General features: G+C 57.7%; 1 protein-coding gene across 5 annotated transcripts; it reads left to right on the forward strand.

Moving 5' to 3' along the window:
- The first annotated feature begins 36,665 nt into the window (after nt 1–36,665).
- On the forward strand, nt 36,666–120,941 carry PTPRF (protein tyrosine phosphatase receptor type F). 5 transcript variants are annotated; one of them, XM_062191115.1, is made up of 33 exons: nt 36,666–36,802; nt 51,108–51,243; nt 60,704–60,849; nt 60,996–61,137; nt 74,040–74,228; nt 83,249–83,359; nt 92,388–92,657; nt 94,193–94,774; nt 94,940–95,076; nt 95,443–95,587; nt 99,252–99,557; nt 100,020–100,213; nt 102,866–102,892; nt 104,174–104,291; nt 104,380–104,958; nt 105,607–105,704; nt 105,896–106,149; nt 106,243–106,336; nt 106,925–107,140; nt 107,477–107,631; nt 109,782–109,897; nt 112,802–112,899; nt 115,435–115,558; nt 115,696–115,871; nt 116,467–116,586; nt 116,785–116,939; nt 117,023–117,308; nt 117,437–117,615; nt 117,882–118,008; nt 118,239–118,364; nt 118,589–118,743; nt 118,823–118,958; nt 119,329–120,941. In XM_062191115.1, the coding sequence occupies exons 2-33, from the start codon at nt 51,153–51,155 to the stop codon at nt 119,395–119,397; spliced, it is 5,721 nt and encodes a 1,906-aa protein (XP_062047099.1). In that variant the 5' UTR covers nt 36,666–36,802; nt 51,108–51,152; the 3' UTR covers nt 119,398–120,941. The 5 variants fall into 5 exon arrangements, with proteins under 5 accessions (XP_062047099.1, XP_062047103.1, XP_062047102.1 ...); XM_062191117.1 differs by lacking the exon at nt 36,666–36,802 and adding an exon at nt 44,494–44,570; XM_062191119.1 differs by lacking the exon at nt 104,380–104,958 and having other exon boundaries at nt 36,667–36,802.
- The last annotated feature ends 955 nt before the right edge of the window (nt 120,942–121,896 follow it).

Here is a 121,896-nt window from a genome sequence, read left to right on the forward strand (position 1 = left end):
CTGGCTTCAGCCATTGTGGCCATCTGGGAAGTGAACCAGCAGATGAAAGACTTCTCTCTCTCTCTCTCTCTCTCTCTCTCTCTGCCTATGACTCTGCCTTTCAGATAAATAAATATTTTTAGAAATAAATAAAGTTAAATAGATCTTAGTAAAAAATTAGAATGGGAATAAGAGAGGGAGGAGGAGGAGGGGTAGGAGTGTGGATGGGAGGGCAGGTATGGTGGGAAGAAATCACTTTGTTCCTAAAGTTGTATTTCTAAAATGCATGAAATTTGTATTCCTTAAATAAAAGGTTTCTGGTGGGGAAAAACTTGTAACTTCGAAAGAAAAAAGAATTCATCACTTTGGAGTCTCAAACCCAAAAGTCAAAATCAGTGTTGTCGTGCAGCAGGTTAAGCCACCACCACCTACGATACCAGCATCCCATATGAGCGATGGTTGCAGTCCCAGCTGCTCCACTCCTGATGCAGCTCCCTGCTAATGATCTGAAAAAGCAGAGGAGGATGGCCCAAATGCTTGGGCCCCTGCACCTACATGGGAGACCCAGATGAAGTTCTGGGCTCCTGGCTTCAGCCTGGCCCAGCCTGGTGATTGCAGCCATTTGGGGAATGAAAGCAGTGAATGTAAGATCTTTCTCTCTCGGCCACTCTGCCTTTCAAATAAATAAAATAAACCTTAAAAAAAAAAGCTATACTGAAACAGAGCAAAGTATCAGTTTAAAGAACAAGTCCACTTTATCTCAGTTAAATTCATCCTGAAGGAGGAAAAAGAGAATTTTGCAAAACAATGTACCATCAGCTTCCACAAATATCAGTGTGAATAGAGTAATTTAGACACTGTTTGATCCTGTCCCATGTGGAAAGACAGACATTTAAAATAAAACATCTGTTGCAGTTTTCAAAACATAAATTTATATTTTCAGTTATGTTAAATTGTTACTGGGTAAGCACAATGCCAAGGAAACAATGATCTCTGAAGCCCTGTAAGCTCTCAATCAAACTAAAACTATCAAAGAAGACCTCGAGGATCGAGCTCTTTATTCAAAACCTCAACCCCTCTTAGAAGGAACGATAAGGAGGAAAGCTAAACATATTTTTGAAGAAGCTTTCATATTTTAATCAAATTTTAATCAGTGAACATAACTCATGGAGAAAAAAAGATTGCCTGGTTCTTCTGTTCAGGTAAGACTTCTGTACAACACAATGGTCAGATTTCTTTTTTTCTTTTCTTTTCTTTTTTTTTTTAAGATTATATTTACTGGGGCTGGCACCGCGGCACAGTAAGCTAAGTCTCCACCTGCGGCACCAGCATCCCATGTGGGTGCCAGTTCGTGTCCCTGCTGCTTTTCTTCCCATCCAGCTCTCTGTATGGCCTGGAAAAGCAGCAGAAGATAGCCTAAGTGCTTGGGCCCCTGCACTGCATGGGAGACCTGCAGGTGGCTCTTGGCTCCTGGCTTCAGATCATCTCAGCTCCAGCAGCCATCTGGCGAGTGAATCCACGGATGGAAGACCTCTCTGTCTCTCCCTCTCTCTGTAACTCTGCCTCTCAAATAAATAAATAAAATATTAAAGAATAAAATCTGAACAAGAAAAAAAAATGAAATCTGTCAAATAAATGAAATCCAGGTCTCCCAGGTGGTGGCAGGGGCCCAAACACTTGTGTCATTTTTCACTGCTTTTCCTAGGTCACTAGGGAGCTGGATCAGAAGTGGAGTAGCCAGGGCTCAAACAGGTGCCAGCATCACAGGCAGCAGTTTTATCCACACACCACAATGTCAGCCCTTATTTAATTTTTTGAAATGCAGAATTAGAGAGAGAGAGAAGGAGAGATAAAGAGAGATCTTCCATCTACTGGTTCACTCCCCAGATGGCCTCAATGGCCAGGGCTAGGCCAGGCTGAAGCCAGCAACTGGAGCTTCATTCAATCTCCCAAGTACTTGAGCTATTTTCTGCTGCTTTCCCAGGCCATTAACAGGGAGCTGGATCAGCCAGGACTCGAACCGGTGCCCATATGGGATGCTGGCATCACAGGCAGCAGCTTAACTTGCTGCACCACAGCGCTGCCCCTTCATTCCTTCTTATTTCCAAATAACATCCCATTGTATGAACACACCAGGTTTTATCAGTTCATCAGCTGATGGATGCTGGGTTGTTTCCACTTGGGACCGTTCTGAATAACACTACTGTGAACACTCGTGCACGAGGTTTTGTGTGAACAAGTTCTCATTGCTCTCGGGAACAGACCTAAGAGTCTGTTTTGATCATGTGGTAGCTGCATTGAAACTTTTGAGGACCTGTCAGATTTTTCCTAGGTGACTACACATCTTACATTCGGCCAGCAGCACATGAGGGTTTCGATTTTCCACATCCTTGCCAAAACTTGCTATTACCTGCCCTTTTCATTATAGCCGGAGTGTGAAATATGATCTCATTGTGGTTTTGATTTTCATTGCCCTGGTGATGAGTGATGTTGAGCATCTTTTCATGAGTTTGTCGGCAACACATGTGTCTTCTTTGGACTCTATCAGCTTTTTCAGTATGCCTTTTTATATTATTATTTAACAAGTCTCTCTAGGAATTACAATATTAATTCTGAACTCAGCATAGTCTACTCTGAATTAATGTTACACCATTTAATGTAAGATAATACACAAAAATTCCTTTTACACCCCATTCTACCCTTTGGGCTATTTTGTCTCTCTCTCTCTCTCTCTCTCTTTTTTTTTTTTTTTTTTTTTTGACAGGCAGAGTGGACAGTGAGAGAGAAAGAGACAGAGAGAAAGGGCTTCCTTTGCCGTTGGTTCACCCTCCAATGGCCGCCGCGGCTGGTGCGCTGCGGCTGGCACACCGCACTGATCCGAAGCCAGGAGCCAGGTGCTTCTCCTGGTCTCCCACAGGGTGCAGGGACCCAAGCATTTGGGCCATCCTCCACTGCACTCCCAGGCCATAACAGAGAGCTGGCCTGGAAGAGGGGCAACTGGGACAGAATCCGGTGCCCCGACCGGGACTAGAACCTGGTGTGCTGGCGCCGCTTGGCAGAGGATTAGCCTGTTGAGTCACGGCGCTGTCCTGCCACAAGTTTTTACGTCTGTGTATTTTGTAAACCCCACAACTCATGGTTATTGTTTGTTTTAAAAATATAACTGACTTAGAGAATTTAAGAAGGAAAATAGGTGTTTTATATTCAAGTGTTTCCAGCAGGCTCCTTCCTCCCTGCTGATCCAGGTTTCTGTCTGGTGATTCTTACCTTCTACCTGGAGAGCTTCCTTTAGTGCTTCTTGTAGTTTGTGGGCAATGAACTGTCTTGCATGTTGTTTGTGCCTGAAAATACCTTTATTTCACTTACATTTGCAAAATAATTTTCACTCAAGTCAGAATTCTAGGTCAAGGATCTTCTTTGAGGGCTTGAAGGGGCCACTCCATTGTCCTCTGGGCTCCATCGTTTCTTGTGAAAAGTTGGCGGTTTTCTTACCTTGGGGCCTCTATGCTCAGCTTCAACGTGTCCCTTTTCTCTGGCTACTTTTATGATTTTCGTTTGTTGTTTTCAACAGTTTGGCTCTAGGGGACACTGGTGTGTCATTAGCTTGGGGATTTCTGAGTGTGTTGGCTCTGGGGTGGTTATAAATTTTTAATCAAATTAAAATATTTTCAAGCAAAATTTCTCTAAGTAGAATTCAAAAATGTCTTCTCCATTCTATTTCTCTTCACCTAATGGGATTGATTCCAATTAAATGAGCATTACCTTTTGATGTTTAACTATCATTGATAAGCTGTTTCTCTTTCTCTCTCTCTCTCTCTCCCCCTTCCCCCACCTTTATTTTCTCTCTGTACTGCATTATAGTTTGGATTGCTCATATTAACCAACTTCAACTTTCCTAATCTTTATTTTTTTTAAGTTTTATTTACTTATTTGATAAACAGAGTGACAGAGATAGAGGGAGATCTTCCAATCACTGGTTCACTTCCCAAATGCCTGCAATAGCTAGTGCTGGACCAGGCTGAATCCAGGAGCCAGGAACTCCTTCTGGATCTCCCATGTGTGTGGCAGGGGCCCAACTAATTGGACCATCACCTGGTGCCTCCCAAGATGCACATTAGCAGGAAGGGGAATCAAATCAGACTCAATCCCAGGCACTCTGATGGGGGATGTGGCCATCACAAGAGATAGTCTAAATCACTGTATCACAATACCTGCCCAAAGCTGCTTGTTTTTATTTTTTAATTGAGATGTAATTAATATACCATAAAATTTACCTTTTGGAGTGCTTTTACTATAATTGCATAGCCACCATTACTAATTCCAGAACATTGTTATAACATTAAAAATAAACTCCGTGGAGGCCAGCATTATGGTGTAGTGGGTAAAGCTGCCTCTTGTAACACCAGCATCCCATATGGGGACAAGCTCAAGTCCCAGCTGCTCCACTTCCAATCCACCTCCCTGCTAATGCACCTGGGAAGGCAGTAGAAGATGGCCCAAATGCTTGGGCCCCTGCACTTGTGTGGGAGACCCAGAAGAAGTTACTGCATCCTGGCTTCAGATCTGCCCAGCTCCGGCCACTAGGGTCATTTGGAGAATGAACCAGCGGATGGAAGAACTCTCTCTCTGTCTCTGCCTCTCTCTTTCGGTAACTGTGCCTCTCAAATAAATAAATAAATCTTTTTTTAAAAAAAAATTGGGGGAGTGAACCAGCACATGGAAGATTCTCTTACTCTGTCTCTTTCTCTCTTTATCTCTCTGCTTTCAAATAAATATTCAAATGATTTTGTAGATATGAAATAATACTATGATCTTCATAAATTTCTTTCATTTTCAATTGACATCACAATTGCACATACTTGTGGAGTATGGTGTTGTGTTTTGATACATTTATACCACGTGTAATGATCAGATCAGTAATTAACACATAGAAATAGAGTGGACTATGGTTGCCTGTGGCTAGGGAGACCGCAGGGGAGGGAGGGGCGACGAGAGGACCCTTCCTGTGTGCAGGGGTGCAGTTGGACAGGAGGAATAACTTAATGTGCTGTAGCACAGGGGGGTAATGATCACTGACAACAATTGAGCATTTTAAACAGCTAGCAGAGAGGAGCTGGAGTGTTTGAGCTGATGAATATGCTAATTGTAATCTCGGTTTGCATTTCCCTAATGACTAATGATGTCAAGCATCTTTTCATGTGCTTATTGCCATTTGTAGACCTTCTTTGGGGAAATATCTATTCAAATCCTTTGCTCATTTTTATTTTTTAAAGGATATTTTAAATGTTAATTTATTTATTTTCATCTACTTGAAAGGCAGAGTAGCAGAGCGGTAGAGAGAAACAGAGAGAAAGAGATCTTTCATCTCCTGACTCACTTCCCAAATGGCTGCAACAGCCAGGCCTGGGTCAGGCCAAAGCAGAAAGCCCAGAGCTACACCAGGTTTCCTATGTGGGTGGCAGGGTCCCAAACACTTGAGCCATCATCTGCTACATCCCAGGAGGCATTAGCAGGAAGCTGGATCAGAAGTGGAGAAGCTGCGACTCAAACTGGCACTCGGATGTGGCATCCGGGTGTCCCAAGAAGGAATTTAACCTACTACACAGTAATGCTTGCCCCTCTTTGCTCATTTTTAAATTGGCTCGTTTGTCTTTTTTATTACTAAGTTGTAAGAGTTCTTTATATGTTCTAGATATAAGTCCCTGATAAGATAAATGATTTAATAATATTTTCTCCCATACTGTGGATTGTTTCTTTTTTTTTTTTTAAAGAAAGACTTATTTATTTGAAAGAGTTACAGAGAGGCAGATTCAGAAAGAGAGAGAGAGAGAGAGAGAGAGAGAGAGAGAGAGAGAGAGAGAGAAAGTCTTCTCGTGCTGGTTCACTCCCCAGTTGGCTGCAATGGCCAGAACTGGGCCAATCTGAAGCCAGGAGCCAGGAATTTCTTCCGGGTCTCCCACACAGGTGCAGGGGCCCAAAGACTTGGGCCATCTTCTACTGCTTTCCCAGGCCATAGAGAAGAGCTGGATCAGAAGTGGAGCAGCCGAGACTCCAACCAGTACCCATATGGGATGCTGGTACTGCAGGTGGCAGTTTTACCTACTATGTCACAGTGCTGGCCCAACACTCAAATTTTGTAATTGGCAAACAATACAGAAATACACAAAGGAAAAAAGTTAATCACTTTAATTGTCCCACTGCACTGCCTTCACTGTGATAGTTCACTTATCCTTATACATACACACACACACACACACACCAAAACACATGTATCGCTTTCACATGAATAGTGTAGTACATGCATCAATTATTTAGTAGTGTTTCTTTTACTTCAATATGTTTTTTGAGTTTTCCTATACACATATTTAGTCTTCCATCAGAGCTCTTGTGTGAGGTCCTAGGCATAAACAGATGAACAAAACGTTTAAAAGCAAAACTTACTGAGTTGGAGGTTACAGTGTAATGAGATTAGGAGGTAGAAAATTGGAAATAACAAAATAAATAGCTTAGGTGCTGATGTGGCACAGAGTTCAGCCACCACTGGGCCACTGGTTGTATTCCCAGCTGCTCCACTTTCAGTCCATCTCCTGCTAATGCGCCTGGGGAAGCAGCAGAAGATGGCCCGAGTGCTTGGGCCCTGCACCCACGTGGGAGATCCAGATGGAGCTCTGGGCTCCTGACTTTGGCCTGGACCAGCACTGGCTGTTGTGGCCATCTAGGGAGTGAACCAGCAGATGGAAGATCTTTCTCTCTCTCCCTTTCTCTCCCTATCTCTCTGCCTTTCTAAATAATCTTTTAAAAATAAATAGGTAAGGTGTTATAATGCTGCAAATTAAGTGGGAAAGACAAGAGGTAATGGTAACCACGTGGACAATATTTTTTAAAGCGAACAAAGAAGGACTTACTCAAATGGGACTTTTAGCAGACTTGCAAGAAACAATGTAAGAGAACAAGGCTCTGTGCAAGAACAAAGACTGGGCTGGGGCATGAGCATGGGAGCAGCCTGTGGGGCTGAGGTCAAGGTGCTTGCAGACCAGTGTGGTCACCCGTCCCTACATGCCGCCCCATGGAGCTGGGCAGTTGATGCACCTTGAACCACTAGAGCTTTTTCTTCGGCTGGTACCTGTGGAACCCTGGCCAGCATGGTCCCGTGAGTGGTGCTCTGCTCTGGCAGTGGTCTTGTTGGCCTTGGTCTTTCTTAGTGGAGCTGCAATTCAGCTTACTTTTCCAAAATATAAAACTATGCCAGAACTACTCTGACCAAAAGATGTGGCTTTCCCCACAACCCCCTAGAGACTTGCTTTGAGTCCAGACCCTACCTCCTTCCTGGTGACGTCTCCATTGGAAACCATGGTGTTCTTCCTGCCAACAGACTGACATGAGACTGACACCAGAATCCACCTCCACTAGACCAGGTCTCTTAAATTCAAATATCAGAGAAAGGAGGCCGGTGCTGTAGTGTAGCAGGTAAAGTGCCGGCATCCCATATGGGCCCCAGTTCAAGACCCAGCTGTCCTACTTCTCATCCAGCTCTCTGCTAAAGACCTGAGAAAGCAGTAGAAGATGGCCCAAGTCTTCGGGCCTCTCACCTACATGGGAGACCCAGAAGAAGCTCCTAGCTCCTGGCTTGGATCCGCTCAGTTCTGGCTGTTGCAGCCATCTGGGGAGTGAACTAGTGCATGGAAGATCTTTGCCTCTGCCTCTCTTTAACTCTGCCTTTCAAATAAATAACTAAATATTTTTTTAAAAGATGAGTAATTAGAGACAACTTTTAAAAATATATCACAAGAAAGGGGCTAAAATGCCCATCCTGCCCCTTCCAGAGGGCCTTGGCTCCTATGCCGATCGGTTCAGCTTCACAAAGACCAAGCCTCCTTACCTCCGTAAGGACTCTGCTTTGATGAAGCTAGGAAAGGCTCCACTTCACCCTTCTCTTAGGGCAAAAGGTGCCTATCTGACTACACTGCCATAAATAATGGATACCACTGAAGTTACCCTTCCTTGAAGAGAGGAGGTTTGTTCCAAGGTGAAATATTAAACCACCCAAGCAGAGAAGAGGGCCCTTCCCTGCCCTCTCTTCCATATTGATGCGCTGTAATTTAATTGATCATTCCTCTACTTTTGACTACTTGTTTCCCTCCTTTTTTATTATTATAAATAATTCTGCAATGAATGTCTTGGCACCAGTGCAAGATAATCCTGTAGAATAGAGTCTTGAAAGCAGAATTGTCAGGTCAAAAGACATATGCATTTACATTTAAAACACTCCCAAATTGCCCTACAAAAATGCTTTACTGAGTTTTATTCCTATGAGAACGTCTATTACCCCACTCCATCACCATCACCAAACATTAAGGACCATTCTTCACCTTTGCTGTTAATTTCCATATCTCTGATTGCTAGTGAGGTTGAGCATGGTTTTGTGTTTATGGGTCATTTTTCTTCTCCTGTGAACTGACTGTCTGTGACCTTTGCTTATTTTTCTATTGGATAGTTTGTCATTTCCTTATCTTGCTCATGTTGTTTTAAGCTTATTCTTTAGATATTTTGAAGCTATGGTTGTAAATTGATTACTACAGACAAATAGAAAAGCTATTGATTTTAGTATGTTGGCCTTGGTTCTGGCATCCTTCCTGAACATTTTTCTTGATTCCAGCATTTTACAATAGATTATCTTTCTTTCCTAAAGAGACCATCATCTCATTTGCAAGTAATGCTTTATTATGATTACTGATGCATTTAGACTTATGCCTACTGTTTTGTTTTTTTTTCTAGATTTTTCTACTGGCCATCACTTCTGGTTTCTTTTCTTCCTACCTTGGAAGATTGACAGCATTTCTTTGTTCCTTTTGTGGCCTGGGAGTTCTGAATTCTATTTCCACACTTCCAGTTGGTTGTCCTTGCACATTTTGTTAAATAGTAAAGCAGATTTTTCTGTCGGTGTCAAGAATCAAATCAATTCATAACCTCCCCCCAAACAAGAAAGAACATTAATACACTTGAGCTCCCCTCTGCATGCCTCATTTCCCTTGTTTCTCTGAAATCATTTGAGGTCCTAGTATAAGACTGTTATTTTAAATATTTTTCCCATTGCATCTCTACTACTTAGGAATCCTTTATTTTTTTGCCCTATAGAGTGTTCTGTTTCCTTTTGTCATTAAAATGTGGTAATTTGTGGGACTGCTGTTGTGTTGCAGAGGGTTAAGCCTCCATTTGCAACAATGGCATCCCATATCAGAGTGCCAATTTGAGTCCTGGCTGCTCCACTTCTGATCCAGCTTCCTGCTAGTGTGCCTGGGAAGATGGCAGAAGATGGTCCAAATACTTGAGACCATGCTACCCATGTGGGAGACTGAATGGACTTCTAGGCTTCTGGCTTCAGCCTGGTCCAGCCCCCCCCCCCCCAATAAAACTCTGCTTTCAAATAGATCATTTTAAAAAAAAGATTTAAGAACCATGAATATCGCCTACCTCCATTACTGTGTGTCCAGTGAAGATTTTAGTGCACCTTTACCTGCCCTGCCCTCTTCTCACTCATTTCCCAGTCTTCTAGAATTTACTGTGAGTTTGTTTATCCAACACATATCATGCACATATCATACACATTTCTTTTTAGGAATAGACTTTTTTTGCTCCATTCTTAAGATATATTTAGTTGGCTAATGCATGCAACCAGGATTTTATATTATAACCTTCCCGTTTCCCAGTTCTTAATGCTAGTTCATCTCCTGAGCGGCGGAAGGGAGTCTTCCAGTTGTTTACTGAAGGAGAACACAGGTGCACAGCTGCTGCTACAGCTTTCTCTGGAAAGCTGGGGTAGGGTTCTGCCGTTTTCCCACAGGACTAACAACCTGGGGACAGAATTCTTCTGTTGCCATCTTTTTCATTCATAACTTTATCCATTGCTCCCTACCCCTTAGTGTTTAGATCACACTTAAGATCACCCTGAACTTTTTCCTTGGTCACCCATTTTAACGTATGGATCCATGTAATACTTTTCTTTCATCTTAGAAAAACGTTTTTTCCATTGCCAGGATATGTCCTGGTTTATTAATCTTTACTATTTCTTCTGGGACTCACTGAATTATTTATACAATCATTTTTCAACTCAAGAAATTATTTTCCCTATGTGCCTATTACCTTTGTCCATTGGCTTGTAACGTGCATGCATATCTCCTACCAAGGCCCTTCTCTCTAGTAACTCTCACCACAGTGTACACAACAGTCCCTGAAGTACTCTCTCTGGACAGGCATTTGGCCTAGTGGTGAAGATGCTGCTTAGGGCACCCACAGCCCATGTGGGCATGCCTGGGTGCCTGGGTTTGATACCTGGCTCCAGCTCCTGACTCCAGCTTTCTGCTATGTGCAGACCCTGGGAGGCAGCAGGTAATGGCTCAAGCACTTGGATCCCTGCCACCCACATGGGAGACCTGGATTGAGTTCCTGGCTCCTGGCTTCACCACCCCCCCAACACACACACACGCACACACGCGCACACGCAGCTGTTGTGGGTTTTAGGGAGTGAGCCAGTGGGTGGGTGCTCCCTCTCTTTCTCTGTTCATGCCTCTCTCTCTCTCTATTCCTCTGCCTCTCAAATAGATAATTTTTTAAATACTTAAAGCAAACAAGTTTTTCTGCTTCTACTCAGCCCCTTTTCCATTTTCCTTCTTGTCCTCCATTCATGCCTTGAGAGCAAGGACCTGCACTCCTTTGCTTTGTTCGCAGCTGTGAGCAGTGACTTCCCACTGCTCTCCGAGGATGATCCCGACTCCAAGCATGGTTGCTGCGGTCACTGATGGGCGTCCCCCACCCCACTGGCCTCAGCTCCCACTGTACTCTCCTGCTGCCTAAGACCCAGCCACACTGGCCTCCCTTCTTCCTGCCTGTGGCCTTTCATTCTCTTTCTGCTCCATCTGCTCTCGAGACCAACTCCCTCGTGTTCTTTATTATTTTAAAAATACTTATTTACTTTCATTTTATTGAAAGGCAAATAGAGAGAGGCAGATCCTCCATCCACCGGTTCAGTCCCCAAATGCCAGGAATAGCCAGGGCTGCACCAAGCCAAAGCCAGGATCCAGGAACTCAATTGTAGGTCTCCCATATGATGGTACCTAAGCACTTGAGCCATTATCTGCTGCCTCCCCAGGTGTGGACAAAAGGCAGCTAAGTGAGAAGCAGACCCAAGACCTAAACTGGGTACTATGAGAAGGAGAGAGAGAGAGAGAGAGAGAGAGAGAGAGAGAGAGAATGTTCCACCCATTGGTTCATTCCCTAATGGCTGCAACAGCCAGGGCTGGGTCAGGCCAGTGCCAAGAACCTGGAACTCCATCTGAGTCTCCCACATGGGTGTAGAGGCCCAAGGACTTGGGTCATCCTCAGCTGCTTCCCAGGCTCATTAGCAGGGAGCTGGATTGGAAGTAGAGCATCTGGGACTCGAACCAGCGTTATATGGGATGCCAGCGCTCCAGGCAGCAACTTAACCTGCTGAGCCACAAGCCAGCAACTGCCTCCACCCCGACCACTGCCATTCTGTAGATCTCACTGTTTAGCATTGCCTCCTCAGAAAAATCCTCCGACTCCCCCACCCCCACCCCATTACGTGCTGCTATAGTTCCTGAAACTTTGTCTTTTGTTCATTTTTTTCCATTTGTATTTTTTTGAGTGTCTGCTATGTGCCACTATTCTAGACATCCAGGATCTATCAGTGAACAAAGTGATGCCTGTTCCTGACCTCCTGGAGTGTAATTCTACGTAGCACTTCTTGGAATCATTATTTAACCTAATCACGGAATTGTTCTCACTCTGTGTCCCCCACAGAACAGCCGGCTCTAGGAAGACAAGGTTCAATCCACTTGTTTACCCTTGCAGCTCTAGGCTGCAAGACAATGCCTGGCACAGAACAGACGACAAACGTCTGAGGGATGAATTAGTGCTCTTTGTAGAAGCCAGGACTCTTTCCAGTTGCAATCCTTCTCAAACAGGCTACAGCAAAGAAAGAAGAAACGTGTCGGGGGAGGTCTGCGGGCAGCGCCAGCACCAAGCACGGCTGGATCCAGAGTCTTACCCAATGCAGGAGGCCCCCTGCCCCCTCCATGCCGATCTTATTCTCTCCATCGCTAGACGGATTTCCTCCATGTTGCCAGGGGAGATAGGTGCTGGCAGCTCTAAATTCACATATTCTCAGCTTAGCAACACCAGGAACGAAGCACTTGTTTCTCTCAGCATCTGTGTGTATGCAGAGCCCTGACAATTTGAGACTGGTCCAGCCTAGGTCCCCCGGCCCCATCCCTGTGTACAATAAAACGGAGCTTTCTGATTGGCCAGGCCTGGGCAGTCCAGCTCTCCCTGAGGGTCCGGGGGAGTCAGGTGTGCACCACGGCTGATCTTCACAGCAGGATGTCTCAGAGGTCAGGCTATCCGAAGGAATAACAGGTACGGGGACAAACATCGCATGATGGGTGGGGGGGGGGGAGTTTTCTCCCATTCTATACTTCCTGCAGCTGGGGTTTCTGTACCTCTCTCTCTCCCCTCTCAGCCTGCACCTTCTGTCTTCTCTTTAGTAGCTGTTTCCTGGAGATGCCCTTCTCATGTTGCAGGTGAGCAAAGGAGGAGTCCAGGGCACCTTGCACCTGCTCTACACGAAGCTCGACTGTGAGGACCAAGCCCTCAGTTGGCTTCATATTTGGAGGAGCTCTGCCTCCATGGCAATGAACCCTTGAAGAAGGGATACACAGAACTCCACCCCCTCCCCCCCTCCCCTCCCCACCCAACTCTGATTCCAGGTGTTGAAGAGCAAGCTCTTCGTACAGAGAGGGGTGCCCAAGTGCCTGTCCCTGGGCTGTGTTCGAAGGCAGCATAACCTAGAACTCCCTTTGTGTATGTGCAGGGCCCTCAGCATTTGCAACATCACTTTAGAGGTCATAACTGCCAAGGCCACCCCGTTTTTATATAGCACAGAGTTAGGTCCGGGTTAAGATCATTATCAACAGTATGTGCACTTGCCTGCAAGTCCAGAGAGATAGTCCCGAGTCGGGCAGGATGATGGACACTCTCCTGTGCAGAGCTGTCCCGCGTGCATGGGACATCTGGCACCCTGGCACCTGACCACTAAATGCCAATGACATCTCCTAATTAGTGCGACAACCAGAAAGTGCCCTTACTGGTTTCCTAATACCTGCCGGGGGGCTGTCTACACACAGCTCCTCATCTGTTGAAGACCTTGAACCTGGGCTTCCTCCTCCCCACACCCCTGGTGTTGTCCGTGTCCTGAGCAATTTCCCTGCCCTCTGGGATGGCAGCGACTGCAGGGTGCAGGGAGGGAGGCCCGGCCTTTTCAATAGCTGCTTCCTGTGGTGGTGTTCAGGGCTCTGTGTTTGCACACGAGCCCAGGAGCCCTCCCCCAGGTCTTCGGAACACTGGTGCCCGAGTGTTTACATAAGGATAACAGTGTGATAACGCACCATTTCCCCCATTCTTCCTCCTTTCTGTTACTGTTGAATATGTTGGACATTTAAAACTATTCAGTACATGGGGCAGGCATTGTAGTGCAGTGGGTTCAGCTACCCGTGTGGGACACCAGCATGCCTGAAATCAGGTCTCACCTCTGCTTCTGATCCAGTTTTTTGCTAATGAGCCCGGAAGGCAGTAGAAGATGGCCCAAATACTTGAGTCCCTGCCACCCATAAGGGAGGCCAGGATGGAGCTCCTGGCTCCTAGATGTAATCTGATCCAGTCCTGGCTGTTGTGGGCATTTGGGGAATGAACCAGCAGACAGAAGATCCTCTCTCTCTCTCTCTCTCTCTCTCTCTCTGCCCTTCAAATAAATAAAAATAAATAAGCTTAAACAAAAGTAAAACTAGGGGCAGTGTCGTGGCACAGTCGGTTAAGCCACTGCTCGGGATGCCACCCTCCCATGTCAGAGTACTGGTTCAAGTCCTTGCTCCTCCACTTCCCATACAGCTCCCTGCTAGTACACCTGGGAAGCTGCACAGTCCAGATGCTTGGGTTTTGTCAGCCATAAGGAAGATTCAGATGGCATTCCTGGCTCCTGGCTCCTGGCTCCTGGCTTCAGCCTGGCCCAGCCCAGCCCTGGCTGTTTTGGGCATTTGGGGAGTGAACCAACAGATAAAAGATTCTCTTTCTCTCTCTCTCTCTCTCTCTCTCTCTCTCCCCTCCCCCCCATTCCCTCTTTCTGTATTGCTCTGCCTTTCAAATAAAATAAGCAAATCTTTATTTAAAAAAATCCAGGGCCGGTGCCGCGGCTCAATAGGCTAATCCTCCGCCTAGCAGCGCCGGCACACCGGGTTCTAGTCCCGGTCGGGGCACCGGATTCTGTCCCGGTTGCCCCGCTTCCAGGCCAGCTCTCTGCTGTGGCCAGGGAGTGCAGTGGAGGATGGCCCAAGTGCTTGGGCCCTGTACCCCATGGGAGACCAGGAGAAGCACCTCGCTCCTGCCATCGGATCAGCGCGGTGCGCCGGCCGCAGCGCGCCAGCCGCGGCGGCCATTGGAGGGTGAACCAACAGCAAAGGAAGACCTTTCTCTCTGTCTCTTTCTCTCTCACTGTCCACTCTGCCTGTCAAAAAAAAAAAAAAAAATCCAGGTGCTAGGGCTGGCACCCCACATGGATGCTGGTTCGTGTCCCAGCTGCTCCACTTCAGATCCAGCTCTCTGCTATGGCCTGGGAAAGCAGAAGAAGATGGCCCAAGTCCTTGGGTCCCTGCACCTGCATGGGAGACCAGGAAAAAACTCCAGGCTCCTAGATCGATCCAGCTCTAGTCATTGGGGCAATTTAGGGAGTGAACAAGCAGATGGAAGACCTCCCTCCCTCTCTCTCTCACTCTCTGCCTGTAACTGTTCCTCTCAAGTAAATAAATAAATAAATCTTTTAAAAAATCCAGATGCTAAAGTGCTGCAATCCAGCACTAATAAATAAAACTAAACCGTGTCTGTGTAAGTGGATTCCACAGGCTTCTCCTGTGTACCAGGCTGTGTCTGCTCCCCTCGGACAGTCTGCTCCCACCACGGCTGGCCACCCAGACAGAGAGGGCTCCCAGGCGGAGACGGACCCTGTGAGTGTGCCCGTGGTTTCCTGAGACACCAGGGCAGTCGGAGGCTCCCCACTCCTCTCCGGGTTCCTGTGCCCCCGCAGCTTCGCAGCCCGCCCTCTCTCGCCCGCCTTTCTTCCTCGCCTCCTTCCACTGTGGTCCCAGCTTTTCCCTCCCCCACACTCTCTCCAAGTCCACCTGGAAAGCCCTGTGGGCATCACAGGCCGCCAGGCCCTCCCCACCCCCGCCCTGCAGCACCTCTGGGGGTGGCCCGGGTACCTCTCCTAGTGGGGACGCTGTTTGCCTGTCACCAGGTCTCTTCCCGCCCAGCCCAGCCCTGGATCCCTCTCCACTCCCTCTCTCAGCCCTGCCTAGAGCCTGGCTCTTTGGCTTCCCTCTCTCCTGGAGCCTCAGCCGAGGCAGGAGGCCCTTGGCGATGTCCAAAGCTGGTGGTGATGGCCTGGAGCCCACACATCCTGGGCCGGGCCAGGAGCAGCAGAGCCAAGAAACTCAACTTGCGCCCCGGGGCAGCTGCTCTGCCCACGGCCCCTCGCCCGCCCCGGGAGAAAGGTGCTGTTGGCCAAGCTCTTTCCCCACAAGACGCCCTTCCAAATGTGGACCTGTTTGTGGAGCAGAGGAAGGTGCAGGGCCTTCGTGCCTCCCCCCTGGCTTGTTCCGGGTCATCCTCAAAGCAGTGACACTCCTGCTGGTGACTATGGCGTGCCAGGGGACCCAGAAATGCCACTCCCAGGACAAACGGGGGACCAACCATGTAGCCAGGTCCAGGGGCTGACGGTCCCCAGGCAAGGGCCTTGTCTGTTGAGACTGACCTGCCCTACTTCCGGCTTCCTCACCTCTGTCCCGCTCTGATCCCGGCCTCCTTCCTGTCCTCCTCTCCCCGAGAGCTGGAATGCAGGTGCTGCTCCAGGTTCCAGAGGAGCTGACGCTGTTCAGGAAAGCATGACTAAATTGTCCCCACTCCAGGTGACCTCAGCCACTGCAGATTCCCCAAGCTGTGCCGCGCACCCTGCCGGCTTCTGGAGCCGGCACACATGGGTGAGAGCACCGCCCCACTCCTGCTGGGCTGTGGTGACTCCCTCAGCATGGGGACCCCGCTGCCTGGCTCTCCACAGCTCGCACAGCCACAGAGGCAAGGGCTTGGGCTGGTTCTCCAGAAGCCAACCCTGGAAGGAGCACCTGCATGCAGGCAATTTAAGGGCGTCTCCAGAAAGACCCAGCAGGGGTGTAGGGACCTGGAAGGGAAGCAGGTGCAGAAGGGAGGGGCTCTGGGCAGGATGCTGTGAGGCTGGGCCAGGGCTGCCCTGTGGGGGCAGGGGGACACTGCAGGATTTATACCCAAGCCCCCTGCCCCTGCCCCACATACTTTCCACTCATTTACTTAAAGGAGGTTCCAGCAGCCCTGGCAAGGCTGGGATGTGGACTGGCAGAGGGGAAAGTGCCCACAGCACTGGCCTCAGAGTCTCTGTGATGATGCCTTCTTTTTAAAGATATTTTTTATTTGAAATGCAAAGTGAGAGAGAGAGAAGAGAGTCCAACTGCTGGTTCGCTTCCTTAAATGACTGCAACAGCTGAGCCCGGCTGAAGCCAGACACTAGGAATTCCATGCATGAGGCACTCCATGGTGGGGGGGGGGGGGGGGGACTCCAGCACTGGGGCCATCATCCACTGCTTTCCAGGTGCAGTGGCAGGGAGCTGGATCAGAAGCAGAGGAGCCAGGGCGTGAACCAGGCACTCCGATATGGGATGTGAGTGTTCACAGTGGCGGCTTAACCCGATGCACCACAACGCCCATGCCTCTGCCATGCTTTCCTACTGCAAGTTCTTACTCTCTGGGCCTGCCTGTCTGTCACACTTCTCTGGCGTGTTCTAGCCATCAGTGCAATTCGTCCCCTATCCTGGGAGAGCGTTGCTTGCTTGCTCCTAAGGCTAGCCCCTGGCATCTGCACAGCCAGTGGGGGAAGTAGGCCTGGAACCCCCAGTCCAGTCCTATCTGCTCCCCTCGAGCGAGGGCTCCAGCCCCTTCGGAGACTGTCCCTCTGTTGAGACTGGAACTTCCTCCTAAAGGAGGAAGCCATCCCTTCCATGTGGAGGGCAGCATGGGTCTCGAACACGCCACAGGCCCCACAGGGCAGCAGCCTCTGGACATGTAGGGGCATCCACCCTGGGCAAAGCCACACTTTAACCCACCCTGTGCAGCTGGTGGACATCCCTAAGTCCCATGGGGGCTGAAATGCACCCCTCTGCTTCCACCCCTGGTTAGGGCGCACACACCCCTCCCATAATGATGCTCTTCTTTTTCCCTATCATTCACTGTCTCCAGACTAAGTCTTGTGGAAAGGGCTTCCCACAACCCCACAAATGTGCAGGAGGCCCATCCGACCCAGGCCAAGGCATCCCTGGATTCTCATTCCAGGGTCACCAGTCGCCCTCCCGATCCCTATCTTTATCCACACCAGCCATCTTCCACCCAGGCCTGGTCACAGAAGAGGCCATCATGGGGGTTACGGTCAGCATCCTCTGACAGCCACCTCCCAGATCTCTGTGTCTCCCCCACCCCGGGCCGGGGGGAGAAGGCCCTGGATGGTCTGGCGCCCCCTGAGCAGCCCAGGCCACTGGCTGTGTGTTATAAAGCTGTCAGGGATCTATCGGGTTTGGGGTGTCCTGATTGCTTAAGCTATATCCAGCCTCTCTGGGGCCCCCAAATCCATTTTGAAGTCCCGCTCCAGTCTGCCACCCTGGCTCTTTGCCTGGGTGAGCTGTGAGGAAGCTGTCCATTGCACGGACAAGAAGGTTTACTCAAAGTTCTTAAGTAAAAGGTGATTCAAGTTGGTTTCCAAAGTGACAAGCCCACAAGGGCAGTTAGCTTCAGGTCCAGCTGGATCTGGGTGCTTAAACAAAGGGGCAGTAACTACAGCCTGGGAGCCAAATCTAACCCGCCTACCACTTGGTAAATAGCTGGCTTTGAAACGCAGCCTCAGTTACCTATATCCAGATCTGCGGCTGAGGAGCAGCAAGAGAGGCCACGCGGCCCACAAAGCTGCCAACGCCTGCTGTTGGCTCCCGGTGGGAAAAGTTTGCCAGCCTTGATCGCTTCTTGCCTGAAGGTTGTGGTCACTACACACACACACACACACACACCCCGCACCTGCCCCGTCCTCTCAGCTCCGAAGAATGAAGCAGGCTGGGGCGTGTGGTTCCCCAAGTGGAAGCCAAAGGATCAATGGCTTCCGAGCGGGCCAACACAGCAGATGTCCACTCGGCAGGCCCCGAGCTGTTTTCTGCAAGCTGCCTCTGCAACACTTGGAGTTCAGCCTTCAGCTTGGTGGCACACGGAGGGAGACTGTCCTTGTGTGTCCCTAGGTTGTCAAGTCCAAAATGAGATCAATAAGTAGCTGTGGCTGCAGCCCGGCTGTCATGGCCGAGAGCGTGCAGCCAGCAGTCCTTGCGCGGATCGGGGCGCCTTCGCCCCAGCCCACGCCCTGTTTGAAACCCGGAAGCTGGAAAGCCCTCCTCCCACTGCCCGCTGCCTTGGAGGACGCCTCCCGACTCCTGGCCGGCGCGTCAGCTGCTGACTGTCCAGCCTCAGCCTTCTTGGTGAGCGGCGCATCCCACGTCATGCACAGGGCGCAGGTGTCACGGTTATTCAGCTGTCCTGTGCCATCCTGGCCAGAGGAACCATGGCCTAATTAGCCCCAGCATCTGCTCCCTCCCCAGGGCCTGGAATCGTCATGTGTGAGCCTCGGTGCCACGCCACGGGGCAGCCTTTTTGAATCACCACCAACTGCTGCCACGGACCATTAGCGAGGCACACAGAACTCTGTAATTAGGGCGAGCGCCGCTGGGGCTGTGGGAGGAGCTCAGTGCCGTCCCTGCCGGAAGCACCTCCTTCCTCCGTTCACCGTCCAGCGTGGCTCTCTCTGCATCCCCCACCTCCACCCGGGCCAGGGCGGCCCCTCTGGGTTATATCCCAGCTTCGGAGGGTTGCCCCCAGCCTGTCAGCCAAGACTCTTTTCCAGACTCGTTGGCCATTCCCAATGGCCTCCTCCCTAACTACCTGTGGTCTCGGTGACCTGAGAACGTGACCTTTGCGACAGAGCAGCTGCACCTCCAGAGCACGTGGCGACGATGCTGGCATTGCAGGCCAGCGTGCTTCCTGATACAGCAGCGTCAGCGAGGGCTGCGGCGGCCCACACTCGGAAGGATGCTCCCATGTGCTCCCAAGAATCCGTAGCCACATTAGAAGCTCCACTCTGGTAGTGGCTGTCGGGCCTCCTGGCCAGGTGAGCCTTGGTGAGCACGAGCCGTAACTTCACTATGCCCCTTGATCTATGGTAACGCCACTACACATCCACTTGTCCCGGATCCAGGTCGTCTCTGCCCCCATTCTGAACCGCCCTCCTTCAACTCCAGTGCTTTAGATGGCACTGGTACCCACTCAGTCCCCCAAAGAAGGGTGTGTGAGACAGGCCTCCAAATCAGACTGTTTCTTTCTGTCTTTATTTATTTGAAAGACAGAGTTACAGAGAGAGGTAGAGACAGAGAAAGAGGTCTTCCATCCGCTGGTTCACTCCCTAAATGGCCACAACAGTGGGAGCTGAGCTGACCCAAAGCCAGGAGCCAGGAGCTTCTTCCAGGTCTCCCACACAGGTGCAGAGGCTCAAGCACTTGGGTCATCCTCTACTGCTTTCCCAGCACCGGCACCCAGACAGTTCTGTTTCCAAAGCCATAGTGACTAGTTCAGAGATGGGCAAACGACCAAGATGGACCAATCAGAATCTTCCCTGGCAGTTTTCTGTCTAAACTATAATGAAAATGTTCTCTCTCGTCCTCTGAGAGTACAAGCTGGAGCTTCTTGAGACCAATTTCCCTGTGCACATAGAGGATTCGTTCCACAATAGAAAATAATGAGGCCGGGGTCGGTGCTGTCGCAGAGTGGATTAAGCTGCCATCTGCAATGCCGGCATTCCAAATGGGCACCAGTTCAGTTCCCAGCTGCTCCACTTCAGATCCAACTCCCTGCTAGCATGCCTGGGAAAGCAGCAGAAGATGGCCCAAGGGCTGGGAACCCTGCACCCATGTGGGAGATAGGGAGGAAGCTCTTGGTTCCTGGCTTCAGTCTGGCCCAGCCCTGACTGCTGCTACCATCTGGGGAGTGAACCGGCAGATGGAAGACCTCTCTCTCTCTCTTTCTCTCTCTCTCTCTCTAACTCTTTCAAATAAAATAAATAAATCTTACAAAAAAACACAAGAAATTAATGAGGCCAACCAGCAATGTGAACCAGAGAGCAAGCAGAAGGAAGAGATGGAGAGAGTCAGTGACAAACACAGACAGAAACTTGATGTCCCTGGTTGAAGCTGCTGACCCAGCCATCTCCGAATAGCTGCATTTAGAGGAAGTAAAATATGATACGTCCTCAATCTCTTATTTCAACTTTATTTTAACATGTAGTTAAAATCAAAGCGTCTCACTGACAATAAATAAGGGATCTTGAGCGAATAAGAAATTATTGATCCCAGGACTTTCAGGACTGCAAAACCTTGGGCAGTACATAATTTTTTTGTGTGCAGCAAAGATGGGGGGAAGTTGAAAGGTACGAGGAGCAGAGAAAAAGAGAGGGAGAATGTTAGCCATCTGGAGTTAAGATCTTATTTCAAATTACATTTACCCTTATTTTACATCTTGTCTCCATGATATTGAGTAGTTTGTATGCAGGAAGCCGTCCTATAATATTCCACTCTAACTATAATGGTTTATTGTTTTATAACCCTTAACCTTAAGACTATGATGCTTGTTTACTGTAGAAAATTGTATTTACTCATTGTGAGTTTGCGATAGGAAATGAACTTTCCATCAACCTTGTAATATTTAACCTGCTGAGGTGGCTTCAGCACTCCTGCTTTAGTTAAACCTATCAACAGCAGAACAAGTGAGGTTCAGCCTCTTGGCATTAGGAAAAAATATGTATAAGTTTTTTCCCTTGCTTAATTTATGCAAGGGAAACAAATACTGATTGTAATAGACTCATGTGAAAGATACAATGCAGTGGCAGGCATTATGGTACAGCCAGTTAAGCCATCTCTTGGGATGCCTGCATCCCATATCACAGTGCTGGTTCTAGTCCCAGCTCCTCTGCTTCCAATGTAGCTTCCTGCTAATGCATCCTGGGGGGTAGCAGGTGATGGCTCAAGTGATTGGATCCCTGCTACCTATATGGGAGACCCTGATGGAGTTCCTGGCTCCTGACTTCAGTCTACCCCAGCTCTGATATTGTGGGCATTTGGGAAGTGAGCCAGTAGGTGAAAGATCTCTCCTCTCTCTCTCTCTCCCCCCACCCCCAACTACTCTGGCTCTGCCTTTCAAGTAGATGAAAATAATAAATAAATGAACATTTTTATAATGCAGTGCTGAAGTTAAGCTGCTTCTTCTACATCCTTGATGTTTCAGTTGCATAAGCCAATGCATTGTTCTTCCTGGCTAGTTGTTCTGGTTAGTACATCTTCCAAGGGGGCAGTGTCCCTCTTGTAGGGCCTGTAGCTGCCCCTGACATCTTAGAGCTCCCCGGACCCTGTCTGAGAGCCAGCACTGACTCCCAGCTGGTCCATGACGAGCATGGGAGTACATGGGATCAAGGTCAAAGGAGACCTTTACCCGGATCCGCATCACAGTCCCAGGGAGTTCTCAGGCTGCCCCGCAGTCATTTTCCTGGTTCCTGAAGGCGTTGGGAACTGCGGCAAGAGCAGCTCTGGATCCCCAAGCCAGATCCCTGACCTATGTGCAGTGTTCTTTCTTCCCATGGGAAGGATCTAGGGTAAGCTCTTTGATTCCTCCTTCGTATCCCAACCAAATTAAACTTGTGCTGTAACCCTGGGATAATTACAGGTGTCCGTGAAACCACTAACAATCCAAAATCTATAGAGGTGGTGATGCTGTCCTACATCAACTAATCCTCCTGTTTGGCCGTAGCCTTAGGAGGACAGGCTCCGGAGAGCCACACTGGACTCTCATCCACTTCTTCAGTGATGACTGACTGCAGCTGTTGCTCCAGATCTGGTCCCATCAGACGAGGCTACACAGCGCCTGCGCGGCTGCCTCTCCTCAAGATTGCCTTCCACTGCCTGATAGAGCCATCTGTCTCAGCAACTCTGGTGCCAGGTGTGGCTAGCGCATTCACCAAATCTGGCTTCTTCCCCCTCTCACGCCAGATGCCCTTGGCTCCTCAGTGGGTTCCATCCCTGGCTGAGGTGCCACACAGAGCATGCCGGCTCAGCTCACTGGTGGGATGGAATCCGGCTGCAGGTGACACCAGGCTTGGTCAATGCTTCTGAGTGGCTTCACTCCAGCACCAGAGAAGGTCGACGTTTACTACGAACAATCACGCTGTCAGCTTAGCAAAATGTACAAAGCCATTGCTGACTTCTAGCCTGAGTTTTTCTTCCACCTACAAAGAGAGGATTCCCAGAGCTGTTTTCAGAAATGGCTGAACCCAAATAGCACCCCAGGAAGCTCGGGCCTTCCAGGGAGGCGCTCACTGCAAACTCAGATGTACACCCTCTCTTCTTCCAACCTGCTTGCTCTCCTCTCTGGCCTCACCCGTTTGCTGCTTGGGAGCCCTCTCCTTCCCTTCTGAGCTCCATCTCTATACCTCCGTGGACTCCGGTACAAGGTACCGAGCAGCTGCTCCAGTCCCTTAGGCTCACCATGGATGAGGAGCGCTGGGGTGGGATGAGCCGCTGATCGGCAGACAATCTATAAGGATAGACTGATGCTGTTCCCATCAGCCTCCTCTTCCAGTCTGTGTTAGTATGCAGAAAGAGCATTGTCTCTTTGATCAAGAGTCCTATGGCCACATGGTCCTTTTGTCGCTCTGGTCTTTATTTCCTGCTTCAGGAAGGCAGAGAGGGTGTAGAGACCTTGCACCACCGTGGCTGTCATTTCTGTCTCTGAGTGGTTTCCATAATTCCCCATGACTTTGAGATGGTATTCCAAATCCCATCGCATCTCGAGCCTGATCCATCTTCATTTCTCCTGGACATAAATCTGCAAGCTTGGCAGGCTGAGAGGTTACGCTCTGGAGGTGAGAAGAACGATGCACCTTGGTACCACTCCTAAGGTAAAAAAGAAATCCCAGCCAGGCCCAGACTTTAACCCATGCATGACGGGGCTCCTGGAGCCATTGCTTCTGCTTCTCTGAGCTGGACTTGAAGTGAGTCTCTACACACCAGGAAACGCCCCCCAACACAGACCCAGCCCCCGAAGTGACCGGGAATTTCTTGGATAACTGGAGGAGGAGGTTACATGACACTGTTTACACAGCAAAAGTCCCTGAGACTCCCCTGCAAAATCCACCCTCCCCCGAGACAGGCTCCTACTCTCCCTTCTCGCCTCCCCCACTTCCCTGCTGCTCTCTCCCTCTATCCGCTCCACAGCCTCTCCCTGCCAGGCTGGCTCTGGCCCTCCTCTGTGTATATCAAAATCCTGCCAGCCTAAATACACGGTTCAGCAAAGGAGAAGCCAGCCAAAGGGCACTTTGCACAACAAAAGCCCAGTCATTAGCTGAACAGCTAACCCAACCAAATATTGTTCCTCCAGTGTCCCCTGGTGGGCCTCAGTTTATGCTATCACTCTAGGTATAGATGTTGGGAAAAGCTTAAATTTATCTAAGTTAAACCTTGACCGATTTTTAAAATGAAATTTCTACTCCTCTCCCAGCCCATGTATCTGGAGCTCTGAGCGAGGATGAGCAAGACCTGCCCTGCGAGGGAAGGACCGCACCACCCACCACTCCTGCATCAGCGTTCCAAACCCCCGACTTCACTACACCACCTTCTACCCCAGTGCTGTCCAGCAGAAGGTTCTGCAAGGAGGGAAATGTTCTGTATATGCCCTGTCCCTGTGGTAGCTGCCAGCACTTGGAATGTGACCAGAGTAACTGAGGAACCAGATTTCTAATTTTATTATTTTAAATAGCCACAGGCCATCATGTATCCATCATGTTGGGCAGCAAAACTCTAACAATTCCTCCAATGACAATAAGAGACATGCTATGAAATGGTCCAAAAAATTTAATTAATTAATTAACTGAAAGAGAGGATCCAGAATGTTCACTGGTTCTTTCACTAAAATAATTTTTTCTCAAGTATTAGAAGTTGGGTAGGCCGTTCCTAAACAACCAGTTAGTTTCATTGGGTGTTTCTTTTAAGATTACTTTTATGTATTTGAAAGGCAGATGGACAGAGAGAGAGAGAGAAGTAGAGGCAGAGAGAGAGAGGTCTTCTGTCCCCTGATTCATTCCCCCAATGACCACCAGAGCTGGGCTGAGCCAGGCAGAAGCCAGGAGCCTGGAACTCCATCCAGGACTCCCAGGTGGGTGGCAGGGGTCCAACCACTTGGGCCACCTTCCACTGCTTTCCCAAGTGCATTTAACAGGGAACTGGACCAGAAGTGGAGCAGCTGGGGCTCGAACCAGCGTTCATAAGAGGTGCCGGCATCACAGGTGATGGTTAAACCCACTGCACCACCGCGCGGCCCCTGAGCGTTGTTTTTAATCTTGAGGACACCCAGGAATCCCACTGTCACTCACGCTTCCCCCTTTCCCCTGGGTGTGAGAAGTCCAGCAGTAGTCAGAGCCCACCCCTGCCAGGGGCACCTTGGTACCTCACTTCCTGGCCCGTCGTCTTTGTACTTGTAAGGGGATGGGTCAACCATTTTTAGTAAATTTAGAGCCACAGTTTAAAACATTTCCATGACCCCCAAAAGAATCCTGCGTTCACGTCCAGCCACTCCTCATCCCCGCAGCCACCAGCCGGCCTCCCTTGCAGAAGTGGACTCAGAGGAGACCTTGGCTGTCTGGATGCCATCAGGGAGCGTGGTGCTGGGGTTCATCTGCAGCATCCGTCAGTACCTCCCTCCTCGCTGGTGCTGAATACCAGTCTACAGGGGGATGTGCTGCGTTCCCCGAATCCATTCACCACGGGGCAGACATTCAGCTTGTTCCTACTTTGGGGTGATTGAACATTCTTGTAGCAGTCCTTTGGTAGACCTGTTTGTCATGCTCTTGGGCAACACCTAGAAGTGAACTTGGATTTCATGGTAAATTTGTGTTAAGAATCTAACAAAAATGGGACTGTACCATTTCACACTCCCACAAACAATGTATGGAAGTTCTAGCTGCTTCTTTGGTGAAATGTCTGTCAGTTCTTTTGAATTTTTGTATTTGGTTATTCGCTTCTCCTTATTGAGTTGTAAGAGTTCTTTATGGGGCCGACATGCTAGCATAGCAGGTAAAGCCACCACCACAGTGCCAGCATCCCATATGGGTGCTGGTTCAAGTCCCAGCTGCTCCACTGCCAATCCAGCTCTCTGCTATGGCCTGGGAAAGCAGTAGAAGATGGCCCAGGCCCTTGGGCCCCTGCGCTCACCTGGGAGACCTGGAAGAAGCTCCTGTCTCCTGGCTTTAGATCAGCCCAGCTCCAGCCATTGCAGCCATTTGTGGAATGAATGAACCAATGAATGGAAGACCTCTCTCTGCCTCTGCCTGTTTGTAACTCTGCCTTCCATATAAATAAATAAATTTTTAAAAGTTAGTTATTTATATGCCCTGGATAGAAATCCTTTTATTAGATATACGATATAAAAATATTTTCTCCCAATCTGTGGCTTATCTTTCTTTGATGATTATTTATGGATTGAAATGTTTTTGTTTTTGTTTTTTTTTTAAATAATTTCCATGTTACTGATAAGTCAAGTACTTATTTCCATTTTTTTTTTTTTTTTGAAGATCATATTTATTTATTTGAGAGGTAGAGTTACAGACAGAGGGAGAGACAGAGAGAGGTCTTCCATCTGCTGATTCACTCCCCAAATGGCCATAACAGCCAGATCTGAGCTAATCCCAAGCCAGGAGCCAGGAGCTTATTCCGGGTCTCCCACACCTGTGCAGGGGCCCAAGGACTTGGGCCATCTTCTGCTGCTTTCCCAGGCCATAGCAGAGAGCTGGATCAAAATGGAGCAGCCAGGAATTGGTGCCTACATGGGACACAGGCACCACAGGTGGAGGCTTAGCCCACTATGGCACAACACCAGCCCCGAAGCATTTTTAGTCTTTATGAAGTCTACCATTTTTTCCTTTTGTTACTCATGCTTTTAGTAGCATATCTAAGATCTCTTTGTCTAATCCAAAGTCATGAAAATTTACCCCTGTTTTCTCCTAGGAATTTTAGTTTTGGTTCTCATAGTTAGGTGTGTGGCTCATTTTGAGTTAAGTTTGCATATGGCATGAGATAAGAGACCAAATTCACATTGTGCATGTGGGCATCCATTTGTCCCAGAGCCATTTGTGAAAACACTACCCTTGCCCTATTGAATTGCCTTGACACCTTTGTCCAAAATCAGTTAACCACACATTTTTTAAAAAGTGCTTGTTTCTGAACTCTCTATTCGGTTTCATTAATTTTGTATGTCTTTCCTTACACCAGTATTACACTGTCTTGATTACTGTCCTTGTGTCTGTTTTTTTTTTTTTTCTTTTTCTTCATAGGCTTATCTTTAATTTTATTTAACTGAGAGAATAGATGATCTCCTTTCTCTTTCTACAAATTGATATTAGCTCTTGGCAAGAACGTAATTGGGACTTCCTGAAAATCAGACTATCAAAGCGTCTCTTGTGGAAATCATGGCGAAGTCATTAACGGGACTATGACCATATTCTTAGTCAAACAAACCCCAAAGGGGATCAAGAAAGGAGCAGACAACTACCCTTGCCACAATAATCGGATTTACTGATTCCCAGGGAATAGGGAAGACACACTGCTAATTATGAAGCAGTTGAGGAATTATTTCCTTTCTCAGTAAGGCTTTAGGATGTAGTAGATCTAAGGAGTAACGGTTGTCTTTGAGCTATGGGTATGAACATATTTTATTTGACAGATTCAAAGGTAAAGAAATTAAATATTGAATATTGAAAGGAAAGCCCAACTCGGGGAGCCCTGAAACCCCTTGAAGGGTGGGACAGAGAGTGGCAGCATTCTGCCCACCGAGAGTCTTCTTAAGGGGAGGTTCGCATCCTAGCGTGAGTGATTAGCTTGCTGAAGCCTGCAGGCTTGACGCCGGAAGAGGGGGTCCAGGGAGATAGACCCCCATCCTGGTAGAGAAAGATAAGACTTTCTGAGAATGAAAACCCTGCGAGGGTGGGGTTGGGGGGCGTTGATGAAGGACGCAGTCCAAGAGAGGGGCTGTGGCAGGGGCAGAGGAGGGGAGGAGTTGGCCTTTGATTCTAAATATACTTTTCTCTTTGGTCGCTGGGAAAATCCTACTCATTACCCAGCTGTAATATTCTCTTTCTGCATTGCAATTTCTCTTTAAAGCTGCACCACCTATCATTTAACAAGTCACATGTGGCATCCCAGGCTCAGGTGACGGCCTTGGGGAGAATGAACAGGTGATGTGGTGAAGGGACGGGGGACCTGCTGCATCTCCTTGAGACAGCACAAGCTCCAGGCGGTGACCAGCATCGTGAGCTGCAAGCCCCTGCCGAGCTTAGAAGCACAGTGACAATGGCTGTTCCCAGTTGAGCAGCTCAAGCGAAGCAGAAGGCGGAACTGTCCACCTCCCTCCCTGTTTATGTCAGACCAAGCCACTCCCTGGAGGAGGGAGAGGTGAGCGCCTATGTGACATTTTAAAGTGCCTTCCCAAATTCTGTCTTGGTGCTTTGTGTCTTTTATAAGTCACCTAAATCCTTTCTGAAAGAAGGTAAGGGAGAGCGAGCGAGAGAGGAAAAAGCACTCAATAAATCCTGGGCGAATGAATGAATTGCAGGAGCCAGATGGCAGGAGCCTAACCGGCAGGGATTTCTCCACGAGGCTAAGAGTAATGGCCTGGGAGTGGCTTTGGAGAGGGAGGGGGCGCTGCCCCGCCTCCCCGCCTCACCACTTCCAGGCGCCCCAAGACGGTCGCTGTGTGGAGGAGCGAGGCTGGAAGGGGCTGAGAGTCTAAGAGGTTTGAGAGGTAGGGGAAGGCACAGGGGGACGCTGGGCGGAGCGGGGTGGGGGGTGATGGATGGTGACACGGGCTCTCATTCAGACAGTAATCGAGGATCACCAGGATATGGGGCCTGGTGGGATTAGCTCTTACGGTTCTCCAAATTGGTCTATTAAAGGCTTGATTATGCTAATTCTAATAATTATCAAATAGCTTCTATTTCCAAGAACCTGCGATGTGCCAGGCCCTGATGAAGCACTTTACAAACACAATTTCCTGTCGTTTTTACAATGCCGCAAAGCGGGGGAAAAAAAAAAAATCCCTTTTCACAGAAGAGGAAACTGAGGCTTCGGAAGGGGAATAACTTGTCCAAGAACGCAGTCAGCGCGTGCGTGCTGTGGTTCGGACTGAAGTCCGTAGGGGACGTCAGGCCGTCCTCTGGCAGCCGGGGCTGTCCCAACCATGGCCCGCTCAGCCAGAGGGTGGCATTGGGTGGTGCTGTCCGCGATGTGCATTTGCACAGCTCCAAGTTCACAGCCAGAACACCCACTGTTCTGAATCCCGTCGCCTTCACTGCCAAGAAGCGCCAGGGGCTGCATCTCCTCTCCCACAAAGGACAGAGGTTCCTGCAGCCTCAGGTCGAGCTGGCCCTCTACGGCCTTCTCATGAGCACAGCTGTCTGGGCCACAGCCCAGCCACGGGCGTGTGGCTGGCCCCTTACGCATGTATGGGGAGCGACCTGCCTCCCACTGAGCTAGGGGCTTGCCCTGTGTGTGCTTAATTCACAAATCCATCCATTCATAAAAGATACACTGAATACCTACCACGTGTCAAGAACTGTGCTGGTGCTGAAGATAGAGTAAACAGAACAGACACGAATCCTGCTCTCTTAGAGCTTGGAGTCTAGCTGGAGAAACAGACATGAAACAGGAAAACCAAACTGGGATTTACAAACTGCAGGTTGTGATCATCACTATAAAGAAAATAAAGAAAGGAGGCCGTGTGTGGCACAGCGGGTCAGACCATGGCTTGTGATGTCAGCATCCCATGCTGGAGCACCACTTTGAGCCCTGGCTGCTCCACTTCTGAGCCAGCTTCCTGCTCATGCTCCTTGGAGGCAGCAAATGATGGCTCAAGAACTTGAGTCCCCCCATCCACATAGGAGACCTGGATAGAGTTCCTGGCTCCTGACTTTGGCCTGGCCCCACTTGGTCCAGCCCTAGGTGTTGTGTGTTCTCTCTCTCTTTAAAAAATAAAAACTGAAAAAGGGATGCCAGGGCCAGCGCTGTGGTATAAAGCTACCATACGCATCCCATATGGGCGCCAGTTCATGTCCCAGCTGTTCCACTTCCGATCCAGCTCTCTGCTATGGCCTGGGAAAGCAGTGGAAGATGGCCCAAGTGCTTAGGCTCTGCACCCATGTGGGAGAGCAGGAAGAAGCGCCTGGCTCCTGGCTTCAGATCGGCCCAGCTCCAGACGTAACAGCCATTTGGGGAGTGAACCAATGGATGGAAGACACCCCTCCCCATCTCTGTCTCTCTGTAACTCTGCCTTTCAAATAAATAAATCTTTTTTTTTAAGGGAGTACATGGCAGAATCATGTTGCACAGAGCAATCAACAGAGGCCTCTGTGAGAGGGGGCAGACTCCTCAGAGCCCTTTTCACGGCTTCTGGTGAGGGGGTGGGAGGTAGACACCCCACCACCACTTGCAGAGCACTGTCCCTCCAGCAGATGGTGCTGTGGTTCTCTTTGGGTGACTGCCCTTGACACCAGTGCCACTGTCCACGTGCTGGAAAGGCCACCCACTGTCACCCCCACGTGTGGCCCCGAGAAATGTCCCGCAGGTTAGGAGTCGTGCAGGCTCCCACTCCCTTGACCAGGTGGGGCCAGCTCCGAGGAGTCAGGCGAACTCTGCTGAAATCACAGCCCGGGCCGCCGCCTCCCTTTCCCGTTCTGCTCCTTCGTGCTCCCCCCACCCCCCCGGGGACACGTCCTTAACACAGCATTCGTGGGGCTGCTCCTGGGGAGCCTCAGACAGCCAGGAACAAATGCGAAGGAGCTGGCCGCGCAAATGCCAGGGAGAAGAAAGAGCTCCCGGTGCAACAGGAGGAGCCAAGGACAGGGAGTCTCTCTCTTTCCTTCCTGGGCACCTCTCCTGCCTCCTTTCTGGGGTCCTCGGATTTCCTTGGCCTCCACACACTGAAGGAAGCAGCAGCTGGCATTTTTTCCAGCAGTCACTGAGTGCCTTATGGCGTTTAAGAGATAGCTGTTGAGCCAGCTTTGTGGCATAGCAGGTTAAGCCGCCGCCTGCGGTGCTGGCATTCCATGTGGGCATTGGTTCGAGTCCTGGCTGCTCCACTTCTGATCCAGCTCCCTGCTAATGCACCTAGGAAAGCAGCAGAAGGTAGCCCAAGTGCTTGGGCCCCTGAACCCACATGGGAGACCCAGAAGAAGCTGCTGGCTCCTGGCTTTGGCCTGACCCAGCCCTGGCCATTGCGACCATTTGAGGAATAAACCAACAGATGAAGGCCACTCTCTGTGTCTCTCCCCCCCCCCTCTTTGACTCTGACTTTCAAACAGAGAGAGAGAGCGAGCTGTTGAATGAATGATATGGGAAAACAGGCATTAACCAATTAACTGTACACTACGAAGCAGAAAGGAATGAATGTTTGGGCAGAAAGCGACAAGGCTCTGCGAGAACGGCTAACAACCAACCCTGATCCTGACCAAGGGTCAGCAAAGGCTGCCCCAAGAAAGGGACACTTGAGCCGAGAGTGAAGAATGATCTAAAGGGTGAAGGGCCCGGGCAAGTCTTCTGGGAAGAATGTGCAAAGGCCTGGTAGCTGCAAGCGTGGAGAGACAGTGCGTCTGAGGACCAGAAGGGACCCTGGTGTAGCTGAGAACACTGAGCAGAGGGGAGTGTGACACTGCGCGGGGCTAGGAAGCAGGCCACGAGAGGGCGCTTCGCACACCAGGAGGGGTTGGTTCTTTGGCTAGGACCAATGGGAAGTCATTAGAAAGTTTGAATGGGGCAGACGTGATGCCACTCAAGGCTGCAGCACAGAGATGAGGCTACAGAGGGGCAGAGCTGAGGCAGCGACATCAGTTAGGCGCCCTCGTCAAGCTCTAGGCGTGGCCCGGGCCACTGGGTTACCAGTGGAGCTGAAGAGAGCGGGTAGATGAGAGAGGGTCTTGGAGGTGAAATTAGCAGGACTTGGTGATGGCTGCCAGGATCCTGGCTGATCCATCACCTGGACAACGGAGCCACTTACTGAGACAGGGGACACTGCACAGGTGTCAGGAGTGGACATCACCATTCAGGTCTTGGCCACACTGGAGCCACGTGCACTGAAGAGGGGACTTTGGCTGACAGCTGGTGAGGCGCCTCTTGGTCAGGAGGCCCCCCAGGCTGGGGCCACTCGGGCCACTCACCCACAGATGGATGGTAACTGAATCTGCGGGCATGGATGAGGTCGCTAGGGAGGGGTCCACAGTGAGTGGGGAAGGGGCATGGGAACTGGAGCGTAGACTGGTGAGGAAGGGGGAAGGCCCCTGCCCAGGAGACTGAGCCGAAGAGAATAGGGTCAGAAGAGCCCAAGGGACTGGGTTTTAAGACTGTGGTGACCAGAAGGTCTGCTAAGATGAACTCTGAACGAAACGGCTCTCAGATTCCGAGACATGGAGATCATAGCATCCATCTCTGGGGAATCGGGTAAGTTATAAAAGCCAGACACACTGCACGCTGGGCCACATGAACACGACTGCCACAGTGGCAGACTGGACTGCTCCATGAAGAAAGCTGCTAGGGAGGGGACGGTGCTGTGGTGTAGCCGGTAAAGCCGCCGCCTGCAGTGCCGGCATCCCACATGGGCACTGGTTCAAGTCCCAGCCGCTCCACTTCTGATCCAGCTCTCTGCTGTGGCCTGGGAAAGCACTGGAGGATGGCCCAAGTCCTTCGGCCCCTGCACCCACGTGGGAGACCAGGAAGAAGCTCCTGGCTCCTGGCGTCAGATCGGCGCAGCTCCGGCCATTGTGGCCATCTGGGGAGTGAACCAGCGGATGGAAGACCCTTTCATTGCTCTGCCTTTCAAATAAATAAAAATAAATAAAAGATTTTTTTTAATGTGGGTCTTGCCATCTAAGGACAGGGAGCAAAGGGAAGAAAGGAGACCACCAACAGCAGAAAGACTGGTGAGGCCGGGCCCTCTTCACGGAGTAGGACAACGGCGGGGTGGGGGTGGGGGGCAGGAGCAGACACGTGCAGTCTGGGATGAGGTCAGGGTTCAGTGGGTGGGGTGCGGGGGAGGGCACAGGTGGCCTGTAGGAGAAGGCCCTTGTGGCCAGGAGGACAACGGGCCGGCTGGCCGCGTGGTGCTGAAGTTGCCCAGGCTGGCGGCAGGAGGCAGCCAAGGCAGCTGCCGGGTCCGCTAAGCTGGCCACAGAGGTGTGGCCACTGGGCTCAGGACAACGAAGGCGGACAGTGTCGCATGCAGCGCGATTTCAGTGCAGTGTTGCTCCTGGGAGCCGGACGGGAGCAGGAGGTGGCGGGGCGCAGGCAGCGTCTAGAGACTGCTCCTGGGGCTGTCGTGGAAGACAGCAGAGAAACATCCCAGCCTGTCCCCGTCCGGAGGGGGCCTGGGTTCAATGCAGGGGGTCTTTGGTGAGGACCCGGGATGCGTGGCTGTGACTGAACAGGTGACGACGACACAGTACAGGAGATGCAGCAGACAGCACAGGAGCAGAGAGCAGGGCCCCGGAGGAGCCGGAGCCTCCCGAGAAGGGGCTGGGGGCACCGTCCGCTAGACGGCAGGGAGGGGGGCATGGGAAGGAGCAGGTGTGCATGGGGTGTGAATTTGGTAGGGGACACGGGGCAGTCCTTCGCAATGGCTCCTGCTTTCTCAGAGGAGCACGAGGTGAGGTCACCACGCAGTGATGTGACTCCGGATCCCACCAGGAAGGGACGGGAGGCATCAGCCAGGATTTTGTGCTCTAAGGCCTGGGCCTCGTCCCCCACCCCGTACCCCAGGAGGCACACGGGCTGTTTGGGGGTCCTGGTGTCTCCAAGAAGGCGACCATCCCTTGCCTTGGGGCACTGGCTTTCCATGGAGGACGGGCCTTCTCCCTTCCGCTCCTCTCTCTAGAAAGGGGCTGGGGGTGACCAGCCACACCCAAGACAGAGCTGTGGCTCTCGGGGGCCTGGGGCAGGGCCCCACTTGTAAGAGCCGGGGCCAGGAGCACCAGGCTGCCCAGGTGAGGCCTCACAGCTGCAGGCCAAGGTGATGTCTGCAGCAGAAACAGTGGCCTCAGAATACTTGTGCCTTTCCCCACAAGGCAGTGGCCCTCAGACTGACCACCCCCGTGGCCGTGCAGCCCCTGGAGCTCTCGGCCAGCTGGGGCGAGGTGAACGGAGCTTCAGTGAAAGGGTGATCTGCTGATGGGGGTGGGGGGGCGGAGACTTCAGCTGAACATAATTTGATTTAAAACAACTGTGAGATGAAGAGAGGGACTGACGGCATGAGTTTGAGGACAGTGTCCAGGGGCCCAGGCCCTGGCCCGAGAGTGAACAGTGAGTGGGAGCTGACAGCTGCTCTCCCCGCACCCGGCGCCCTGGGGCCCGGGCACAGCAGACACAGAGCTGCCACGTGGTGCCACTCGGCCTTCACACATGAGCACAAGGACATCCCTGCCCGCCAGGCACAGGATCAGGGAGGGCGGCAGGGCGGCCCCACACGGACCTAGCGCTCGGAGTCTGGCCATCTGGACAGAGCTGTGGCTCTGCTCCTTCAGGCGTGTTCACACCCTCCCGGGCCTGGCCACCTGAGGTCCTTGTCCTGTGGCCCTGCGGCCTGGCCTCTGGCTTATTCCCTTGGCTTGTGTCTGCTTGCAGGTGCTGTGCCTGCTGAGAGCCGGGCAGGCCTCCCAGAGGCATCCCCCTGCCCTGTCTTAGCAAACACTTGGCCACATACGGGACCAAAGATGGGCAAGCTAGGTGCTGGAGACCCATGGCTGGAGAGTCTGAGGACCCGTGTCCCCCTGGGGTTTGAAGCAAGAGCCCGGTCAGCTCAGCAGGGAGAGGGTCTGCTGACTTCCATCGCAGGGCTGCTGGCTCCTGCCCACTGAGTTCTGTCTCCTAGGCCACAGCGCCGGGCAGAGGGAACAGGATTGCCAAACCCACTGAGGCCAGGCGAGCGGGCACACAGGCCAGCACCCACCAGCAGCCCCACTTCCAGCACAGGCCAGACCCACAACCTGAGGTCAGGATGCTCTCTAAGGCGTGGCCAGGGAGCCCTGCTCTCACCTGGGCATTTCTGTCTGATGGTCTCTTGAATGTGGAGGGGGAAGCTATCTGTCCTGTAGGTGGCAAGCGCCCATTGCCTGGCAGGCCCCTGCGCCAGCCCGGGGCTAACAGCAGATGGGGCAGACACAGCTGTCTTGCCTTCAAGGGGCCCACATCTGTGAGCAGACATGGCTACAGACAGGGGTGACCAGGGCCTTGGGGACGGCTCTAAATAGGTGCAGCTGGTGCCAAGGGGCCACACGAGGTAGAGCACGTCTCATGGGGCGTTACCCCATCACCATGCACAGCAGATTCTGCGAGCAGGCTGGTTTTGTGTGGCCCAGAACCTCAAAGTCAGAATCTGTTCCCTTCTCTGTGCGTGTCTCTCACGGAGCCACGTGGTCTCCAGCCTCTGCAGGACTGACCACCAAGGAGCAGACGGATCCGCAGGAGAGAAAGACTTGGCACTTCCGGTCCAGGCATTGCAAGAAATGGGGGACAGGGAGGGGGAGCAGCCCCGGGGCGGGGGGAGTGAGTGCAGAACTCTGTCTCGGTTACATGGACCTGGGGTTCAGACGAGAGGCCCAGACTGTAGACAGAGACATGGCTGCTGGTGGGCGAATCGGCCCAAGAAAAGGCAGCTCAGCAGGAAAAAGGGGAGGCCTAAGGCAGAGCCCTAGAAAAGAACTGGAGAAAGAGTAGCCGGTGTGGGAGTGTAGGCCAGGGGCGCCAAGTGGAAAGACTTTTCCTAAGTCAGCAACGCACGGACATAATTGGCTGAAGATTACACTTTTTAAAAACTGGGGGTGGAGCCGAACCCTCAAAGTTCTGAAACAGAAGCAAAAATGCCAAAAAATGCACGAGCGCTGCAATACCTCCCCCCGCAGTATTCCAAAATTACCAAGGGGCGTAAAACCACTGACCGAGACACTCATTTTTGACCCGTTTGTCATCTGGAAGGAATCCTCTGCCCGGAATCGCTGGAGCCATCCTCTCGTCACACACCAGGGGGCGCACGCGCACCGTTTCTGAATCCAAGTCCGCGACCAAAGCAGGCAGTGAATTAGGTGTTCATCAGAACTTGGTGCTCACATCCATAAGCCCTAGTGCAGGCTTCCCCTTTACGTCACCACTGTGACTCCAACAACCTCCAAATCTCGTTTATTCCTCCCCGACTCCAAACCCCCAGGGGTATCAGAGAGACCCCAAGGAGACTGGGAATCCTCCCGCACCCCTCACATGACCACACTGGGGGTGGGGTGAGTGGGCTACAGGAAGGGGCTGGTGTGGCTCTGGGGGAGGGACCTGGAGGCAGGAGCTTTGGTGTCACCATTGGAGCTCACCAGTCCCCATGGGCATTAGGACTGTGGCATAAATCTTCAGGTGGGCTAAGGGTGTAGCCCACAAATTTATAAACGCATTTGCGTTCGTGTGAGATGTCAGAGACTCACTATTGAGGCTAATATCTGGTTTGGAATTCAAGGGCCAATTTATACCTGCCAGAAATGGCATAGATACCCGGTAGCGTCTGGTTAAGGCTGACACCAGATCAGAAGAGTGGAGGGAGAGCGGGCAGGAAGGGAGCTTGTGAGGGGTCTCACCAAGGGCTGGATCAGGTGGGGGTCCTCACTGGGCTCAACGGTGGGTGGGGTTCAAGGTCCGTTTCTGTGCTGGGGCCCCTTTTCCAGTTACTCAATCTCAACTCTGAACTGCGAATGTGAACAGAGAGTGTGCCGGGAATGGAGTTTTGTGGAAGGGTTGGGGCTCAGCAGAAGGTGGCTACTGGCCCTTAGAGGGTACTGGAGTCCACTGACCACCAGGGATGGCGCCAGTGTTATGATCAAGGTTAGGGTGGGCAGCAGTTGTAAAAGGGTTGAGGGCCGGAATTGGTATTTGGGGGCATTATAATACAGGGGTCCAGAACAGAATGACTACTCGTGTCCACTCGGGGACAGATTTGGGGGGCTGCAGTCAGTATCGGGGTTCGGGGTGGGTGTGGGCCCAGTATCAGTCTCAGATCTGCACGGGTAGGAAATGGGCTCTCACGGCACCATCAGGTCCTTCCGAGGCTCGGGAGCCACTAGTAGGAGCTGCACTTCGTGGAGCTGAGATCTGTTGGCGCTCACCGCTGGGGCTCCGGCCCCACGCTGGGGCTCCGGTCGGCTTAGACGTGCGGCTGGGTTGTGCTCTGGCTAGGCCTACCCGGCTCCGCGGCTCCACCAGCGCGAGCGCACGAGGGGAGGGGCGGTGCCGGGGACGCGCACGGCAGGGGCAGGGGCGCGGGCGCGGGCGCGGGCGGGGGCGCGCGGCTGGAGCTGGCGCGGGAGCGGCGGCGGCGGCAGAGGCGGCGGCTCCGGCTCGGGCTCCGGCTCGGGCTTCGGCTCCAGCTCCGGTGGCGGTGGCGGGAGCGGGACCAGGTGCCCGCGGCGGCGGCAGAGGAGCGGGAGCGGCGGCCTCGGCAGCGTTGGGGGGGGACATGCGGACCGACGGCCCCTGGATAGGCGGTGAGTGACCCCCGGGGCTCCCCTCCAGTCCCCTCCGCGCCCGTTCCTTTCCCACTCTCCCCGCCCTTCCCCCGCGTCCACCCAGCGGAGCCGGGGGCGGTCCCGGGGGGGTTGGGGGCGCCGCTTAGGCCGGGCCGCGCCCCCACCTGCCGCGCCCGCAGCCTCGGCAAGCCCCCCCACCCCGGCCCAGCCTGGCGGCTCCTCCCCGCCTTTACCCCGCGGCGGACGCGCCCCCCCTCCCCCCGCCGCCGGCTCGCCCGCTCGCTCCCCGCCGCACCTGAACCGCAGCCCGCGCCCCCCCAGTGCAAAGTTTGCCGTTTGCATTTTTGCGCCCCCTCGCTGATCCCGCCTCGCCCCCCCCCCCGCCCTGCCGCCCCGCCGCCCCGCTTCTGGGCGGACGCGCTCCGGGGGCGGCCCTCGGCTTCCCACCCCCCCAACTCCGGGCGGGTCCAGGCCGCGCCCCCGCCCCCGCCCCCGCCGCACCGGCGCCCCCTCCCAGCCGGCGGGGGATCCGCAGCCGACGCGCTCCCGGTTCGCTCGCGGCCCCGGCGCACGTGCGGTCCCGGGATGTGCCGGGTGCGAGTTCGGAGCCCCCCACTCCCTGGTCGCTAGCGCGGGCCGGCGAGAGGCTCGGGCGGGCTGCACCCACCCCCACCCCGAGGCTGCGCCCTGAAGGCCCTGGAGCGGCCTGTCCCGGGAGGACGTGTCCACTCGGACCCGCTCCGAAAGTTCACTCCGTCGCCACCCCGCGTCCCGTCCCGTGCCAGCGTGCCGGTCCCCAGTCGCCGGGCCCACGTCTCGGTCTCGGCTTCTTCCTGTTTGCCTCCGTGTGTCCCTGCTCTCCAGTTCCAGCCCTGCAGCCCCAGGGCCTCTCCCGGGGTGCCCGTGTTCCCCTCCCGCGGTCTCCGTGTGCTCCCTCCCGGGGTGCCCGTGTTCCTCCCCGCGGTCTCCGTGTTCCCTCTGGCTGGGGCTCCCCGTCCCTCGCTGCCTTCTCCCCGCTGCGTCTCCGTGTTTTCCTCCCCAGGTGTTCAGCCCTCTTGGCGCCCCACACCCCCTCTGCGGGGTCCCCTCCCCCATGCCCATGGAATGCTGCCCCTCAGGTTCTTCCGCCCCTGAGCCTGAGCCGGGGAGGGCCTGGCCTCTCTCCCCATTTCAACAACCCCCTCCCCAGTGCTGGGCCCCAGTGCAGCAGCCTGAGGGGGGTGGGGAGTACAACCTGTCTGAGCTGGGAGATGGGGGGGGCTCTCTGGATTCCCCCGGAGGGAGCAGCAGGGCCCGGCCTGGGATGCTGGGGGCTGCGGCCCCACCTTGGCTTCTGAAGGGACCAGGGCCCGGATCCAAAGGGACCCTGTGCCAGATCATCTGGCTGGCGAATCCAGAAGCGTGCCCGGGGCTGGGGGGGTCAGGGGAGCCTGGGGAGCTGTGCAGCGGGTGCTGGTCGGGAAGGGGTCCTCTCAGGGAGCCTCTGGCAGCCTCAGGGAGCAGGTGGGGTCCAGAGGGGAGTCCTGGTAATTCTGGGCTTGGCTCCATGTTAACTCTTGCTTCAGGGAGCGTGGAAATCCCTGTTTTTACTTTACTGATTGTATGAATGAGCCTGGGGCTTCAGGAGGGAGCAGGTGTAACTCCCCGAGTTGAGCCCTTCCCTGGGCCACACACTGTGCACACTCCTGCCCCTCCCACCTGTCCCACACTCTGCTCACCCCCTCACCCCACATTCACTTGCCTGCTTGGCCTTGCTCTTGCACGCTTGGGCCTGCACGCCAGCCAGTGCTCAGCAATCCAGCACGCTTGCACACTCCACAGCACATGTGTGCACACGCCGACTCAGTCCTGCTCGCACTTTCCCTCTTAGCCCTGGAAATGTCTTCTTGGTTGTGCTGTCTCTTCCAGTAGCCCGCATCTCCCTTCATTCAGGAAATTGTTTTCACATAATTCCTTCCTTCCTCTCTCGCGGCCACTGGCCTCCCCCCTGTGCAGCCTTGCGTGCACCCTGGTTGGGGTGGCGCACGGAGCTTTGCAAGAAGGAGGGTAGTCTGTACTTCTGCTGGGGAGACCACAGCGAGGTCTTTCCTTGGGATTTGTGTTGATGCGCAACCAAATGCGGAACTTGGTGATTTGCCCCCTCTTTTTCCCATCTTGAGGCTCCTGCGGTAGAGCCTGTGATGCCCACCACGGCTCCTCTGCTTTCCACGAGAACTCAGTTTCGTCCCCCATGAAATGGAGCAGCTGATCCCCCCCAGGCGGGGTGCCAGGGCTCTTGTGAGAAGCTGGGGGTACGGTGCAGCCATGCAGCGTCAGCAGTAGGAGTCGCCTCATGGATGCAGAAGGAATTCTGTAGCCTACTATTGATTGCTGTCTGTGTGCCAGACACCGAGCTAGGCGCTCCCAGCCGGCTGCCTCGCTTCCGGTGGGACTGTCAGCGGCGAGGTGTCCGCTCACCAAAAGCAACTGCAGCTCTGAGCTGTGGTTAGAAAGCCCAGGGGGTTCAGTGTGAGGCTGGGGAGAGTTCAGAGGTCAGGGAGAGTTGAGACCAAGAAGGGGCTCTGGACTGGGTTTGGAAAGATAAATAGGAATTTGCCGGTTGAAGAAGGGAGAAAGGGCGCTGTAGGTAGAGAGATAGTGTGAGTAGACGTGAAGGTGTCACTTGTGGAGTGTGCAGAGGTACAGCAGGTCACCAAGGGCCTCGCCTGGCCTGTGATTTAGCTGTGTCTTTGAGAACACGGAGGGGAGACACGCCGACACAGCGCCGTGGAGCGTAATGGTTCCAGAGGGTGACTGTGCGGTGCAGGGAACCATGGCGGCAGGATGCTCAGTGAGCAGGAGGGTGCAGTAGGTCAGGGCATGGCAGCGGCACGTTTGCCGGCACGGATGATTGGATGTGGGGGCGAGGAAAGGGTCCAGGTTCCTGGGGGCGCCTGGACGGAGCCCCCGAAGTTCACTGTGCCGGGCACATGGAGAGGTGGAAATGCCCATAGTTGGCCATGCAGCCTCTGCAGTACTTGGGGATTTGAGGTTCCCTGGGCTGGAGGCGGCCGGGGGAGAGCGGAGGAATTCAGAAGGGGGTTGGTATGAGGATCTGGAGCTTGGGAGACAACTCAGGGCTCCAGAAAGAGAACCAGGAGTTGTCTGGGTGAACAGGGAGCGGCGATCGTCAGGAGACCGCTCAGCTCAGGCAGTGGCTAAGAGCTCACCTCAAGTTCTGGCTCTGGACTGCTGAGCCTGGACTGTCCTAAGTGGCAGCGTGACCTTGAGCAGCTTGTTCAGCATCTCTGAATCAGTTTCTTCATTTGTCAAATGGGTATCATAAAATTGCACAATTCCCGGAGTTGTTTCCAGGATTAAACTGTATGTACTTAGCAGTGCTTAGGACAGGGCCTGGGCTCTCATGGCTACTGGTAGCTAACTGATGGCAGCTGTTAGGCTGACTGTGATCAACAGGAGTGGTGTGAACCCACCCCCAGAAAATCACTCCGGATTGCTTTTGTTTTTTAAATATTTATTCCTTTGTTTATTTGAAAGGCAGAGTGATGTGGTTCTATTCACTCCCCAAATGCCTGCCACAGCAGGGCTGAGCCAAGCCAAAGCCAGGACTCAGGAACTCCATCCTGGTCTCTGGCATGGGTGGCAGGACCTCGAGTACTTGAACCACCATCTGCCCTTCCCCAGGCACACCAGCAGGAAGCTGGGTGAGAAGCAGAGTAGCCTGCGCTTGAAGGAGGCACTCTGATAGGGCCTGTGGCCGTCCCAGTAGTGGCTGTGCTGCAATACCTCCTGTCCCCAGGTCGCCTTTAAAAAACTATACGTTGGCACTGTTGGAGGGCATCCGCCTGCCTGAAGCAGCTGCGGTTCTGAACCTTTGGGGAGTTCAGCAAAGGTGGCCAAGCGCCCCGTGGTCAGCGCCGTGAATGGGGTGTGTGTGTTGCTCAGGTGGATTGACCCTCAGGTGAGCCTGAGAAGAGCAGAGGTGAAGCCTGGCAGAACAGAACTCGTGTTGGGGGGTGGAAGGAAGGTAAATTTTTTTAAGGATTTATTTATTTCAGAGGCAGAATTAGAGCGAGTGTGTGATAAAGAGATCTCTCCCCACATGGCTGCAGGGTCGGGAGCTGGGCTGCCCTGGATCCAGGAGCTTCCTCTAGGTCTCCCTCGTGGGTGCAGAGGTCAAAGCAATTGGACCATCTTCCACTGCTTTTCCCAGGCACATTAGCAGGGAGCTGGATCGGAAGTGGAGCAGCTGGGACTTGAACCGCTGCCCACTTGGGATGGTGCCCATATGGGCTGCCGGCGTCTCAGGCAACTATTTAACGCACTACGCCACAGCACCATCCCAGGAAAGGAATGCTAAGGGGGGCAACCTTGCAGAGTTTAGTTGCCCATTTCCCCTCACCCTACCTGGGCCCTGGGCGTCTCCCATGGTTCTTTCTTCCAGTGTTTGCCTCTAGGATCCAGAGGCGCCAGCTCTGTGTCCCTGACCTCTGGGTCTGGGAACTGTCAGCTCCTTAGTAGTGTTTTAGCGGCTGCTGCTGGAGACTGTTCCTGGTGCAGCCGCAGGGGCAGCGGCGTCTGGTGTCCTCTAGATTTCTACTTGTTCCTGGTCTTTTTTTTTTTTTTTTTCGGACAGGCAGAGTGGATAGTGAGAGAGACAGAGAGAAAGGTCTTCCTTTTTGCCATTGGTTCACCCTCCAATGGCCGCTGCAGCCGGCGCATCTTGCTGATCCGAAGCCAGGAGCCAGGTGCTTCTCTTGGCCTCCCATGCGGGTGCAGGGCCCAAGGACTTGGGCCATCCTCCACTGCCTTCCCGGGCCATAGCAGAGAGCTGGCCTGGAAGAGGGGCCACCGGGATAGAATCCGGCGCCCCAATGGGGACTAGAACCCGGTGTGCCAGTGCCACAAGGCGGAGGATTAGCCTAGTGAGCCGCGGCGCCGGCCTTGCTCCTGGTCTTGCTGCCAGCTGAGTTTCCTCCCTGGCAGATGACAAAGAACTCGCTAGGGAGGGCTGGTCCCTGGTTGGTGCGAGGGTTTTACACCCAATCCTGGACATGGCTGCCAACTTCATCCCTACTGAGGCCTTTCTGGCTGCTAACTGGTATGATTGCTTTTTTTTTTTTTTTTTTAAAGATTTACTTATAGGGGTAGACACTATGGCATAGTAGGTTAAGCCTCCGCCTGTGGTGCCAGCATTCCCTTTGGGCACCGATTTGAGTCCTGGCTGCTCCTCTTCTGATCTAGCTCCTTGCTGATGGTCTGGGAAAGCAGTGGAAGATGACCTAAGTGCTTGGGCTCCTGTACCCGCATGGGAGACATGGATGAAGTTCTTGGCTTTGGCCTGGCCCAGCACTGGCCATTGAGGCCATCTGGGGAGTGAACCAGTGGATGGACGATCTTTCTATATATGTAACTTTTCCTCTCTCTGTCTGTAACTCTATTTCTCAAATAAATAAATAATCTCAAAGATTCATTTATTGATATTTTTGAGTGGCAGAGCAATAAAGAGAAAGAGAGAGACAGAGAGAGATCTTCTATCTGCTGGTTCACTCCCCCAGGTGCAAACAGCCACATCTGGGCCAGGCTGAAGTCAGGAACTCCATGCCCGTCTCCCATGTGGGTGGCAGGGATGCAAGTACTTGGGCCATCTTCTGCTTTCCCAGTCACATTAGCAGGAAGCTGGGTTGGAAGCCAAGCAACCAGAACTTGAACCAGTACCCCAGTGTGGGATGCTGGCGTTGCAAGCAGGGGGTCAACCCTGTGCGCCACAGTGCCGGCCCTGGGTATGATCCGATTTGGATGCTGTACCAGCCAGCCTCTGTGTGAGGTGTTAGCCTGGGGGTGTATTTGTGGTCTTGGTTGCCAATGGGAGTCCGGAGTAGTTGGGGAGCTGCTTACTCTTGGGAATCTGAAGGGCAATTTGATTGCCCATCTTGTCTGTTTGGGGCCAGTTTGATCCTGGACTGATATGGTTCAAGGTGCTGTTCTGTGTACCTCAGCCTCTTAGCAGGTGCAAGGCCCCAGAGTGTTGAGTCTGTTCTTGGACCGGCCTTCTGTCCATTTGGGATACACACCTCTTTCCAGGTGTGGCTACTGCTTGAGGTAGCGCCTGTCTCAGTCTTGAAGCATGAGACCAAAGCTGCTAATGTGGCCCTGGGTGTGGCCACAGCTTGGGGGGACCTTCCCCATCCTGAATGGAGCCTGCTCCAGTGCCGAGGATCCCTGAGCAACTCTGAGGCCGGCAGCGTCCTGTCAGGCTCTGTGAGGCCTGGTGGGCGGTGTCAGTCAAATAGGCCCTTGAGTTTGGGACGTGGAAGCTGGTTAGTCTGGCCAGACCCGCCTGGCAGCCCGTGTGCTGGGAGCAGGGGTCCCTGGGAACGTGGGCCGGTGAGGGAAGCGTGGGCATCCTGAGGCCCTGGGGCTGGCAGCAGTGAAGCCGGGGTGAGCAGGGCCTGGTTGGGTCACTCGGCATGGCCTTCCGAGTCACTGAGGACACCCCTGTGCTGGCGCTCGTGGTCAGTCTCCAGAGAGCCGTGCCCAAGTGCAGAGGTGAGGACGCTCCCAGCACCGGTGCCAATGCCTCTCCTCTCCTGTGTGGGCTGGGGGTGGCCATGCGTGTGGGGGCTGAGCTAGCCTGCAGCCAGCGGGGACCAGTGGAGCCGTGTGACAGAGCTGCCTGGAGGTGGGACTGAGATGGTATGGGTGTGGCTGGGCCCTGCCCCCACTCAGGACAGTGTCCTCGCCGCTGAGAGCCCAGTAATGGTTCCAGGAGGAAGGGGCTGGCCCTGTCGCGCTGTGCGCTGGCAGAGGAGGCCTGCAGGGGCACACCTTCATTTTAAAAATTATAGAGAAGCAGAAAGTCAAAAATAAATATTGCTCCTGAGGCTTCTTTGGAAGCTGGCACGTACGCCGGGGCGTGTTTCTCTAGGCTGAGCAGTTTTCTTTGAACTCACTCGTGGATTCATCCCTTTATTCAGTATGTGTTGGCTGAGCACCTACTGTGTGCCAGACTGTCTGCGGGGCGACAGGGATGCGGCACTGAGCCAGGCAGGCACAGCGTGTGTTCTCCCCCAGGTTGAGTGATTCGGCGACCGTTGACAGATACAAATTGATAATCACGTTTGTTGTCACAGCTCCAAGGTACAGGCCTGGTGTCTGGGACATCACGGAAGGCTTTCCTGGGAAAGTGCCATTGGAGCCGAGATCCCAAGGGTGATTGGCAGGAAAAGCACGGGGAGCCCAGTCCAAGCAGCGGCACACCACGCGGGCAGAGCTGGGAGGCGGGAGGGAGGAAGTCGGGCATGTCTGAAGACGAGAAGAGAAAGTTTTTGTGGGAGGAGAGCGTGGGCAGCTGGGGCTACAGAGACGGATGGGGCCGAGTCTGCCTGGCCCTGGGATCAGGCTGAGGAGCTGGGGTACGCATTCCACCGCAGAAGTCCAGCACTTGGTCTGTGTGCGCACGGCTCTTTGCCTGGGAGGATGCCCAGCACGTAGTAGGTGCTCAAGGAGTATGGAATGAGTGAGAGAGCGAGGGGAGTGAAGTGAAAAGACAGGCGTTTTACTGAACGGGGCTGGTCTTGCCCCCCCCCGACAGTTCTATAACCTGCTTAGGTTTCTCTGCATGAACAGTGACTTTCGGTTGTCTGTCTGTGTCAGTCCCTGCTCTGCCGTGAAGAGCTTTCTTGATGCTTTTGCAGCCTCTCCTCTCTGCCCAGGAAGGAGCGGAGGCCCTCGCGCCCTGCCCTCCGTGCTGAGTGTCCAGCAAGAGTGACAACAAAGACCCCCGGTGAGTGTGCCCCGAGCTGTGGCCCGGAGCAGGGCTGCACAGCTTGGATTTCATGCGGGCCCCGTGGAGAGCCACAGAAGGGTTGTCGTCAGGGCCGTGACATGATGCAGCGTGCCGGGGGTCGAGAGCTGCCGGAAGAGCGGTGATAAGAACGGAGCCAAGGAATCTGAGTGCTGTTTGCGGAGGCGGAGTGCACGTGGGGCAGGAGGGAGGGGGGGTGTCAAGTGTGGTGCTGGGTTTCTGACCGTGGCTGTGGGAGGTGATTGCCGTACGGTCAGCTGCCGTGGGTGCGAAATAGGCTTCCGGTGATGTCCTGGGACCTACACCAGCATCCGTCTGCTTCTCCCCTCACCACGCTTCTGTAGAAAAGGCTGTGCTGTTGACTGGAAGTTGTGGTGGAAGGAGCAGGGTGCCACCCACAAGGCCTGTGGCACTTCCCTCCTGGTCTCTTCGAGGTCCGCTTCTCCTTTCTCTCTATCAGAAGCACAGAGTGGGTGGGCTGGAGTTGCAGGGAGTGAGGCTGGAGAGTCAGCACCACGGCCCTTGGGTGTCAGCCTAAAGATTAGATTCTCCTGGGGACGCTGCAGAGGGATGGAGGGCGGCTAGCCAGAGAAGCAGTGACTGCGTTTGTGTCCGTTTGGCCATCTCTCTGTTCACTCTTGGTACGTTGTCTGAGGGCTCAAATGGCAAACAGAGGGTGTGTGATGGGCATGGTCAGAGGTGCATTTCTGTGAACTGAAAGTGGTGTTGGTTTGTGCACTGGGCGTGTTGGCAAGGAGTGACTGGAAGAAGGAAGCCCCAAGAAGGGGCAGGAGGTGATGAAGTTTTACTGCATGGTGGTGGCCGCCACTGAAATAGGGCGGATTCAGACTTACGGGCAAGCTGGGTGTGTAGGACGTGGAAGGATTGGGGAGGGGGTGGCAGGCCTGGCTCCGAGACTGGAGATCCTGGCCCTGAGACTAGGAACCTATCTGCTAGTTTCCTTCCCAAATGGTCACAAAAGCCAGGACTTTACCATCCTGGTCTCCTACATGGATGGCCAGGGGCACAAGTCCTTCAGCTACCACCTACTACCTCCCAGGCACATTAGCAGGAAGCTGGATTGGAAGCAGAGCATCCAGGACTTGAACCAGCTCTCCTAAACAGGATGCCAGTGTTGCAAGTGGTGGCTTAACCTGCTCAACACCGCAACACTAGCCCTGGGGATACTGGATTCTGGTTGGACCATCCTGAGCTGAGGGCTCCAGGGGTCTGTTCTCTCTCTGAGCTCCCTGGAAGTAGATTCCATGACTGCTTTGTTTATCATTCTGCCCGCTAGACAGTTCAGTTCTTCTGGCTGAAAGACGAAGGCCATGGAAGAGATGAGCCAGACCCAAGCCACAGCAGGGCAGGGGGTGGAGGGGATGAGCATGTCCTGAGTGCGTGCTGGGGGTTGGGCCCTGTCCCTGTGACGTGGGCACTGGGTTATGTAGAGGGGTCAGCTGCAAAGGGTTGGGTCATAGGTTGAAAAGTCAGATGGGGAGCTGGAGTGCCCTGTGTCCCTTTACCTGTCCATCTTCAGATGATGGGTCTGACCTAGCCGACAGCCTGTTCCCACCAGAAAAGGTGTCTGGAAGTGGAGCTCTGTGTCCTCTGGGGAGGCTGCTTGCTGATGGCGTATGTGGAAGGGTGCAGGTCGCGGGTGCTGCAGGGCCGGCTTCTGGAGCACGGCTGGGGCTGGTGTGGGGCGGCAGGGAAGGTGCTCTGAGATCCCGAGCCTGCTACAAAGGGTGGAGCCAGGTTGGGGCTGCCTTGGTGCTCATATGGGACTGGATTCGAAGGTGGGCCCAGCTCAGCTCCTAGGCTAAATTAGCAGGGGAGCTCCCCGAGCTCTGCACCGTGGGCATCTCAGAGACCAGGCAGCGCTTTACTGTTGTAGTGACGATCAAAAATGTCTCCAAGTGTTGTCCCATGTCAGCTGGGGAGCAGAGTCACCCTGGGTTGAGACCCTTTGGTGTGCACCTCCTCTTGCTGCCTTCCCGGTGCTGAAGCAACCTTGGGATTTGGGGAGGACTGGTGAGGGAGCCTGTGTGGGGCTGGGCAAGTGGCAGGGACAGGAGAAGGGCCTCGTTTCTGATCCAGAAGACTGGATTGATTGAGAAGTGCAGAGGCTCAAGGCAGCGTCACTCCCGGGGGACCTGCATCCTCCCCCCCAGAAAGAAAACTGGAGGCTTGGGAGTGCGAAGGAGCCCCTGCTGGTCCTGTTGACCTTCTGCCCCTGTACCCAGGCCCCTATGGGACTGTTGGCCATCCCCAGAGACCCAGGGACACTCCTGATCTCCACTTCCCAGGAGGCAGGGAAGCGGAGGGCTGCTGGAGGCAGGGGGAGCCCCGAAATCATCTGTTCCAGCTCTGCGTGCTGGCTCTAGCCAATTGACTGGAGGAGGGCAGGCCGTCCCGGCCCCCTTCCGCCAGCCGCCTCCTTCCCTGGGGCAGGGGTCCTGGCTGAGAGTGTGATTTATTCCCGTCATAATCCCGCGGTCGGCCTGGTGAGAGCTGGAAACATGTTGGTTTTCCCTTCCCAAGTGTAACAAGGCCTGCTTCCGTCTCCGCGGCCGCTACTGCAGTGCCACGCGGTGAACTGTCCAGGACATGACAAAGGGGCTCGGGTAGCTGCCGGCGGGTTACAAGATGAGCAGCTCCCACACTCCCTGCCTGGTAGACGCTCCACATGGCCCGAGCACTGGCCTTGCCCCTCGGCCGGCTGCTCTGTGGGGCCCCCGATACCCCTCCTGCCTGTGCCTCCTGGGAGCCAGGGTCCTGGCCTGGGGAAGCAGAGGGGATGGGAGGTTTAGGAACAGGTGGTATTTGGAGACTAATTAATATTTGTGAATAATAGCGTGAGCCCGAGGGAAACAACCAATCTGTGTATATTCATGAGGGGGTCTGGAGGGTGATCTCAGCTGCTCTCCAGCCAGGGAATACCCCCACACACACACACACACACCTCTCTGGTGTCACCCGTCCCTCAGCCCCACTCTGAGGCCAGCAGGGGTGGTTCGGGTGGGCCGCGTGGCAGCGGCACTGCCTCTATAACGCGTGTTTTCCATGACGCTTGTATGCAAGTCCTGTGGCTTGGTGTGGTGCCTGCCGCTTGCTTCTCCCTGCAAGCGGTGATTCCCAGGCTCTCTGGTTTCACAAACCAGTCCAGTTTGCAAAAGGGCTCAGGGGCCAGACCCGGGGTTGGCAGGTTTTTTTTTTTTATTTTGCCAAGTAAGGACATTATTAAAAAAACAACTGCTCCCGGCCATCCCGTCGTTTCATCCAAGAGAGGACATTTGAGCACCAAGGACAAAATTGGAGAATAAAGGACAATGCCTCCCAAGAAAGGGCAGTTGGCAGCTTCGCTCTGGCGTGGAGGAGAAAGGACAGAGAGAGCCGTTCTGCGTGGGGAGACCCTGCCCGCAGCCAGACTCTGGCATCCCGTGCTGGAAGCCGTGGCTTTCCTGCCCCAGCTCAGAGACAGCGCAAGTGCCCAGGCATCCAGGCCTCCTTTGTATCTCGGTTGTCTGTCGATAGCCTGGACGCCCCCAACCGTGCTGGCTGAGGGGACACCCTGCCCAGAGCACTGCTGGCCTGGGGTCACGGGGTCTCTGCAGTGTAGTCAGGCTTAAGGCAGCCCTTCCTCCCCACAGGTGGCCCTGAGAGCCAGGTGGAACAGGGCCAGCGTACACACCTGAGGCCAGGCCTGGGGCTCCAGGCCGCTGTGCTCTGAAGAGGAAGGCTCTAGGGTTGGGAGTGGCCTGAACCGCCTGACACTCGGGGCGGGCTTTGTGCCCAGTGTCTGGGGCGGGAGGCAGATTGCCCATGCCAGGAGCCGGCGAGGAGAGGCCCTGGCTCCGTGGCTGTGCAGTTGCCAGGGTGGTTCCCCACCAGTGTGTGTGGGTCCGCGTCTGCTCATCCTCATGGGTGCCTGTGGCCCTGCACTGCCAGGAGACAGTCTCCGTTCTCAGCTTTTCCATTGTGTCTTGAGCACCCCAACCCAGATATACAGGGGTCCCCAGAGTCCCTAGTAAGGGTCACTCTGGGGGTGGGGCTAGCGGCCCAGAATCCGTCACTCCCACGGTCAGTTTCACCCAAGGTTGTGCCATGTGGCTATTTTTTAAGTTTATTTATTTATTTTGAAAGAGTTACAGAGAGAGAGGGAGAGACAGATCTTCCATCCTCTAGTTCACTCCCCAGATGGCCTCAATGGCTAGTGCCAGGCCAGGCCAAAGCCAGGAGCCACGAGCTTCTTTGGGCCACTTTTCCCAGGGGGAGCTGGGTCGGAAACAGAGCAGGCAGGACACGAACCGGCGTCCTTATGGTTTGCCAGAGTCACAGGCGGTGGCTTTGCCCACTATGCTACCATGGCCCACGATGTAGATGTGTGGTGCAGGAATTACTTGAGGGCTAGGCTGAGGATTCGCACCTTTTAACGTCAGTGCCTGGGACTGCCCCCCCCCCCCGCCCCCAGCAGGGTGTCTGCAGCGGGGAGTAGCAGCTCTGTGGGAATGTGCTGGGGAGCTGCAGCCCTCTGCACCCGGCTCAGGCACGGCCTTTGCCAGGGTGTGCTGGGGGGCTCGTGCCATGACTGTGCTGTGCTTGTCCACCCACATGGCCTCTCTGGCGTCATCCCTTGATGTTCATCTGCAGAAATTTGCCCCCATGGCCCTCGGGCTGGGGCCTGTTTCCCTCTGCTGTTGCCCTGAGGGGTCCCCTGCCTGGAGTTAACCTCAGGGCCTTTGTGTTGCCACACTCCGCAGTGCCGCCGGCCTTGGCGTGCTGCCGGCCTTGGCGTGCCGCACTGTTGGGTCCATGTCAGGGGCCACAGGAGGGAGCCGTGCCCCAACTATGATAACCTGGCCTGGGAGTTTCCCCTCTGGTGTCTGCCGGGGACTGGAATTCTAGTGTTGGCCATGATGCCCAGGTCCATACAGGGCCTTCGTGACAGGTGACCTCTGTCCCCACGTGGCTACGCAGCCCATCCTGGTCCCAGCCACCTGAGCTCCGGGATCACTGAGAACCCCTGGTCTGGTGGACACAGGGCTGGACTCCCACCCGGCCCCTTCTTCCTTTCTGCGTTTGCTGCCCGGCTTCTGTCTCAGATTTTTGGCAAGGTCCTGGGAGAGGGGACGCCTCCCACTCTCTCACCTGTGTGTTCAGCCTCTGCCTACTTCACAGACTCCTGTGCTTCGCTCACTTGCTGCCCTCTGACCTCATGACCTTTGATTGTCCCAGTGGAGACAAGGGTTCAAGTTCCGGGGAGGACCAGAGCTACCTTTGAGCTTTGCCCCTTCCCGTTCACCTACTCTGTCAGCTTGCAATTTTTCTTCTCATGTGGGCCAGTGGCCAGCTGCGTCTGGTCACAGCTCCCCCACCAGAGTCTGGGTCCCGCTGAGGGCCCCCAGCTGTGTTTGCTGTCACTCACTCCCACGTCATGCCCCGTTGTGTTGTGTTTCCGGAGCGTTAAGGAGGGATTGGCTGTATGGCAACCCCTTACCCCAGTCAAGATGTGAGCAGAGCTGGTGGGCACTGTGCATCCCCTGTGGTTCCCAGGCTGGTGATGTAAGAGCGAGGCCCTCAGGAGCAGGCCCGGGAGACTGAGAGTGATGGCAGTCTGTCTGCAGCTTACGGTGTGGCCATGCTGAAGGCTTCACACAGGTGCCTGCGCGTGGAGAGGGCACTTGGGGCTGAGGAGCCCGTGAGCATGCGCCCAGAGGCCGTCCCGCAGTCTCAGGGCAGAGCCTGCCGCCTCCAGTCTTGCTCCCTGCCGCTCACTCCCCCCCCACCCCCCATCCTCTCGGGCTGCTGGGGCAAGGGTAGAGGAGGCGTGGAAGTCGAAGCTTAGGGTCCAGCACCCCCGGTCTTGGCCACTGAGGCCTCCCATGGTTTCTCTTTGGGGTTGGAAGGTGCCATGGGAATTGGGTAGGATGAGGGTGGCTGGGCGGGACAGCCACAACCTGGCGCGAGCACGCCCTGGCGAGCCCTGACGGGTTGTGGCTTTGGCTGCAAGCCTCTGATACTGGGGGCCGGCTCTTGCTAACTCGCCTGTGCTCTGGGGAGGGGCAAGGGGATGCCCCGGGCACCCTGGGGTTCCTGGCCTGTGTGAGTCTGCTCAGCACCACGCTGCTCCCTGTCTCTGTCTTGTCTATGTTCAGTCTGTGACCCCATTGCTCTGTCCCTTTATGGGGGTGACGGAGGCTCAAGGTGTAGCATGGAAGGAATGTTCCTGTACCTCCTGGGTTAGAGAATGACCTGGAGGCCCCCGGCACTGTCCCCCTGCAGTACCTCTCATGAGTTGTCCTTGTGGGCACTGGGGATTCAGGAGGGGCCCGAGTGGTCTCAGGGATCAGGAGGTCTGGGTGAGCATTGCACGGTTTAAGGGGGGGGTCTGCTCACGCTGGGCTGTGGATGGTCAGTGAGGATGAGTGGGGGCCCTGCGGTGGCATGCGTGGACTGGAGGAACACTGGCGGGTAGATACCAGTGAACTGACTCCGCCCTTCTCTCCAATACAGGTTGACTGTCCTGCGCTGTGGCTGACTGTGGAGCTAGAGCCCTGGATGGCCCCTGAGCCAGCCCCAGGGAGGACGATGGTACCCCTGGTGCCTGCACTTGTGATGCTTGGCTTGGTGGCAGGTGCCCATGGCGACAGTAAGTATGACACCCCAAGGTGTAGAGCTCCCAGGTCAAAAGGTGGCATTCCTCCCAGGAGGCCCCTGGGATGGGGGCAGGACCACTCACAGGGGAGAGAGGGGGACTGGATGGCCCTCTAGACTGTCTCCCTCCTTGGAGACAGCCCCCCCTTGTGAGTAGCCTGGCCCAGCTGTGCCTTAGGAGCGACCTGTGCAGCGCCTGTGCGCACCCCTCAGCTCCGCAGGGTGGGGCATGTGTCAGCGTGACCCTGTTTCACGGGGGTGGGGTGAGACATCTTGGCGTCGTGTGGTCATTGTATGACATGCTCAGGCGTGCGGTCTGTCCACCAGGGCAAGTCTGTGCTGAAGGCACAGCGTGAACCACTTCCAGTGTTCTGCATGGGAACAGGGGAGGAGGCAGCACACAGGGGAATGCGTGCCCTGGTCCAGGGAGGGCTCTGGGGACCTTCAAGGCAAAAGAACACGCCCTCCCCCCAGCCCCTTAGCCCTGGAAACTAGCCGGGGGTGGGGGCAGGGGGCTGTGCTTGGCCAGCAGGAGCTGAAGCCCAGCACCCCTCCGTGTGTGTGTGTGTGTGTGTGTGTTGACGGTGGGTGGAATGGTCCCCTTCCCAGATCCAACTCCGAACTTTGGTCCCTTTCCCGCTGCCCTTCCCCCTGCCTGGCACTTCTAGACTGGCCGCAGCCCGCCCTGTCTCCATGGTTACCACTGCTTGGTTACTGGTAGGAGGCGGAGCTCGGGGCAGACTGAGCCAATAGGAGGACTGAGGGGGAGGGGCGAGGTCGCAGCCCAGGTCCCTGGGGGAAGGGACTGTTCCCAGCCTGTCCAGAGCCCAGAGTTGGTCTAAGGCCAAGGGGAGGGGGGGTCAGCAAACCATAGGGACACCCCCACTCCCTCCAACCCCCTCCCCCCTGCTTAGTGTCTGGACACAGCTCCCTCCCCTTGCCCCACCAGAGCTCTTTCTCCTAATGGCTCATTAATTATTCAGAAACCAGCCTGGAGGAGGGTGGGACTGGAGTACCGCCCTTTGTCCTCCAGAGTGTGGGGGGTGGCCTAGGTGGGGCTGGAAGGGCCAGGGGAAGGGGTAGCAGAGAAGGTGGGGGAGGTGGGGGGAGCCTGAGGTGCCCACCAGGAAAGGGGTGGGCGCTGACATGCAGGAACAGGGCTGGGGGGGCCTAGTCAGGGTGGGAGTGGTCTCCAGGCTGATGAGCCTGCACAGGGTTAGGGCACCAGCCTTCCTCTGGTGGGACTCTGGTGTTGGCCAGGAGGTGGGGCTTGTCCAGAAGCCCCCCACCCTCATCCTGGCACCCTCAGGGCCTCCCCACAGGAGTGCCAGGGCAGAGGAGGAGGATGGCCTGACCACCAGCACCCCCAGCCTGTGCCCTCGGGCCCATCCCCCCAGCCGGTGGTCTCCCTGTTTCACTCTCCTGTGAGTGGCATCCCCGCCCACCTGGTCACCCAAGTCAGGAGCCTGGGCCTCCTCCCTCTCTCCGCACCCCGTCTGATCCACACCACGTTCTGTCGGCTCTACCTTCTGAATGTCTTTGGAATGCATCCACTTCTCTTTCCACCCTCAGCTCTTGCTGGAGCTTGAGCACGCAACAGCCTCCTGATGGCTTTCTGCCTCCAGTCTCTTCCCTCGTAATCCGTTCTCCCTTCCAGAGTAAGAGTCACGTCGCAGAACGAAGACCCCCCTGTGCCGCTCCTCACTTCAGACTCTCTCATTCCCCTCCCTTGCTGCCCTCAGATCTTCCGGGCTCTGCATCATCAGGTCTCTGAGCCTCGCCCTCCATGGGCCTTTAGCCTTGCAGACACCTGCATCCCACGGTGAGCTCCTGGCTTCAGTCCCGGCTCTGACTCCAGCTTCCTGCTGATACGCACTCGGGGAGGCAGCAGTAATGGCTCAAGAAATTGGGGTCCTGCCACCCACATGGGAGACCTGGACTAGCTCCCTGGTCCCTGTCTTCTGCCCCCCTGTTGCAGGCATTTGGGGCATGAACCAGCAGATGGGAGCTCTCTCTCTTTGTTGTCTGTCTCTCTCTTTCTGCTTCTCTTTGCCTTACAGATAAATAAAACAACCCCCCAGACAAGCAGGAGGTGGCCTCCTCCTGCTCTGTCCCCCTCAGCCGTCCCTGCCACGCTGACCTCCCCAGGCGCTCCCGTGCTGTCCCGTGGCCAGACCTCCTGCTTCCTCTCCCACGCCCTTCACCTGGCCGGTCCTGCTCCCTGCAGCCGGCACTTCTTCCTCCAGGAGCCTGGGTCACAGGCTCCTCTTCTCTGTCCCCCATGTGCACAGCTCTGGCCCTGCCAGATCTCTGTATCCCAGCTGACTCTGGTGCAGCAGGGGCTCGGGCCATTGTCCAGTTTAGGGCTGGGACTATGGTGGTAGGTAAGAGGGCATGGGGCAGGCCCGGACCCCCAGATGGAGTGGGTGGGACCAGGTAGAGCAGTTTATATAGCACAGTCCAGGAATCTCCATGCTGGTTCCTTAGGGACCAGAGACCAGGGTCTTTTTTTTTTGACAAAGGGAAAACAGAGTAGCCATCTGCTGTTCTCTCCCCAAATGCCTGCAACAAGCCGGGGCTGAACCAGGCCAAAGCTGGGAGCCTGGAACTCAACCTAGGCTTCCCATGTGGGCAACAGGGACCTAAGACTAAAAGTAAACCTGCTGCCTCCCAGGGTCTACATCTGCAGGAAGAAGGAGTCGGGAGCCAGAGCTGGGTATTGAACCCAGGTACTCAAATGGGGGATGCAAGCATCCTACCCAGCCTCTTAACCGCTTGGCCAAACGCACACCCCAAAACCAAGGTCACGAAGGTTAGAACCGCTAAAGAAGCTGAAATCCCACCTCAGCAAGGCTGGGGAGGGGGTAGGGCTCAGATGCCTTGAGCTCTGTCCCAGACAGGGGCCTTGGGGCTGGAGCCTGGGCTGGGTGTCTCAGGAGTCAGGGTCTCTCCTTCAGGCCTGCCTTAAACTGCACACACTTTTGGATCTGTCCCCCTGTGGAGGCCACGCTTGGGCTGAGCCTGGGAGACTTCTCGCCAGAGGCAAGTGGCCAGACTGGCCAGAGCTGCTGCAGAAGGTGGGGCGGGCGCCCCAGAGAATTGACAACCAGGGCAGTGAAGCGCAGAGCGGACAAATGTGTTTCTATAGGCCTCTTAACGAGACAAATGAATGGGGGCCCTGGCCTCTGAAGGGAGCAGAGGGAAGGGGGTGGAGAAGCAGCTGCCCAGAGTTAGCCCAGGGGCCCGGCGGCAGTGCTAGGTCAGCTCCTGTGGAGACCTGGGCCTGCACTTGGCACGGTTCCCACAGCCCCCGGCCTTGGGGCTCCTCAGGAGGGGAGGCTGGGAGGCCAGAGGTGGTCCTGAGCCGAGGCAGGAGTTTTGGACAGAAAGAACCCACATGGGCCTGCCTTGGGACAGACTCAACCCACCTCGTGGAGCCCCAGGCCTGTGGGCAGTGCGGAAGCGGTGACCCCAGCATCTCAGGAGGGAGGGGAAGAGGGGCGCCTGAAGTTCAGTGAGCGGGCATTTGCTGACGGGGGTACTGCACGCTGAGGCAAGCTGGGGAGAGGAGGCAGGAACAGCCCCCGGCTTTGCTGCGGAGCTCACGGAGAGCCACAAAGAACCCCAGGCATCGTGGCACAGGCAGGACCCAGGAGTAGATGTGAGCCGGGCCCTGGTTACGGCCCAGTCGCTCAGAGTCCTGGGAGCCCAGAGCAGGATCCCAGGTGGCAGGAGGGCTGGGGGCTGGGTGGACCAGGCCTACATCGATGAGCTGAGGGTGTGTCTGTTGTGCTGTTCCCCCTCCCCCAGCTTTGACGCTGCTGGCAGGGTGGAGCACCCTCCCCCTCGCGCCTCTGTGAGGCTGATCTAGACTCTGCCCTCTGCGGGACTTCCGGCAGGTCGCTTTCTCTCTGGGCCTGTTTTCCTATTATGCAGTGCAGGGAGTCACTCCTACCTGGAGAGGGTAACTGGAGTCACGTGAATGAGGCACCCAGCACCTTGCATGTACTTCTCCTCTGGGGCCACAACCTGGAGCTCCCTGTGTGTCCCTGGGAGCCGGGGGGTGGTACCAGGGGCAGTCACGGGAGCCATGGCTGTGTCCTCAGCTCATCAGATGGTTCATTCAGGGCTTGGGAAATTCGCCTTTCTGGGAGTTCCTCTCGCCGCCCAGTGTCTGCTCCCTGCTCCTGTGCGTGTGTGTGTGCTCCACAGGGAAGGCACAAAATAGCAATCAGTCTCCCTGGGGAGAAGGCTTGGAAGTGGCCCAGTTTGGCCATCCCTGGGGCTGGACCCCTGCAACCCTCCCTGGAGGCCTGCTCTGCCCCCACCCCGGGCAGCTTCCTCCTGCCTGACCAGGCAAGACCCGAAGACAGGGAGGTGGCCGTGGGCCCAGCAAGTGCCATGCTGTGCGCTCACCACAGTCCTTGGCCTTGCTCGGAAAACACTCTGCGAGGGTAGGAAGGTGGTGAGCCTGGAGCGGTCAGGCAGGAGAAGGTCTGGGGGCAGAGTGTGTCAGCTCTGTGCTCCCCAAGATTCTCAGTGAACTGAAGGGGAGAGGAAGAGCTGGGGGTTGGCACAGAAGCTGTGTGGGCTGCCCTGAGGTGGGAAGGGTGGATTCCAGGGGAGCAAGAGCGGGTTGGGCCTGCCAGTTCCAGCCCCCTGGCTGCACTGGCTTGGGCAGCACTGCCGGGCCCACCTGGGCTGGGTGCGGGCGCTGGCGCCTCTGCAGCTTGCAATGGAGCAGGGGTTCTGCCCCCGCCACCGCCCCGGGCCTCAGGCACCTTGCAGCCTCCACTGGGCTCTGGGCAGCCAGCAGGACCCACACCTGGCCCTCCTCCGGCTTCTGGGTTCTTTGTTTGGCGTGCAGGCCCCGCCCTGCCCCGCCCCCAGGCCCGCTTGCCCAGCCATTCCAGTTCAACGGGTTCCAGCCTCTGGTTTCAGCAGCGGACACGTTGAGGCAGGAGCCAGCAGGCCCGGGGGGGGGGGGGGGGGGGGGGGGGGACGGGACACGGGACTTTCTGCCCATGGTGTGCGAGGGGCTGCAGTCTCTTCCCTCTGTTCCTTCCTCAGCACCCCCGGGTGCCTGCGACTGGGTCAGACCCTGAGAACGGACAGGAAATAGGACTGGCGGGGCTCTGCCCTTCCCAGCGGGTGTTCAAGGCAGAGAAGCAGTTACTAAACCCCAGAAACTACAAAAGCCATAACCTCACACATGCACCTAATAAGCTGTGAGCAAGTTATTACCTCACACACCTCCATAGCACGCCGTGAGCCGTGCTGTAGTTGGCAGAGGGCGTTCCCAGAGAGCTCGGGGCCAGGACTGAGTCAGTGTGGGGTGAGGTGGTGACGGGAACCCCGGATGATGTTTACCTGGAGATGGGAAAGTGAGTAAGAGTGAGTGGGTGGACAGGCAGCTTAAGAGGCTCAGTCAAAGGAGCAACTGTGCAAAGGCCCGGAGGCCACAGGCAACAGCACTTGTCCAGGGCTCTGGGGAGAGTGGCTGCGGCAGACTTGCCAGGGCTTTGTCCGCCATGATAGGCATTTTATATGTCTGGTTCGGAGGGTGGGAGGCCCTTGGAGAGCTCTGATGAGGAGGGAGGCTCTCAGGGTGTCCTGGCTGCTGAGTGCGGAATAGACTGGCGGGAGGGGTGAGGCTGGAGGCCGGGACATCAGCTCCTTAGGCTGGGGAAGAGTACAGCAGCCCGGGAGGAGAGCGGGTGCGGCTCTCTGAGGTCCTCTGGTATGGGGAGGACTGCATGGGGCGGGGGGGGGGGGGGGGGCTGCACAGGGCACAGCCGCAGGGGACCCTGGGTAGGAGGTCCCCCGCAGGACAGGCTGTGCAGACAGTTGCATGCTGGTGTCCCGAGCCTCTTTCCTAGGACAGTTGGGGGAAGGGTGAGGAGACTGGTTCTGAAACCCCTGTGACCTTGCGCCCTGGGCCCACAGGCTCACATGTGCTTCCCCACTGAGGCTACCCTGCGCCCACCCTGCTCTGGCTCCCCCGGAACAGCTGCCCTCGCCTGCCCTAGGTCTTCCAAAGGCAGAGTCAGCTGGGGTCCGAGTTTCCCTTCTGCAGGGAGGCAGAAGGCACCCGTGATGAGCTGGGGATTTTGAATGCTGGATCAAACCCTGGCTCCATCTCCAGTCCCTCTGTGCCTCTGTTTCCCCATCTCTAAAATGGGCATGATACTCTCACCTACTTGTGGGGTTGCTTTAAGAGTGGTGAAGCTAATGAGGGGGTGGCTGCACGGACGGAGGACGTAGCACCTGCAGAGCAGCATACACACGTTGTGTGTCACCTGCACAGACCCCTTGTCCCTAGCAGATGAGAAAATAGGCTCAGGGAAGGTGAGTGTTGTGTAATCACCACACAGAACCCCGGAACGCATAGGCCATGGGTTTTCCATAAAGTCTCCTCCATGCTCTCTCTGCCTGCAGCCCCCACCCACTCAGCACCCTGGTACCCTGGACCCTTCTCTCCTTGGTGACTCTGCCCCATCTGCTGTCCCTCTATCTCCTGGATCAGCGCTCTATATCTCTCTGAGCCTTTCCTTTATTTGGAAGGCAGAGATACAGAGAGAGGATCTTCCATCCGTTGTTTCACTCCCTGCATGCCCACAATAGCCAGGGCTGGGCCAGGCCAAAGCCAAGAGCCTGGAGCTTCATCTGGATCCCCCTACCTGGGTGCAGCAGTCCAAGTGCTTGTGCCCTCTTCCTATACTTTCCCACGCACTAATATTAGCAGGGAGCTGGATCCAGAGTAGAATATAGAAAGCTGGCATCCCAGGCAGTGGCTTAACCCACTGTACACCACACTTATATTTAAACATTATCTTGTGTCTTTTTTATTTAAGATTTATTTATTTATTTATTTGAGGGAGTTACACAGATAGAGAGAGAAGTCTTCCATCCTCTGGTTCACTCCCCAATTGACCGCAACGGCTGGAGCTGCGCCAATCCAAAGCCAGGAGCTAGAATCTTCAGGTCTCCCATGTGGGTGCAGGGGCCAAAGCACTTGGACCATCTTCTATTGCTTTCCCAGGCCGTAGCAGAGCTGGATCAGAAGTGGAGTAGCCGGGATTCAAACAGTTGCCCATATGGGATGCTGGCACTGCAGGCAGCAGGTTTACCCGTTATGCCACAGCACCGGCCCCACTTGTGTCTTTAAGAAGAAAAAGATGGCCGGCGCCGCGGCTCACTAGGCTAATCCTCCGCCTGTGGCGCCGGCACCCCAGGTTCTGGTCCCATTTGGGGCGCCAGATTCTGTCCCGGTTGCTCCTCTTCCAGTCCAGCTCTCTGCTGTGGCCCGGGAAGGCAGTGGAGAATGGCCCAAGTGCTTGGGCCCTGCACCTGCATGGGAGACCAGGAGGAAGCACCTGGCTCCTGGCTTCAGATTGGCACTGTGTGCCAGCCGTAGCGGCCATTTGGGGGGGGGTGAACCAACAGAAGGAAGACCTTTTTATCTCTCTCTCACACTGTCTAATGCTGCCTGTCAAAAAAATAAAATGAAAAAAAAAAAGGAAGAAAAAGATGGGCCAGCACTGTCGTGAAGCGGGTAAACCTGGCTGTGCTCCACGTCTGATCCAGCTCTCTGCTATGGCCTAGCAAAGCAGTAGAGGATGGCCCAAGTGCTTGGTCCCTTGCACCCACGTGGGAAAGCTGGAAGAAGCTCCTGACTTCGGATTGGCACAGCTCCAGCCATTGTGGCCAACTGGGGAGTGAACCAGCAGACGGAAGACCTCTCTATCTCCCTCTGCCTCTGCCACTATAACTCTGCCTTTCAAATAAATAAATAAATCTTAAAAAGAAAAAAAGAAAAAAAAGTGGAGCAGGCGTTATTGTAATGTAGCCGATAAAGTTGCCACCTACAGTGCCGGCATCCCATATGGTCACTGGCTCAAATCCCGGCTGCTCCACTTCCAATCCAGCTCCTGCTAATGTCCTGGGAAAAGCAGCAGAGGATGGCCAAAGTGTCTAGGCCCCTGTCACCCACATTGAAGACCCCCATGAAGCTCCTGGCTCCTGGCTTTGGCCTGGCCCAGCCATCTGCCAATGGCCTGGCCATTGCAGCCATCTGGGGAGTGAACCAGCAAATGAAAGATCTCTCTCTGTGTCTCCCTTTCAAGTAAATACATTTCTTTCTTTCTTTCTTTTTTTTTTTAATGTACAAGCCTCCCCCCAGCCCTCATCCCCCCCAAGTCCCAGCTCCTCATGCGGCTCCTGTGCTGTCCACTTCCTCACCTCCCACTCTCTCCTCAGCCTGGCTTCAGCCCCCAGCACCCCACGACCTTGCTCCTGGCAGGGCCCCCACAATCCTAGATGAACAGTTGTATGCCAGCTGATTTGGAGTCCAGCAGCCTGAATTCAGCTCCAGATGTGCCACTTGCTGGCTTTGCGACTTTGGATGAGTGGCCTGACCCCTGGGAGCCCGTCAGCTGGGGATGCTGGGGATGAAGGAGTGGATTGGAGTGGCTGCTTAGCCAAGGACTGCGCTTCCTTGCCAGGGTCCGGCCTGGGCCCGGGCTCGCGGGCACCGAGCGGGTGATCTGAAAGGTCATTTCTCACGGTGTTAGTCCTTCCCAGAGCTGTTCATTGGCCTGATTAATAGGACATGGATCTGCTGTCAGCACTAACGAGGCGTTGCTACATCTTCATGAGCTGGGCTTCTCTGGCCCTGGGACCCTGGGCAGTGGCATTTGCAGGGATAGGAGCTGTGGGTTGGTCCCGGTGATGTGGGTGTGTGTCGCAGCACAGAGTCTGGGCCCCCACCTCTGCCTCCCCGTGAAGGGGGACCTTGGGGAGCCGTCTGTCCAGGCTGTGGGAAGGCAGTAGCCAAGTCAGTGGGGGCAGGGGTGGGGAGGGGCAGGTTTACAGGAAAGCATTTACCTGGGAAGGCGTCCAGAGATACTTAGAAGCTGGAATGTCTGGGCCTTTGGGACGGCTGGTATGTGGGGGCCAGGGAGAGGAGGAGTCCTGGTTCCTGGCTGGAACCTGGAGGTGGCTGGAGGTGCCCTCCCCGAGAGAGGGAGAGCAGTGGAGGAGGGGCGGTCTCCAGGGTCTTCCCAGCAGCTTTCCAGGATGCTCTTTGTAGGGCTATAGGTTGGTGAGGGGTCAGAGACAGAAGCCTAAACCCTGGGTTCAGATCATGGCTCTGCCTCCTCCCAGCTGGGTCGTGTTGGACAAATCCCTTACTCTCTCTGTGCTTTGGTTCTTCTTCTATGTCAACATAGGTAATTGCGGCACCCAGCTCATGTGCAAAGAAGTCAGTGAACGTTCAGCTTTCTGGACAGTGCCTGGCACAGGTGGAGCCCCGGGCAAGGGCTAGGGGCCCTGATTAATTTCTCTGACAATCGTTCTCGCTTGCCCGCCCACTGTCCCCTGGGACTGCCGCCTGTACCACTGGCCGTGCTGGTAGTGACCATGCCGTAATGAGTTGGTGTCTCCCTCTCTTCCAGGCAAACCTGTCTTTGTTAAGGTCCCTGAGGACCAGACTGGGCTGTCGGGAGGCGTGGCGTCCTTCGTGTGCCAAGCCACAGGGGAACCCAAGCCACGCATCACATGGATGAAGAAGGGGAAGAAAGTCAGCTCCCAGCGCTTTGAGGTGCGGTCTCAGTGGGCAGGGGCAGGCAGGACTTAGAGCCTGGTCCCACTCCTCTCCGTGGGCCTGCTGGGAGTGGGAGGGCAGCTGACACCGAGCCGGCCCCCGTGTTCTGAGCGGGCCGTGACTGCGTGTCTGTCCTCTGGCAGGTCATCGAGTTTGACGATGGGGCAGGGTCAGTGCTGCGGATCCAGCCGCTGCGGGCCCAGCGAGACGAAGCCATCTATGAGTGCACAGCCACCAACAGTCTGGGGGAGATCAACACCAGTGCCAAGCTCTCGGTGCTTGAAGGTACGTGCCAGGGAGGGACACGCTGGCAACACCCAGCTAGCCAGCTGTGGCCCTGCCACGGGCTCATGTGCTTTGGCAGAAAGGTGGGCTGGCCATCTTGGTGTCAGCCGAAGTCAGTGGTGGACGGGGTGGTCACTGTACCTGGCCTGGATGGTGCGGCTTGTGCCAAGACCAGCTGTGTATATGCCTGGGCTCTGGCTGGAGGTGCGGAGCTGCAGCTGGGTGTCCCTAGGTGGTTGTGCCAGGGGGCCTGAGTTCTGTGGTAGGTGTCAGACAGGTGTGTTTCTTGTTGCTGCTGTGTGCCAGGGCCCAGACTGGTGGCTGAGGCTCTCCCTATGGGTTTTGGCGTCTTCTCTCACTTGGTGGCTTCTCCATTCTTTCGCAAGCACTCCCTGAACCGCCCTGAAGTCCAGCAGATCAGCTGCCTTGGGCGCTGACCCTGAGATACGCAGTCTCAGGACGTTCTGTGGGGACAGCTCAGAGGGCTGGGGGTGCACAAGTGAGGAGAGAGCTGTGTGTAAGCCACATCTTGAGAAGTGTGGAGTTGGGGGAGGCAGTTGAGACGTGTGGAGTTGGCTTTTGGGCAGGGGTCTGAGAGCTGGAGGGTACAGCAGGGGAGGGGAGCAGCTGGAGAGGTTGGAAGGCAGACGCACGGGGTCAGGCTGAGAAAAGAGCACTTTTCTCTGGCAGAGGAAGCCACCAGCGGTGGGGAGTGACATGCTCAGACCCCAGCCATCGGGTTCATCCATCTGAATGTGGTCTGTGGGTGTATTTTCAAAATAGTATGTTTATGTGAGTTTTATTTAAATTGTTATTAATTGTGGGGGCCGGTGCTATGGTGCAGCGGGTTAAAGCCCTGGCCTGAAGCGCCCGCATCCCATATGGGTGCCGGTTCTAGTCCCGGCTGCTCCACTTTCGATCCAGCTCTCTGCTATGGCCTGGGAAAGCAGAAGAAGATGGCCCAAGTCCCTGGGCCCCTGCACCCACCTGGGAGAGCAGGAAGAAGCTCCTGGCTCCTGGCTCCTAGCTTCGGATTGGTGTGGCTCCAGCTGTTGTAGCCATCCGGGGAGTAAACCAGCGGATGGAAGACCTTTGTCTCTACCTCTCTCTGTAACTGTCTTTGAAGTAAATAAAATAAATCTTTTAAAAAATTGTTATTAACTTTAAAGATTTATGTATTTATCTGAAAGAATTACAGAGAGAGACAGAGATCTTCCATCTACTGGTACACTCCCCAGATGGCCATAATGACTGGTGCTGGACCATGCCAAAGCCAGGAGCTAGGAGCTTCACCTGAGTCTCCCATGTGGGTGGCAGGGGCCCAAGCACTTGGGCCATCTTCTGCTGCTTCCCAGGCCATTAGCAGGGAGCTATATAGGAAGTGAAGCAGCCAGGACATGAACCAGTGCCCGTATGGGATGGCAGCATTGCTCCACCACAACACCGGGCCCTAAATATTTCTTTGAGAGGTACAGCAAGACAAACAGACACAGAGAGAACTCCTATCTGCCAGTTCACTCCCCAGATGCCTGCAACAGCCAGGGCTGGGCCAGAACCAAAGCCAGGAGTCAGGAACACAATCCAGGTCTCCCATGTGGGTGGCAGGAACCCACTTATGTTTGGCATCACTGATTCCTCCCAGGGCCTTCGCTGGAGAGCAGTTGGAGTTAGGAGCTGGAGCTGGGTGTCAAACCCAGGTACTCTGATGTGGGATGTGAGTGTCTTACCTGCCAAACACCTACCCCTGCTTTCTTTTTAAAATGCAATACCAATATCTGTTCAGTGTTGAAAAATTGAAAAGTATAGAATAACAAGGAAAAATTTAAATCACTCATTATCTTATCTCTATTATTAACGTCTACTTATTTTTTTAAAGATTTATTTTATTTACTTGAAAGAGTTACAGAGATAGGTAGAGACAGAGAGAAAGGTCTTCCTTCCGCTGGTTCACTCCCCAGATGGCCACAACAGCTGGAGCTGCACCAATCTGAAGTCAGGAGCCAGGAACCAGGAGCTTCTTCCAGGTTTCCCACGCAGGTGCAGGGGCCCAAGGACTTGGGCCATCTTCTGCTATCCCAGGCCACAGCAGAGAGATGGATCAGAAGAGGAGCAGCTGGGACTAGAACCGGTGCCCATATGGGATGCTGTCACTTCAGGCCAGGGCTTTAACCTGCTGTGCCACAGTGCCGGCCCCAGTCTTTTTTTCTTTTCTTTTCTTTTTTTATTTACTTTTATTTATTTGAAAGAATTGCAGAGAGAGGTCTGCCATCCACTGTTTCACTCCCCAAATGGCCACAACGGCAGGAGCTGAGCCAATCCAAAGTCAAGAACCAGGAGCTTCTTCCGGGTCTCCCATGCGGGTGCAGGGACCCAAGGACTTGGGCCATATTCTGCTGCTTTTCCAGGCCAGAGCAGAGCTGAATTGGAAGAGGAGCAGCCATGACTAGAATTGGCACCCATAGGGGATGCCGGCGCTTCAAGCTGGGGCTTTTAACCCACTGCGCCATAGCGCTGGCCCCTGGTTATTTCTTTGTGGCCCATTTTCTGTGCATAGCCGTTTGTGTGTGTGTATGTATTTGTGTGTGCGCGCGTGTACTATATATCAGAAATTAGTTCACTCTCTAGTGATTTGTAGACGGCTCTTTTAAAACAAAAAAAGGGGAAGGCATTTGGAGCAGCAGTTAAGTCACTGTTTGTGCATCCCATCTTGGAGTCCCTTGGTTCAAGTTTCTACCCTGCTTCCAGTCCAGCTTGTTGCTAACGTGCACCCTGGGAGGCAGCAGGTGATGGTTCAAGTACCTGGAGCCCTGCCACCCACGGAACATACCTGAACTGAGTTCTAAGCTCCTGACTGGTCTGGCTGAGCCCCAACTGTAGGGGGCAACTGGGGACCTCCCTTCTCCTTCTCTGTCTCTCTGCCTTTCAGAGCATATACAACACACACAAAACAAAAATCAGGGGCCGGCATTTGGCCTCGCAGGTAAAACAGCGGCAGTGCACATCAGAGCACCTGGATTTAGTTCCTGGCTCTGGCTCCTGACTCCAGCTTCCTGCTAATTTGGACTCTGGGAGGCAGCAGTGGTGGCTCAAATAATTGACTTCCTGCCACTCATGAGGGGAGACCTGGGTTGAGTTCCCTGCTCCCAACCTCCCCAGGCGTATATGGAGTGAGCTAGCAGGTGGGGACTCTTTCTCTGTGCTTCTCACATATAAAAACAAAAGCAACAAACCAAAAAAACCCATATTGTGAACATCTTCCTTGCCATTAGATATTTTTCTGCCTCATTATTTTTAATGGCCATGGGTGAGCTGTCACGTGGAAACACCCTAATTTATCTAGCCATTCCCTTATGGTTGGATACATATGTTGTTCAAAAGTGTTTTGCTTTTATAAATAAAATGCCATAGGTGTCCTTACACGTAGGTGCATTTACTTCCCTGATTATTGGCTTGTCCCAGGTCCATGGGAGGAGAACCGCTGGGTCAGAGGGCGCATGCAATGTTAAGCCTGTCAGTATTTCCAGAAGGCTGTATCAGTTTATACTGCTGACAAGCAGGTCGTAAGAGGCCTCTTTCCAGCAGTGGGAATTATCATTTAAAAAAAAAATCTTTGCCAACTTAATCGGCAAAAACAATGGCATTTCAATTTAATTTGCATTTCTTTGATTACAAGAGCAGTTGAACATCTTTTCACATTGGCCATTTCTATGCTGTGGCTTTGTGTGTTCACACAGGCATCCACTCCAAAACTCTCTTTCGTCTGTGTCCCAGGTGAGCCGGTGGGTTCCACTGTGCTTCACACGGCCCTTCAGCAGGGCCGTGGAGGACAGTGGCCAAGAGCAGGGACCCTGCACCCTCCAGGTGACCTTGAGCCAGTAATCCTGCCTCTGAGCCTTGTTTGTTCCGTCTGTAAATAGGGCTGCAACATGTACGACCCAGGCTGGTTTGGAGAACAGAATGCAGCGCAGTTAGCCACTTCCCGGGATCCCAGCCTGATTTAGCAGGTGCCACAGGGCTAGGAGGCACCACATCGTGAGGACAAGTGAAGAAGGTGCTCGGCTCCCATAGTCGCCTGCCATCTTCCGTCCCCTTGGGGAGGACGCTGTGGAGCTGGGGCCCAGAGGCCAAGCCCTGATACAGGATCATTGACTGCCACGTTCTTGGGTTCCTCCCTGCTAATCCTGACCTCACTGTCCCGACACGTGACCCGGGAGCACGTATTTCAACTCTGCCCTGTTGGCATCTGCCCACAGGGTGCCATCTGCCCTGCCCTGGCACTTGGGAAGTGGCCAAAGGGCCAGGACCAGGGCTCCTGCTCCCGAGGGCATCTGCCAGGGCTCCTGGGCTGGGTAGCAAGGTGTCCTCAAGGCCCCTAGGCCCTGTGTCCTCTGCCACTGCCCTGGGCGGCTGCTGCTCCTAATGGACATGGACATGGACACGGGTGGTCGTTCATAGCTGGGTGAGGAGGCCTCCCTCGCTCTGGCGGGGCATTTGGAGGTATCTTCATGCATAGGGATAGGGTCCGGGTGTGTGTGTGTGTGGGCTCTGAGGTGTTGGCAGTGTCTGAGGAGGCATCTGGAGCAGGTGTGGGGCAGGTCCCCGCCCTTGCCCTGTTCCCTTGGAGGGGGTGAGGGCCTGTGGGCCTGGGAGAGCCCCTCCTGCTCCTGAAACAGCACCCGGAAGACAAAGTGCTGACTTTCCTGGTCTGTGTAACCTTGACCAGCTCTGGACTTGGCAGAAAGGCGCGCCGGGGGCGGGGCCCCGGGGAGGTGGCCCAGACTGTGACTGTCCCGCCTCCCCACCCAAAGCTGGGGTGCCCGCAGGAACGGGGTGAAAGGCTGGCTTCCTGGAGCTCCGCGGTGGAGCTGGGGGGAGCCAGGGCTGTTCCTGGGAGGATACACAGGGAGCGGGGGTGGGGGAGAGGGTGAGACTGGCACGGACCCCTCCAAACACATGAGACAGGGGCTGAGGGCTGCCTGGGAGCCCGGCTCAGGCGTGCGTTCTTCGCTGCCATGGGGAGCCCCGGCCCCGCACCTCCCCTCCCCGCAGCCTCGGGCTGTCCAGGGAAGACCGCTCCCCGGCCTCACTGCCCCCCTCCGGCCTGGGCACAAGGTGGGGTGCCCAGCACGGGCTGGCTGGGGGCGAGCCCGTCCGCGCCCCGCGTTCCTGTCTGAGTGGTAATTGAAGCCATTAGCGCGCCAGCCTCTCCCTCGCGGTAATGGCAGGAAAAGCTCTTCTCGCTCCACACTCTTGAGGCGGCGGCTGAATCACTCCCCCTCCAGCCCGCCCGCTGCCGCCACTGAGACAGGGAATCTGACATTTTCCCTCACGAGGGAGGGAGCGCTGGGGGAGGGGAGGCAGGCCTAGATTCCCGGGCTTCCCTCCTGGAGGTGGGGGCAGTGAGGGTCTTGAGCTCATTGTGGGGCACCAGGGGCCAGGCTAGGCAGGAAAGCCCCTGGAGAGAGCAGGACCAGCAAGAGGTGTGGGTGGGGCTCTGGTGACTTCAGGGAGGGTCAGTTCTGGAAGGGACAGGAGGAGGAGGAAAGAGGCTGTGGGTTAGCGATGTGCTGTTTCTGCCTTGTCCTGGGAGGCCTGGCTCCGAGGGCTCAGCGGGCAGGCAGCAGCCACAGCGTTTGTCTTGTGATCATGGCTACAGCAGATCATGTGTGCTGTGTGTGGTGTGGGTGCCCTGTGTGGTGCAGCGTTGTAGGGCTCCTTACGGAAGAGAGTGTGAAGCAGACTGTGTGCGGGTGCACGCGCCAGGCAGTGGGGGAGGGGTGCGGGGTGTACAGCAGGTGGTGCGTACCTTATAGGCTGTGTATGCAGCAGGCGGTGTGTGTGCGCATGTGTGTGTATGTGTGTGTGTGCAGCAGGCAGCAGGCATGCGATGGGGCTGTACCGCAGGTGGCGTGCACCTTACAAGCTGTGTGTGCGGAGGCCGTGTGAGCAGGAAGCAGCCTGTGCTGGGCTGCTGGGGTCAGAGTTGCTGTGTCTGGGCTCACTGTTTCTGGGGCCCCTGAAGATCCCCACGTGGAGCTGTTGGTCAGCCAGGACAGCTGGACGGAGAGGGATGAGGGACAGTCTGGTCAGGCTCCACTGTTCTCAGCACTTGGAGTGGCTCCCCTCAGCATCTGGCAGCCAGGATTGGGGGGGGGGGTAACCACATGAGGGTCCTGCCCAGATCTGCCTTTGGAAGATCTTGGGGGAACTCTGTCCTCTTCCTCCCCTCCCCCCATCAAGACCAAGCTTCCTGCTACCTGTTCCCACCTGGCTCCATGTCCACTGACTGTCCAGACCACATCTCCAGTGCCATGCAGACCCAGAAATGCAGGCGTGTGCGCGGAGTGCCTGGTGTTTGATGCCTTGTGGCAGACTCTGGGGAGGGGCCAAGGTGAGGGTCAGTCAGTGTTGTGCTGGGCCTGGACCTCTGGATTTTTCAGTGGCTCTGACTTTGGAAGGCTCTGGGACCTGTGGACAGTGAAGGACTTCTTGAGCCCCCCTACCATGCCCCCAGTCCCTTTGAAAACAGCCCAGGGACAGAGGGCCCATAAGCAACACATGGCCACGTCCTGGTGTATCCTGTCTGGGCCAAGCCTGTCCCTTCCCTCTACCCGAGGGAGAATGACTGCCCAGGCCTGACTTTGAGAGGAGGGGAGTTGAGGCTTTGCGAGCGAGCGGCAGGGTACACCCCTTTGTATTGTCAGCACACGTGCTGAGGCCACAGACTGGTTTTGCAGAAGCCAGGTCAGTTACCTGCCTGACTTGCAGCCTCAGAAGACATTGAAAGGGCCCCGGAACCTGAACCCAGGCCAGCCTCCCTCCCTCCTCTGGCAGCCAGGGCATGGCCTACTGTTGCCTCTGGCCAGGCAGCTGTGGACTTTGTGACTTGTCCTTATCCTCACACCCTGCCATGGCCACAGATTTCAGGACCACACAGACATGAGGCTCTGCATTCTACAGCCAGTTCCTGGAGGTTCTGGGCCCCAGGCACGGGGATAGGAGATGTAGCAGGCAGACAGGCACTGCCAAAGGCCCTTTGAAGGTCAGACCCTGGGTTTCTTGGTACCCAAGATCCACCCTTTATCCTGGTTCTGATCCATCTTCCAAGACCCAAGTGAGCTCTCTTCTGAATAAGTCCTCCTGGGGGGTGGGCAGTGCTCTTCCCTCGGCCTTGGATACTGGGCACCTCCCCTGGTAGCCCCATGTGCTCCCAGCGTCTGCTGTGTGCACGGTCTCTTTGCTTACTCCCCTCCCCTCGACCTCTAGACCACAGTGGAGCCAGTGGATCTGGAATTGTCAGTGCCCCTGAGTATGTACATTCCCCATCCTTGGTTGCCAGGGGAGAGAGGATTTTGGTCAGGGGGTAACGTGATCACATTTAGGTTCCAGAGAGGCCCCTGCGGGTACAGAGTGAGGTGCACATAAGACCGGTGAGCGGTGGCGTTTGCCTGAAGAGGGGAGAATGGATTATGAGCAGTTAGAAGGAGGGTGGCCTGGCCCAGCTACCTGTGCCACAGGGGAGCTGTGATACCCTGTGATACCCGCTCGCTCCAGGGCTGGGTAGCCAGTGGAACTGTTTTCCAAGACTCTGAGATGGGAGGGTGGGGTTTGAGGGGACAAGCTGATGATTCCAGCTAGAAATCTGTTGATCAGGTGTACGCATGCATTGGGGTGTGGGTGTCTAGGAGGCCTGGGCACATCTGCCTGGCGCTCCAGAGGGACATCTGGAGACGGAGTTGTGGAGGCTGAGAAATGGCAGCTCTCGGGGAGCCAGAGCCAGGCCTGGAGACAGAGGCCCTGGAGCTGCCTCTTGTGTTGGGAGGAGATTCCCTAGAGGAGGAGGTGTTGGGGGGGGGGGGGGGGGAGCCAGGCTCGTGCCAGGCTGTGGAAGTCAAGACAGAGAGTGAGCAAAGGAGGAGTGGTCAGCGGGGCAGGGTGCTGCTGGGGGCGCTGGGCGGGGTCCTGTGGACTTAGCTCCATGGAGTCATCATTGACCTTGGTGAGCTGCGGGTGGCAGCCGGGCTGCAGAGGGGCTGAGGAGGGGGTGGAGGCTGTCAGTGGTCTAGAGTGACTTGAGGCAGTGCCTGCACGCACGGCTCAGTGCTCTGCATCTGAGGGAGGTGGGGGGACCCCAGGAGGAAAGTCCAGCGCCTGAGTGTCCTCCCAGGATGGCCCCAGCCTTCACTTGGCAGGGGGGCGGCGGCAGCAGAGGCAAGGGTTCGGTAGGGCCATGAGGAGCGCCAGGGAAGCCCAGGGCGGGGCGGTGATGGAGAGGGGGAGGCCTGGCTGCCGACAGGCCCCAAACAGCTCAGATTCAAAAACAAAACAGGCTTTTAAGATGCCAAGTTTGATGAAATCTGAGTGCTGGAAGAGGTGGGAGTTTTCTCTTGGAAAAACAGCTGAAAATTGAGACTGAAAGCTGCGAAGGGAGATGGGCCCAAGGCTCCCCAGGCCCCCCTGACTGCCTGGAAGCTCGTTCTCCAGGAGAGTGGGAGCTTGCGGTTCTGGGGGGCCTCCTGCCCTGCTGGGGGTGTCTCTGCCCTGACACTGCTGAGGACAGAGCTGCCTCGGAGCCGGAGCCGGAGCCGGAGGTGGCCTTGGCTACCTTGGAGTGCCTGAAGGGCAGGGGAGCGGGCAGCCTTGCCACCCACGAGGCTCCTACCTGTGTCTGTCCCTGTGTGTGCGTCCAGGTACACAAGTCTCAGTGTATGTGCGTCTCTGACAGAGCATGTCTGCACATGTGTTTCCGTGTGCACATGTCCCGCCTCTGGCTCTGCTGACATGAGTCTTTCCACAGGTACATGCCCCTGCAGGTGCCCGTCCACATGCACATAGAGGTTTCTATCTTTGCACCTGTCTCTCCATGTGTGTCTCTGGGCCCCTGGCTGTTTCTAAGGTACTAGGAAGGCATCTGTATGATCAGAGACAGGGCAAGGCCAGACCCAGCACTCAGGAATAGGGGAGGGGGTCAGGCTCACAGTCAGTGCCAGCCCAGGGATGTGCGCGCACAGTGGCCCCCGGGGCTGGGTCAGCACGGCTGCAAAGAGTGTGCTGACAGACGGTGCTGCGGGCCCTGGGGCCCTGGGACCCTGCAAGCCGTCTCCATCTGTCAGCTTCCGTGGTGCAGGCCCCCCCGCCCCCCGCCCCGTGGCCCAGACTCCGCCTCAGCCACCAACACCAGGCGGAGTTGGACAAAGGGACTTGTGTGTGCTTTGTAGGGGGCCTCAGCAGCTTCCCTGGGCCCAGTCACTGCAGCCTGCCCAGGCAGTCCTCTGACCACCCTCAACCTGGCTTCAGCTATCAGCACCCCACAGAGACCCCTGCTCCCACCAGACTCACCTGGCTGCTGCTCTCCCCGTCCCCACAAAAAGCTTTCTGCCCCCCAGTGTTACTTCCTCCTGGAAGCCGCCAAGATAGCAAGTGGGCCATGGGGTCAAAGCAGCCAGCTCCATCACAAGACTTCAGCCACTCCAGCCCTACCCACTCTCCCTGCCAAAGCCCTCCCCCCCCCAGGCCTGGCATCTTCCACTGCCGTGGAACAGTGGGACCCCCTGCAGGGAAGGCCGTGGGGATCTCCCACTGCAGTGTCCAGAAGCCCGCCGCCGGGGCTGCAGAAGCGGTTGCCGCACACGTGCGCGCCCACCACAGGTGCCTACAGATCTTTGTGGGCAGAACAAACTGTGGGGAATGTGGATGCTACCTGTGCACAAGCCGGCGCACGGTGCTGGGCACCGGGTGAGGGCCAGGCGTGTGGCGACGACTTGGAGCAGGAAAGCCTAAAGGGAGGGTTCCCCAGAGTCGCTGAGCCAGGTCCTGGGGGCCGTGGGGGTGTCGCGGCCGCTCCGCCCAGGCCGGGGCGGGAAGGGCGGCGCCCAGTCGACCGCGGATGCGCGCGCCCGCACGGACACGCGCAGCCCTTCCGCCGCGGCGCCTGCCTCTCCGCCGTCACCATGGTTACCGGGTGGCCTGGAGGGGGGAGGGGCCCTTCCTCCCTTCCCGCGCCGGCCGCCCCTCGGTCACCCGCCTGGCGCATTTTGAGGGACCTGGGCGTACCTCCCGGTTGTGGGCCATAGGTGTGTGCCCGCGGGTGTCCACGTGTGAGGACGCGGGGGGGCTCCCTATGCTGTAAATACTGGCTCCGCCGGGGTTGGGCTGGGGTCTGCAGTGGAGCCCAGAGCCCCGCCCCTAGCCGGCCTGGGGTGAGGCGCTGGGGGCGGAGCGCAGTTCCCCCGGAGAAGCCCCTCACCTGCCGGCCCCCAGGGCTTGCAGGTGTTTCCGCGGTGGCTGGGGTCCCACCCCCTGGTCTCAAGGCCAGCCCCACCCCCTGTTTAACTGTGTGACCTTGGGCAGGTTTCCACAGCTCCCTAAGCCCCCGTGTGCTGGTGTATCTCACAAGGGTTTTGGTAAAGACTGAGTCGATTTGTTAAGAGTAAAAAGGCTCTGTGTAACCTGTTAGCCCTCACATCCATTTCCCCAGTCGCTGATGGGTTTGGGGCACTGATATGACGTGAGCCTGAGCCACTTGCCTGGGGTGCTCACCGGCCCTGTGGGTACTTGGGGGTGCTGTGGGTGGGTCTGATCATGCCGCCGTGCTCAAAGCTGCAGTTGAACGTGCTGGGTGGGGTGGAAGGAGGAAGCAGGCAGCAGCGGGTCACTGCTGAGGGGCTCTGCGCCTTCCTGGGAGACCCGGGGTGTCAGGACAGCAGCACTGGAGTGCAGCCTGGACTCCTGCCTGGCGCAGGGACGGGCGTGGGGTCCCGCTGTTTTATGGACAGCTCTTCACACTTGCCGGTGTCAGGCTCTGGCGGCAGTGCCTGAGGGATGATCTGAGCCAAGGACGGAGCCATTGAGGGCGCGATAATTGAGGGAGGAAAATTAATTGTCCTTAATTTGGCATAAATCCCAAAGACCTTCCTCGTGTCAGGAATTCAGAGTGGATTCCTGGGACACAGGGCTGCAGACGACTGTGTTTTCCCCTTCTCCTTGATCCGTACCTTGCAGGTAGAGGTGGAGACCACCTGATTGGTGGGCCCTGATTCCAAGCAGGCTCCCCTGTCTGCCGTCCCCTGCCCGCAGGCCCTATGGAGGCTGAGCAGGTGGGATTGAGGTCTGGGCAGAGCCAGACTGGGGTCCTGGCGGGCAGGATGGCTCTGGCAGCCCTGAGTGTCCCTCAGGTCCCACCCAGTGGGACCTTCCTGTAAAGCCGGTGGGGGCAGGGCCAAAGGAAGCCATCTCCCTGCCTGGCACATCCCTAGCCTCTTCATTCCCTGCCTCCCTCCGTGCTCCTGCTACTGTTTAACATTTTCTTTTTAAAAATCAGAGTTGAAAGTCAGGGCGCTGTGGGATCATATTTACAGCCAAGGAAACGCTGGGTTTACATCCGGAATTTATAGGGCTGTGTCCAGCCAGGGGAGGTGAGGCTGTGCTAGGGGTCCTGCTGCTTCCCAGAGCCAGACCCCATCTCCTCATGGGGTCCCTGTGGGATGGCGCTGGCACCTGGGAACACCTCCTGGGGTCTGGCAGTGGACACAGGGGCACCTTGCTCCTGCCTGTTCGCTCCTCCAGCTTCCTCTCCTTCCTCTGCCCGCTCACTCCCCCTGTCCCCAGGGAGGGCCTGCTCTGCCAAACCTTGACTCTCTCCCCTCCGAGCAGGCCAGGTGCTTTAGCCCTGGCATAGGCGTCTGGCCTCGGCAAATGCTCCCACATGCCCGCCCCGTGCAGGGCCTTCGGGAGGGTGCTGTACAGTGGCCCTGTCTCCCCCACTATGGAGCACAAAGGACAAAGGACAGAGGGTCCCCCTTGCTCCCGTTGGGTGTACCTGGCATCCACACTGGAGGAGAGGCTCTGCCAGTTCTCACAGACACCTGACAGTTTGCTCCCAGTGGAGAGGGCCTCTCGCCAGCCTAGGTTGGCAAGGGGGCCCTAAGCCCTAGCCCTAGCATCCGTCTACCCGGTGACTCAGCCCTTATTGGTTGCAGTAGTGTCAGCTGATGGTCGCCAGGCATGGGTTCTGTTCACAGCTCCCTGACACCTTGGGAGCTGTGGTCCTGTGGTGACTTCACGAGGTGGGCACTTGAACCCTGTGTACGGATCGAAGCAGAGACACAGAAAGAAGTGGTAACCCATCCCGACCCAGAGCTAGTGAGCAGTGAAGACAGGAGTCTGACCAGGTCTTCCCTAGTCCGGAGCCTGTCCTCCCGGCTCCTCGTGCTTCCAAGGGACGAGGGGACGCAGCCTTCAGGGCTCCTGCAGGAGTCCGCGTGCAGTGGGAGTGGGCTGTGCTGATGCCTGTCCCCGTTGCTCCTCTGAGAAGTGGGCTGCAGCCCACTGAGAAGTACTTCCCTGGCTTCCTTCTTGGTACATCCCTGTAGCTTCTGCATGTTCAGAAACGGTCAAGACTGCAGCTGAGAAGCGATGTAAGTCAGGACCCGGGTTAGAAGGGGATCCTTGGCAGGGCAGGGGGGTCCAGGGTAGGCCCGAGCTCAGGCTGTGACCTGGGGCTGTGCCGTGGGGTGACTGAAGGCTGGATGCAGGAATGGGGGGAGCACTGCGTGTGCGGGCTGTGGCCATTGATGCTGCGTGAGCTGAAGGCCCTTCAGCCTGGTGTCCACACGGCGTGTTCTGCTGTGGCCAGCAGAGCATCGATCCGCGTTCTCAGGGCCTAGAGAGATAAGTGCTGACGCCTTCAGTCTGAAGCACTGCTTCTCAAACCTGGAAATTCTCTACCTGGGCCAGGGTGGGCCCCGCTGCAGCCCCCGGCCCTGCCACAGGGACTGAGGACCCTCGTCCCTCACGTGAGGGGAGGCTTCGTGCTTACACGTCCGGGGTTGGAGAGAGGGTCGCCGCCTATAGGGGTCTCGGGCTGGGCAAGGCCAGCACTAACGTGTCCACTCTGTCTGCAGTGGAGCAGCTGCCCTCTGGCTTCCCCACCATCGACATGGGGCCGCAGCTGAAGGTGGTGGAGAAGGCACGCACAGCCACCATGCTGTGTGCGGCAGGCGGAAACCCAGACCCGGAGATCTCTTGGTTCAAGGACTTCCTTCCCGTGGACCCCTCCACGAGCAATGGCCGCATCAAGCAGCTGCGTTCAGGTGAGCTGAGGGTCGAGGGGCTGCCAGACTTCAGGAAAAGTGTCTTGCTTCATGGGCCTGGGTGTCCGGGGGCTGATCCGCCAGGGCTGGGGGCCGGATCTTGTGCCAGGCCCCCAGGCCCAGGGAAGAGCATGCTGGTGACAGCTCACTGTCTACTGGGCCTTTACCTTCCTGGGTTTGTCAGACTCGGTTGACTCTGGGCCAGTCCTGCCGCCCCCTGCTTGTGTGGCATGCTCAGTGCGGCGAGCTCTACACAGGTGCTCTGTGGGTATTTGTCCTCTACTTTCCCCATGGCCTGGAGCTTAGCCTCATAAAGAGACCAAAAATGCCTGGTTGATCAGGCTTCAAAAGGCTGGACCTCAGGGGCCTGGAGCCCGGGGAGGACTTGCTGCCGCCCCTTGGCCACCAGAGCCACCAGTCTCCTTTGGCTGCCTCAGTGGAGCCGGCTCGGAGCCCTGGGAGCACGGATGCCGTTGCGACCAGGCAGGAGGTGTCGCCCAGTTGATCGATCTGCCTGTGAGGCTCCCGCCAGGATAATTGATTCCGATTTTGTGGGAACGGAGCGGGTGGGAAAAGAGGCCTGGAATCAGCTCGACTGTATTCTGTGTCTGCTGCCAGCACGGGCTGGGCCAACAGAGCTCGCTCCAGAGGTCCTGCCAGCTGCGGGATGGTGGGCCTCAGGCGGATGGCCGGTGCCGGCCAGAGCCCCTGCTGCCCATCAGCTGTGATGGCGAACGTCGAAAAGGAGGACACGACACTGCTCCTGTCGGGGCCCTGCAGGCCTCAGAGGTGTCCGCCACTCCCTGGGGTGCCGGATGCTCCCCACCAGCTCTCGCCAGACCCACGCCTGCCTCAGTGCCCAAGGGGAGGAAGAAGAGATGAGCCACCCAGCAGGGCAGGATCCGGCCCCAGCCACGGCCGCCTGAGACAGCCCACGAAGTGTTAGCTCATTTAATTTAATTAAAACTCAACAAGATGGAGGCAGCTGTAGCGCAGTTAATTAAAACAGCCATAATCAAGGCAGGAAACGGTCCGGCAGCGTTGGTAGCCGCTGCCCAGCACTGCACAGCGGCCGGCTCGGTTCGGCTCCCCTGTGTGTCTTCCGTGGTTCCCCCAGGCAACCTCCCCAAGCAGCCAGACTGTGCTCCCCGCAGGCCTGGGCGCCTCCGTCCGTGGTGGGCAGTGGTTCTGGGGAGCCACCCTGTCCCACGCATTCGGTCATCACGTGTTCCTGCGGGGCCTGCTGTGTGCCAGGCCTGTGCCACCCCCTCTCTGCCACTGCCCCTCGGGTGCTGCTCAGCCACGTCCTCCCTCCCACCTTCCCTGAGCTCGCCCTTCCCTGCAGCGGGTCTTCCCCTGCTCCTTGCTGCAGCCCAGGGCCCTGGGAACCGAGCTGGTGCCCTGCGGGCTTGCCCGCACCCCTACAGCTCCTGCTGCCGCCCCCAGCCCAGACATCTTGCCTGAGCTCCGACACAGAGGTCTGGCTGCCTCGTGGGTGTCCTCCTGGCCAGCACAAGTGGCGACCTCCTTCCCACACGGCTGTTGACTTGTCTACGTGGGACAGTCCCCCCAACCTGGAACCCGCGAGACCCTCCCCCACCCCTACTCCAGTAAGGGACCAAGGGCCCTTGGTTTATCACCCACGCAGCTCTCACACTGGTCCTTCTGTCCTGCCATTGCCTGGGTGCTCTCCCTGGCACACACCCAGGTTCTCCGGGAGAGTCTGTCCTCCAGGCCTGGTCAAAGCTTTCTGCCTGTATCCCTCCCATGCTCCGACACTTCTGGGTGCCTCTCTGGCTGCCTGGTCAAGTCCAGGCTCCCAGGGCAGGTGCAGGGCAGAACCCCAGTGTTGTCCCCTGCTCACATCGCCAGCCACACCCTCACTGGCTCTGTGCTCTGGGTTACTTGACTTGCAGCATCGGCTTTCTCATCCTTAAAAAGGAGTTACAGTAAGGAGTGAGTGAGACAGGGGCAGCCAGAGACAGGTGACCACCTGGCCTCGGCCAGGCCCCCCATGGACAGAGCTGTTCCTGTCTGTTGCTGCAGCTCCACTCGCCCTGAGCTGCGCCGCTCCAGCCTCACCCACCTCCTGGCCCTCCGCTCACCTTCCACTTCCTCAGCTTGAAAGCCTCCACCCGTTGGAGTCTCGGGCCTCCCACTTGTCGTCATCACTGCCGTGTGCTCCACGCTGCTCACCTGGGCTGGGTACCTCTTGCAGGGAGGACTTGGGCCTCCCAGCCTAGCACAAGCCAAGCCACGGGCTAGCTCTCTCTGAGCCCCAGTGGAATGAATGAGTTCATGAACTTGATCGTGGCCACCTGACCCTGCAGACTGATGTCCACTTCTCTCCCCACTTCCCAGGGCCATGCTCTTTGTTTGACCTTCCCTGCCACCCAGAAGCCGTGATCCTGAGGGTCATGGTCCAGTCCAAGCTCCCGAGGGGCCTTATTCATCCCACCCTGCAGTGGCAAAATGACCTCCCCCATGCTTGTCTGACCTTTGGCCCCAGCGGCTGCTGCCCCTGCACCATTGCCATTTAGCAGGGTGATAGGCGTGGCTGTTCCCTGTGTGTTTCACAGCCACGTCCCTTTGTGGAGTGGACGCAGGCCCCCGAGCACTCGGCTTGCGCAGGGACCTCCTCGGCTTCTGCATCACTGACAGTATACAGAGTGCTTTGCCACCCTTTGTTGCGGCCGACTCCCCTGCGGCCCTGGGAAGCAGGACAGGCTGGGATTATCCTGCCCGACTCCCAGCTGGCTTAAAGGAGTCACCTGGGGTGACTCTGGGCCCGGGAGCTCCCCTGTGAGGTCCCAGCAGGGCCTGGGAAGTGTCTCTGCATCTGCACAGTCCCCTCCTTCAGACCTCAGGCCCCCACTGACCAGGACGCAGAGCTCCCCTGGAGGCTGTGACCTGAGCACTTGTAACTAGGGTGTGCCCCCAGGGCAGGAAGTAGATAGGAGGCCACCGAGGCGCCACCCAGGCCTGCGCCCTGCCTCACGGCCCTTTCCCTTGCTGCAGCCACAGTTTCTGGGGCGTTTGAACCTGAGACCCAGTGTGGGCCCCAGAGTCAGAGTCGTAGCCACACTTGGAGAACGCGGAGCACGCTAACCTCCCCCTAGTGGGGCTCATAGCCACCATTGGTGCTAGAAAGAGCTCTTGGCCCATGAGCTCTGCCAGCCTGGACAGAGTCTCAAGGACATTGCTGTGTTCCTGCGTGTGGCCTGAATGTGCAAGCCACCATCCCAGTCACTGCAGAGGACAGCCTAACTCACCATTGCTGTGCTCGTCTGGAGAGTGCTTTTCCCATGCTCCCAAAGTGCCTGAGCCAAGACCTGGTGGCCTTGAGAAGAGTAGGCAACGCGGAGGCCTGGCGCCTGTGGCCCCTGCTCTGCTGGCTCCAGTTCTGATGGAAGAGCCCAGCCACTGTCTCTGCCCCACCTCCCACCAGGCCTGCAGAGGGCGCGATGCCAGTGTGTGGTCCGTTGCCCTTTGGCACTAAGCTGGTCAGCATCTCGGGCACAGCCCTGAGAACTGACCCAGGACCCCTCTTACTCTCCCACCTGCATCTTATGAGATGGAAACATTTGCTGGGGAAGCTGCTGTTTGGAGAGGTACAGAGATACACCAGGTGGCAGAGCTGAGGCCTGGCGCCGTGGGTCGCTCTCCCCAGGCCCTGCGTGGGTCAGCGGCTGTCAGCTCTGAGATGTCAGCACCCCTTGTTGTGACTCAGCAGGCCTGAGAGCTTTCCTTAGGTGGCTGCTGCTGCTGCTGCTTTTAAAGACTTATTTAGTTATTTGAAAGCCAGAGTTACAGAGAGGCAGAGAGAGAGAGAGGGGTCTTCCATCTGCTGGTTCACTCCCCAAATGGTTACAACAGCTGAAGCTGGGCAGATCCAAAGCCAGCAGGCAGGAGCTTCTTCCCAGTCTTCCATGTGGGTGCAGGGACCCAGATACTTTCTGGACCATCCTCTACTGCTTTCCCAGGCCATAACAGAGAGCTGGTTTGGAAGTGGAGCAGCTGGGACTTGAACTGGTGCCCATTTGGGATGCCGGCACTGCAGGTGCTTTACCCACTACACTACAGTGCCGGTCCTCCCTCCCTCTTTTTTTTAAGGTTTATCTCTTTATTTGAAAGACAGAAATAGAGAAGAGGAGGAGAGAGAAAACGAGTGAGGGAGAGAGAGAGATCTTCCATCCACTGGTTTACTCCCCAAATAGCCCAATGGCTGAGGTTAAGCCAGGCCGAAGCCAGGAGCCAGGAGTTTCATCCAGGTCTCTCCTGTGGGTGCAGGGACCCAAGTACTTGGGGAATACCCCCCTGCTTTCCCAGGCGCAGTAGCAGAGAGCTGGATAGGAAATGGGGCAGCTGGCACTCGAGCCAGTGCCCACGTGGGTTGCCAGCACTGCAGGCAGAGGCTTAACCTTCTACGCCACGGTCCCGGCCCCCAGTTGTATGGCTTCTATTGATCGCTCTTTGCCATGTTAGATGTCAAGACAGAATATTTTTAATATTTTCCAATATGCTTTAAATAAGTTTTAAGACCCATTACATGTTACCATAAATAGCATTTTTAAGTGAAAAATAATTATATTTTCTAAAACAAAAAGCGTTCCATGAGAACATTGTTTTACAAATCTCTTTAATTTGGGGTTTAGTAGCAGGCAGCTGGATTCTCATTACTGGGTCTGGCCTATTACGATACCACACATCGTGTGTCCTCGGGGGAGCTGCTGTGTTCTCGAGAGGGTGAGCAAGGCACGGGATTTTGTAGTATCATGGAGATGGCTTTGACCTTGGGACCCCTGAGGGACCTAGGACCACACTTGAAGAATCCCCGATGTTCCCTCCAGACGCCCTGTGCTCCCCTCACCTCCCCCTCATCCCAGCGGCGTGCTCGCAGGCTGTGTCACGGGCTTTGGGCAAAGCGCTTTACGTCTCTCGGCCTCTGTTTGCCGCTTTGTACGTAGAGATGTCTCATTCCTCCGGGCGGGCGTCATGGAGTTGGGTGAGACGGTGGACGGTGCTCGGCTCTCCGCACACTTCCCATCCCCCAGCAGTGGGCACGGAGGGGCAGGCAGGAGAGAGCTGGACCCGGCTCTGCCCACGGGTGCCTTGCTCCTCTGGAGGAGAAGTGGAAGAACGATGGCCTGAGCCTGGGCGGAGGCCTCTCTCAGGAAGAGAGCTGGCGCAGACCTCAGGGTAGGCCTGGGCTTGGCGCGTGTGTGCCTGGCCTTGTGGCTGCCGACTGCCACGTTAGGAGGCCCCAGGCAGGCTCCCGCCCCTGCCAGTTGGCTGTGGGCGGCTCAGTAGTCACCCGGCCTTCAGCAGGGTCAAGTGGGCTGCTTCACCAAGCCCTGCCGGCTGCCGGGGCTGGTCTGAGTCCTCTCTTTGGCCCTTTCTCCTGCCTACACACCCCAGTTTTGTTAAGTGCTTTGTTTTGGAATCTTCCTCACTTGTGGGATTTGGGGGACCCTGTGGGGGTGCTGCTACTCTGTCTCTTCACCTTCCTTCTCCACAGACCCCCCAGTGGCTCCCTCCAGATTCCTGCCGCCCCCCTCCCCCGCGACAGCCCCGACCCACTCGGAGCAGTGCCAGTGACTCGGGGTGCTCACCCACACATCCCTGCGTCAGCTGGACCCAGGCCTCAGTCTCTCCACGTAGCACAGGCCTTTCCTTGTGTTTGGTTTTATCTGACTGCTTTGTGCGGCTCTCCTGCCTTTGTACTAATGCTTCTCTCTGATCTTATTTGCGTTCAAATTACCTCGCCAGGTGGTTCACCAATCAGAGGTAAGAATGCTGTCCGTGCATCTCGCCACACCACGCCTCGCCACTGCCGTCACCACCACTCCATCCCGTCCAGTCCGTCACCTCCCCATCCCCATCCCGACCATCGCCAGCTCTGGCCCCCGACACCACTGGCACCACACACATCCACTCAGCCATTCCCTCCTGTGGACTCATCCATTCCAAGTCTGAGTTGTGGAGACACCAGCTGAGCCCCCCCATGGAGGGCCAGCCCCACACAGGGGACCCCGTCAGCCCCAGTGGAGCAACTTAGCCTGTCCCAGGCTGGCTGTCGATGGAGACACTTCCTGTGAGGTTGGGGGCTTGACCCAGCCTTGCCTTTCTTCCCTTTTCCGAGGGGCCAAGTTATGACTTGCCTTCTCTTTCCGTGTCTCGATCCTGCAGTAGAATGAGGATCATCCCTTAAGTCCCTTCAACCCAGCAAGAACAAGGAGCAGCTCTCTCTTAGGACCTGAGTGCGATGTTGGGAGAAGAGGCTCCTGATGTGCTGGCTCACCTGACCTGTCACGCAGCAGGCAGGGCACAGCAACCTAGCGGTTGAAGCACAGGCCAGACTTAGGAAAATCCAGGTTCAAGTCTGACTTTCCACTGTGCAACCTTCAAACAGCCAACACACCTCTGGGAAGACTGCTTCCCCTTCTCTGAGCTGGGGCCGAGGCCACCTGCCCACAGGGTGGCAGGGGTTAGAGGAGAGAACGTGCACACCCAGACCCTCCGGGTTCAGGGCCGCGCTGGTCTCAAGACTGGTCTCAAGACTGGTCTCAAGCTGGGGCTGAGAGCAACTGCTGCCTCCCTGTGGAGCGTCTTGTCCGTGCCCACATCCTTGGGTCCCCCACACAGCCGGGCAGCGGACATTGACACTTTGCAGTCCCTGTTGCTGGGTCCTGGTGTCGGTAGCAACTTTGGAGGTTTCTGTGTGCAGATAGGCACAGGGTCTGTGTTGGGTCCCCTGACTGGACTTAGGCTCTTGTCCCTGGGGAGCTCCCTCCTCCCATGGGACGGAATCCCCCACAGGCCCCACTTCCTGCTCCCAGCCTGTGGCACCGGCCCCCAGCCATGTCCCCGGCCCTTTTACCTATGAAGTTCACCACCTGAGGGCAGCCCCCACCAGCCAGGAGCCTGTTTCCCTTCTGCTTGACAAACATTCCTTTTCTAAAACTTTTTTTAAAAAATATTTCTTTATTATTTTTTATTTTAAAAGCAGAGTTACAGAGATAGAAACACAGAGAGATCTTCCATCCACTGGTTCACTCCCCAAATGTCTGCTGGGCCAGGCTGGGGCCAGGAGCCAGGAGCTTCATCCCGGTTTCCCACATCAGTGACAGGAACCCATGTTCTTGAGCCATCTTCTGCTGCTTTCCAGCACGTTATCAGCAAGCTGGATCAGCAGTGGAGCAGGGGTCCAGGGTTGTGGGGTAGCAGGTAAAGCTGCCGCCTGCAATGCCAGCATCCTACATGGGCACTGGTTCAAATCCCAGTTGCTCCACTTCTGATCTGGCTCCCGGCTAATGTGCCTGGGAACGCAGTGGAAGACGATGCAAATGCTTGGGCCCCTGCACCCACTTAGGAGATCTGGCAGAAGCCCCTGGCTCCTGGCGTCTGATCAGCCCACCTCCTGCCATTGTGGCTGTTCGGGGAGTGAACTGGTGGATGGAAGATTCTCTCTCTCTCTCTCTCTCTCTCTCTCTCTCTTTCTCTCTCTGTGTATTTGTGTGTGTTACTCTGCCTTTCAAATAAATAAATAAATCTTATTTTAAAAGTGCAGCAGCTGGGACACCAACTGGTACCCATATGAGATGCTGGTGTTGGAGGTAGCAGCTTAACCTGCTATGCCACAGTGCTGGCTCCAAATGAAATATGTAACAGTGTCCCTCCATCCCATAAATGTGGCCTGGTGGTGCCCAGTGGAGAAGGCTGAGGCCAAGGCCTTGGAGGCAGCCCTTAGTCCTGGCCAGGTAGCTTCTCTCTTGCTCCACCTCCAGCCCCCAGCCCCCAGAGGTTTGTAGCCCCTCCTGCTGCCCTGTGTGTGCATGGTGGAAGGGAAACATCAGGTTCGGACCTGGAGACCCAGACTCTTGGCCTGGGCTGTAGGGCATGGCTTGGGCCCCCTCCTGTGGCTCCTGTCCAGTCCAGTTAGGTGGGGCCCAGCAGGTCCTGTCTGTCCTGTGTGGGTGTGATCGTCAGTCTGCCACCCCTGGCTGGAGGGGTGGGGGCTGTCAGGATTGTCCCAGCTGTTCTGTGCAGGAGGTGGTTGCTGTCAGACCGTGTCCTGTGGGGGTTATTAACTGTCCATCGGCCTGTCCTGTGTGGGTGTAATTGTCTGTCGGCTTGTTCCGGGGAGGGCTGTGGGGCCTGTGTCCGGGGTGTTCCTGTCACAGACAGCTTGCCCAGTGCTTTCGCAGCAGTTCTGGCGAGTTTTTATTGCTGGGGCTGTGGCTGGGGCTGGCCAGAAGTCAGCCGCGTGGCTTCGCCTCCGCCCCGGCCTGCCCGCCGCGGGCTCCCGGACCTAGCCTTCCAGCACTGGCTCCAAGCCCAAGTCCCTCCATCCTCTGTGAGGGTCCTTTCCAGCTGCCCCTCCGTTCCTGGCTCCCGTCTGTCCAACCGCGGCCAGAGCAGCCCCCCAGGGCACTGGCCCGGGTGGGAGCTGCAGCCTCCATTAGCCTCCTGAATTATGCAGGAGCGTGGTGGGTCGAAGCACTTTAGCAGGAGCAGGCTGAAGAGAGGAGCCGGAATGGGTGGGGCCGGCTGGGTGGGGGTGGCGTGGGAGGGGAGGATGGGGGCCAGGAATAGAGGCTGTGGGGCACCAGGCCCACAGGCCAGGCCTCTCCTCCTTCCTGCTCAGGCTCTTACCCTACCAAGGCTTTGCAGCTTTCAGATCCCAGGCTGCAGGCCACTCCCACACCTGCCTCCTGGGTGCCGGTGAGCACTGGCGGGGAGGCCCACTGGCAAACAGGCAGGAGCACAACAGACAGTGCAGTTAGGGGTGCAGAGATGGGCCTGGCAGGCCTGCACAGTGGGATGGGATTGTGCTCCCAAGTGCAGCTCTTGGTTCTAGCATGGAGGCCACTGGCCCCCCCAGAGAGAACTGCTCAGAAGCCCATACGAACTGCGGTTTCTGATCCACATAGCCGTGGGTGCTGTTGAGACCCCTTTGTGCATTCCAGGCTGCCCTTGACGTGGGCAGTATCTGACCCCTCCCTCTTGTGTCCCTGCAGGTGCCTTGCAGATTGAGAGCAGTGAGGAGTCGGACCAAGGCAAGTACGAGTGTGTGGCGACCAACTCAGCAGGCACACGCTACTCAGCCCCTGCGAACCTGTATGTGCGAGGTAAGGACTCGGCAGTGCCTGGCCTCAGTCACCGCGGAGCTGAGCTGCACCTGCTGGGCTCGCTGCCTCGAGCCCTTGGTGCAGGCATGCAAGGGGCCGCCAAGGACCCAGTCTCTCCTTCCTGCCTCTTTCCACAGCAGCTCCCACTGGGCAGACTTCTAGCGTCGCCACTGCTTGCCTTTCTTCCTTGCAGGCCCTTGGGGAAGCAGCCACTCTTGGGAGCATTTGTGTCTGGTGTCTCTTGTAGGTCCTGCCACATGAGCCCTGAGCCCTGTGGGAGTCTGGAGCCTTCCCAGCAGACGTCATGGTGTCTGTGTTGTGTGTACAGGCATGGACATTTGTGTGAACGTGTGCCTGTTTGACTTGGCCTTCCTCCAGTGTGTTCTGCCTGCCCTGCTAGGGTCGGTTCCAAGCCACGCTGGCTCTGTGCTTTGGGACAATCAGGCTTCTGGAATGGATCAGGTGGGAGCCGGTCCCCTGGGCAGGTCTGCGTGCAGCCTCGCTGTAGGAGCCAGCTGTGTTCTGTCCCCAGCCAGAGCCTTCATGCAGGGGTTCAGACTGAGCCTCTGTGGGTACATTGCTTTGGATGAGCCCTCGCTGTGTTCCTTACTGAGCCCAGCAGAGAGGGCCTGGGGAGCATGCTGAGGTGTCCAGTCTCTGCTCTGCACTCAGCCCCAGGGCCTCAAACTGGCCACATGGCCCCTTCCTGAGAACACATAGGGTCTGGTGTGCAAGCTGCCTGGCAGGGCCTCCCCCCTCGCTGTCCCCTCACTTAGTCCTGCTGCACAGATGGATGTCATTGAAAGTTAAACCATCTCTGCTCAGGGGATTTGTGAGGGAAAGGAAGCAGCTTCCTTGCAGCAATGGTTTCATCACCCTAAGTGCCTCGTGCAGCTTGACCAGGGGCTGCCGTCTGACTGTTCCCTTAGCGCACAGGACACAGGTGATGGCAGCGCTGGGCCCTGGGGAGTGGGAGGCCACCACTTCTGGGCAGGCTTGCAGAGGGAGGGCTCACCACCGAGCTCTCATCACGGCTGCTGTGGACCAGACACAGGGTGCTACTGCAGAGGACTTGGGCACAGCCTGTGGGGGAGCAGGGAACTCAGAGAAGCTGGTAGTGATGGGTGCTGTGTGCTTTGAGGCTCATTGAAGACAGGAGTGGGAGCTGTGGGGTGGGAAGCCCCTGGCCCCCTTGTTGCCAGGTTCCTGGCACCAAGCTTACCCAGGGCCTGTCTTCAGGAACAGCATCAGGGAAGGAGACCCCAAGCCAAAGAACATCCCAAATGGCAGAGAGGGGTGGCCTTGTACACAGCACAGCCCTCATGGTGCTGTTCCCGGCCTGGGGGCTGACAGGTCCGTCTGAGAGAGGAGCCATTGGATGCCCCTCCTTAGAGCCCTCCCCCACCCACCCAGACCCTCCCAACACCGTCTGGTCAAGGACATGGAGGTGCCAGGCCTCTGCAAGAAAGTCCCTGCCTGCTTTTGGCTACTCCGGGGAGAAGACAGGTCCCACAGGGCCCCTGGCAGACCCAAGCGAGCTGCGTGGCCGCGGGGCACACGTCCCGGGGTGGGGCTGCGGAAAGCCCCACTGGATGGACCCCCGAGTGTCCTCCTGGCCGAGCGGTATTCTCAGGCCCCTGACTTGCAGCCCCTGCCCTGGCAGTGCAGCGGCGGGTCTCTCTTGGGCTCCGGTGAGCCCGGCTGCTGTGGTCGGCTGCTTGGGCGCTGACCCGGGACGCTGTCTCCAATGTTTCACAGTACTTGGGTCTGTGGGCCCCCAGTGTCCACGTGTGGTGAGCTCACGCAACCCTGACTAGCTCCTGCCAGGGCCCATCCCCTACCCACTCCAGATCTCGAATCTGCCTTCCTGGCGCCACTCCCACTCGCTTTTTGGCAAGGAATGGGGTTCCTTTAGTTTCGGCTTCATTTGCCAGGGACTCTACACCAGCTAGCCTGGCTTCTGTTGTCGGTGCCACTCACACACACACCCCTCTCCTGATGTGGAAGAACCAGTGCCACATCTCTGTTCCAGGACCTCCCCCCATCCAGGCCTCATCTGAGTGTACACACACACACACACACACATCTGAGGCTGTGTGCACACATACACCCCATCACCACCCCTACCACCACCACCAGCAGCCTGCCCCATGGATTTGAGATGGGCCTACTGTCCTGAGGGATGCCTTATACCTCAGGAGCCCTGTTCCCTGGGACTTTGCCTCTGGTGTCCCCACCCCTATGGTCTCTCTCCTACTAAAGCTCCGTGCCCTTTGCCCCCAGCAGTGCTCAGAGCCTTTCAGCCTCAGCTGCTCTGGGGGGCACAGCCGTGTCCTGAACCTGCTAGCAGGTGCGCAGCCGTGGAGGGGCCGGCTGTGCTGGCCTCTGCTCCTTGGAGACTTTCTTCCATGGTAGGCTCCTGTCGGCCCCCAGTGGTCAGAGGCCCAGTGGTCTCTGAGCCCCAGTGTGTCAGGGCCTGAGCCTCTGCCTCCGGGCCTGTGTGGACTCCAACCCAGTGTTTCCAGCCCCCACTTTGGACTAACTCAGTTATGGGGCTGTCCTGTGCGTCAGAGGGTGTTAAGTAGCAGCCTCCCTGGCCCGACTGATCCCAGTGGTCCCCCCTGCTCATCCACCCTAGGAAACCAGAACGTCTCCAGACCCTGCCTCAGTCACCGGGGGCCCTTGCCCCCTTGAGAGCCACACTCCCTCCCGTGTGTGTGCTCAGGTCCTGACTCGGCTGCAGTGTCTGCCTCGCCTCTGCCCCCGGTTCCCGGGGCTGCCACCGCCTCTCCTTGCCCCGGTGGCTGCTGCATCCAGCGGGACAGTGTGTCAAGGTGCCCAGTGAAGCACCAAGTACTCAGGAAGCCCTGGGGCACCAGTAGCCACTGCAGCTGTCGGGGCAGCTCTGCAGGAGACACGTCGTGCAGTTCCATCCGACTTTGTTCGCAGTTGCCTGTGGCTCCGCCCACAGTCCAGCAGGCCCAGGCACACTGGGTGGACCAGTCTCTCTCCATCACCATCTGACTCCCTCCCCAGTGACTCATTCTCTCCTTCCATCCACAGCGTCTCTCTCTTTCTCTGCACACAGCTGCCAGGGCCAGGGCCAGGGCCGGGCCCCACCCTCCACAGAGCCTGGCCTACCTGCACCAGGGCACCAGCCTTCCTCTGTTCCCTGCAGGGAGCTGACACTCTGGACCACAGCTGACTCCAAAGGGAGTGACGCCCCCTGCTTTTCTCCCCACAGGCACCCAGACGCGCCCCTCACACTGGTGCTGTGCGGCACGGGCTTCCTCAAGATACCGGGGGTCTAATGGCTCGTGTGCCCTGGTGGGTTTGTGGGCTGGGTGGGCGCTGACCCCAGAGCCCAGTTCACCGGGTCTATCTGAGCCGTGGGGTGCGTGTGAGGCACTGGGGGCCTGCCTGTGCCCCACCTCCACCCCTCGTGGTTCGCCCCTGGCACCTGCTGGCGGGCCCCAGCCCTGTCCGCCGTGTCCTCCATGAGTCCTGAGTCTTCTGTGAGCGGTGTGGTCCGTGTGCGCCTGCGTGCACGTGCACGTGTGCGAGGGGGCACTGGAGTCTCGTCTCGTCTCCGTGCTGTGTGGGCAGATGAAGGTGGCCTGTTTTTACTCTCTCTGTGTTTCTCCTTGTCTTTTTTTTATTCCTTCCTCATCCTCATCGCACTCTGCCATCAACCCAAACTCTCATCTCTCAGATCAGCGAGAAGGTTGGTCCTTTTCACTTCTTATCCATCTACAGCCCGCCGCCCGCTGACCAGGTGGCCCATCAGTAGGGACCAGCGGGCTTGGTCAGCTCCCTCAGGCCCATCCAGCCATGCCTGCCCCCACCAGTGGGCCTCTGCTCCTCGCTGTTTGGGCCGGCAGGCAGGCAGGACCAGGGGCGGGTGGGCGTACCCCTGCCCTGCATGTGTGCTGCTTGGAGCCCTGAGATGCCTGTGTCTGCATGTCCCCTTAGCCGGGCTCCTCTGCTGGGGTGGGCGGGCAGGCACAGTGCATGGCAGGAGACTGCACCCCTCCCTTCTTGCCCAGGCCAGGCCGGCTGTCCCCTCCAGATGGAAGTCAGGAGTGGCTGGGGGAAGTGTGGTCAGGGGACAGCGCAAAAGCTGGAGCTCTGGATGCCCAGGGCGCTCCCACGGTCTCCACTCATCCTGAGGCTGCAGATGTCCAGGTGTAGCCAGAGATACCGAGGAGATGCAGGGCAGAGGCCACTCCCCAGTGGGCTGTCCCCTCCAGGTCCTGCCAGCACCAGGCAGAGTGCCTCTGCCCCGCCCTCGGGGCCCTCCCTCAGTGGAGAGCAGTCCTGGGCTGCCTCGGGGGTGTGGTGTCCATGATCGGGAGTGGCACAGTCTTGGTCTCACTCGCTCACTGAGCAAGTCTCCCCTGCTGTTGTCTTTTCTCTCCCCTGCCAGATCCAAATTAAGATCCTCCCACCTGCCCCAGGCCCCTCTCCCTGAGCAGCCCAACCCACTGTGGTTGTGGGAGGGTGATTGTCCATCAGCTGGGTACTGGGCACTCAGACCCGACCTGCCCGTGCCTGGATTGGCTAAACGGTCAACCGCGGCTCAGCCAAACCCCCTGGGGGCCACGCAGGAGCAGCCCCTGGTTCGGCCACCAGTGGAAGGTTCTAGAGACGGCCTTGTTCCCATTCCAGGGTAGACTCATTGGGGGATTGGTTTATGGCTCCACCCTAGGAGCCAGACTCCCCTGCAATGCCCAGTGCTGGGGTTGGCATTAGGGGCTGGTGGTCATTCATGTGTCACACGGTGTGAGGGGCAGAAGATGCTCACCCAGGCCCCGGGGCAGAAGTCTAGGACAGGCTGAGCCCCCTGGAAGCAAGATTCCACCACCTGGCCCCCTCAGCGGCAGCATCCCAGCTCGAGTTTCCTCCGTGAAGGAGAAGGGGCCGGGGCAAGGAGGGCTGCAGCCTGAGCTCAGGTGGCAGCCCCGAGCCGCCATCCACGCACGCTCCTGACTCCGGGCCATTTCCATTACACCATTCTGCTGACCATGCGGATCTGCTAGGGCGCTCGGGACACAGTCAGCAGAGCCGGCTCGGCCCGCAGCGCTGCCCCCACCCTCTTAGCCCCTTGTCCCCTCCCTCCCCCCAACCCGCACCCCACCCTGTGGTCCCACCAAAAATAAGCACATATACAAATATTTAACAGGAAGGCAGAGATGAGTTTCTAAATATTCCGGGGGGATTTGCCAGGCTGGTAATTTGTTTGGCGCTGATAATTGCATCTTACATTTTTCCAGCTTTACTTAAAACTGTGTGCCGGGTGCGCCGGCATTTAATTACCGCTCTGCGGCAGCCACAAGGTTATTTATTAAAGAGTTATTTTATCTTGATACAGTGGATCCTGCCCCTTATCCCCTCCCTAATGTTGTGTTATTTTCATCCGAGAAATTTCCACGAGTGAATGCAGATTGCGGGGCCGCCTCCCCCCTTGATTAGGCTGTCACTCCGCCGAACATTGGTCGGTGCCTCTGGGCGCCGCTCCACCCTATCACAGGGGGTTGTCAGCGCAAATAATTAGGCTCAGAAGTTGCAGCTGAAATATAATCCAGAAATGGCAGGGCCCTGTTTGGGAAATTGTCTATAAAATGTCAGTGCTGGGATGCACAGGGAACCGTGATAGGCTGGCCTCGACAGAGCCCGAAACCAGACCCTGAGTGCATTTTCCCCAGCTCTGGTTTCTCCTTCCCTGCTGCTGTTTCTGCCAAATAGCTTGAGTCCAGGGAGAGCCCCGCACTATCTGGAGGTCTCATGCCCGAGGCAGCGGGCGGGCCGCTATGGGGCTGCCGGAGGGAGCTCCTCGCTGTTGGTGTGGAGTGGCTGTCCAGGCAGGCCCAGGATCCCCAGGGAGTAGATGCTTTTCTTTGTGGGCGCACCGAGCTCCCTCGGCCCACAGGGACGACAGGTTCAGCCAGCAGGAAACTGTGCTCCAGGATTCCTGGCGTGCAGCAGAGGCCCCCAAGTCGTGGGAGTGCAGGTGCGCAGGACGAGCCTGGGGGCCATGTCCGGCCTCTCACACCCCTGCCACCTGCAGCTGGGAGGGGAAAACTAAGCAAAGCTGTTCTTAGTGTTAGTCCCTGCGAGGCCTCCATTTCCTGGCAGTGGCTGGAGTTGCAGGCCTTGGTAGGGGTGTCCCAGGGGGTTGGCATGACCTTCAGGGCCCGTGGCGAGGTGTGCGTCCTGTCCTCCAGGGACTGCTTTGGGGTAGGGCCCAGTCAAGTTTCTGGGGCCCAAGGCTTATTGACCACAGACCTGATCTCTTCAGCTGGGCTCTTGATTGTGGCACCCAGGGACTTGATCAGGCCCCAAGATTGTACCACTGATTTGGGTCAAGGTTGCAGCCATGAACACTCCGCTGGCACAGGCCCTGGAATTCCCATGTGTGTGCCAACTTGAGCATCACCTTCCGCCAGCCTTGGCTGACCCCACAGCTTCTCCCCGGAGCCTCCTTTTCTGGTCTCTCTTTTCAGCCCTGTCAGGGATCAAAGGGGTGTGAGTTTTGCATCACACAGGCCCACTGCTACTGTATATGTAGACACGGGCATGGCACATGTCAGTCTTCAATCGGTTCCCTTGCCTGTCACTGGCAGATGGTAGCATCCGTGGCCTGGTGGCCTCCTGCACATAGTAGGTGCTCAGTTGTGGTTTCCCTTCCCCAAACCCATACTGATACCTGTGAGGGAAGAGGAGGACAGCCTCTGGCTGGGAGGACAGAGACTTGGTGAGTGAGCTAAGGCTGCTGTTCCCTTCCCTGGCAGGCCCAGGCATGGAAAGGAGGCCAGGGCACATGGACCTGCCAACCAGGCCCGGGTCTGGGGCCCAGGCTGTGCCCACAAGCACCATACTGGTGACAGTTCCACCTGCCTCCTGGCTTCACCTTGTGCCAAGTGGGTGGAAGCCTCAGAGGGGCCGCTGTTGCCATGGGGCAGTTGCCAGCTGTGCCCCCAGGACCCCCCTGTTCTCTGCCAGGGAACTATGTGTCTGTGCCTGCTGTCTTCAGTGTGGGTCCTGGCATGAGGACAGATGACAGAAAGCCACTTGCTCCAGCATGAGCAAAGCAAGGAGATTCTTGGGTTAGAAACGCGGGTTGGGCAGGGTGGCGTCTGGGTCTGTTATCGGTTGGGTCAGGCCTTTGTCTTTGTCTCTCAGCTCTGCTCTCCTCTGGGGGCTGCTCCATCCCCAGGGTTCTCCTGTGTGTTGCAATGGTGGTCCCTGGCCTCTTTGAGCTTAGCTACTCCCTTAGGGAGAGAGTGGCCTCCCGGGAGTTTTTGTGAAAGACCAAAAGCTTTTTCTCATTAGCCAGACCTGAGTCACTCACCCCACGCACCCAAGACTTGGGGGATAAGGGGACTCTTGAGGTGAAACCCGTAAAGAAAGCCAGTGTTCAAGCTAGGCAGAGGCAGAATGCTGGGTGTCTGTGACAGCCTGGGGATGCAGGGCCAGCCTGTGAACCCCCGTGGATTCCCTAGTAAGGCTTTGCTTCTGTCTGGAGGACCCTGAGCCGGCAGGCTGTGGAAGGAATCGCACCCAGGGCCAGGAACTGCGGGGAAGCCATGCAGGGGTTGAGTGGGGGGGGGGAGCCAGCAGCCTGCTGCTTGTAGAAGGCCAGATCGTGGGGTTGGGGGAGACAGCAAGGTGGGACCACCCATGAAGAACCCAGTGCAGCAACCCCGGGAGGTGGGGGCTGCCCATGGGTTTGAAAGATGCTTGAGGTGGCAGCACTGACAGGACCTGGTGGCCTGCTGCAGGTCTGCACTCCGAGCCTGTTTTGGCCCATCTGTGCAGCGAGGTCACAAGTCCAACCTTGTGGTCTCTGCTGTTGACTCCAACTCTGATTCTGCGATCTGGGGCTGTGGGAGGAGCTTCTGATGTGGTGCCACAGGTCCTTTGCATGCCTGGCATCCCTGGCATGGGTCCTCCAAAAACAGTGCTCCCAGGAGTGCCCTGGGGCCGCTTGGTCTTCGCCGCCTGTTTTCTCTGGATGTCAGGGTACCCGTGCAGGACACACCCTAGCCTCTGCCCCCCAGCTGCATGCCCCGACTGCATGCCACGCATGCCTGCCCGTGGCCAGGTCGTGCCTGCTGTCCCTCCCCCTGCATGCTCTGGATGTCTGTGCCAAGCTTGCGTCTTTGGGGGTCGGTTCCAGGCTGTACCCTGGGCTGAGAAGCTCAGAACAGCTTCTGGTCAGGGGAAGTCCAAGGCTGGAGGGTGGTGGCCAGGCACAGCCGCCCTCCTCCTTGAGACCCTCGTTCATCGGCGCAGAAAACCGTCTGTTCGGCGCCCTCATCATGTTACTGCCATCGTCATGCCCATCCCGCCCGCGGACCACGTCCCTGGCTGCCCCTACCCCTTGCCTCAGCCCAGCCCGCCTGAGAGACAGGCCTTGAGACTTAGGCTGTGCCTCGTGCACACCCAAGGCCCTGGCAGGTGGCCACACTGCTTGCCTCTTCTCTGCCTCTCTGCCCACGGCCTGGAGGTGGAGGCGGAGGCAGCTCCTCCAGAGAAGGTGGCCGTGTCGCTCCCGGACTGAGCCCCTGCCCTGCCCCAGCCGTGCTCTGAGGTCCCTCATGCCAGGGCCTGGCTCCGTCCCTGCCGCCCTGGCTAGTGTTCCTCTGAGGTGCATGGAAGGTGTGTCAGGAGCACACAGGGGTGGGCACCAGAGGACAACCTGGGTTGTGGCCCTGGCCAGGCCTGGACCTCGTGCTGAGTTCCTGTGTGGCCCTGGGCAGACGGGACTATTCTGGGCCTCGGTTTCCCAGGCTGTAAAATGGGAACTTGGTCGCGAGTGCGCTTGTTGAGTAAGACGTGCTCCAGATGGTCCCTGAAGGCGGGGCGACTCCTAGAGGGAGAGCGGGCTGGGAGGTGGGGAGCCGGGTCGGGGACGCCACCCCTCCTGCCTCTGATGTGGGTTTGGCTCTGGATGAGGGGCCCCTGCCCTTGCATCCGCCCTCGTGCCCTGCACGGCCCGTGAGTACCTCTCTCCCTCCTCCCACAGTGCGGCGCGTGGCTCCTCGTTTCTCCATCCCTCCCAGCAGCCAGGAGGTGATGCCAGGTGGCAACGTGAACCTGACGTGTGTCGCCGTGGGCGCGCCCATGCCCTACGTGAAGTGGATGATGGGGGCCGAGGAGCTCACCAAGGAGGACGAGATGCCCGTCGGCCGCAATGTGCTGGAACTCAGCGGGGTCACTCGCTCTGCCAACTACACCTGTGTGGCCATCTCCTCGCTGGGCATGATTGAGGCCACAGCTCAGGTCACTGTGAAAGGTGAGTGTGACAGGTGCCTGGTGCCAGCGGCCCAGCAGGCAAGCGTGAGCAGGTGGTGGCTTTACCCATTATGCCATACCTGCCCTTCCCCTTCCCCCTCTAAAAAGAAAGATTGATTGATTTGAGAGGGAGAGACAGGAAGAGAGAGATCTTCCATCCGCTGGTTCACTCCCTAAATGGGGACATCATCCTGTGGCCCAAGGCAGGAGCCAGGAACTCCATCTGGGTCTCCCATGTGGGTGCTAGGAGCCCAAGCACTTGGGCCATCTTCTGCCACTTTCCCAGGCACATTAGCAGGGAGCTGAGTCTGAAGTCGAGCAGCTAAGACTCACTCAACATGGTCTGCCAGCATCACAAGCAGCCGCTTAAACACTCTGCCACAATGCTGACCCCAGGAGATGTGGGTATCTCAACTGGCATTTTTATTGCTGGGCCAAATGTCCATCCCAAACCTTCAGGTTTTGCTGCCTCCAAGCCAGAAGAATGTGGGAAAATAGCAGCCATAGGAGAAGCAGGTTCTCCTAGGACTCTGGGGACAGCCACACAGATGTGACAGGGGAATAACACGCCTGCACAGGGTCCTTCCTGGCTCACTGCCTCCGTGCTGCAGCTTGGGTGGCCTTTGTAAAAATGAGTAAACCAGGATCAAGTGACTCCCTCTTAAAGGCAGAAACACCTTCAGTGGCTCCTGGTGCTCCAAGGACATAACAGGGCCCTCGTTGTGGTCTCCAGGCCGCTGGCCTCCTGCCCGCAGTGCGCACAGGCGCTCAGACACATGCTCTTCTGTGTCCCTCACCCCTTGCCCAGACCTTCCTGTCCTTGGCTCCATCTCCCTCTCCGGGTCTCAGCTCTGTGATGCTTTCTCTCCCTGGTCGTCTCATCCCAGAGTCCATGGATCTTTCTGGATCGCAGTCCTTGCAGGCATCAGAGTCATTGTTACTGACTCACTTTCTGTGTCTCGCTGGAGCACGACCTCCCTGGGAGCAGCAGTGTGACATGTGGCTCTGTGGCCTCAGCCCCAGCCCAGTGCCTGGCACTGAGCAGACACTTAGTGCTCACCCGTGGAATGATTGTGGACCTGGGTCTTTACCTCCTTCAACTTGAGCCAAGCAGCAGGTGCCCCGTCACTCCTCCTAAACTCCGGGGCAAGTCCATAGGCGCTGTCTCACCTCCCACCACCCTGTGCACACTCTCCACTGGGTGGACGTGGACCGGCTCAGGTGCAGATCTCTGCTGCCCAGTCTGGGTGCTTTCTGTCCACCAAGACCACGTCACCTCCCGGTCTGTGTGTTAGGTGGCTCATGTGGGCTGATGTGAGGATCCAGTGAGCCCCAGAAGTGACCTGTGTACCTGCCCCTGAGGGCACTGACCAGGCTGGCCACTGTCCCCCACTCAGCCCTCAGAGGCCACTCTTGAGGGTGGGCTGTGGGTCATATTCTGGGGGGCACATGAGGTACTGGGATGATCCCCAAGGGTTGGGGTGGCCCCTGGGGTCTTGACCTCAGGCAACCCTGAGCCTTGCACTTTGTCCTCAGCTTTGCCAAAGCCTCCAGTTGATGTAATGGTGACAGAGACGACTGCCACCAGCGTCACCCTGACCTGGGACTCTGGGAACTCAGAGCCCGTGTCCTACTACGGAATCCAGTACCGTGCAACAGGCACCGAGGGCCCCTTCCAGGAGGTGGATGGTGTGGCCACCACCCGCTACAGTATCGGCGGCCTCAGCCCGTTCTCAGAGTACGCCTTCCGCGTGCTGGCCGTGAACAGCATCGGGCGAGGGCCTCCCAGCGAGGCTGTGCGGGCGCGCACAGGCGAGCAGGCGCCCTCCAGCCCGCCACGCCGTGTGCAGGCCCGCATGCTGAGCGCCAGCACCATGCTGGTGCAGTGGGAACCACCTGAGGAGCCCAACGGCCTGGTGCGGGGCTACCGTGTCTACTACACTCCCGACTCCCGCCGGCCCCTGAGCGCCTGGCACAAGCACAACACCGACGCAGGCCTCCTCACCACCGTGGGCAGCCTGCTGCCCGGCATCACCTACAGCCTGCGCGTGCTCGCCTTCACCGCCGTGGGCGACGGCCCGCCCAGCCCCACCATCCAGGTCAAGACGCAGCAGGGAGGTAGGTAGGGGCGTGAGTGTTAAGTGCCAGCCAGACAGGCTGAGAGTGGGGAACTCCGGGGGGGGGGGGGGACATAGGTGCTGGTTGCCTGGGAGGCAGGGTGAGGGTCTGCAGCTTCTTGTTCCCGGGGCTCCGCGAGGCTGATGCCTGTTGGGGGTATTGCAGTGCCTGCGCAGCCTGCAGACTTCCAGGCTGAGGCTGAGTCCGACACCAGGATCCAGCTGTCGTGGCTGCTGCCCCCGCAGGAGCGGATTGTCAAGTACGAGCTGGTGTATTGGGCCGCTGAGGACGAAGGCCAGCAGGTGAGCCGGAGCTGGGGAAGGGGCAGGAGGAGCACCTCCTGGGCCCTGAGCACCCACGCACGCTGGGCTCACCTGGGCAGCTCTTTGGGCCTCTGTGGCGAGGCTGTGAGCAGGGGCGAAGCTCTTAGGGCCCCCACCCTTGGACTTCCTAGGCTCAGTGGCTCCCATGACAATGGCAGGGGCCCGCAAGTTCCCCTGAGGCCATCTGTCCTTGGTGGGTCCTTGGCCTGTGTGTTATGGACTTGGCTGTAAATAGCCTGTGGGGTCCCCATGGCCTTGTGCCACAGAGCTAGCCTTGGGACCCGGGCGGTGGGGGGGGTGACGTCTGAGGTCAGAGTGGTCAGTGCGTGCTTCCTACTCTTTCAGCACAAGGTGACCTTCGACCCCACCTCCTCCTACACCCTAGAGGACCTGAAGCCTGACACACTGTATCGCTTCCAGCTGGCTGCCCGCTCTGATTTGGGGGTGGGCGTCTTCACCCCCACTATTGAGGCCCGCACAGCACAGTCCAGTAAGTGTCTCCAGGGGCTGCTGTCTATCACTCCTGGACTGGGATACACACACATACACACGCGCATGCACACACTCAGCCAGGTGGGTGGCCGGGTCTGCTGGGCCCTGCCCTGGACTCTGATCTAGACTGGGTCTGGACCCTAGGAGAGGGACAGGTAAGTGCCCCAGTGTGTCCAGGTGGCTGCTGCCCCTCCCTGCTCCCTGCCCAGACTCCTGCCTGACCCCCATGCCCTCCCACACCCTGCCCAGGTAAGTTTTATGTCCGTGACTCATCTCCGCTCTCCACGGCCCTCCCAGTGGCCAGGCCATCCTCAGTGCTGGGTCCGCCACATCCCAAACCCGCTTTAGCGGCTCTCTTCCCTCCCCGTGTCCCACATCATGTTTCACCATCACCCCTTTTTCTCGTCCCCCACCATGAGAACCATGTGTGAGCCGCTGGGCCGACTGCAGGCAGGCAGGTCCGTGAGAATGTGACATGGTGGCAGCGTGCCCACGTGCCTTTGTGTGGAACCACGTGGCCAGGGGCCTGTGTGCAGTGCTGTTTGTGTGACAGCTGGGTGGCTCTACGTGTTGCTCTATGCTGCCATGTGTGAGACTGATGCTGTGGCTGTGTGCTCGTGACCATGCCAGACTCCCGGCCGCGTGGCAGCTCTGCATGTGTGTTGGTGGGTCCCTGGCGTGCCTTGTGTCTCTGAATGACTCTGGCCTCTGCCTGTGACCATATCTGTGGGCCCCTGTAGCTTGCCAAGTGACAGAGCGAGAGTGTGTGTGACTACAGTGCGACTGGACAGCCTCTCTGATCCTGACCAGACAATTGCAGCAGGCCTCTGTGACGCTCTGGGCGACAGCAGGGCCAGGCTGTGACGGGGTGGTGTCGCAGGACTGAGACTATGATGTCCTGTGCTAACCATACCCATGGCAGGGTCTATGAGGTCTGTGTGACATGGGACTGTGTATGTAGGGACTGGTACTGCTCAGAGGCTGGCTACCTGTGACCTCCTGCCCAAGGACCCCTTCTGGAAGTACCTGCTGGGGGCCAGGCCGTCCGCCCTGACCGCAGGGGTCCTGTGTTCAAGTGGGGCAGACATGCGTTACACCTGCAGTTGCCCAGATGAGCCTCAGTTACCTGCGTGTGAAGAGGGGCGGCAGAGATGAGCAGGGTGGAATGGCAATGTGACGGTACTGTGGTCTAGCCCGAGATGGCTGCCTGGAGAGGGCACACCTCTTCCAGGGCAAGCAGGGACAGAGGGCTCAGGCGGAGGGTCTGCAGGTTCTACAGCCCCGAAGTTGTCGGCGTGGGGTCTTGGCCAGAGGGTGAGCATTGTGGCTGGAGCAGCCTCTGGATCCGTGGCAGTTGAGACCTGGCTGGCTGGGCTGCTGTGTGAGGCATTCAGAGAAGAGAGTGGAGACCGGATAGGAGGCTTTGCAGTGGTCTAGGCAAGAGGCGGTGAGTCTGAACTGGGACGCTGGCTGATGAGGACGTGGGGGTAGGGTGAGAGTAGGGGCCTGAGGGAGAGGAATGTGTGGGTGACGCTTGTCTGGTTAGGTTTGGAAGGAGGCTGGTGCCAATTAGGACAGGAGATGGGACAGGAGCAGGTGCTAAGAGTGAACCAAATTCAAAATCCGAGTGCCAAGCAAGTAGTGATGGTTGGCAGGCTGGGGGAATCCCGGGTCTGGCCGGGCAGTGGATGACCCTGAGCAGAAGGAATGGAGGCGGGGCTGTGTCTCGGAGGTTGGGAGAAGAGAAAGTTTCAGGAAGTAGAACAGACCCTATGGGGAGTGGGCCGGAGCAGAGGAACACAGTCCAGCAGGGTGGAGGGGCAGATGTACATCAGCATCGTGGAGGCGCCTGCAGCCCACGGCATTGCACGAGGCCTCTGGGGGGCTCAGGAAGAGACCGCAAGCTCAGAGCTCAAAAGTATACCTGTCACTGGAAGGGACCCTGGGCTGAGATGGGATTTTTTTTTTTTTTAATATTTATTTATGTATGTATGTATGTACGTATTTGAAAGGCCGAGTTAAAGAGAGGCACAGAGAGAGAGTCCAAAGCCAGGAGCCAGGAGCTTCTTCCCAGTCTCCCACATTGGTTCAGGGGCCAAAGGATTTAGGCCATCTTCTGCTGCTTTCCCAGGCACATTAGCAGGGAGTTGGATCAGAAGTGGACCAGCTGGGACTCAAACCGGCATCCATATGGGGTGCTGGCCCCCGTGGGATCTTTCTTTTAAGACGGAACAGTCTTAAGGGTATTTCAGTGCCATTTGGAAGGAGTTAAGAGGCAAAAATGGAAACCACAGGAAAGAGGATAAATAGTGGAGCTTCCAGCATTGGGGGGGAGTGGGCGGAGCTCAGGCGGTGGACAGATCCGCCTCCGACAGGGTGGTTCTCTGTCCTGTGGGTGGAGGGATCTGGTGCTGGTGCAGTGAGGTTGGTAGGTGTGACAGCAGGAAGCCACGTGTGCCTCTGCGGGCAGGCTGTGTCCCTCCACGAAATGGGTGATGGGGTCATGCAGGCAGAGGGAGCTGAGGTTTGGGAGGGCCTACGGGAGGTTCGTGTCTTCTGTGCTAAGCGGCAGAGTGCTGGGCAGAGAACAGGCAGGCAGCAGAGAGGGCCCCGGGAGATCACTGGGGATGTGTTCCCAGAAGCGCAGCGTGCGGACGAGGCCACTTGTTGATGTCCACCCCAGTGCCACTGTGGAGAAAGCAGAGGGTTCTTTCAGGCTGGGTGCAGGGCAGCCAGGCAGGCAACGGGAGGGCAGGGAGTGAGGGAGTTTTAGATATTGGTGAGAGAGCAGGTAGACCTTGGAGTGAAAGCTGACTATGGAGGGTAGTCAGGATGAGGGTGGATGGGTGTAGCCCCGAGGGGCTGGCAAGCAGGTGCAGTGCTGGGGCCTTGAGCAGCTGGGCTGGGAGAAGAGGCAGGAGGCCACAGGTAAGGCCATGCCCAGGGCATGACCACAGCTGTGCAGAAGAGGAGAAAGCCCTAGCAGTGCAGGGCTCTGGGCCTGGTAAATCAAGGTGGCTGCCACCATCGCTGGGCAGGACTGAGATGGAGAAGCAGCCCCTTGCCTTGGTAGCAGCGTCTTTGGTGGCATAGATTCTGGGAGTGTTGCTGGGCACAAGAAGGTCTCTCACCTGCATCCTAACCCCCAGGGAACCTGCTAGACGCGAGCCAGGAGCTCTTGGCCGCCTCTGTCACTCTGGCCTCCCGTCTGGTTACCCATGGCTCAGGCACAGGTCAGGACGGCCTCACACTGACAGAGTCCTGGACCACCTTGTCCTCAGAACAGAAGAGCCCAGGGCACAGCAGGTGCAGAGCTGTTCTCCACATGTGGTCATGTGCGTGTATCTGACAGCGTGTATGTTTTGTGCGAGACGGCATATGTGTGGGAGAGACGCTGTGTTAGAGCTCCATATGTGTGTGAGAGAGACTGTGTGCGTGGGAGGGCCAGGGAGGGAGGGAGAGAAGGAGGAGCAGCCAGCAGTTCAGAGACAGCGGGCCGCGTCGGCGACAGTGGCGGCAGCCTGGCCAGAGGCACCCTGGGATGGCCATGTCAGCACTAAGGGTGGCCTGCCTGGGTGAGTCTCCCATCCACTGTGGCTCAGTCGCCGTGCCTGCGACCCCCACCCTCCATCTGCCTGCTTCCCTCCATTTGTCTTCCCCAGCCCCCTCCGCCCCTCCCCAGAAGGTGACCTGCGTGAGCGCGGGCTCCACCACGGTCCGGGTAAGTTGGGTTCCACCACCGGCTGACAGCCGCAACGGCATCATCACCCAGTACTCCGTGGCCTACGAGGCGGTGGACGGCGAGGACCGCAGGCGTCATGTGGTGGACGGCATCGGGCACGAGCGCTCCAGCTGGGACCTGGTGGGCCTGGAGAAGTGGACGGAGTATCGGGTGTGGGTGCGGGCACACACGGACGTGGGCCCTGGCCCTGAGAGCAGCCCGGTGCTGGTGCGCACCGACGAGGACGGTAGGCAGCCGTGCTGGGAGGGGTGGGCAGGGGAGACCCGCTGCCCCAGATGCCACCCACCGGTACCCGGGGCTTCTGCCTGCCCCTCTACCAGCCCAGGCCTAATGGAGCTGGAGCTGATGAGCCACCTGGACCCAAACATCAGGGTAGCAAAGCCTCAAAAGGCCGCAGGGGAAGCACCGGCTGATAGCCTGTGTGCTGAGTTTGGGGTGGTCAAAGGCCTGGGTGCCTCCACCCGTCCCCTGCACCTCCCTGTGTCTGCCCTGCCAGAGGGCTAGTCCTGGGCTCTAAGCCACAGTGGCCAGAGAAACCCTCATGCTCCTTGCCAGGACGGATGGGCTAAGGGACCTACCTGGGGAGTAGGGTGCAGAGGCCAGGCCCTGGAGTGCGCTGAGCCCACCCGAGCCAGGATCCATAGCACCAGGCCTGACTGCCTGCCTTCCTTCTCCACCTAACCCCCAGTGCCCAGTGGGCCGCCGCGGAAGGTGGAGGTGGAGCCGCTGAATTCCACTGCCGTGCACGTCTCCTGGAAGCTGCCTGTCCCCAGCAAGCAGCACGGCCAGATCCGCGGCTACCAGGTCACCTACGTGCGGCTGGAGAATGGCGAGCCCCGGGGCCCGCCCGTCATCCAGGACGTCATGCTGGCTGAGGCCCAGGTGTGCCATCGGGGGTGGGGGGGGTGGAAAGCAGAGAGCAGCCTGCGTTGCTTTCTCTGTGGGGCCCAGAGTAGCTGCACGCCCACCCCGCTCTGTGTGTTCTCAGAGGTGCTGTGACCACCTTTGCTTGCTAAGGGTACAGCGATGCCTTGCTGCGTCCAGGGTGGAAGGCCCTGAGATCAGGAGGCGAGGGCCAGGTTCCAGGCCGCTCCCTCCTCTGTCTTGCATCTGTGCCAGCCCCATCTGCCCTGATATTAACAGTCCCAGCCTGGTAAAGTGTCTGTGGCTCAACCGCCGGCACTCACAGACCCCAGCCTCAGCCTTCCTGATGCGGAGACAGCACACTCACTCGGCCTTGGGGCTGTGTCCACCGTCCTCCCAGACAGCGCTGGAGCACTGGGCTCCACTGCTGTCCCCTCTGCAGCAGGAGGCAGGGAGGGGCTCCTTGGTGCTTACCCCCGCCCCGGCCCCAGGCCTTGGCCAGTGGTTGTTGCAGAGCTCGCTGGTGTTGCTCTGCTGCTGGCCCCAGGTGGTTGGCTGGGCCAATGTTTGCTTTCTGGGGCTCTGCTCCGTCTTCCTGGGGCTGGTGGTTCTGCCTGTGAGTGCAGGGTGGGTCCCTGGGGGCAGTCTGAGCTCCAGATACCCTGTTCAGATGAGGAACCTGGAGCCTTGGGAGGTTCTGTGAGTGGCAGAATTACCTAGCACGGGGGCGGCTGAGCTTAGATAGGAAGCCAAGTCTCTGGCCCTGAGAAGGGGCCACAGTTGTCATGAGAGTCCCCTCCCGAATGACGGCGGAAGACACTGCTGGTCCTCAGGACCTGGCACTGAGCGGCCCAGGGGGTGGAGCCTGGCCCTTGCCGGTGCCCTGCGTTCTCACCCACGCAGCACGAGCCTTCCTGCCTTCCCAGGCTCAGCCTTCTGAAGAGGAATTCCTTTCTGCCAGAGGATGCCCTCTTCCCCTCACAGCCTGTCCGTGCTGAGGGTCCAGGGCTGGAGGAGGTGGGTGGGTGTGTCCTGCATTCCTGGGCCAGGTCCGGGGCTCCTCTGCAGACACACCCACCCAGAAACATCCCAGGAATGGGCTCCTTCCCAGCCCTCCCATCCACAGCCCAGAGACATCACATGGGGTGCCCCTTTCTGGTCCCAGCTGGTTTGGAAGGGAGTTAGGCCAAAGGATCAGGGGCTCTGTCCCCTTAGCTGCAGATACACGATGGGGAGTAAACCCGAGCAGAGGCTCCACGGGGACAGCTGAGGATGGAGGCCCTGCTTCATGCCTCCTTGGGACCGAGTCTGTCTGCTCTCAGCCAGAGGTGGAGCAGATGGGGCCAGGTCCCGGCCTGGCCACAGGGCCCAACTGTCCCCACGCGTCCCAGTCAAGGGCACCACAGCCTGTCTCCCTTCTCCCAACAGCACCATCTGCTCAGCCGAGGGCCCCATCAGTGAGGAACCACACGGTTCATGCTCCCCCCACCCCCAGAAGCGGTCACACGGTCTCCCCCAGTCGGGCCGGCCTCTCTCCCTCCCAGGCTGGTCCAGTCTGGCCCAGCCCCTTCCTCGTTTCCTGTCCGCCTCCGTCTGCCACTCGTCTGGACCCTGTTTTCCTCGCTCTCCCTGTTTTGTTTCACCGTCTTTGTCTTTCCCTCTCCCTGGCCCTGCCTCTGATGCAAGGGAGGCTCCATGCCCAGACCTGGCTTAGACAGCACAGGTCTCCTCGAAGGCAAGAAAACTCGGACCAGGTGGGCCCAGCAGGCACACACTGTAAGAGGCCGAGGCCGTTAGGGACCTGTCCAGCCTCCTCCTCCCATATTCAGTTCCAGGACATTGCAACAGAGCTTCTTGGAACAGGAGAAACTAAGGCCACCTGGCCCTGGTACCGGTGGACAGAGGCTGGACCAGCGCTGCAAAGACCCCAAGGTCTCCCTGGCTGGCCAGCCCCTAGTCGTTCAGTGCCAGAGGGCCTCAGAATGCAGGCTTCCATCTGTCTAGTTGTATGCCTGCCTGCACCAATGGCCCAAAGGAGGGCCTACCAAGAAATAGCACTGCCAGCCCTGCAACCTGCTTCCTACCTTGAGTTGTCAGGCCCCCAAGGCAGGACCTGTGCCCATGCAGTAAGGCCCAGGTTCTCAGCTAGGCACTCAAGCCTTCATAATCTCGCTGGCCAGCCTAGCCTTGCCAACACCCACCCCAGCACAGCAGTGGAACACTCCGTGTGCCCAGGGTGACTGTGTAATGTCCCAATGGGGATATTTTTGAGAGTGGATAGGAGACACTGAGTAATTAAAGCATGACAACAGGTGTAGGCCAGGACTGGCCCAGGCAAGCCCACTCGCTCCTCCATGTCTTCCTTCCCCTCGGCCTGAGCCGGCGCGCCCACCCTCTGGGTCCAGCAGCCTCTCTGAAAGCACCTCCACTGGAGTTCCCTGATCCCAGCTGTCAGCGAGCCCTTCCCCTGCGGGCTGTCCTCCCCATCAGCTCAGCTGGCGGTCAGTGAGGCCGGCACTCAAGTCTTTGGATGGGGTGCGGCCCTGGGCTGCTACCCCCATGAGCACTTGAGAGGCCTGAGGCACCATGTGTTCTTCCTGGGCCAAGCCCCCTCCAGGCCAGAGGCCTTTATCATCCTGTCTCCCTTTCTCTCTCTCTTCCCGCGGTCAGTGGCAGCCAGAGGAGTCCGAGGACTATGTAAGTAACAGGTGTGCGAGCGCGGGCAAGACCGGGGTCAGGCTGGGCTCATGCAACACCGCCCCCTTCCTCCGTCCCTCCCAGCCTGCACTGCCAAGATCCACAGGGCACCAGCCACATCTGGAGAAAATTGGCATTTGCGCGCGAGCCCCGAGCTGAGCAGCGATTGGCATTTCTTCTAATCCTCGCTTCTCGCCTGTCGAGCAGCAATTTGAGGCCAATGTTCCTGATCGACCAGGCTCCGGCCCCTGCTCAGGCCAGACAGGGATGGAGTTAAATCCAATCCTGATCGTTTGGCCCTATTGATCCCTGGAGTGAAAAATCACCTGTTCAGGGCCCAGGCTGGGAGGGCAGTCTGGGGAGCCGGTTCCAGCATTGGTGCACTCTGGAGCCCCAGCCCTGGGTGAACCTCCAGCTGGGGCAGGAGGGGGTCTGCGAGGGGTTGGTGGTGGCTGCTGTGGCCCCGCTCCAGGCTCAGAGCTGGAGGGATGCCAGAGTTGGTGGTGACAGTTCTGTTCCACTGCACGGTGACCCTCCCTCCTTCCCCTTCTTCCCTCTGTGTGGCGTGGCTTGGCCCCCGTGGTGTTCTCCGCATGTCCGGAAGTGATGTCTCTGCTGGAGATGGGTGAGGAGCAGGGTCGCCCTGACTGACTGCTGGGGCTGCTTTGTTCGGCTCCCTGTCTTGCTCTTCTCCTGGCTCGGGAGCTTTTGCAGTTCATAGGTGTTCAGATGCAGCCCACAGCCCAAGTGTGGTCAGCTGGGGTCCTGACCTGATCCTACGGGGTAGCGCCTGGCCCTGTGTGTGCACATGTGTGTGTGCATGCGTGCATATGAGTACGTGCCTTTACTAGCATGCACAGGTGACCTTGCACCTGCTTACACAGGGGCTACAGGCCAGGTGCATGTGCAAGCCAAGAACCCTGCAAAGTGCTGGGGGCGTGTGAGGCCTGTGCCCTGTGTGTATTGATTGTGTGAAGGCCTCATGGAGCATCACTGGCAGCACAATGGAGCAGAGGGAGCTGTGTGGCCTTTGTTCTTGTCTGAAAGGAAGAACGAGCTGTCTGCTCCAGACAGCTGCTCCCAGGAAGGATGTTGCCCTCCAAGCCCACATCCCACCTGCCTGCCCTGCCTCCAGCAGAGTCCAGCCTTGCACAGCCCACTTCCTGTGCCCTCTGGCCCTGTGTACCCCGGGGTCCCGCTCAGGCTAGGGCTCTGTTGTGGCTGACACAGTCTGGCTGCTCCTTGCACTCTGATGGGAATGGGCCCCGCCTCCTCCCCCAGGAAACCACCATCAGCAGCCTCACCCCGGAGACCACCTACTCCATTACTGTTGCGGCCTACACCACCAAAGGGGACGGTGCCCGAAGCAAGCCCAAGATAGTTACGACCACAGGGGCCGGTGCGTGAGGGGCTGGGGATAGAGCTGGGGGTGGGGGTGGAGGGGTGGCAGGGAGGGCAGTGCCAGAGGCCAGTGCGTGGTTGTTCAGTCCCAGGCCGGCCCACCATGATGGTCAGCACCACGGCCATGAACACCGCGCTGCTCCAGTGGCACCCACCCAAGGAGCTGCCCGGCGAGCTGCTGGGCTACCGGCTGCAGTACCGCCGGGCCGACGAGGTGCGGCCCAACACCATAGATTTTGGCAAGGATGACCAGCACTTTACAGTCACCGGCCTGCACAAGGGAGCCACCTATATCTTCCGGCTTGCTGCCAAGAACCGGGCTGGCCCAGGTGAGGAGTTTGAGAAGGAGATCACAACCCCCGAGGACGTGCCCAGCGGCTTCCCGCAGAATCTGCGCGTGATAGGACTGACCACGTCTACCACGGAACTGGCCTGGGACCCGCCAGTGCTAGCGGAGAGGAACGGGCGCATCACCAACTACACCGTGGTGTACCGCGACATCAACAGCCAGCAAGAGCTGCAGAACGTCACCGCCGACACACGCCTCACCCTCTCCGGCCTCATGCCCGACACCACTTACGACGTCAAGGTTCGCGCACGCACCAGCAAAGGCGCCGGCCCACTCAGCCCCAGCATCCAGTCCCGGACCATGCCCATGGAGCAAGGTGTGTGCTGTGAGCACAGCGGCGCCTGCCCACGCATGGCTGCGCCTGGGGACCTCTGCTGTGTGACCCTCCAGTCTCTCCCGACACTGACCACTAACCTCTAGTGATGAACGGGCGCCACGTTCTTGAGTGTGTGACCCCTGACCTCTGCTGTTCTTGACCTACTGACTGCTGTGTGACCTTCTAATCTCGTGACCTTGACCCACTGATCTCTTTCAACTGCATCACCGATCTCAGGTGTGCAACCCACCGATCTGTGGTGTGTGTGACACTAATCTCTGGGGGCTGTGACCTGCTGACCTCTAGTGGATGTGCCGCACCGCGCTCTGGTGTGTGGCCGCATGAGTCTCACGACTGCAGCCCACTCATCGCTGGCCGCCCTGGCCTGGTGTCTGTGAGTTCAAGCCTTTACCCACGTGCCTTGGAAACTCCAGCCGTGGGCGCTGCAGCCTCCCCTGCCCGGTGCAGTGCTCGCTGTGCGCCTGGGAATTGAACTGTACCATGTGGAGCCGGCTAGGAGTGGGGGCCCAGTGCTCTGCAGCCATTCTTACCCCCCAAGCGCCTCCACCCGTGGCGTCCTGGTGGACAGCCCTCCCGGCCCATTCCCGCCCAGGCCCAGGCTGACTGTCCCTCCTTATGCCTCTGCAGTGTTCGCCAAGAACTTCCGGGTGGCGGCTGCGATGAAGACGTCTGTGCTGCTCAGCTGGGAGGTCCCTGACTCCTACAAGTCAGCCGTGCCCTTCAGGGTGGGTAAGGGCCGCAGCCGGCCGAGCCCAGCCCACCCAGGCCCGCTGTGCGCTGTCACCCAGTCCTGACCCACGTGTGCACGTATCTGGGAGGCAGGCTCGTCGGGCTTGGGCGCGTGATGCTGCGCTCTTGCGGGCCCGTGGTGGGGAACCTCACCCCAGAGGCTCTGCCACACTCCGCTCCCTTGCAGATTCTGTACAACGGGCAGAGCGTGGAGGTGGACGGGCACTCGATGCGGAAGCTGATTGCAGACCTGCAGCCCAACACGGAGTACTCGTTTGTGCTGATGAACCGGGGCAGCAGCGCGGGCGGCCTGCAGCACCTCGTGTCCATTCGCACAGCCCCCGACCTCCTGCCCCACAAGCCACTGCCCGCATCCGCCTACGTAGAGGACGGCCGCTTCTCCCTGTCCATGCCACGTGTGCAGGACCCCTCAGTGGTCAGGTGTGGGGACGAGGCCTCTAGGGAGGAGGGAGGGGCTGCAGGCTGCCGCCGCCGCCGCCGCCAACAGCCCTAATTCCCGCTCTGCCCACTCAGGTGGTTCTACATCGTGGTGGTGCCCATTGACCGTGTGGGCGGGAGCATGCTGGCCCCAAGATGGAGCACACCCGATGAGCTGGAGCTGGACGAGGTGCCTGTGCGGGGGACGGGGCACTAGTGACGGCCCCGGGTACAGTTGACCAGGGCCTCCCTGCCCTGAGTGTTGCCCCCATAAACTCTCCACCTGACTCACTCCCCAAACTAAAATCATTCTCCTGCCCACCCTGGCTGGCCACCTGCCCCCTTCCTAGAGAGAGGGACGTGGCGGGGACAGACCCTGGGAGTGTTTTGTGAGCTGCCTGTGGGCTAGGCGGCAGTAGAGCCATCTCCATGGGCTAGAGAATCCTAAGCTCTGTAGATTTGGAGAATCTCAGGAATTCACAGAATGTACAGACCATGGGCAGGCAGGAGTGAGCCTGACAACCTATAGTCCCCAGAACGCTGGAAATCTGTGCTGTCCTCACGGCCCACATGGAGACAGCCCTCCCTGGTCCCAGCAGCCAGAGGGAGGCGTGGCACCACAGCGCTGGTGCTGTCCTGGGAGGGCCTCGGGTGAGTCGCGCTTAGGGTCTTACATAGAAGGTGAGCCTTAGTCTCAGCCCAGGAGGCTGGCGTCTAGGCTTTGGTCCCACAGTGGCTCCGAGGCCCTGCCTGACCACTCCCCACTCTGCTCCCCCAGCTCCTGGAGGCCATCGAGCAGGCTGGCGTGGAGCGGCGGCGGCGGAGGCAGGCGGAGCGGCTGAAGCCGTATGTGGCTGCTCAAGTGGATGTGCTCCCCGAGACCTTTACTCTGGGGGACAAGAAGAACTATGGGGGCTTCTACAACCGGCCCCTGTCTCCAGACCTGAGCTACCAGTGCTTCGTGCTCGCCTCTCTGAAGGAGCCCGTGGACCAGGTCTGCCTGAACTGGTTTGGCCCTCAGCACCCCAGACCCCAAGAGTGGCTAAGCCAGTCTCAAGCCACCATGAGAGCCGAGGTCTGCAGCAGCCTGGGGCTGCCCCCAGAGACCCGGGACCTGCACTTGGGAGCCCAAGACATTAGGCCCCAGGCTCCAGAAGGCCAGACCTAATCTGGCTCCGGGGACCCAGCCTTGTTGACAAGGCTCAGGCCAGCTTCGTAGAGCCCGGGAGGGGAGTCCCAGCCCCAGAATCCCTTCCTCCGGGTTTGATGGGCAGGCTGGGGGCTCCCACACGGGGCTCACAGCCCCCACTGTCCCTCCACCCGGCCACAGAAGCGCTTCGCCTCCAGCCCCTACTCGGATGAGATTGTGATCCAGGTGACGCCAGCCCAGCAGCAGGAGGAGCCCGAGATGCTGTGGGTGACAGGCCCCGTGCTGGCGGTGATCCTCATCATCCTCATCGTCATCGCCATCCTGCTGTTCAAGAGGTGGGTGCTGTGCCGAGGGCGCCGGGGACCCCGCCGACCCCTCACCTCTGAGCGCAGTGCCAGGAAGGGCAGAAATGGCGTGTACGCGTTGTGCGTCTGTCCAGGGGCCTCTATGGGCATCAGCCTGGGTGTGGAGAGGAACCAGAGCTTCATGGAGTGGTGTTCCTTGTGCATCCCGGGGCACGTCTGTCCGTCCGTCTGTCTTTCCGTGGCGTGAGCATGTCTGTCTCCTCTTCAGCTCGGGACGCCACCCTCTCCTGTCTCCCACCTTAAGCACCTTCCTTCCTGCTCCGTTCCTAGAAGACTAGGTCCCAGGAGACCCAGAGCCAGCCGCAGCCCCCGTGCCCACACATCCTCACTTAGCAGACACTCTTTGACATTCCCGGGCTGTCTCTGCCTCACACTCAGTGCCCTCGCTCCAGTAGCTGCCGCCACCTGCCCCTCCTGTCCATTCGCCTCCCAGACCCCAAGAGAACTTCCCAAGACTCAGTTTGCCATTCTGTGTCTAAAACCTTTCCGCGACTCCCAAGATAAAACCCAGCTTGGTCCTCCTGATGCCCCAACCCCTGCAGCTCCAGCTGTTGCCCGTTGCCCATTCCTAGGCCGGCTCAGGCCAGCCCCACCTACACACCTGCCTCTCCCTCTCCCCATGCAGCTGCTACCTGCCTCATCCTTGAAGACTCACAGGCTCCTGTGTCCCGTGAGGGCTTCCCCGGCCCCAACCCTTCCTCGTGCAGCCCCACCTCTGGCCCTCGTGGTGCCTCCTTGGGAAGGCACTGGGCCTGTGGCTGGCCACGCGGAGCACACAAGTCCACGGCAAGCAGCTGGTGGACAGATGTGTGCCAGAGTGTGTCTGAGCACAGCTGTGCATGGTGCCTGGCTCCTGTGCCCTCACCTCTGCCCTGTCTCCCCCCCTCCACCCCTGCTGCTTCCTCCCAGAGTAGATACTGCTGATGAGTGTTTCCCACCCCCACCCACCCCTCCAACTCCCACCAAGATCCTGGCGTCCACCGCCTCCCTGTGAATGCTGTGCGGGTGCTGTGTGCGGGTCCTACCGTGCCCCCACTTGACACGGGGCAGAGTGTGTGGTGCAAACTTTGACCGTTCCGTTCCTTTCTTCTGTCCTTGCCTGTCTTTCGGGACCTAGCAAACAAGAAAGGTAGGAGCCGCGCCTTCTCTTCCCACGCCCCGCCTACTTATCCCTGCTCATGCCTTGGGCCTGCAGGGAGGGATGGTGCTTTGAGCCAAAGCCCCACCTCGCACCCACCCACCCCAGCCTTTGAGTTAAGCAGGCTCCCCGGCTCAGGGCTGAGTCCTCCCTGGCTCCAGGGGCAGGCGCCCGACGTCGCTCTCTAACAAGTTCAGCCCTGTACCTCCGCACAGAGCAAGCCCCTTCCTGGGGCTCGTGAGTTGTGCCTGAGTGCACAGAACTCACCAGAACCTTCCCCCGGCGCCCGGTCCCCTGAGAAGTCCCCCGGTGCTGCAGGAGACTGACTTGGCCCACCACGCAGAGCACGGGCTGGCGTGTCCTGCCTTGCGCGCACGCACACTCAAGCCCGGTCACATGGCGCTGCCTTCCTGACATACACACGTTCGCGGCCCGCCGGTGACCCTTGAGTGTGTATCAGCAGCTGGCCCCTGCAGTCTGTCTCTGACCCTGTCCTTGCAGCTGGGGAAGTTGAGGCCAGCGAGAAAGGACTCTGCCCGGAGAGGGTGCCACTGTCCCTGCCCCTCCCCCACTGCCGCGGGCCTTTACCCTGGCAGCCTGAGAGCCAGACAGCTGGGGCCCGGTCCCCCCATGACGTTTGCCTATTTTATGTGTCATTTGCATGTTTATTCCTGGTGGCTCCCACTGCCTCAGCTCTGGTGGCCTTGGGGATAGCAGCCGCTGCCCAGCAGTGACCTATTTCCATCCAAAGGAGCCACCAGCCTCCGCGACCCCTTCCTCCCTCGCTGCTCTGCCCCCTCCACCTACCCCATCCCTGCCCTGTGTCCTCTCATGTTGAAGCTGCTCTGCCCCTGGCTCCTCCACGCTCAGAGACCCCAGGTGAGGTGGGGCGGTGGGGGCTGCGAAGCTGCTGGCCGGGACCTGCGTCGCTGTCCTCAGCCTGGGCCTTGGCTTCTCACCGACCCCTCTTCTGCCCCTTTAGGAAGAGGACCCACTCCCCGTCGTCAAAGGATGAGCAGTCAGTTGGGCTGAAGGACTCTTTGCTGGCGCATTCCTCTGACCCCGTGGAGATGCGGAGGCTCAACTACCAGACCCCAGGTAGGGCAGCTCCCTCACCTGCCTGCCCCCAGCCCAGTCCAAGCTGGCGGCTCCACGGGCCCTGGGGTCTCCCCCAAAAGACCTGGGCTGCAGGCCCCTGTTCTCTGTACCTTTCTCTGCCCTGCTCCCGTGCCCATCCACTTGGGCACATACCCAGCAGCTGGACCAGTGCCCAGGGCACAGAAGCCTTTGGGGGTGTTCAAGCTGCTTATCCCCTCGCCCTGGCTGTGGTGAGGCTTCTCGAGTATGGGCTAAGGAGCCTCCCCAGTACCCACAACCACATCATGGGGTGGCCACTGTCAGCTTCTGCACGCTGACCCCAGGTCTGGCCTTCAGGAACGAGGACTACAGCTCAAGAGTGTGGTGCCCTGCTTCCTCCCTGGTCACATGTGAGCTGTCCACTGTCCGCTCGCCACGTGACGTCCCTCCTCCCCCGTGCCCAGCAGACTTAGCTCAGGCCAGCCTCCCGGGAGGGCCCCCCCCAGTGCTGAGTGTGTCCTGGACCCCAGAGCCTCCGCTCCCATCACAGCGCCGCCTCTGACCCATCTGAGCCCTGCGGCCTGCCCTTCCCTCATCCCTTGCACTGTGCACGTGGTGGCTTCTTGTGAGTCAGGGCTATACCCAGGGGCTGTATGGCAACGACTGTCCAGAGTGAGAGTCCTTTAAAGCAAGGGTGGGCCCAGTACAGCCCCGCCTGTTTGTGGGGGTGCAGTTTTCCTGGACACAGCCCCAGCACTCGTCTCTGTGCATCCTTTCTGTGGCTCCTTTCTGACTGCAGAGGTGGAGTTGGGTGGATGCCTGGGTACTGGGTGCCCCCAAAGCCTAGGCCTCAGAGGGAAGAAGTTGCTGTAGGCGTCGGCTGGCTGAGTCAGCCTGGGCCCCGCGGGGCTGTCTGCTGCGCTAGCCACACGGGGCCTCAACTTCCTCACAGCGCAGAGACTGACTGCCCAGGGCAGGTGTGCCTGGCGGGCTGCGGCAGCCCAGCATGATGCGATCCGGGAGGCATCCAGGCGCTGGGGCGGAGGTCCGTCCTGGGCCAGGAAAGGGAGTGGGAGGTCATTCCCTTCTGTGACGCGCATGCCCCACTCCGAAGCCTCATGTGTGTTAGGTATTGCCGTGGCCGGGAGCCAAGTGCATGGACCGAGGGGTGGCTGCAGGGTTGGGCAGAGGTCAGTCTCAGCGGAACGCAGACACTGAGCTGAGGCCGTTTGGGTATCGGAGAGACAGTAAGGGCTTTCAGCAGGGAATGCTGTGTGGACGGTGGAGCAAGGGGAAAGGCCTGGGGCAGGGGCAGTATTTAGAAGGCCGCTGTGTGAAAGGGGACAGTGGGGACAAAGGGACCAAGTCGGGAACAGCAGGCAGGAGGCAGAACAGCAGGGCTGGAGCTTACATCTGTGCATCGCAGCTGGAGGCAAGGATGGCTCCGGCGCTGCTGGCGGAGCAGTGGGGAGTGCTGTCCAGGCGGCTTCGGGCCTGCAGGCCTGACCCACTGTGCTGGCATGGGAGCTGCCAAGCGGCACATGGCCGTCATGGAGGAGCAAGCCCAGGCTCTCCCAGGGGGAAGGCATGAAGGAGGAAGGACCCCTGAAAGGGAAGGTGGGGCGGGGGAGGGGGAGCCAGGCAGACCAAGGGGCAGGGAGCAAGTCCACTGCGGGAAGACCAGTAGGCAGGTGCATCGGCTGTGGCAGCTGGGATCGCAGAGGGAGTGTAGTGGCTGAGCTGAGGAGTGGTGAGAAGGGGACAGGCACGTGCAGAGACTTCCACAGCCAGCTGGGAAGGAGCACAGCCTGAAGCAGAGGGTGTGGGTGCAAATAGGATTTCCCCCCTCATCCTACGTGGCAGTCCTCTGCAGATAGCCCAGGCCAGGCCGGTTTGAAGTTGGTACAGTCATTTGTGCTGTGCCTGGCGGAGCCACAGGCTGCACACCCAGCTGTGGTCCCACAAGACCACGGCCCCTGGTGGTGGCGTGGCTGGCGGAGCCTGTCCTCCCACGTTGAGCACACACCTGCCGTGGCACTTGTCAGACTGTGTCCCTCGATGTAGCAGCCGTATGTGTAACTGGCGGACAGGGCCAGGGCTCGTCCCACAGCCCCCAGCCACTCACAGCCCCTGCCTGCTCTCGGCCCCTCCCCAGGTCCCCAGCCACTCCAAGGGACCAGGAAAGGTTAACAGGCCCTCTCCTCTCGCCTCCTTGTTGTTTTGTTTTCTGTTTTTTCTCCGCAGGTTCCAGTGCCCCCAGTTGCCCGAATATCTCAAGTTAGTTTTCAAAGTTCCCTAGTCGGGGATACTTTGGCTTCCATGTCTGTTTCCACGCCTCTGCGGCTCCTGCCCCTCCCCTCCCCCATCCCTCCAGCCCACCTCTCCCCTTTCCTCCCCTTTCTCAACTCTGTCCACTGTCCCCTCACCTCTGTCCTCTCTGCCCTCCTCTGCCTCCAGTTCTGTTTCTTCTCCCACCCCCTCCTCTCCAGTCTCCTGTCTCAGTTGGACACCTTTCCAGGTGCCCTATCTCCAGGCCCCCCTACTCTGCCATTGTCTCTGTACTTCGTGCCCACTCCATCCACAGCGTCAACAAGTCTGCCGTGGCGAACGGCGCCAGTGAGGGGCAGGAGGGCTGTCTGAGGCAGCTGTCGGCCCGAGAGGGAGGAAGCCGCTCGCCCCTCTCGCGCAGACCCGCCAGGCAGGGCCCTGGTGCCCCCACTCCGCGTGCTCATGGCGCACATACACCCCACCCCCACCCCCAGCCACCATCCCCGTCGCCGCATGTGCTGCCGTTTCCATGCCACCAGTGCCGAGTGCTCCATGGTCACACGTGTTCACATGTGCACATACACGCATCGGGGCTGTCTCCGCCACCCCGCTCAGGCCTCAGCTCACTCTGCCTGTGTGTTCCTGCCCCCCCCCCAGGTATGCGAGACCACCCACCCATTCCCATCACTGACCTGGCCGACAACATTGAACGCCTCAAAGCCAACGACGGCCTCAAGTTCTCCCAAGAGTATGAGGTGAGCCGTCCCCACGTCCCACTGTGTGCCTGGCTCAAGCCTAGCTCCAGAACGACTCTCTTCTTGTCTGGGGCTCCAGGCTTTCCCGCAGCAGAGAGGAGGCTCAGCCCATCCAGGAAGTGGACTCCTAGGGGCCGGGCCTGGCCGGGGTCTTGTCCACTACCCTCTGCCAGTCACCTCAGGTGTGGCTTTGGAAGGCTGAGCACCCGTTTGGTCTGGACGCTCAGACATGGGCCTAGATGCTCACAGAGGCACACAGAAGGTCACAGGCACGGAGCAGTCATAAGAGCTGCCTTCTCTGGCCTCTGCTAAGACTTGCTGCAGGCCCACCTCCGGCTGGGCACTCGGCATCCTCATTTCTCTGGGTGTCCTCCCAGTCTGAGGATACGGGTATTGTTAGATGGGGAAGTGGAGGCTCAGAGGGGAGGTGACTCGCCCAGGGTCAGCGGCAGGGGAGGGAGGAGAGCAGGATTCCTAGCCAGGCCTGCCTGACACCCTGTGCCCTGCACATGCGTGCGATGACATGTGTAGAGTGGCACAGCTCACAGATGGAGAGTCAGGAGACTCGAGGCCAGCTGCCCAGGCTGCACAAATCCTTCTGCTTGGAGCTTCCCACATGTTGACTTCACTGTGACCTTGACTCCTGCCTGCCAGGCTCCAGGGGCTTCCTTCCCAACACAGTTGGTGACCAGGGATGACTCAGTGTCCCCAGGCCACCCAGCTGGGCAGGGGCTTTGTTAGAGAAGGCAGAGAGAAGGGCGTGCTGGAGATACTTCCTGCCCTCTGCAGCCCTGTTTCCCACCACCTAGCGCAGGCCTCAGCGCTTCACTGTGGGGTGGGGAGCTGAAGAGCTGGCTGAGTGGAATGTGAGCTTGCTCCCCTTCCAGTCCCATGCCCACCTCAGCTGTACAAAGGGGCGCAAAGATAGCCCTTCCGAGGGCTATGGGCCAGGCAGATGCCAGGGCCCTGGGCCATGTTTCCCAAGGGGAAATTGAGTTTGGCCGGCAAACGAATGAGCACATCTGCTGCCGAGGGACTGTGAAGCCCCTACCTTAGAGCACCTGCTCGGGCGCTGCCTTGCAGAAGGCCGGGCTGCAGGTTGACGAAGCTCATATGCTGGGCTCCCTACCTTCAGTTCCTTCTTCGGCCAGGAAGGGCCTTCTCTGGTCTTCGGCTCATCCTGCTCCGTGCCGCGTCCCACGCCTGTCCTTCCTTCCGATGAGGCCCTGCCTCACTGTCCGGGCTCCGTGCAGCCCTCCTTCCACCTTCTGCTTGCTCCTCTCCTTGGGTCAGAGCTTTTCGTATGAAACCCTCTTCCTCCAGGGAGCCGCCTTTGCCACCTGAAGCTGCCACAGCCTCTCCCTTGTCCAAGATCCCGTGGCTGTTCCCAGCCGTTGCCCACATGCGAGCATTCACCACGTTCCAGTCCCTGCGTGGGACCTGGGGCGATGGCGACAGGGGCCCCAAGTGCCCCAGGGGCCAGTCAGTTTGCCCATGTGACTGTCACCATGCCCCACTATTAAATAGCCAATGTCCATAGAGGAGACACTGAGACAGCCTGAGGGTCGGTGCATGTGGGGGGACTCGTGGAAGCAGTGATGCTGTCCCGGGCAGAGTAGCAGGGCTGGGACGAAACGCGGAGGACCGTGTGCTGTGCAAGAACCGGATCGCAGCCATCTGTGAGATGAGGCAGCGTGAGATTCTCATGTGAGACCTGGGTGAGGGAACACATGCAGGAGGGCCTCGGCCGTATCATTATTGCCATCTGAGGCTGTGGGACACGAAGGCTATGAAGCAGGAAACTGACGCTCACGTATGCATTTTCAAAGGACTCTGCTGTAGGACAGAGGAGGTCAGAGCAGAGAGAAGAGGGGGTGGCCTGGCTGAGGGCGGTGGCAGCAGCTGGAGAGAGCCGACCCAGAGCAGGGCACAGCTGAGCGTGACCGGCAGGAGTGGGTGCTGAGGGCTTTCGAGATTGGCTCACGGGTTCTAGGCTGGGCTTCTGGGTAAATGAGCCCAAGGTGGAGGAGCAGCACAAGGCTGGAGGGGAAGACGATGAACGTGGCTTTGAAAAGACTGAGGGTGAGGGGCTGCAAGGCCTCCAGGTGGCCATGTCCAGGAGGCCGCCTGATACCTGGGGGAGAGCCTGCGGTCCAGCAGGGTCACGGGAAGCTCCAGCATGTGCATGTGAGAACCCTGGCAGCGACCCACCAGGCCCAGGGAAGGAGGAAGAGTGAGAAGAGGGCGGAGAAACAGCTAGAGAGCTGGCAGGGCCCCCTCGAGAGCTCCTGGTACTTCTGGGGTTGGGGGCCTGCCTTTCCCTTGTCTGCCCTCACCCTACTCCTCTGGTCCAGGGTGCCATGATCAGAGGCACCCCCAGCATGTCACCTTGCTGGTAGGTGGCGCGGCAGCTCCGAGGCTGGGGCGGCACTGTGAGATAGGTGTTGGCTGTGGCCTGCGGGGTGTGAGCATCCCCCATTAGACCGGGTGCCCCAGGGAAGCGGTCACTCCATCTGCTTCTTGCGTTCCCTGCAGTCCATTGACCCTGGACAGCAGTTCACATGGGAGAATTCCAACCTGGAGGTGAACAAGCCCAAGAACCGCTACGCAAACGTCATCGCCTACGACCACTCCCGAGTCATCCTCACCTCCATCGATGGTGAGCCAAAGGCGAAGCCCCGCCCCCACCCCCAGCCAGCTGGGATGATTGCTCATCCTGCAGGAAGACTCAAGGGTACCTTGAGGCATGGTGGGCCAGGCTGGGGTCGTGCCCTCCCACATGCCTCCCATCCACAGGCGTCCCGGGCAGCGACTACATCAACGCCAACTACATCGACGGCTACCGGAAGCAGAACGCCTACATCGCCACGCAGGGCCCCCTGCCCGAGACGACAGGTGACTTCTGGCGGATGGTGTGGGAGCAGCGCACGGCCACCGTGGTCATGATGACGCGGCTGGAGGAGAAGTCCCGGGTGAGGCTGAGGGGCCGTTTCTGTCCCCACAGAAAGGCATTCCCTGGGGAGGGAGGGATCTCCCCCCCGCCGCCGCCATGTGCTGCTGTTGTGTTTTCCTGGAGCATTTCCGTCCCCAGCTCCTGGACTGCAGCGTGTTGCCAGTGCTGGTGGGCTGCTGGGCTGTCAGCCTGTGTCACCGAATGCCGCTGTTTGGCAGTGTCCGTGTGTCCCAGGCAGCTGGCATGTTCCCGAGGTGTTTGCCTGCTCCCGGGACGCTGGAGTGTTCCCGGTGCGTTCATAAGCTCCTAAGTTCATCAGCGGGAAGAGCAGCGGTTAGCTGCTCGTGCGCTGCGGAGCGTTGACTGGAACGTAAAATTTACAGAGCTTGAAAACAGCACATAAACAGGATGGGTAAATTTGGCAGAAAATGCCTGGTACGATCTGGTCTTGAATAAATAATTTTCAATTACGGCCCTCGTTCCATCAGCTAAGGCAGGGGCGGCAGCTTGGGGGGATGAGGCAGGGAAGGGGGCATGAGCGGCCAGGGCTGGGGCACCCTGTGTCACCTATCTCAGCCTTTGTGCAGCCCCTCAACGTCCCTGTCACCCTGCAGGTGAAGTGTGACCAGTACTGGCCGGTGCGAGGCACCGAGACCTACGGCCTTATTCAGGTGACCCTGCTGGACACAGTGGAGCTGGCCACGTACACCGTGCGCACCTTTGCTCTCCACAAGGTAAGGCTTTGCCCCGGGCCTTGTCCCCCACCCATGGGGGGCTGGGCGGTGGGGGGGGGGGGCGTGCGGCACGATTGCCCAGCCGTGCCCTGGGGTAGTGCTGCAAGCGCCTTGGGGCCACCTGGGTGGCTTCCGAGCCCTGTGAGAGAAGCCTGCTCCACCTGGTCAGCTCGTCCGTCTCCCCACCCTTCTCCCCAGAGTGGCTCCAGTGAGAAACGGGAACTGCGTCAGTTCCAGTTCATGGCCTGGCCAGACCACGGGGTTCCCGAGTACCCAACCCCCATCCTGGCCTTCCTGCGCCGGGTCAAGGCCTGCAACCCACTCGATGCAGGGCCCATGGTGGTGCACTGCAGGTGAGAGGGGGCAGCACCCCACACACACAGGTGGTGGGTCAGGAGGGGGTGGCCTCGGCCCACACTGAGCCCATGTTCTACAGCGCGGGCGTGGGCCGCACGGGCTGCTTCATTGTCATCGATGCCATGCTGGAGCGGATGAAGCACGAAAAGACGGTCGACATCTACGGCCACGTGACGTGCATGCGCTCCCAGAGGAACTACATGGTGCAGACAGAGGACCAGTACGTGTTCATCCACGAGGCGCTGCTGGAGGCCGCCACGTGTGGACACACGGAGGTGCCTGCCCGCAACCTCTACGCCCACATCCAGAAGCTGGGCCAAGTGCCTCCCGGGGAGAGCGTGACTGCCATGGAGCTCGAGTTCAAGGTGGGGCTCGGGTGGACCTGCTTGGCTCCGGGGGGCCTGGACTGGACCATGGGGCTGACCCCCCAACATATACACACACACACACACACACATAGGAAGACAGGCCTGACCTTCCCCTCCCTCAACAGCTGCTGGCCAGCTCCAAGGCCCACACGTCTCGCTTCATCAGCGCCAACCTGCCCTGCAACAAGTTCAAGAACCGCCTGGTCAACATCATGCCCTACGAGTTGACCCGCGTGTGTCTGCAGCCCATCCGGGGCGTGGAGGGCTCGGATTACATCAACGCCAGCTTCCTGGACGGCTACAGGTCAGCCCGTTTGTCACCGCTCACACACACCCACACACGCCCATGCGCACACTCTTACATGCAGCCTCTGAGTACCTCGGCCTGCTCCCGGCTGCCTGGGGGACAACAGAGCAGAGGCAGCCCAGACTCCAGAGAGGGCCGGGTAGAGGAGCAAGGACGTCCCGGAGGAGGGGTGATCGGAGCAGGGCCCCCAGGAGCCTAGGCAGTCTCAGGAGAGACTGGGGACGGCAGCATCTCCGGCATGTTCAGTCTCATGTCTGCCCCAGGCAGCAGAAGGCCTACATAGCTACACAGGGGCCTCTGGCGGAGAGCACCGAGGACTTCTGGCGCATGCTGTGGGAGCACAATTCTACCATCATCGTCATGCTGACCAAGCTGCGGGAGATGGGCAGGGTGAGCCCACCCCTCGCCACCCCCTGGGGCCCCTCGCATCCCCGGGAGGGAACACCTGCTACCTCGGGAGAGCTGTCTCTCATGTTCCTGGCTCCCTTCGCTCCCCAGCCTCCTGTCAGCACGGCCTCAGGCCCCCCTCGTCACTGCCCGAGGCTTCTCGTCCCAGAGTCCCCCAAAGCCTGGTGCTCCCTTCCCGCCCTAACCGTGGGGGGCCTGGCCTCTGTCCACAGGAGAAATGCCACCAGTACTGGCCAGCAGAACGCTCTGCCCGCTACCAGTACTTTGTTGTCGACCCAATGGCCGAGTACAACATGCCCCAGTATATCCTGCGTGAGTTCAAGGTCACGGATGCCCGGGTGAGTGTTGCCTGCTTGTGCCTGGGTGTGTCCCTAACCCACCCCATCTGAGCAGCCCCTGGCACCGGCTGCAGGAGCCTGAGGTGGGGGTGTGGGTATTGAGGTGTGAACATGTCTGCTAGTGTGGGTTCCCATGTGACAACCTCACTGGTACACGCCCATGTCATCGCACTGCCCTGGCCTGGCCCACAGAGGCTGACCCTGTGCCTGCCCTCCCCTCCCAGGATGGGCAGTCAAGGACGATCCGGCAGTTCCAGTTCACAGACTGGCCAGAGCAGGGTGTGCCCAAGACTGGCGAGGGCTTCATTGACTTCATCGGGCAGGTGCACAAAACTAAGGAGCAGTTTGGGCAGGACGGACCCATCACGGTGCACTGCAGGTGGGCTGTCCCCCCGGGACGGCTGGGGTGGGCGAATGCCTGGGGGGATCAGGACTGTGACGCAACTGTGTCTGTGCAGTGCCGGCGTGGGCCGCACCGGGGTGTTCATCACTCTGAGCATCGTCTTGGAGCGCATGCGCTACGAGGGCGTGGTCGACATGTTCCAGACCGTGAAGACCCTACGCACACAGCGTCCTGCCATGGTGCAGACGGAGGTACGCAGACCAGCAGGTGTCCGCTGGCGCTGCCAGTATTGAGCGGGATGCTCAGGGCAGAGGCACATGGGACCCTGGTCCCCAGCTCTGTGCTGCGCTGTGCTGTGCTGGGTCCTAGCCAGGGTTGGTCTTGGCAGTCCCCATGGGGTGCACGGTCTCAGCACAGATAAACATGATTGGGATGGCAGGGAGCCTGGGAGAGGAGCATCCAGAAACCTCCTGTAGGCTCCCCTGGACACTGCCTGGGGCAGCTGGCTGCGTCCAGCAGAGCCTGACTCCCTGGCCTGCTGGCTGCGGCCTGAGTGCCCTTGGCAATGTGATGGGGGATCCCCTGGCACTGCCACACTGAGCAGCCGCCCTGTCTTGGCAGGACCAGTACCAGCTGTGCTACCGTGCTGCCCTGGAGTACCTCGGCAGCTTCGACCACTATGCAACGTAACTACTGCTCCCCTCTCCTCCGCTGCCCCCGCCTGGGGGCTCCGGAGGGGACCCAGCTCCTCTGAGCCATACCGACCATGGTCCAGCCCTCCTGCACGGATGCTGTCGCCGGCAGAGCATAGCCCACTGGGATCACAGCGTTTCAGGAACACCACCCCCCCACCGGCGAGTGGGCGGACCGGCGGGCAGGGCCCCTCTCTGTCCACCAGGCCCACCTGGAACCCGCTTCAAGCTCTCTGTTCGCTGCCGCGTTTCTCATGCTTCTTCTCATGGGGTGGGAGGGGGCAGAAGCCTCCTTTTTTATACATTAAGCGGGGTAGACTGGAGGGATGCTAGGCTCTTCCCTCTGATTTTTCTCCTTTGGCAAATTCTGAACTTACAGAATGAGCCGCCCTGGGGGTGGGGTTTCCTTTGTTTTCTTCTGAGTTCACTTTGGATCCTTCTTTCCTATGACTTTGACTGCTGAGGGGCAGGACGCGCCTTCCTAGGGTGGCACTGGGACCACCAGGCTGAGCGGCCCCTGGCGAGAGGCGGCGCCGACGCCTCTGCTCCTCAGCCCCTCGATGAGACCCCGTTTCAGCCAAATGCAGGGAAACACAGTGTCTGTTTAGTTTTCGGTTTGTTTTTTCATAAGAGCCCCGTTTTCAGGCCCCGCGGCCAGCGGTGGGTGGGGAGGAGGCAGGCAGCACAGGTCCCCGTCCTCGCTCCCGTGTGCGTTCCACATTCCCGGTGCAGAACCACGGAGGACACGGCGTCAGGGAGCCCCGCAAGGCGTTCCTCATCACCATCGTGTTTGCAAAGATCTGAAGAACCAACACCACAAACATCCAAAAAAAAAAAAAAAAAGGAAAAAAAAACAGAAATAGAGGCATCCCCTGACCTCTGCTTCAGACCCCCATGCGGGAGGCGGCTCCGAGTGCCTGGGGTCCCAGAGCGTGGCTCTGGCCCCAGCATTACAGTGCGGCGCGGTGTTTGTAGGCTGCGGGATCCAGCTGTGCGGCCAAGCGAATGGCACAGGTGGAGCTGTGGGCCAGGGCCGGCAGGGAAGTGGCTGGCCCTTCAGGTCCAGGCCAGTGGGCCTGGAAGCACAGGTCTGTGCTCCGCAGGAGTGGAGGACTCCCCTCCCTGGTTTGCAGCTGTTTTCAAAGCCCCCAAGAATCTTGCTTTGGCTGCGCCCTCGTGAACCAATGTGGCAAGGCTACTGGACGCTAGTAGCGGACTCGAGTCAGTCCCATGGTCTCGGCTTGCCAAGGGGCGGGGAGAGGGCCTCTTCCTCTGGGCAGTGCTATCTAGGTAGGTAAGTGGGGCGGGGAAGGGTGCATAGTGGTTTTAGCCAAGGGTCGCGATGCAGGCGTCCCCGGATCTAGCTAGGCTAAGTCAAGATCAACAATCAGGGTTGGTAATGTTGGATGAGACATTCATTTTTACCTTGTGGATGCTAGTGCTGTAGAGGTCACTGTTGTACACAGTCTGTTTTCTATTTGTTAAGAAAAACTACAGCATCATTGCATAATTCTTGATGATAAATAAATTTGAATAATCAGATTTCTTACAAGCAGGGCCTCCGTGTCGGCTCTTTGCAGAGGGATGGATTCTGGGGACTCCTGTCGCTGAGACCACTGTGTCCGTGGCAGGGCGGGGTCCTGGCGTGGCCACCTGTCCTGGGAAAGGAGTACTCGCATACTCTAAGGGCCAGCGCACTGAGAGTACCTGTGCTGGGGAACAGACTCTGCCACGGACGGTGCTGGACCTCCCTCCCCACTGCTGTAAGGAGCGTGGCCCTGTGGCAGTGGGTTCATGAGGACCCTTGCCATTGTAGCAGTGTGGCCATCTGGCCCCTAAGGACGCAGCCACTTCGCTCCACTGGTGGCCACGCGAGTTTGACCCAGCTGTCAAATTGTGGGACTTCTGGGGGTACAGAGGTGGAGGAGACCCAGAACAAGGTGGGAAGAGAAAGCCGTCGGGCAGCAGCCCACAGAGGAGCTGTGGCCACACTGAGGCAGCCCCTGACCCTGGCACGGGACTGAGGAAAGGCTCCTGGAGGAGGTGATGTGAGCTGGAGCCTGAGGGTAGGGTAGGGGGAGGAGAAGCATTGCCTATGAATGGAACAATCTAGGCAACAGCTTGGAAGCTTAAAAATGGATAGGAGACGTGAGGAACTCTGAAGTGCAGTGCGACTGGAGGGTGGAGCCAGGTCATGCAGCTCAGGGGACTGGCTGGATGGGCCGGGGGGACACAGGTGTCCCCGGCGGGTGAGGTGCCTCTGACTGCCTGGGTCCCCTCCACCACGGCACCACCACCCCAGTCCAGCATTGGCAGCTCGGGGGCTGAGAGTGACCAGGGCCTGGCGCCAGGTCTCTTGGTATCCGCAGCACCTGGTTAGTGCCTAGCCTGCTGTGTCTGTTCTGAGAAGGGACACCATGGCTTTAGATTGGAATCGTTTGCTAAGTAAGAGTACAAGCCCTTAGGCGTTCTCAGGAGAGGGAAGGATGCCGGATTC

This window comes from Lepus europaeus, chromosome 5 (assembly GCF_033115175.1).
Source record: "Lepus europaeus isolate LE1 chromosome 5, mLepTim1.pri, whole genome shotgun sequence".
Taxonomy (NCBI): Eukaryota; Metazoa; Chordata; class Mammalia; order Lagomorpha; family Leporidae; genus Lepus; species Lepus europaeus.

Excerpts from the sequence above, each read along its gene's own strand:
- PTPRF (XM_062191115.1), top strand. The coding sequence starts at position 51,153 with ATGGCCCCTGAGCCAGCCCCAGGGAGGACGATGGTACCCCTGGTGCCT. Across the intron at positions 94,775-94,939 it reads GGTCAAGACGCAGCAGGGAG|TGCCTGCGCAGCCTGCAGAC; the intron begins GTAGGTAGGGGC and ends GGGGTATTGCAG. Across the intron at positions 116,587-116,784 it reads GCACCTTTGCTCTCCACAAG|AGTGGCTCCAGTGAGAAACG; the intron begins GTAAGGCTTTGC and ends CCTTCTCCCCAG.